This window comes from Agelaius phoeniceus, chromosome 31, assembly GCF_051311805.1.
Source record: "Agelaius phoeniceus isolate bAgePho1 chromosome 31, bAgePho1.hap1, whole genome shotgun sequence".
Taxonomy (NCBI): Eukaryota; Metazoa; Chordata; class Aves; order Passeriformes; family Icteridae; genus Agelaius; species Agelaius phoeniceus.
In genome coordinates this window covers 5618850-5759940 of record NC_135295.1, presented here as the reverse complement: position 1 = coordinate 5759940, position 141091 = coordinate 5618850, and the positions used below count along the sequence as shown (strand labels likewise).

Here is a 141091-nt window from a genome sequence, read left to right as displayed (position 1 = left end):
AGGGACAGGTGGGGCCCTGTCTCACCATAAGCAAGGCCTGACCCACCCGGGCCACACGCAGCTTTTCCAAAATATCTCCAGACATCAAACTTTTCCTGTCTCTGACACCCCACCCTGTGCCATGGCCTGATCCTGACTGCCCTGGAAAAGAGGGAGACTGGAAACCCCACAGAGACTTTCTGGGGGGAGAACAGTCCAGAGGATGGTTTGGGACAGGGGAGAAGAGAATCCAGAGCCTCCTGAAGGCCACTTTGGCCATCAGAGCAAGGAAGATCCAGGGCCAGCAAGATTCCTGTGGTGGAGGAAGACTGCTGTGGGAAATGTCTGGGGTTTGTTCCCTTTTGGGGGCTTTCCCTGGAAATTGTTCCTTCTGTGATCCTTTAGACTCTGAACCTTGTTGCTGTTGGTTTTATTCTCTCTCATTGCTGTTTCAGCAAATTGTTCATCTTTTAGCTCTTTTGGGATCTTTGTGCCTCCATGGGGTGCAGGAGGGGCAGTTTTTAGGGGCAGCACAGACACGAGTGGGTGCCCATGGGTGGGGACCCCCAGTGCCCCCAGTTCCCCCCAGTGTCACAGCACATTCCCGTAGATGTCACCGGGTTCCCGCAGTCGCCCCTGGGGTTCCCGCAACTCCACATTGGTCACCTGGGGATGCTGGAGTGTGGTGGCACGGGGGCCGCTGCGAGAGACACGGGCTGTGGGATCTGGGTGGGGTGACACTGGTGGGTGACGTGTCCCTCTGCGTGTGTCCCCCCCGTACTCACCCCCTGCCCTCTTGGTGACCACGACGTGGGTGTACAGCACCTCCCCCTCCTCTGGGGGGGCCGGGTGATCCGGCGGGGCCCTGAGGGAATAAAGGGGATGTGGGTCAGGGAACGGAGAGCTGTGAGGTGGGGGTAAAAGGGGACTCATGTCGGGAGCCCTTCACCAACCTTTCCTGGTGCTTCTTGGAAGCTGCAGAGGAAAGACAGGAGATGTGACTGTGGAATCGCAGGGCCGTGAACCCTCCCAGGATTCCTGACCCCCCATAGGACACTCAATTTACAACAGAACCCTCAAGCATCTCTGAAGCCTCCCAGAATTCAGGAACCTCCCCAGTGTCCCCAGCCAACTCAGCCAAAAGAACTCAAAGCCCAGCAGGGACAGAGACCTCCTAACTTCCCCAAGGGCCTCTGAGAGAACCCCCAGCATTCCTGCAGGACCCTCCAGCACCTCTCCAAACCCTAAAGGACCCCCAGACAATGCCACAATTTTGGGGCTGTGGGTGCTGCCCAATCATTGTCCAACACTGGGTGCCTCTACAGCTCCCTGGGACGCCTGTGCCCCCATTGTCACCCACCCACACGGTGCCACCGGCGCCAGGCCACAATGACACCCAGGACAGTGACATTCATGGGGTCACTCTCGGCCACGCTGTCCCCGTCGCTGGCCCGGCACCGGTACGGGCCGCTGTCATTGTCCCCAATGTGGCACAGCTAGAGGCGGGGACTGGTGCCCAGTGATGCCCCTGAGCCCTCTCAGTGCTAGGAGAAGGACAGGGGACCTGTCCCCACGGCCACCGCGCAGCTCAGCACCAGGTAGTCCCTGAGTGCCACCTGTCCCCTGGGGGGCTGCACTGACAGGGACACCTCGGAGGGCAGGACCCCTGCAGGAGGGGAGGATAGCAAGGGACAGTGAGGGACCCGGGGGGGTGGTAGGGGAGGGGCAGGGAGACCCCAGTGAGGGAGAGGGGGCGCAGAGATTGGTGGGGCTTGGAAAAGAACCCCAAGGCACACCTGGAGGGGTGAGGGGATGACACCAGGGTGGGTATGGGGACTGAGGGAAGGGATGATGTGACCTCATAGAGGGATGGGGGGGATTCTGGGAGGGGTGAGGGGACTCAGAGAGGGATGGGGAGACACAAGCCAGGAATGGGGGCACCTGGGGTGGGACCCGGGTCAGGGATGGCAGGACAGGGAAAATGTGTAGGGGTAGGATGGGGGTAGCCCTCTAGGGGTGGGGGACCCTGAGAGGCACATGAGAAGGGAGCAGGGGAGCAAGGGTAGGATCCGGGAGAGGCTGGGGCCACAGGGCAGGTGTCTGGAAGGACTGGGCATCCCCTGAAGGCCTGGGAGAGCTGAGGAGGCTGTGGGGGCTCCCCGTGCCCGTCCCCGCACTCACTGTGCACCGTGACACGGAGCCGGGCGCTGCTCTTTTGCACAGCATCCCGCTCGGAGCGCAGCTGGCATCTGTAATTCCCCGAGTGGGAGACCCCCATGGCAGGCACCAGCAGCTGCAGGGACCCCTCGGGCCCCCCACCACCTGCCCGTTCCAGTAGAACACGTGCAGGAGGGGGGCTCGGGGCCGCAGAGGGCTGGGGGTGCTGAGGCAGCTGAGAGTCAGGGGGGACACCTCAGAGTGCTTGGGGGGACCCTCCAGCCCTGGCACTGAGAAAAGCTCTGGGAAGGAGAGGGGAGGAGGATTTGTGAGCCTGAATCCCTGGGGAGGGGCTGTGGGGGTGTCAGGGTGGCAGCTATGGGGTGCTCACCGTGCCCTGTCACTGTCACCGGTGCTGAATTTCATGACCTCCCTGACCACCAGGATTTCACCAGACCCTGCAGCTGTAGCGACTGCTGTGGTGCAGCTGCAGAGGGGACAGGGACAGCTCGGTGCCATCACAGAGCCCCTCCCCGGACCCTTCTCCTCATGGTAGAAGGACACCGAGGTGACCGTGCAGTTCCACCAGCCCTGGCAGCTCAGTGTCACCGTGTCCCCTCCAGCAGCGCCTGTGCCGGCACCTGCAGCACCAGCGGGCCTGGGGGACAGAGGGGTCCTGTTACACCCGATGGCACCAGGACCCTATCCTGGTTACACCCAGTGCACCAGGGCTCCCAATTCCCACATGGTTTCCCCGACACTAGGATAATCTGGGATGTCCCCATAGCAGGGGACAGGCTCTGGTTACACCAGGAGGTGAACTGTCGCAGACATCTTTCATGAAAATCCTTTCTTAGGATTTTTCCTTGTGAGAAGCTGCAGTTTCAGCAACCAAAAGTAAACAATGGTTATCTGCTGCTGTGGAATGCAACAGGTAGACCTGGTATTGGTCTCCTGTGGATGTTGGGATTTCCTGACCACTCATGGCAGAGATGGCTCTTGCTCTCTGTCTGAGACACAGATCTTTGTTATTCATTCTTTTCTATTCTTAGCTTAGCTAGCTTCTGAAGAAACCTTGTCCTTTCTATTTCTTTTAATATAGACTTAATGTAACATATATCATAAAAAAATAAATCAAGCCTGATCATGGAGTCAACATTCTCGTCTCTTCTTCATCCGGAAAACCCTTGTGACCACGGTCACAATTGGTGACCCCTCGACTGAGGAGGACAATCATCACTTGGTGAGACCACCAGAGAAGCATTGCTGCACTGGGTAAACCCCAAATGTGTGGCATTGATGGTTGCTTCACAAGTGACCACAGAAGTGGATTCTAGCCAGGAGCTGAAGAAGTGAAGATCCGAATTTGGACAGAGTTCACAGCAAGGCTGACCACAAAGAGAACCTTCTGAAAAGCCTCCAGGAAGATGTTCAGAAAGCTCAGCAGCACCGTGCAGATAGCCAGAGAGTCCTGGACACTGTCACAAGGTACTGTTTGTTTTTCCCCTCCTAAAGATGAGGCCATTCACAGTTTGTGGCTGCTCATCTGGAGGACTTCTCCCCTAGAGGATGAGGTTCCATTCTCCCCTTCAGAGGAGAAACTTATTGCCCTCTGGCAAAAATGGGGTGAAGAGGACGGAATTCTCCGGTTGGAGACAGATTTCTATGAGTTTTTTCGATGGGCAGAGCTCTTTGGGTTTTTTACGAATGTGCTATATGCCCTCGATATGTTCATCTGGGAGTGTATGGACTCCATTTTCCAATTCTTTTTGGACCATGGGTTTGGATGCCCCTCGATTTATCCAACCTTTTTGTTGCTCTTTCTAGTCTTGAAACGGAGAGCAGCTGTTTTTCCCTGGATTGCGAACTGCAAGGGGAAAGCCCCGTTCCCCCCAATTCCGGGGGAAGACCCTTTGGAGGGGGACGCTCTGCTGCTTTCCAGCCCCCCTGAACCACAGCGGGGGGGCGAAGCTTCACCCGCAGCCGAAGTTTTTTTTTACTGCGTCTTCGGAGCATGCTCAGACGGAGCCGGTTTTTCCCCCCTCTGGTTGCTCTCAGGGGGGATGGGAGTAAGCGGAGCCGCCCCGCCCAGCGCCGCGAGCGCCGCCCCAACCTGCCCCGCGCGTGCGGGCGCTTCCCCGCGCGGCCCCTCCCGCGGCCGTCCTGCTGCCTCCCGTGCGGGCTCCGCCACCTTCTGCGACTGCGCTTCCGCGGCCGATGTCCGGCTCAGAAGATGCTGCCGACCCCGTGCCACCCCTGCCACCTCCCCAGGCGGCCCCGCTGCCCGCCCCGGCAGTTCTGCCACCTGCGGCGACTCCATCCTCCGTGTCTGCATCAGAGGCTGCCCTGGAGCCGGTGGCGGCTGCAGTGGCGCCTCCTGCATCCAGCGTGACTTCCTCCCCGAGTTTTTTGGGTTGTCCCGGGGCTGCCCCTATGGGGGGAGCTGGGACAGGGGAAGAGGGCGTCAGCCTCTCCTTCCGTGGAGGAGGCATGGCCCTACAGCTGGCTGTGGGCGCAGCCCGGCTGCCTGTTTTCAAGATCAGCATTCTTGGCGGGCCGGGAGGTGTTTGGTCCGGGGTTTCCCCCTGGGGGATGCGAATCTCTCTGCCACCCCTCGCGCACCCCAGCAGCGAGGGGGAGGTGGGTCCCAAAAGTTCTGCCCCTGGTCCCCAGCCCAGAGAGGGTGGAGGTGGTGCCGTGAGGCAGATGGGAGGAACACCTGGTGCATTTGCATTGCAGAGGCAGAGGGCACAGCAGGAAGCGAGCATCGCTTTTCTGCTGTGGGGAAAGGACATCCCCAGACCCGAGACGAAGATTCTTGGGACAGCTTCTGTCTTCCCATTGCCGGCATGCCTCGGTGATTTTGGGGAAAGGAAGCATTTGGTCACCACTTCTGCCATTGTACTGGCAGCAGGGTGCGGGTCTGTGCCAATGCAGAGCCTGCCCAGCAGGGGGCTGGGCCTGGGCTGTCTGGCTTGGTTGCTTGGGCCAGGGCCACCTCCCGGCCTCCTGTTGGGTTTGGGGGCTTTGCTTCCCCCTTCTGGTCCTGGGCCACCTTTCTGTGGGCCAGGTCTGGGGTTCCTGATCCTTCCACATGGGCCAGGGCCCCCAAGGGCCTCTCTCTGGCTCCTCTGCTGCTGCTGCTCTTTCCGACAAGACAAACAAACAAACAAACAAAAAAAAAAACCAAAAAAAAAAACCAAAAAAAAATTGAATTTAATAAAAAAGGGTGAAATAGCTGGCAGCAGCTCAGAGGCATTGAGGAGCAAGGGATTGGCTTCAGCCCAAGTTGTTCAATAAAGGGCTGTGGCAAGACATTTCAGAAATTTTCTCAAAATTGTTTGAAGACTGTCAATGGACTTTTGATAATTATTGATGGACTTTTCTGTAGCAAGCCTGTTTCAGGACCTAAAGAAACTTTCAGATATGGCAAAGAGGAACATCTTCAGACCATGGACTTTTCCTGAAACTCATCTTCTTGGACTTGAATTTTTTTGCATTCTTTTTTGCATTTTCTTATATTGTAGAATTGTTTTAGTGATATGATAGAATTTTATGTTTTACAGGTGAAGAAATTCCCAGTTAATTCCACAGGAGCAGTTGAGTGGGGTTTGACTTGAAACAGATAACCTCTCAAGTGTTTGTATTTTCCTCGGCATGAGTACAGCAGAGAAAATTACAAACACTTTTTCCTTTTAACATAACTAAATAAAAAAAAGGTGACAAGTCGCAGACATCTTTCATGAAAAATCCTTTCTTAGGATTTTTCCTTGTGAGAAGCTGCAGTTTCAGCAACCAAAAGTAAACAATGGTTATCTGCTGTTGTGGAATGCAACAGGTAGACCTGTGATTGGTCTCCTGTGGATGTTGGGATTTCCTGACCACTCATGGCAGAGATGGCTCTTTCTCTCTGTCTGAGACACAGATCTTTGTTATTCATTCTTTTCTATTCTTAGCTTAGCTAGCTTCTGAAGAAACCTTGTCCTTTCTATTTCTTTTTAGTATAGTCTTAATGTAACATATATCATAAAAAAATAAATCAAGCCTTCTGATCATGGAGTCAACATTCTCGTCTCTTCTTCATCCTGAAAAACCTTGTGACCACAGTCACAGGGACCAGGGATCATGGCTTGAGGGGACACACCATCCTGGCAGGCCTCCAGGCCCAGCCCCAGGCTGCTTACCTGCTCCTGAGAAGGAGCAGCACTGTCCTCCAAAAGATCCTTAGTGGGAGCATGAATCCCAGTGAGAGTGGGCCTGCTGCCAGTATTTGAGATGTCCTCGGTCTCGGCGGTGTTGCTGTTTGTCACGGCCACATCCTCACTTGCTGCCTTGTCTGCCTTTGCCCTGTCCCCGTTCATTGCAGCCTCAGAGTCTTCTGAGCGCTCAGCCCAATCTGGGTTGACATCAGACTCTGCCTGGAGCTCGGTCAGCCCCGAGGCAGGCTGGGCTGTGCCCTCAGCTGCTGTGGGGCCCACCTTTCTACGTCGTCGAATGCGCAGCAATTTCCCAAACATCTGCAGGAGAATAAAGGGCAGGGAAGCCAGGCATGCTCCGTGGCATGCTCCAAGCCTGCTGCTGGGCTGAGCAGGGACAGCAGGCCCAGCCCAGCCGGGGGTAACTGCAGGTACCTTCAGGGTTTTGCACAAGCGGCCACGGCCGGCTTCCTGCTCTTGTGTCTTCTCCAGGGCTGCACCTGGCAAAGAGCGAGCATAGCCAGAGCTGAGGGGCTGCGGGAGAGGCCGGAGAACACAGCCCAGCCCTGCGCTCCCCAGGCAGGGAGAGCCCCGGCATGACCCAGGCGATGGAGCGCGGCCATTGTGGGCTGTCTGCTCTGCCCCTCTTCCATCCAGTCCGTGGGCATGTCCCCAGGGCATGGGATGGGATGGCATGGGGCCAAGCTGGCTGTAGCCATCAGCCCTGTGGCCCAGCTCTGCTACTCACCATCCTGCAGCGTCTGGATCTGCTCCGGGTCTTCAGGCTCTTGTGCTGGGGCGGCTCCAGAGCTTCTCTTCTTTTCCCCCCTGAACACTTTCAACAAGCCGGGCAATCTGGCTGCCATGCCAGAGTCTGTTCTTGAGGGTGCCTTCAAGAGAGATGCCTCAGGATATCGCCATGTCAACAACTGCACTTGTGCCTTCAAGGCACCTGTGACAGACAAACCTCAGGAAGGCTGCAGGACAGCAAGTCCTGCACTCTGCTCTTGAGGGCTCCTGCCACAATGACAGGAGACTCCTCCTAAGCCATTCAGGTGACCAAATCCCACCGTTTGGACTTGATGGCGCTGGCCGCAGGAATGGCAGACGCCTCGGAAAAGCTCCGAGTCACAGAGTCCTGCAGGCTGGCCTCGAGCTCAGCTGCGGGAATGACGCTGCGGAAAAGCTCCGGCTGAGACGGGAACGAGCGAGCTGTGCGGGGGCTCCTCACGGCACCGCTCTGTCCCCTTCTGTCCCGTCGCCTGTTCCGAGCACCCGGGCAAGCTTCTATTTCCCACGTGTCACAAAGGGCCCTTGGTCACCGGCTTCCATTCCATGCAACGCCGACCCTGCTGCAGCGTGCCAGCCAGGGCCCTTGCACACACTGCCGCCTGCCCCGGGGCCGCCCCCAGCCCGGCCAAAGTAGCCCAGGCTGGAAGCAATCCCTGCACCCACGTGTCTCAGGCAGCCCCACAGGATCTCTTGCAACTGCTCCAAACATCAGCAAATGCTGCCCTGCTCTGTGGGCTCGGGCCAGTTAAGAATCCTCACTTCAGGAAAGCTTTACTTCCCATTGCTCAACTCAAGGACTTGCAAAAGTTGCAAACTTCTCCAATGAATAGCCACGAGAATGGGAATGCTTTGGAAGTTTCTTCCCTTCTCAAAGCAGCAACTCCTTTGCCTTAACATCATCCACTGCAAGTCACTTGACCAAACATAACACTACACAGAGCCAAAAAGAAGGCCATTCTTTGATTGGCAAGTGCTTTTCCAAGAAGGGATGATCATCTCCTAATTCTCTTAAAGGAATAAAAGCTCTCAAGAAATGAAAGACCACTCAGCGTTACAAGAGTAACCCAAACAAATGAGTAGATGGCAAAAGGGCTAATCCTCCCCCAGTACTGATATCTAAGTGGCCAAGAAAGTACAGCTCTCCCCTCTTGTTCCCTGCAGGAGAAACAGGACCAGGAAAAGAAATAGTCACAGAGATTTTTTCTGCCCTCCAGAACCAAAGCTGTGCCAAAGCACAGATGCTGCCTTCAAAGGGACTCAAATTCAAGCCCAGACCTCTCACCTTCCAGGAAACTCCTTCCTCAAAACCCACCCCCCAAACACCCCCAGAGAAGCCCTCAACACCCCGCCAGGACCCCCAGCTCTGCCCGTCCCTCCGCAGAGCTTTCCCAGCCTCCAGCAGGGCCCCTGCTTCCCTGCACCTGCCGTGGGAAGGCACTCAGGAGGATCTGCTCCAAGGCTTTCCCTGGCTTGGAGCAAAGCCAGCCTGCCAGGCCTATGGTTCCTGGGTCATCCTTCCCAGCCAGCCTTCCCGTGCACGGCTCTTCCATGGGCACATCTGCGCTCAGCTCGCACTTCTCCACTCTGGCAGGCCTGCTGGGAAAGGATCCAGAGCAGCCTGGCAAGCTCTTTCTCCAGCTCCTTCTTCACTCTTGGGGGAGCTAGAACATCCCACAGGAAAGACACTGCTGCCACAAGAACTGGGTGGCATCAGGCAGCTCTGGGGAGACCCCTCAGCACTGCTGTATCCTGAGGGAACGCTGCTGGCCATCCCTGTGCGTATCCGCAAAAGCTTCAAATCAGCTGCCTCAGCTTCCAGGGCCTCTCTTGGCCAGCATCCTGATGTGGATGCAGGGCTGCTGCCAGGCACCGCTGGCACCCAGTGGGACAGGACCGGCTGTCTCGTGTCCACGCAGCAGCCCCGACACACAGCCAGGGCCATGCCGAAAGCAGACAAATGCTCCCGGCTCAGCAGAGAGGAGCAAGGAGCACTGGGCTGCTCTCAGCCTATCTCAGCTGGGCTCACTCCACCACACACCATTTTAAGGCTGGCTGATGCCCAGCTGCCAGAAATCCCTACCTTGTTGTCTCCAAGATGCACAGGGTGAGCCAATGAGCAGGACACCTTGGGAGGCCTTTTCCTAGGCCAGGGACACACCAAGATCAGCCAAGACTCTCCGCGCTCCCTGGCCCATACATCCGCACTCTGTGCTTGCCCTGGGTCACAGCAGCTCCCACCAAGCAGGATGCAAATGCATATTGCCAAGAGTTGAAACACAGCAGACAGGAAAGATGTGAAAAGTGTGTGTGTAAAGGCCTTTTAATTCACAGCTCTCACAGAGGGCTTTGGGGCTCATGGCTGGACAGAGATGCTCCTGCTCATACCTTTGTCCAAAGGGGGTAACACACCCTGCTGCAGGTGCTTGGGTTGGTTTCCACAGGTCCAGGCAGATGCCAAACCTACACTTCACTGCCTTTTCCCTGCCCCTCTGCCAAGTTCAACAGGCCTCAAGGACTGAAAGGAGCACAGAAGAGAGCCAGAGGGGGACACTCACACTTGCCTCACTGGGAGCTCCCTGGGAAGCTCTTTCCTTGAGAAGCAAGCCCCTTTCCTCCAAAGGCATTTCCCCAAATGTGCAGCTTTCCTAGGGAACACCAACACACCCTTAAGAAAAGCTGGCAAGGCTGAATGACTTCAGGTCCTTTCAGGACAGGCACTCCAGCTCTAGCTCCTATTCCCCCAAGTGAGTTTCCAGGTGCAGGTTCAGACGTGCAGCCCCAGGCCCTCTACAAACACAAGCTGCCCGCTGCGTCTTCACCTGCCTCAGCTCCTGCCTGCGCTCACAGCACCAAAACCAGGCTGTTCCTGAGCCCTGTTCCTGCAGGATGCTCTTGCCAGCACCTTCCAGGACTCTGTGCTGTGCACACAGCGCTTTTCATGCCCGCTCCCAACAGGCTTTGGAACACAGGGCACAACCTGGCTGGCTCTGCCACCTGCACAGCCCAAACACAGGTGGAGGAAGAAGCAGCAGGGGCTGTTTTGCGGCCATGCCCAAGAGAGACTGGAAGGGTGCCCTCCCTCTGCTCTCCCTTGGTTGGCTTTCTGCCTGGGTCTGAGCCTGGGGCTTCCATTCCACACTTGTGGGGACCAGAACCACAGCCGGGATCCTGGCACTGCCTGACAGCGCTCCGGGCACTGCCTGTCGCAGTGAGGGTGGCTGTGACAAACCTTTGGGTCCCCTGACTTCAGGGTGAACGTGGTGCAAAATAGAAGAGAAGGAGAGGGAACAATGGAGTGCCCAACAAGGAAATTATTTTAATGAGAAATAAAAATGGGAACTATGCTTAGGAACAGAACACAACATAGGGAGAAGCTCCAAGGGCCAGAAACAAGGAAGAGGTAAGAATATATAGTCTTGGGGGTGGAACATTCTAGAAACCATACTCTATATGGAACACATGTAACCAATAGGGGATTGGAACTTGGACTAATGAGCATAACTACTCCAAAGGCTCTTGGGAGGAGATCTGAGGCTTGCCCTGATTTAGATGAATGTTTCCCAGACCTTGAAGATCAGGCTTGGTTTGTTTGGTGTGAAGTCCAGCTGACCCTATGCCTTAGTTTGGTTGACTCCAACATCTTACTCTTTTCTTGTAAAGCTAGAAATAAATTCCGTAGACACTGCATTTCTTGCAGTGTTAGGAGAAAAAATGCAACTTTATGGTCTCATTTTTCAATGGAACACTTCTGAGAAAGATCCTTTGTTAATCACACAGTGGGTTTTTCTTCCTTATAGGTCTCCAAAAACAATTTTTACAACCATGGAGATGACAGCTGAAATCATAATTAGAGCCAGAATGAGATTGCTAACGATGGCAAGCCAAGATTTTGTATTTATTTCTTTACCTGTGAAAAGGGTTGATTGGGCTTTGCAAAATTCAGACTTGCAAATTGCATCGCTAAATTATTCAGGTGTTTGTTCTATTCATTACCCAGGCCACAAATTGTTGCAAGCTAAATTAAGTTTTAGGGAAAAACCCATGCTAAGTGAGGAGCCTTTAAGTGCTATAACTCTCCTCACTGATGGAGCAGGGAAAACACACAAATCAGTAATAGTATGGCAAAATCAAACAACCAAAACATGGGAGTCAGATGTTCAAACAATAGAGGGCTCTCCTCAGATTGTTGAACTGGCTGCAGTAGTTTAGAGCATTTCAGCTCTTTTCAGAACTTTTGAATTTAATTACAGATTTATCTTATGTTGCTAGTATTGTTAAAAGAATAGAAGCATCAGTTTCAAAGGATGTTACAAATGATATTGTTGGCTTTCTACAATTTTGACACTCAGAACTAACCAATATTTTGTCTCTCATATAAGGGTTCATTCCTCACTTCCAGGATTCATGGCAGAAGGAAATGCGAGAGCCGACAAACTGACAATGGTTTTTTCAAACACTTTGCCAAACATTTTGAACAAGCAAAACTGAGTCATGCTTTTTTCCATCAAAGTGCACAAGCACTGGTGCCAATGTTTGGCACAAGCATGATTAGCACAGATCAAAACTGCACTTTTGGCAGCTGCAAAGGCACATGAGAGGCACAGATGTCAGGAATTTTCAATCCCCCCATTTACCTTCCAATTTCTCATGGAATAACGGCATTCCAGGCATTGGGAATTTTGAATGCTCCAGCTGCTCTCCCCAATTCCCATTAGATAATGGCTTTCCGGCCATGAGGAATTTGAATCCTACAGCTCTCCCTCCAAATTCCCATGGAATAATGGCATTCCAGGCATCAAATCCTCCAGTTCGCCTCCAAAATTTCCCCCAAAACTATGAAATAATGGCATTCCGGGCATTGGAAATTTTGAATGCTCCATCTCCTCTCCCAAATGCTCACGGAATAATGGCATTCAAAGTGTTGGGAATTTCAAATCCTCCAGCTCCTCTCCCAAATTCCCACCAAATTCCCATGGAATAACAGCATTCTGGGTGTCAGGACTTTCAAATCCTCCCATTCCTCTCCCAAATTCCCATGGAATAACAGCATTCTGGGTGTCAGGAAGTTTGAATCTTCCAGCTCCAATGTCATATTCCCACCAAAACTGGAAAATGGAATGACTGCATTCCAGGCACCAGGAATCCCAAATCCTCCAGCTCCCCTCCCAAATTCCCATGGAAAAATGGCATTCTGGGCATCAGGAAGTTTGAATCCTTCAGTTCCCTTCCCAAATTCCCATGGAATAATTGCATTCCGAGCATCAGAAATTGAGAATCGTCCAGTTCCCTTCCCAAATTCCCATGAAATAACTGCATTCCAGGCATTGGGAATTTCAAATCCTCCAGTTCCCATCCAAAATTCCCCCCAAACTGTGGAATAATTGCCTTCTGGGCATTGGGAATTTTGAATCCTGCAGCTCCCTTCCCAAATTCCCATGAAATAATGGCATTTGGGGCATACAGAATTTGGAATCCTTCAGTTCCTCTCCCAAATTCCCAAGGAATAAGGGTATTCTGGGTGTTGGGAATTTAGAATGCTCCAGTTCTCCTCCCAGAATCCCACCAAAGTTATGGAATAATTGCATTCTGGACATCAGGAATTTTGAATGCTTCAGCTCCCTTCCCAAATTCCCCATGGAACTCCCATGGAATACTGGCATTCCAGACGTTGGGAATTTTGAATCCTGCAGTTCCCCTCCAATATTCCCAAGGAATGAAAGCATTCCAGGCATTTAGAATCCTTCAGTTCCCCTCCCCAATTCCTATCAAATTCCCATGGCATGGGAAATTCCCATCAAATTCCCATGGATTTCTCACCCTTGTGTACTGTTGCTACTATGAATTCAGAAAAGGTATCAGGAGAAACATGGACATATTTAAAAGTCCCAAAGCTCGAAAAGTGTGTTACATCTGTTTGCCAGATGTCATTAGGTTTCAACCCTTGTGAGTTTGTACCTAACATTTGTGGCAAAGAAAGAGTCTGCTGACACTGTGAGCAAGGATTCGCTACATCCCGTGCTTGTGGCAAAGTCAGGTGGAATTGTTTTCCCAGTGCTCGGGCATTTTGATGGTAGAAATCATGAGAAAGTTGCCCTGCCCTAACTTTTGTGGTATAGTGACTGTCATGGCGAGGCCATCCGCCTTCACATCACCTTCCAGTGCAGGTCCAGGCAGAGGGGTGTGTGATCCAAAGTGCAGAAGGTTGTATTGCTGAGACCTGGGAAGTGAAAAGTTGTACAGAGAGGGTAATAACAGAAAAAGAACTTTGTTAGAGACTTCCTTCAGGAATGAGTGCTGAATTCTCTCAATGATTCCTGTACCATAAAGAGAATCACAAACAATGTTAATACAGCCTGGGGACATCGCAGGGACAGCCCAGGGCATTCCCGGCATCTTCCTGGGAGTCATTCCCAGGGATGTCCCCGGGACAGCCCGCAGACATTTTGGGGACATCCCTGGAACATCCCAAGGCATTCCCAGGGACATTCCCTGAGCCATTCTTGGCAACATTCCCAAGGACATCTCGGGGAATTACCTGGATCAGTAAAATCAGGATCAGGAACAACAGGATCCAGAAAATCAGGATCAGGAAAAGTGGGATTGGGAAAATCGGGACTGGGAGAAAGTTGGGATCAGAAAAGTGGGATCAGGGAAAGTGGGGTCGGGAAAAGCAGGATCAGAAAATTTGGGATTGGTAAGATCGAGATTGGGAAATTTGGGATAGGGAAAATCGGGCTCAGGAAATTCGGGACGAGGAATAGCGGGATCGGGAAAATCAGGATCAGGAAAAGTGGGATTGGGAAATTTGGGATCAGGAAAAGAGGGATCAGGAAATTTGGGATTGGGAAATTGGGGCTCAGGGAATCAGGAGATGCCCTCAAAAGCCGCGTCCTGGTGGGATTTGAGGATCCGCAGCTGATCCGCGAGCTGCCGCGGAGGCTGAGCCTCCTCCTGGATCCGCTGGAATTCATCGGTGCCGATGATGAGCGAGGCCAGGGGTCGATCCCTGGGAATTCTGAGGGACATGGGCCAAGATCAGTGACAGGGGATAAATATCCAAGATTTTGGGGGGAAAAACCACCAGATTTTCAGCCAAATAATCCGGGTTTTTTTTTTAATATCCTGAATTTTGGAGGAAAAAAAACCCTGACTTTTCAATGAAAAAATCCTGAATTTTGGGCAAAAAATTCCTAAATTTTGGGGCAAAATATGCTGAATTTTCAGTGAAAGAATCACAAATTTTGGGGCAAAAAATCCTAGATTTTGGCGGGGGAGGGGGGAAATAGCAAATGTTGGGGGGAAAATGTTGGATTTTGGGAGCCTCACATGAGCTCCTGGATCAGGTCCTGGTGATGACTCGGATACTTTTGGGTTTGTCCCAGAGTGAGGGCAGCGCTCTGGGGGCGGTGGTGACATTGGTGAAATCATGGAGCAGCACGATGGGGCTGGAGCAGCCCTCGGGCTGTGGGAAAGGATGGGGTGAGACCCCAAAATCCCCACCAAATTCTCCCAAAATCCCACGAAAATATCCCGTAAAAATCCCCCCCAAAATACCATAAAAATCCCATGAAAATCCACCAAAATCAACCCAAAATCACCCCCAAACTCCTCAAAATCCCTACAACCCAAATTGCCCCAAAATCCTCCAAATCACTCCAACATCCTCCAAATTCTGCACAAAATATCCAAATATCCTCTAAATCCCCCAAATCACCCCAAACTCTCCAAAATCTGCCCAAATATCACCCCAAATCTCACCACACTTCCCAAAAATCACCTCTGAATCACCCCCAAAATACCTTAAAATCACTCCAAAACCCCTCCTAATCCCCCAAATGGCCCCCAAAATAATCCGAAATCACCTCAAAATGCCCTCCATATCCCCCAAATCACCCTAAAATCTCCCAAAATCCTCCCAAAATCCTTCCGGTGCCCAGATCCCCCCTCCCCAGCCCTGCCCGGTTCCCCTCCCGGTGCCCCCTCGGTGCCCGACCCCGCACCTGGCGCTCCCCGGGCAGGCTCTGAGCCCCGAAACTTCTGTGGAGCCTCTGCCGAGCCCAGGAGGGACCGGGGGGGTCAGGGGGGCCCGAGGTGTCCCCAGGAGGGTTTTGGGGGACCCGGGACCCCGGGGTGTCCCCGGCATGGAGGGAGGCGGATCCCGGGCAGGGGCGGCTGTCGCGTGTCACCATTGGGGGATGCGGATGTCGCGATTGCCGCCAGGCCCGGCCGTGGGCAGCGGCAGCGGCTGTCGCGAGATGTCCCCAACGGCCCCCGGCGCGAGCGGCGCGGTCCCCAACATCCCCAACAGCCCCGGAGGCGCGGGGGGGATGGAGGATCAAGGGGTCCCGGAAAGGACGGGGTGAGACCCCAAAATCCCCCCTCAGGACACAGCATCACCGTCGGTCCCTGCAGCCTGGGACAGTCCCGGCTCCCACAGTGCGATGGCAGCCGCGACCGGCGACAGTGACCCGAGGCCGGGACTCCGCTCCCGCAGCGCCGGGGGATCCTCCCTGGGGTCCCCGGGCCCCTCCGCCCTCCCGGTGCCCCTGGCCGAGGCTCCGCAGCAGCTCCGGGGCTCAGACGCCGCTCGGGGAGCGCCGGGTGCGGGCTTTGGGCACCGGGCGGGGATGGGCTGAGCTGGGGTGGGCCCGAGGGGCTCGGCAGCTGCCGGATCGCTGCCCGAGGTAACGGGGTGGCACCGCCACAGCTGCCCGAGCCCTTGGTCTGTGTCACCCTGAGAGGGGACAAACAGGGAGCGGCAGCTCCTTCCCCGCTGCAGGGCAGGGGTGAGGGAACCAGTACGGAAATGCAGCAATTGATCATTTTGTTCCTGTCCCCAATGGACTGAGGGAGCCCCAAAAATCCTGCGAATCCCAAAAGGATCTGTTCAACAACCTGACTGGGACCCTCCTCAATCCCGAGCTCATCAGGCAGAGCTGAACAAACAAAAACCATTTCTCCCAGTTTAATCACAAAGCTGCATTTTGGGTCCAATAAGAGGGACAGGGGTGCTGTGCCCCCTGGCACTGGGGGATGGAATGGGGAGCCCCTGGGAGCACTGGGAGCACTGGAACGAGGAGCTCTGGGCAGCCCCACATGGGTTGTGGGGTTGTGGGCAACCCCTGAGTATGGGAGCACAGGATCCAGGGGGGGAACACACAGGGAATTCCCTGGGGCAGGGACCCCCAGTGCCCCCAGTGCCCCCAGTGCCCCCAGTGCGCCCAGTGTCACAGCACGCTCTCGTAATCACAGGGGTCCCACTGTCCCTTGTGGGGTCCCGACAGCTCCGCGTTGGTCACCTGGGGATCCCGAGGCGGGGCAGGGCTGGGGGACCCCCGTGGGGGCTGTGAGAGTGACTCCGGTTGTGGGGACCTGGGTGAGGGTGACACCCGTGGGTGACGTGTCCCTGTCCCCCCCAAATTCTCCCACTGCCCACTCGGTGCCCATGATGTGGGTGTTGAGCACAGCCCTCCCCTCCAGTGGGGGGTCCTGTGGGGATAAGGGGGGGTCTCAGTAGTCTGGGGAAGGGAAAAGGGGAGTCCCAGCCCAAGCCCTGACTCACCTGTCCTGGAGCTTCCTGGGTTCTGCAAGGGAAAGGGGAGGGGGTGACCGAGGGGACACCGGGACCCCTGAACCTTCCTGGGACCTTGCAGCTCCAACCACCCACGGGTCCCCCAAATCCCCACTGCAGCCCTGATTCCCACCAGATCCCTGATTCTACCCAGACACTCTGAGCACCCCTGAACCCTCTGGAACTTCTGCACCACCACAGGGCCCCCAACACCCCCGGTGTCCACAACCCTCTGAGCCCCCAGAACCCCAAGCCTGGCAGAGAGAGGCACCCCAAAACTCCCCCAGGATGCCAGAAAGATCCCCCAACATCCCTGCACAGACATCCAGGAGCTCCCCAAATCCTTCAGGAGCTCCCAGTGCCACCCCAATGTGACACAAAGCCCACCCAGCGATGTCTCAGTCTCTCTGCAGGCCTCTCAAAGTCTCTGGGCCAGATCCGAGTCGGCAGAGACTGGGGGGTGCAGCCCCAACACGGCCGACTGTGGGGAGACACTCTCTGTGCCCCGAGGGTGCTGAGGGCACTCAGGCTGGTTGCCTTTGCTGCAGCAGAGATGACAGAGACATCGGTAGAAGAGAAGGGGCCGATTCCCAGCAGGGGATAATCCAAGGTTTTTATTAAGGAGTCCCGAAGGAGCTCCTGCACCTCAGGGAGCCTCCTGCCGAGAGCCCCGGGGGATGTCCGGAGGTCACATTTAAAGGGAGGAGGAAACCAAAAGTAGATAACATTTACCAACCAATAGGTATCTCTGGGGGATGGGTGCTGGGGGAATAGAAATACAAAACAGCGTATGGGGCAGGACTTGGGGGGCTGACCCCAAACCTCTGGCTAATCACTCGATGACTTGGACCGAAACTTCTGGATAGGGCGGATGGGATGCTGAGTGATTGACAGAGAGCCAGGGTGGGGGTTTTGGGGATGATCTCATCCCGGGAGAGGGATAACACAAGTAAAAGGAAGGGGGGGGGTACAGTCTGGGATAAACCATTTGGGAAAAATATGGGAATACAAAACAAACTACTTCAAAGTATTACAAAATATAAGAACGCACTACAACACAGCAATGACACTGGAGCCCAACCAAGACCCTCCAAACTGCCCCCACACCCCCCAGCACCCCCAGCTGAAGTCACTGCAGGCTAAGTGTCCCCCAGCTCAGGGGCCCTGGGTGCTGCCAAACTCTGCCACCACTCCGGGGGCTTCCCCTCACTCCAGGACCCCCATCCCCCACATTGTCACCCATCCTGGTGATGCCACCAGTGACAGCCCCCGATGACAGCCAGGAGCAGGAGCAGGAACAGGAGGGTCCTGCCGACATTCACAGCCACTGCTGGGGACAGAGGGGACACATTGGGGTCACCTGGAACTCTGGGGGTCCTGAAAACCCTGGTGACCCCGTGTGACCCGCCCTGAGACCCAGGGTGTCACCTCCAGGGCCAGCTCAGGGCTGAGTGCCCAGAACACACGGTGCCCGTCCTGTCCCAGCTGGTTGGTGGCCACGCACTGGTAGGTGCCCCAATGTTCCACATCGAAGTCCCTGAGCTCCAGGAGGGGACCCTGGGCCACCTCCTGTCCATTGTGCAGCCAGGTGAAGGTGACAGGGGCTGAGGCCACCTGCACAGATCAGCACAGGGTCACAGGGTTACCTGCACGCACCTGGTGTGACAGGGGACCAGGGGTGATGGTGGCATTGGCCAATGGCACTGTGGGGACAGAGACAGGGCTGGCACAAAGAAAGGTGGGATGGGGGTGATGTGGGTGGGGTCACTCCCAGCCCAAGGGTCCTGCTCACCCAGGACAGTGACATTCATGGGGTCACGCTTGGCCTCTCTGTCCCCGTTGCTGACCCGGCACCGGTACTGGCCGCTGTCATTGTCCCCAGCCTGGCTCAGCTCCAGGCAGGGGGCTGGAGCCCAGAGGTGCCCATGAGCCCTGCTAACCAGGAGAAGGACAGCGGACCTGTCCCCACAGCCACCGTGCAGCTCAGCACCAGGCTGTCCCCAAGTGTCACCTGTCTCCCAGGGGGCTGTGCTGACAGGGACACCCCCAAGAGCGGGACCCCTATGGGGGGACACAGGAGGGATTGGGGACCCAGGGGGGGTGTGGGACACGGGAGGGGAAAGAAGGGGATTGGAGGGGAGCAGAGAGGATCCCAGTGAGAAGAAGGGGACCCTGGGAGGGACGTTGGGACCTGGGGACAATGGCGAGACTCCGTGGGAAGGGGGAGAGACCCAGGCAGGGATGGGGAACCAGACGAGAGACTGAGGAGCCTCAGGGAATGATTTGGGGTTCAGAGATGGGAGGACCCAGGGAAGGCAGAGAGACCAGAGGGTGGAGCAGGGACCTTGGAAGGGGTGGGGAATCCAGGGAGGGCTGGGGAGGACAAAGAGAAGGATGAGGGATGTGCAGGGGGAACTGGGCAGTCATGGGGGAAACCAAGAGGGACTTGGGAAATTTGGGGTGACCCAGAGAGGAGTAAAGGGAGAGATGAAGGATTCAGGCAGTGCTGGGGAAACCCTCAGAGGATGTTGGGCTTCCCTGTCCCCATCCTTGCACTCACTGTGCACTGTCACTGTCACCTGCTGTGACTCTCTCCACTGTGACACCACCCGGCCCCCACAGAGGTAGCGGCCACTGTGGTGCAGCCGCAGGGAGGACAGGGAGAGCTCAGTCCCATCATGGAGCCCCTCCAGTTTCTTCCCATCATGGCAGAAGTACACATCCGTGAGTGGTTTGTTCTGCCAGCTCCGGCAGCGCAGTGTCACCGTGTCCCCCTCCAGCAGCGCCCGTGCTGGCACCTGAGCACCAGCCAGCCTGGGGGACAGAGGGGTCCTGTCACACCAGGGCCATCAGGAGGGTCATGATGGCACCAGGAGGCACCAGGAGCCGCCCATTGTGAGAGAGAAGTCTCCTTGCACAGGGATGCTCTGGGATGTCCCCAGAGCAGGGGACGGGCTCTGGTCACACCAGGAGGTGACCCATGGAGCGGAGCCCACCCAGAGCCCTTGGGGTCCCCATAGGAGCCAGGCTGGGGACATCCAAACCCCCCTCACCATGTAAGACTGTCACCGTAGGGCTGTGCCCAGTGCCAGGTCTGTCACATGTGTAGATGCCACCTTCGGTGACAATGAGGTGGTCACGTTCCTGCTGCCCCCAGCGCTGCCCGTCCTTGTACCAGGTGGTGGCACCGGCGGTCCCCGAGCCCTGGCAGGTCAGGGTCACCCAGTCCCACGGCACCGCCGGCCTCCAGGGGGGCTCCACCAGGAGCTGGGTGGTCTGGGCACCTGCAGGTGACAGGGGACACCAGCCTACCAGGGCCAGCGTGGGGCTGGGGACAGTGGGGTGGGGCCATGGCATCCCCTGAGGACTCACCAGCGAGGCCGAGGGTCTGGGCTGGAAGGGAGAAGGGACAGGGCTGGGTGGGGGTGGCACTGCAGGGAAGGAGGCACCAGGGTACAGGGTGTGGTGGCTGTCCCCAAAAACTGTCCCTGTTGGGACAGCAGTTTTTGTGGGAAAGTGTGTGTGGGTGGTCTCAAAAAGATTTGGAGAGGTAGGGGGACATGTCTGTGTCACAGCCACCCATGCACCACATCCCTGTGGCACAGACGCCTTGGGAACAGGGACACTGAGGCCACCCTGGGCTGAGGCAGAACATGGGGACACTGTGGACACCCTGGGCACTGGGATCGAGGACACCACGGACACAGCTAATGATCCCACCCCTGTGATCCCATCCCCATGATCCCATCCCCATGGCCACATCCTCACCGTTCTTGTTCCCTTCTGTCCCTGCATCCCAGTTCCCTTGTCCCCATCCCCAGAGCTACCTGAGCCCAAAGGTCTCAGTCCCCACATTCCTGTGCCCACATCCCCATCCCCAAATCCCTGCCACCTGTTCTTGTCCCCAAAGCCACCCTACATCATTCGCAGTCCCACCAAGGTCTACTGTGGGTAACATGGACTGGCACTGCTGGCATTGGGGACCCCAGGGGACCCCACAGCCCCCCTGTGCCCCCTCCCCATCCCTGGGGTGTCAGGCCCGTGCCCGGGGCACTCACCCCACAGGAGCAGCGCCACCTTCCCGGCCATCCCGGTGTCTCCAGCCATGTGCACTGGCTGTCACTCGCTGCTGTGGCCACTGCTCCCCTGGCTGGCGGCTCTTTGGATGAAGGCGAAGGAAACGAGGTCACGTCCATCCCCATGCGTAGGTGGCCCTTGGTGGGGGCAGGGTGGCCACAAGCTGGGCACAGAATGGGGATGAGGGCGGGTGGGACATGGTGGGAGATGTGGTTTGCAGGAGTGGGGGGCTTGGTGGGTGTAGGGAGCCAGGGATGGATGTCCAGGGGAATGTGGTTCCTGAGGAGGGGGAGTCATGGGTCTGGGGGTGTCCAGGGCTGGGGGACTCAGGGATGGGAGTCCCAGGTGAGCATGGGCTCCAGGATTTGGGGTCATGAGATGGGGATGCTGGGGGAATGGGGGTCCCGTGGGAATGGCGTTCCTGAGAGAACCAAGGTCATGGGGGAAGGGGGATTTCAGGGCATTGAATGAACAGGAGAGGGTTCCTAGGGAATGGGGTGCTCAGCCATGGACATCGTGGATAATGTCAGTACTGGGATGAGGGTCCCAGAGATGAGGGGACATAAGGAATGGGGATCCCATGTTTAGATTCCCAGTGGAATGGGGGTGCCAGGGATGAGCAGCTGCTGGATGGGCACAGGAGTCTCAGCTCCTTCCCTGGGTGCCTCAGATTTTGGTGTGACCCAGAGTAAGCAAAGCCCCCCTGGGATGCTTGTTTCCTGTGCAGGCATCACATGGGGGTCCTGGGTAGCTCTGCCTCTGTGCCCTCCACTGTCCTTGATTTTTTTGTGTTTTTATTGCTTTTCTTTCCTTATTTTCCTCACTTTTGTGCCAGGTGCCCTCTGCCCCCGTTCCTGGCTCAACAATCCCGGGGAGCACCTGAGAAGGGAATGGGTTGGGGGGAGCCAGGGGAGGGGAAAATGGGGAGCAGGGGATGCAGGGAAGGGTGGGGAGGCTGTGGGGGATGGAGGTGTTGGGCTGTGCCCCCTCAACACTTTCACTTTCCTTTTCCTGGACAAGAAGGAAGAGACCGTTTGTGCTGAGAGTCAGATGGGAAAGGGGGGGTTCTTTCCTGGGGTGGCACATCCAGAGGCTCCTGTCCTGGGGGGATCCTGTCCCAGGGGTGACACATACTGGCATGGGGGGTCCTGTCCCAGGGGGTGGCAGTTCCAGAAATGTCCCTGCACATTCCTGGCCGGGTGCATGTCCCAGGGGTGGCACATCCTGGGGACCCCTGTCAATGCAAGGGTGGGGCCCAGCCATGGCCCAGCCCCACTGCACAGGGATGGCCATTGCCCAGCCCTGCTCTGCCCAGCCCCAGGTGGCAGCCAGCACCTGAGGGTCCCCCCTGCCCCCTTGGCTTTGATTCTGGCAGCTTTAGAGCTGCTGCAGAGGGGAGAATTCTGTGGGTGGAAAAAGGCCCTGCCTGTGGTTTGCTCAGCCCTGCAAGAAGCACAAACCCCAAAGGAAGCCCAAGCAGTGGCTCTGTGAGGGCCTTTGATGGTTTTCAGAGCAGGGCTGGCTGGAAACCCCCACTGCAGGGCAGCTGAGAGGGAACCAGTCCGGAAATGCAGCAATTGATCATTTTGTCCCTTGCCCAAGGGACTGCGAAAACCACAAAACTACTGTAAAGACAAAAACAATCTGCTCAACAAACTGACTGGAACACTCCTTCTTGAAGAAAACCTGCAGACTTCTGGAACATCCGGGAATTAATATTTGGGTTGGGCTCTTGCTGCCAAATAATAGGGAAAAGTGTGGAAATATTGAGCAGGGGCTGCACACGAGGGGCTGGGGAACAGGGGTGTCAGAGCAGGAGCAGGCAGGGCCCAGGCAGGGGAATTCAGGGCAGGCTGGAGTGGATTTACCAGGGAATCAGACCCTGAGGCACACAGGGGCATTTCCACAGATTCCTGTGCACTGTCCCAAGCATGGACAGAGCTTCTCCCCTTCCTCCATGGGAAGTCAATCAAGTTTCAGGGTGGGAATGAGCAAAATGGGGAGAGTTCCTTAATATGGCCCAAGAAAAGTCTTCCTTAGGTGCTGGGTTGCTGCCCAGCAGGCAGGGAGCAATCCCATGGAACTGTTGGACACTCAGGGAGATTCCACCCTCTGTGTTATCCACAAGCAAACGCTGCTGTGGGATGCACCAAGGGGGCTGCTAAAGGGAACCAAAAAGTCTCATTTCACTGTGATTTGTTTGTGGTTTTATCGTGGTTTTATTTCCACTTATTTGTGTGTTAATTGTGTTTTGATTTCCTCTTGTTGGGAAAGCAATGATTAAAAGGATTCTATAAACCAGAGCATTTTATAACTTGTCAGTTTCATTTTTGAGGAGTTTGTTTTTTATTGGGAAAATAATGGTATAGGAAAAGATTTATGCCTTTTTTCTATGGATGTATAATTTTGTCACAGTCAATTGGGCATCAAGTGTTTCCTGAGATTGCTAAGACAGGAAATTTGGGTGACAGGAAAAAGCCCAGGGATTTGTGAAGCAGGGACCCAGAGCCTCCCAGGACAAGCCTGGGGTGCCCCAGGGTGGGCTCTGTGCTGGGCTCTGAGTCATCTCAAAATCTGAGACCAAAATATGACCCCAAAATTGTCCAAAGCAATTGGGCATCAGGGAATTCAACCAGCTTGATCCTGGGATTTACCATCATCAGGGCAAGGTCATAAAAGATGCCTCCTTAAGTTTGGGCACCCCAGAGGTCACAGGGCCCCACTGGGGACAGCGGGAATGCTCAAGGCCCAGCCAGGACAGCGGACCCCAGGATGTGCCACCTCTGGGAAAGGAATCCCCAAGGATGTGGCACCCCCAGAACGAGGAGCAGCTCCCAGGGACAAGAGCCTGGGACAAGACCCGGGTGTCAGCACAGCAGAGCTGCCCTTTTCCCTAAAGGCTGGACCCCTCTGGATGTGCCCCCTGGACAGAATTCATGTCCTTGCCTCAGCACAAACCGCTGCAGGAAAGAGAAAGAGTTGGGGGGCCACAGACAGGGAGCCCCATCCCCCACAGCCCTGAAACCACTGCCTGCACCCCCCAACCCCTTTTTTCCCTTCCTGGGATTCTCCCAGCTGTTCCCTGGGATGGTTCAGCCAGGAAATGTGGGGAGACAGGAAAAAGCCCAGGGGTGTGGGGGGCAGAGACACAGAACCTCCCAGGAGAGCCATGGGGTGCCCCAGGGTGGGGACTGTGCTGGGCTCTGAGTTACCCCAAATTCTGAGGCACCCCAGGAAGGAGCTGTGATCCCCGTGCCCACCCAGCCACTGCCCATCCCTGGCACCCCCCATTCCCCTGGGAACCCAACCATGGGACCCCCATTGCCTTGGTCTCTCCTCCCTGGGGACCCTCATCCCAGGACTGACATTGCCCAGCCCCACCATTGCCTTGATCCCATCCCATGGGCTGCTTCTTCCCCAGAGCCCCTATTCCCGAGGGTCCCCTTTTTCCCCCATGCACCCCCAGCCCTGGCACCCACACACCATGACCCCAAATCCTTGGGGACCATGTTCCCACAGCACCCCCATCCCTGAATGCCACCTGGCATGGAAACCCCAATTGCAGTGGACTCCCATTCTCCTGGACACCCATCCTTGGTTCCCCACATCCCCTGAGCCCCCCACTCCTGGCAATGGCATCCCCCACCATGTCCCCAGGCTGTCCCCACCCTGCCCACAGCCTGTGCCCAGCTTGTGGCCACCCTGCCCCCACCAAGGGCCACCTACGCATGGGGACGGACGTGACCTCGCTTCCTTCCCCTTCATCCCAAGAGCCACCAGCCAGGGGAGCGGTGGCCACAGCAGCGAGTGACAGCCAGTGCACATGGCTGGGGACACCGGGATGGCCGGGAAGGTGGCGCTGCTCCTGTGGGGTGAGTGCCCCGGGCACGGGCCTGACACCCTGGGGATAGGGAGGGGAGGGGGCACAGGGGGGCTGTGGGGTCCCTGTCCTCGAGACATCTGTGCCACAACAATGCCCCCACTGAGACGTTTTTCAGGGCCAGCCCCCACTGCCCCTTGCCCCCGTGCCTCTGACCGCACAGTGCCACCCCCACCCAGCCCTGTCCCTTCCTTCTCCTTTCCAGCCCAGACCCTCAGCCTCGCTGGTGAGTCCTCACGGGATGCCATGGCCCCACCCCGCTGTCCCCAGCCCCACGCTGGCCCTGGCAGGCTGGTGTCCCCTGTCACCCACAGGTGCCCAGACCACCCAGATCCTGGTGAAGCCCCCCTGGACACCAGCAGTTCCATGGGACTGGGTGACCCTGACCTGCCAGGGCTCAGGATCCACCGGTGCCACCACCTGGTACAAGGACGGGCAGCGCTGGGGGCAGCAGGGACGCACCAATGTCACTGTCATCATGAAAGGCACCTACCAGTGTGACAGACCTGGCACTGGGCTCAGCCCCCCTGTGATTGTCTCAGAAGGTGAGGGGGGTTTGGCTGTCCACAGCCTGGCACCCACGGGCACCCAAAGGGGTCTGGGTGGGCTCCGCTCCATGGGTCACCTCCTGTGTGACCAGAGCCCATCCCCTGCTCTGGGGACATCCCAGAGCATCCCAGAGCGAGAGGACCCTGTTTGTGGAATTGATGACCTCTGGTGCACTGGGTGTGACTCAGTGAGGGTTCCGATGTCAGCGGGACCCTTGAGATCCCTGTGATGTGATGAATCCCCTCTGTCCCCCAGACTGGCTGGTGCTGCAGGTGCCGGCGCGGGAGCTGCTGGAGGGGGACACGGTGACACTGCGCTGCCGGGGCTATTGGAAGAGCACGGTCACCTCGGTGTCCTTCTACCAGGAGGGGAAGGAACTGGGGGTGTTCCCCAATGTCACTGAGCTGTCCCTGTCCCCTCTGCAGCTGAACCACAGTGGCCACTACAGCTGCAGGGGCAAGGTGGGATCCTGGGGGTGGAGGGAGTCACCACCAGTGACAGTGACAGTGCACGGTGAGCACCACAAAGTCCCCACCCTGACACCCCCAAAGCCCCCCCCTAGGGACTTGGGGACCAAATTCCCTCTCCCCTCTCCTTCCCTGAGCTCTTCTCGGTGCTGGTGCTGGTGGGTCCCCCCAGCCCACCCAGGGGTCCCCCCGAATCTCAGCTGCCTCAGCACCCCCAGCCCCCTGCAGTCCCAAGCCCCCTCCTGCACTTGTTCTACCGGGACAGGAAGATGGTGGGAGACCTGCAGAGGTCCCCACAGCTGCTGGTGCCCACCCTGGGGGTCTCCCACTCGGGGAATTACAGCTGTCAGCTGCACCCAGAGGGGGGGGGTGTGGGGAAAAGCAGCACCTGGCTCCATGTCATGGTGCACAGGGGGTGCGGGATGGGCACAGGGAGCCCCCACAGACACCTCGGGTCCCCTGATTGGGCATCTCCAAGTCCCCAACAAAAATTTCCTTGCTCCTTCTATTAGTCCCCTTGTGCCCACACCCTTCTGTGTTATGACCCCATCCCTGACATCCCCCATCACACCCATCCCCCATCCCTGTCCCCCCACACCAGCTGCCAGCCCCTCCCTGTGCCCTCAGCCCTGTCTCTGTCCCCGCAGTGCCCGTGGCCAATGCCACCATCACCCCCTGTGCCCTGGACGTGACACCGCAGGACACAGGGACACACAGGGATACAGGTGGGGTCCCAGAGGGTCACCAGGGAGTGCAGGACCCCTGGGGTCATGGGTGACCCTGAATGATCCCCCTCTGTTTCTTGCAGTGGCCGCAGGGGTTGGTGGGGCCCTTTTGTTCCTGCTCCTGCTCGTGGGCGTCATTGTGGCCTGGAACTGGTGGCACCGTGTGGGTGGGTGACAATGGGGGGGACGGGGGTCCCAGGGGACTGTAGAGGCCAACCATAATTGGGGAACGAGAGTGTGGCATTCACAATCCCTGAGTTGTGACATTGGCTGGGGGTGCTGTAGAGCTTGGGGATGTGCAGGAGGGTTGTTCAGGGATGTTGAGGGTTCTTTCAGGGGCCCTGGGTGTGTTTGGGAGGGTCTCTGTCCCTCCTGGGCTTTGGGTACTTAAGGCTGAGTTGATTTGGGGCACTGAGGATGTTCATGAATACTGGGGAGCTCCAGAGATGCATGAGGGTCCTGTTGAAGATTGAGGGTCCCATGGGACTTCAGGAATCCTGAGAGCAGTCAGGGCCCTGGAGACCCCAGAGTCACCCCTCCCCTCTTTCCTCTGCAGCTGCCAGGAAGAACCAGGAAAGGTGAGTGGGAGGCTCAAACCAACCGCTCTCCTTTTTCCCCAAGCCTCAAGACCTCCCATTTCCTCCCCCACATACCCTTTGTTCCCTCAGGCTCCCCCCGGATCCCCCGGCCCCCCCAGAGGAGGGGGAGGTGCTGTACACCCACGTCGTGGTCACCAAGAGAGCAGGGGGTGAGTATGGGGGGGACACACGCAGAGGGACACGTCACCCACCAGTGTCACCCCACCCAGATCCCACAGCCCATGTCTCTCGCAGCATCCCCCTGTGCCACCACCCTCCAGGATGCCCAGGTGACCTACGCGGAGCTGTGGGGACCCCAGGGGCGACCGCGGGAATCCGGTGACATCTACGGGAATGTGCTGTGACACTTGGCGGAACTGGTGGCACTGGGGGTCCCCACCCATGGGCACCCACTCGTGTCTGTGCTGCCACTAAAAACTGCCCCAATCCCTCCCCGTGAGGGCACAAAGATCCCAAAAGACTGAAAGAAGAACAATTTGCTGAAACAGCAATGAGAGAGAATAAAACCAACAGAAACAGCAACAAGGTTAAGTGTCCAAATTGCCACACAAGGAACAATTTCCAGGGAAAGCCACCAATAAGGAACAAAGCCCAGACATTTCCCCCAGGAGGTTTCCTCCACCAGAGGAACCTGGCAGGGCTCTGGACCTTCCTTGCTCTGATGGTCAAAGTGGTCTTCAGGAGGCTCTGGATTCTCTTCTCCCCTATCCCAAACACCTCCTCTGCCCTGTTCCCCACACGAGGATGTCAGAAAGGCCCTGTGGGGATTCTGGAGCCGCCTCCTTTCCCAGGGCAGTTGGGATCAGGCCATGGCACAGGGTGGGGTGTCAGAGACAGGAAAAGTTTGATGTCTGGAGATATTTTGGAACACCTGTGTGTAGCAGGGGTGGGTCAGGCCTTGCTTTTGGTGAGACAGGGCCCCGCCTGTCCATCAGTCTGTCAGCCGTGGCACACTGGGGACAGTGTGATGCTCTGCCAAAGCCAGCTCCTGAGTGGCCGGGTGACCAGGAGTGCCAACTTGGGCGAGGGCCCTTGGTGGCCCAACTGGCTCAAAGGACAAAGCATGAGGTGGCCAAGTCCCTGACCGTGTCTGTCCCATCCACGCTGGAAGCCAGCAGCTGGCAACTCATTTAAATGAGAAATATCTACCAAGGAAAGTGAGAATGTTCCTGGAATGGAAAGAAGACACATGTCTAAAAATCTTTTTAATTTCAAAAATGATGGGGCTTCCAGGCAAAAGTGTAGGAAAAGGAATAATAGCTGTTTTCTAGGAAATTTATAAACCAGAAGAGAAGCAACAACAGAAACCCAGAACTTTCCCTCCCGCTCAGCGCTGTTGGTTTTTGTGGCAGTTATAACCGCGGCCAGCAGGGGCCGCTGCAGGGAGCACTCCCGGCCAGCAGGGGGCGCCCCGCTCCAGCTCCATCCCCTCATGGGCCGTGGCGCCCTCAGGCGGAACGGAGGAGGGCAAATCGCTCCTTTTGCAAACTCACAGCCACCAATCGGTCCTGGCACCACCACCGGCAGCGGGCAGAAGCCGCCAAGGCAGCAGGTTGGATCCCAGTGCCCACTGGCAGAGTAGCAGTGTCCCGGGGCCAGGCACACGCCCTGCACAACACCCGTGACCGCTCTCCATGATCCCGAATGGAAGGAAGGCAGCGCCTGATCCCAGGCAGGTGTTGTGTCCACAGCAGCACCTCTGGTGGCTTTACACCACAATTCCTGCAAACCCTCAGCCTTTCACTCAGGTGAGGAGGGCAGGGATGGAGCAGCTTTGGGGACACCTGGAATCCACACAGGGTCACTCCCCACTGCCCCACCATGGCCGCAGGCAGAGCCCCTGCTCGGTATTCCCACAGCTTTCCCTCTTATCTGGTGGACACATTCCCAACCCAAACCCATTCTTTCCAGGAGATTCATGAATGCTGCAGGTTTTGTTCAAGAAGGATGGTCCCGGTCAGGTTGTTGAGCAGAATGTTGTGGGTCGTGCAGTAGTTTTGTGGTTCCCTCTGTCCCTTACAAAGAGCAACAAATGAACAATTGCTGCATTTCAGGACTGGTTCCCTCACAGGTGCCCGCCCCTGCAGGGGCACTTTCCAGCCAGCCCTGCTCTGATAACCATCAAAGGCCCTCGCAGAGCCACTGCTTGGGCTCCCTTTGGGCTTTGTGCTTCTTGCAGGGCTGAGCAAACCACAGCCAGGCCTTTTTCTACCAACAGAATTCTCACCTCTGCAGCAGCTCCACAGACCCAGAGCCTCTCGGAATCTGTTTTGGGTGACCCCCAGGCCGCCGGCACCTTGTGGGGGCTGTGCTGGGCTCTGGGTGACCCAAAATCTGAGGATCCCAGGGAAGGAGCTGAGACCTATGGGCCCATCCAGCAATTGCCCATCCCTGGCACCTCCACTCCCCTGGAAATCAAATCATGGGTACCCCATTTCTTATGTCTCCCCCTCTCTGGAAGCCGTATCCCAGTACTCACATTCCCCAGGATCTCCATGGCCCAGGACCCCCGTTCCCAAGGAACCCTCTCCTGTTCATGCCATCCCCTGAAATCCTCCTTCCCCTGGCATCTTGATTCTCTCTGGAACCCCCATTCCCACGGGATCCCCCATTCCCCCAGCATCCCCATCCCATGACCCCAAATCCCTGGAGCCCACATTCCTCTTGCACTCCCATCCCTGAGTCCCCTCAGCCCTGGGCACCCCCATTCCCAGTGACTCCCCCTCCTCAGCACCCCCATTCCCAGGGACCCCATCCCTGAGACCCCCCCCATTCCCCTGGACACCCATCCCCACATCCCCAAACCCCCTGAGCCCCCCCCACTCTTGGGAGCCCCATGTCCCACTGTGTCCCACCAAGCCTTGTCCCCATCCTGTCCCCACCCTGCCCACAGCCTGTCCCCAGCTTGTGTGGGGGCATCCTTGTGACATGGGGACCCTCCAGATGCCTGAGAATTGACAGGACCCCTCTGTCCCCCAGAGTGGCTGGTGCTGCAGGTGCCAGCATGGGCACTGCAGGAGGGGGACACGGTGACACTGCGCTGCTGGGGCTGGCGGAAGAGAACGGTCACCTCAGTGTCCTTCTACCATGAGGAGAAAGAGCTGCAGGTGGTCCCCAATTGGACCAAGCCGTCCCTGTCCCCTCTGCAGCTGAACCACAGTGGCAGCTATTGCTGCAAAGCCTGGGTGAAACCCTGGGGGTGGAAGGAGTCAGCGCCAGTGACAGTGATAGTGCACGGTGAGCACCCCACTGCTGCCACCCTGACAACTCCACAACCCCTCCCCAGGGACTCAGGCTCACAAATCCCCCTCCCCTCTGCTGCCTGTGCTGGAGGGTCCCCCCAAGCCCACCCTGGGGTCCCCCATGACTCTCAGCTGCCTCAGCACCCGTAGCCCCCTGCAGCCCCGAGCCCCCCTCCTGCACGTGTTCTACCAGGACAGGCAGGTGGTGGGGGATGTGCAGGGGTTCCCACAGCTGCTGGTGCCCGCCGTGGGGGTCTCCCACTCGGGGAATTACAGCTGCCAGGTGCACTCTGAGGAGGGGCCGTGTTGAATAGTAGCACCCGGCTCCAGGTCACGGTGAGTGTGGGGATGGGCATGGGGAGCCCCCACAGCCTGCTTGTGTCTTCTAGTTGGGTACCTCCATGTCCCCCTGACCCCTTTCTTGGATCCTACCATCACTCCCCTTGTCCCCTCGCCCCTCTGTGGTGAGACCCCATAGCCAAAATCCCCCACCACACCCATCGCCCCTGTCCCTATCCCCCCACACCGGCTGCCAGCCCCTCCCTGTGGCCTAAGCCCTGTCTCTGTCCCCACAGTGCCCGTGGCCAATGCCACCATCACTCCCATTCCCTTGTCACGTCAGGTGCATGCAGGTGACAACGTGACCCTGCACTGCCCAGTGCAGGTGGGCTCAGCCCCTGTCACCTTCACCTGGCTGCACAATGGGCAGGAGGTGGCCCAGGGTCCCCTCCTGGAGCTCAGGGACATCAATGTCGGACATTGGGGCACCTACCAGTGCATGGCCACCAACCAGCTGGGACAGGACAGGCACTGCGTGTTCCAGGCACTCAGCCCTGAGCTGGCCCTGGAGGTGAAACCGCGGGACAAAGAGACACACAGGGACATAGGTGGGTTTACACGGGGTCACTGTAGGGTGCAGGACCCCTGGGGTGATGGGTGACCCTGATGTGTCCCCCTCTGTTTCTTGCAGTGGCCGCAGGGGTCGGTGGGGCCCTTTTGTTCCTGCTCTGCTTGTGGGTGTCATTGTGTGGCACCGTGTGGGTGGGTGACAGTGGGTGGATGGGGGTCCCAGGGAGCTCCTGAGGCCCCCAGAGTTGGGGAACAATAGGGAAGCACCCCAGCCCCAAAATTGTGACCTTGTCTGGGGGACCTGTGGAGTATGGTGAGGTGCTGGAAGGTCCTGCAGGGATGTTGGGGTTTCTTTCAGGGGCCCTGGGGGTGATGGGTTTTTCTATCCCTGGCAGGCTTTGGGTTCTTGAGGCTGACTTGGTCAGGGGGTTGGGAGAGTTTAATGATTTCTGGGGGGCTTCGGGGATTCTTGGGGGTACCTTGGGAGTTTAGGAATCCTGATAATATTCAGGGCCCTGGGACCCCACCGTCACCCATCCCCTCCTTCCTTTGAAGCTGGCAGGAAGCAGCAGGAAAGGTGAGTGGGAGGCTCAAACCAACCGCTCTCCTTTTTCCCCACCCCCAAGACCTCCCATTCCCTCCCCCACATCCCCTTTATTCCCTCAGGGCCCCCCCCAGCCCACCCAGAGGAGGGGGAGGTGCTGTACACCCACGTCGTGGTCACCAAGAGGGCAGGGGGTGAGTACGGGGGGGACACATGCAGAGGGACACGTCACCCACCAGTGTCACCCCACCCAGATCCCACAGCCCGTGTCTCTCACAGCGTCCCCCCGTGCCACCACCCTCCAGGATCCCCAGGTGACCAACGCGGAGCTGCGGGGACCCCAGGGGCGACCGCGGGAACCCGGTGACATCTACGGGAATGTGCTGTGACACTGGGGGGAACTGGGGGCACTGGGGGTCCCCACCCATGGGCACCCACTCGTGTCTGTGCTGCCACTAAAAACTGCCCCAATCCCTCCCCGTGGGGGCACAAAGATCCCAAAGGGCTGAGAGAAGAAGAATTTCCTGCAACAGCAACGAGAGAGAATGAAACCAACAGCCATCGCAACAAGGTTGAGAGTCCAAATGGTCACGCAAGGACCGATTTCCAGGGAAAACCACAACGAGGAACAAACCCCAGATGTTTCCCTCAGCACGTTTCTCCACCAGAGTAAAACTGGCAGGGCCCTGGACCTTCCTTGCTCTGGTGGCCCATGCGGCCTTCAGGAGGCTCTGGATTCTCTTGTTTCCTGTCCCAAAGCCCTCCTCTGCCCTGTTCCCTATACCAGGATGTCACAAAGGCCTTGTGTGTGTTCTGGAGCCTTCCCCTTTTCCAGGGCAGTCGGGATCAGGCCATGGCACAGGGCGGGGTGTCAGAGACAGGAAAAGTTTGATGTCTGGAGACATTTTGGAACACCTCCATGTGGCAGGGGTGGGTCAGGCCTTGCTTTTGGTGAGACAGGGCCCCGTCTGTCCCTCAGTCTGTCAGCCATGGCACACTGGGACTGTTTGACGCTCTGCCAAAGCCAGGTCCTGAGTGGCTGGGTGACCAGGAGTGCCGGCTTGGGAGAGGGTCCTTGGTGGCCCAACTGGCTTAAAAGGCAGAGCATGAGGTGACCAAGTCCCTGACTGTGTCTCCTCTTGAGAGTGTCTGCCCCATCCAGGCTGGAACTCAGGATTCGGCAACTCATTTAAATGAGAAATATCTGCCAAGGAAAGTGGGAACATTCCTGGAATGGAAAGAAGACCCACATCTAAAACTCTTTTTTTATTTCAAAATGATTTGGCTTTCAGACCAAAAGGTAGGAAAAGGAATAGCAGCTCTTTACCAGGAAATTTATAAACCAAAACAGAACAAACAACACAAACCCAGAACTTTCCCTCCCGCTCAGGGCTGTTGGTTTTTGTGGCAGTTATAACCGCGGCCAACAGGGGGCGCTGCAGGGAGCGCTCCCGGCCAGCAGGGGGCGCCCCGCTCCAGCTCCATCCCCTCAGGGGCCATGGCGGCCTCGGCCGGGAGGGAGGAGGGGAAATCGCTCCTTTTGCAAACTCACGGCCACCAATTGGTCCCGGCACCACCACCGGCAGCGGGCAGAAGCCGCCAAGGCAGCAGGTTGGATCCCAGTGCCCACTGGCAGAGTAGCAGTGTCCCAGGGCCAGGCACACGGCCTGCACAACACCTGCAACCGCTCTATGATCCCGAATGGAAGGAAAGCAGCACCTGACCCTTGACAGGTTTTGGGTCCACAGCAGCACCTCTGGTGGCTTTGTGCCACAATTCCTGGAAATCCTCAGCCTTTCTCTCCCTTTTCCTCTTTCAGCCCTGTCACAGCCAATCTGCAAATGTTGAATTGCTCTGGAATGTTGAGGAAATCTGATGTTCAGTCCTGGCTCCGCCTGGGCTCCTCTGGGGGCTCCAGAGCACATTTGGACTCCCTCCTCTTCCTGGGCCACTGCTGGTCCCAACACAGCATCTGCAGGGAAAGGAAGAGCAGATGGAGAGCAGAGCCACAATTCCAAGGGCTCTGCAGCTGCCACTGGAGCACAGGGACAGCCCTGGCCGGGAGCAGTGCCTTGGGAGGGAAAAATGTGGAGAAATTGGATCTAGTTGGGCTAATGCCCCTGTTCTGCTCAGGGACCGGCAGACACTTAAGGAGGTGTTATAATTAGTTCTGGAGTTCCTAAAGTTCAGCCATGCTCCTAAAACATCCCTGTGCACAAACACAGGGTTCTGGTGCCTCTCCTGGGGATTTTGGGATCCTGCGGCTGAGGCAGCAGCAGCTGGAGCAAGTGGGCCACTGGAACAGCACCTGGCTATGGTGAGGAGCAGGAGTGCCGGGAATTCTGCAGGGTGCTCAGACGAGGGCCACAGGGCACCGCTTGCCATTCCTGCTCCCCCCAGATTTTGGGAGGGAGCAGTGACACCCATGGGGCCCCCAAACCCCTCAGGGCTCGGGCACAGCCTCACAGGAGGTCCCAGCCCAGGCCTTGGGGATGATTTGGGCACTCTCGGGCTCGTTGCCGACAAAGGGCAGCGCTCCAGGAGCGGTCGGCACATCCCGAAGGAGCAGCCCGGGGCTGCTGGAGCCCGAGTGCTGCGGACAAGGACGGCGTGAGGGAGCCGGGCCCCGCTCAGCCGGGGCTGCCCCAGGAACGTCTCATCCTGCAGGAGCTCGGCAGCCTCTGCCGGTGCCGGCCCTGGGGCTGTCGGGGGGCGCGGCCGGAGTGGCCGGGGGGCAGCGGGTGGGAGGGGCCGGGATGGAGGGACCGGGACCCCCCTGGGGAGCCCCGAGCGTGGAGGGAGCGAAACGGCGGAGGGGAGACCCCGGGACAGGGGGGAGCAGAGACCCTGCGGTGGGGTCTGCGGAAAGGAGGGACCGCAATGATGGTCCCGGAGCACCGGGAAGGGGCCCAGCTGCCATCGCGCTGCGAGTGCCGGGACGGTCCCGGGGTGTCCGAACCGACTGTGGCAGCGTGTCCGAAGCCACTGTCGCGATGTGTCGGGACCGAGCGTTGCCAGGGTAAGGCCCCCACAGCTCCGGGAAGTGGAGGGGGACCCTGGAAGGGGCGGGGCAGGGGCGGGGCAGAGCCCTGTCTATTCCCTGTGCCCTGTGCAGGTGAGGAGGGCAGGGATGCAGCAGCTTTGGGAACACCTGGAATCCAGACAGGGTCACTCCCCACAGCCCCACCACGGCCGCAGGCAGAGCCACTGCTCTGTATTCCCTCACTTTTCCCTCTTGTCTGGCAGCCAAGCAAGAACCCAAATATTCTTCCCAGGACATTCCAAAGGGCTTCAGGTTTGAGACAGGAAGGAGGAGGGACCCAGTCAGGTTGTTGTGCAAAACATTATTGTGTTTGCAGAAGTTAGGGAGCTATCTCAGACCCTTGCTGCTAGGGACAAAGTGATCAATTGCTGCATTTCCGGACAGCTTCCTCCAGAGCTGCCCTTGCAGGGGTGATTTCCAGCCAGCCCTGCTCTGAAAACCACCAAAGGCCCTGGCAGAGCCACTGCTTGGGCTCCCATTGGGTTTTGTGCTTCTTTCAGGGCTGAGCAAAGCACAGGCAGGCCTTTTTCCCCCACAGAATTCTCACCTCTGCGGCACCTCCATAGACTCAGAGCCCCTCAGAATCTCTCTGAGGCGACGCCCAGGCCTCCGGCACCTTGTGGGGCCTGTGCTGGGCTTGGGTCACCCCAAAATCTGAGGCACCCAGGGAAGGCGCTTTGACCCACAGGCCCACCCAGCAATTGCCCATCCCTGGGACCTCCATTCCCATGGGAACCAACCATGGGACCCCCCTTTCCTTGTGTCCCCCCCCTCCCTGGGACCCCCATCCTAATACTGACATTCCCCAAGGTCTCCATGGCCCAGGACCCCATTCCCAAGGAACCCTCTCCTGTTCATTTCATCTCCTGCAATCCTCCTTCCTCCAGGACCTTGATTCTACCAGGACCCCCATTCCCATGGGACCCCCCTTTCCCCCAGCATCCCCATCCCATGACCCCCAATCCCTGGAGCCCATGTTCCCCTGGGACTCCCATCCCTGAGTCCCCCCAGCCCTGGGCAACCCCATTCCCATGGCACCCCCATTGCCAGTGACTCTCCCTCCTCAGCACCCCCATTCCCAGGGACCCCATCCCTGGGACCTCCCATTCCCCAGGACACCCATTCCCCATTCCCAAACCCCCTGAGCGCCCCACTCCTGGGAGCCCCATGTCCCACCTTGTCCCACCCAGCCTTGTCCCCATCCTGTCCCCACCCTGCCCACAGCCTGTCCCCAGCTTGTGGCCACCCTGCACCCACCAGTTGCCACCTACACATGGGGATGAGACCTGACCTCGCTTCCTTCCCCTCTGGCCAAAGAGCCACCACCCAGGGGACAGCCACCCCTGGCAGCGAGTGACAGCCAGTGCACATGGCTGGGGACACCGGGATGGCCGGGAAGGTGGCGCTGCTCCTGTGGGGTGAGTGCCCCTGGGCAGGTGTCTGACGCCCTGGGGATGGGCTCTGGTGAGGGAGAGATGAGTGGGTAGGGGGCACAGGGGGGCTGCGCAGTTCCTTGAGAACCCCAGGGCCACCAGGGCATGGAGCCCAGTGTGACCAGAGCTGTGGGATGGCCGTGGGGACAGGAAAAGGGGGACAGGAACAGGGGAACTGGGATGAGTGCACAGGAGCATGGAATTGGAGATGTTGTGACAATGATGTGGCAGAAGGAACCTTGGGGCTGGGGCAGCTGTGGGGACAGGGACACAGACATGCAGGGACAGGGACAAGGGGACAAGCACCATGTGTTTGGGCCATGGGGACAGGTGCCACCAAAATGGGATCATGGGCACAGGGCCATGGGGATGTGTCTGTGGGGCTGGCAGGGGTGACCTGTGCCAGCACAGGGTCCCCATGCCTAAGCAGGGGTTGGCTGCTGTGTCCCTGTCCTCGAGACCTCTGTACCACACCAGTACCCCCACTGAGACCTTCTGGGGACAGCCCCCACCCCCAGTGCCATCGTGCCTCTGTCCCCATGGTGCCACCCCCACCCAGCCCTGTCCCTTCTCCCTTCCAGCCCAGACCCTCGGCCTCGCTGGTGAGTCCTTGGGGGATGCCATGGCCCCACCCCGCTGTCCCCAGCCCCTCACTGGCCCTGGCAGGCTGGTGTCCCCTGTCACCCACAGGTGCCCAGACCACCCAGCTCCTGGTGGAGCCCCCCTGGAGGCCGGCGGTGCCGTGGGACTGGGTTATCCTGACCTGCCAGGGCTCGGGGACCGCCGGTGCCACCACCTGGTACAAGGATGGGTGGCACTAGAGGCAGGAGGTATGCGACCCCTTTAAGGTCACTGAGAGTGACACCGACATGTGTGACAGACCCAGAACTGGGCTCAGCCCCCCTGGGACAGTCTTAAATGGTGAGGAGTTTTGGGAGTCCTGTGAGAGTCAGTCCGAATTTTCCCTCATCTGCCTCACGGTCATCATTGGGGAACTACTGAAGAGAAGACTACCCCTGTCTAAAATCTCTGGCTCTGAAGGAGAAAGTCACATGCCAACAAGGCCCTGAGACCTGAGAGCATTGCTAAGTTTTTGTTTTCACATGTGTTGTTTGCTGTATGCTACACCAAGCCCAATGAGAAGAAGAAGGGGGCACCGTGCACTTTTTGCAACAATAGCCTTGGAAGCTGTCCCACCTCTCGGCCTGGCTGGACTTTTCCTGAGTTCTGGGTGGTCCCCTGCAGAAGACCCTTCTCACTCATTTGCAACCACTGTGACAGACAGACTGAGATGTAAGAAGCCTTTCCATCAAAGACCGAGACATGAAACCCCTTTGTGAGAAGGCCCCCTCTCCTCCTTCCAAGGCCTGGGACTGAAACCCCCAACCCGGCGGAGATGTGCAGGGGGAGGCAAGCTGACCAAAGCAAGATGGATGTTGCAGGTGTGAGCATTGGACCATGAACACAATGGCTCTCGCCTCCTTCTGAGAACAGGGACTGTGTGTACCCTTTGCAAATACCATTCCCCCTTCCCCCATTGAAAGAGAGTAGAATTGGAGTCCAGATGAACTGCACCTCTGAGATCTCCCCGATGTAACAGGCAGATCCTCAGCTGGACTGCACCAAAGGTCTTCGTCTCTACGTTTGGTAGCTATATTTCCCCTCTTTCTCTCTCTTTGTTCTCTCTCTTTCTCTTTTTCTCTCCCTTAATCTCTCTATCGCATTTTGCTATGGTCATTCAATAAAGGTGCATTTCTTTTGATTATTACTGCAAATCCCCTGTGCCCTGTCAGTTTTTTTTTTCCACTCTGAGATCAATCCACGAACCATCTCGAAACTCCTTCGTAAGGATGGATCGTGACACCCCAGCCATGTGCACTGGCTATCACTCGCTGCTGTGGCCATCGCTCCCCTGGCTGGTGGCCCTTCAGATGAAGGGAAAGGAGCGAGGTCACATCTGTCCCCACGTGTAGTTGGGCCTTGGTGGGAGGAGGGTGGGGACAGGATGGGGGCAGGGTGGGGACCTGATGGGACATGGGGGTGATGGTGGCACGTGTTTGTGATGGTGGGACATGGTGGGGACATGGTGTTGCCAGAATTTTGAGGCTGAGGCGGTATAGGGGGCCAGGGATGGGTGTTCAGGGGAATGGGAGGCCCAGGGATGGCGTCTCAGGGGAATGGGGGACCCAAGGATTTGGTGGACTCAGGCTTGGGGTGAGGGTCCCAGGACAACGTGGCCTCCAGGGATTTGTGATCATGGGATGGGGCCGAGGGATTGGCATGCCATGGGAATGAGATTCCTGGTGGAACCAAGGCCCCCAGTGGAAGGGGGATCCCAGAGGCCAGAATTACCAAGCTGGGGTTCCTTGGGAATTAAGATCCTGGGGACTGCCAGCCCTGGGATGGTGGCCCAGGGAAGTTGGGATGGAAGGAGTGGGGATCATATGGTTGGGGTGCCAGGGGAAGGGGGTGCCAGGGATGGACAGTTGCTTGGGTGGGCTGGTGGGATACAGCTCCTTCCCTGGGTGCCTCAGACTTTGGGGTGAATCAGGGCCTAGTGCTGCTCCCCTGGGGTGCTGGTTTCCTGGGCATAGGGGTCCTGGGTAGCTCTGCTTCTGTGCCCTTGACTTTTTTGAGTCTATATTTATCTTTTTTCTTATTTTCCTCACTTTTCTGCCAGGTCCCATCATGCCCCGTTCCCAGCTCAGCAATCCTGGAGAGCACCTGAGCAGGGAATGAGTTGGGATGACTCAGAGGAGGGGGGAAACGGGGAAGTGGGGGGTGCAGGGAAGGGTGGGGAGGCTCTGGGGGATGGGAGTGTTGAGCTGTGCCCCCCAACACTTTCTCTCTCCTGCAGAAGAAGGAAGAGGCCGTTTGTGCTGAGTATAATGGGGGTGGAGGGTTCTGTCCTGAGCAGCAAATCCAGGGGGGGTCCTCTCATGAGAGGATCCTGTCCCAGGGGGTGACACATCCTGGCATGGGGGGTCCTGTCCTGGGTATGGCAGTTCCGGAAATGTCCCTGCACATTCCTGGCCGGGTGCCTGTCCCAGGGGTGGCACATCCTGGGGACCCCTGTCAATGCAAGGGTGGGGCCCAGCCATGGCCCAGCCCCACTGCACAGGGATGGCCATTGCCCAGCCCTGCTCTGCCCAGCCCCAGGTGGCAGCCAGCACCTGAGGGTCCCCCCTGCCCCCTTGGCTTTGATTCTGGCAGCTTTAGAGCTGCTGCAGAGGTGAGAATTCCGTGGGTGGAAAAAGGCCCTGCCTGTGGTTTGCTCAGCTTTGCAAGAAGCACAGAACCCAAAGGGAGCCCAAGCAGTGGCTCTGTGAGGGCCTTTGATGGTTTTCAGAGCAGGGCTGGCTGGAAACTGCCGCGTGCAGGGGCAGCTAAGAGGCAAGCAGTCTGGAAATGCAGCAATTGATCATTAGGTCCCTTGCAGCAAGGATCTGAGAGAGCCCCAGAACTACTGCAAAGACAACAATCTGCTCAAAAACCTGACCTGGACCCACGTCCTTCCTGTCTCAAACCTGCAGCGCTTTGGAAAGGCCTGGGAAGAATAAATGGGTTCTGATTCAGCTCCTAGACAACAGGGAAATGTGTGGGAATACTGAGTAGGGGCTCTAACCCACAGCCATGGTGGGGCTGTGGGGAGTGACCCTGTCTGGATTCCAGGTGTCCCCAAAGCTGCTCCATTCCTGCCCTCCTCATCTGAGTGAAAGGCTGAGGGTTTGCAGGAATTGTGGTGTAAAACCACCAGAGGTGCTGCTGTGGACACGACACCTGCCTGGGGTCGGATGCCGCCTTCCTCCCATTCGGGATCATGGAGAGCAGCCACGGGTGTTGTGCAGGGCGTGTGCCTGGCCCCGGGACACTGCTACGCTGCCAGTGGGCACTGGAATCCAACCTGCTGCCTTGGCGGCTCCTGCCCGCTGCCGGTGGTGGTGCCGGGACCGATTGGTGGCCGTGAGTTTGCAAAAGGAGCGATTTGCCCTCCTCCCTCCCGCCCGAGGCCGCCATGGCCCCTGAGGGGATGGAGCTGGAGCGGGGCGCCCCCTGCTGGCCGGGAGTGCTCCCTGCAGCGGCCCCTGCTGGCCGCGGTTATAACTGCCACAAAAACCAACAGCGCTGAGCGGGAGGGAAAGTTCTGGGTTTGAGTTGTTTGTTCTGTTCTGCTTTATAAATTTCCCAGTAAAGAGCTGCTATTCCTTTTCCAACACTTTTGCCTGGAAGCCCCATCAGTTTTGAAATTAAAGAAAATATTACACACGTGTCTTCTTTCCATTCCAGGAAGGTTCCCACTTTCCTTGGCAGATATTTCTCATTTAAACGAGATGCTAACTCTTTGGTTGGGGACAGACACCCCAAAAGGAGACAGGATCAAGGACTTGGTCACCTCATGCTCTGCCTTTTAAGACACTTGGGCCACCAAGGGCTATGTCCCCAGCTGGCACTCCTGGTCACCCAGCCACTCAAGAGCTGGCTTTGGCAGAGCATCACACTGTCCCCAATGTGCCACGTCTGACAAACTGATGGACAGACGGGGCCCTGTCTCACCAAAAGCAAGGCATGACCCACCCCTGCTACACACAGTTGTTCCAAAATGTCTCCAGACATCAAACTTTTCCTGTCTCTGACACCCCACCCTGTGCCATGGCCTCATCCCAACTGCCCTGGAAAAGGGGGAGGCTCCGGAACCCCCACGGGGCCTTTGTGACATCCTCGTGTGGGGAACACGGCAGAGGAGGGTTTGGGACAAGGGAGAAGAGAATCCAGAGCCTCCTGAACACCACTTTCGCCATCAGAGCAAGGAAGATCCAGGGCCCTGCAAGATTCCTGTGGTGGAGGAAACCTGCTGGGGGAAATGTCTGGGGTTTCTTCCTTATTGGGGGCTTTCCCTGGAAATTGTTCCTTGTGTGACCACTTGGACACTGAACCTTGTTGCTGTTGCTGTTGGTTTTACTCTCTCTCATTGCTGTTTCATGAAATTGTTCTTCTCTCAGCCCTTTGGCATCTTTGTGCCTCAATGGGGTGCAGGAGAGGCAGTTTTTAGGGGCAGCACAGACACGAGTGGGTGCCCATGGGTGGGGACCCCCAGTGCCCCCAGTTCCCCCCAGTGTCACAGCACATTCCCGTAGATGTCACCGGGTTCCCGCGGTCACCCCTGGGGTCCCCACAGCTCCGCGTTGGTCACCTGGGGATCCTGGAGGCTGGTGGCACGGGGGGACGCTGCGAGAGACACGGGCTGTGGGATCTGGGTGGGGTGACCCTGGTGGGTGACGTGTCCCTCTGCGTGTGTCCCCCCTGTACTCACCCCCTGCCCTCTTGGTGACCACGACGTGGGTGTACAGCACCTCCCCCTGCTCTGGGGGGGCCGGCGGATCCGGGGGGGCCCTGAGGGAATAAAGGGGATGTGGGGGAGGGAATGGAGAGCTGTGGGGCAGGGGTAAAAGGGGACTCATGTTGGGAGCCCTTCACCAACCTTTCCTCGTGTTTCCTGGCAGCTGCAGAGGAAAGAGGGAAGATGTGACTGTGGGATCACAGGGCCCTGAACCCTCCCTGGATTCCTGACCCCCACGGGACCCTCAATTTACAACAGAACCCGCAAGCATCCCTGAAGCCTCCCAGAATTCAGGAACATCCCCAGTGTCCCCAGCCAACTCAGCCTCAGGAACCCAAAGCCCAGCAGGGACAGAGACCTCCTAACTGCCCCAAGGGCCCCTGAGAGAACCCGCAGCATCCCTGCAGGACCCTTCAGCCCCTCCCCAAACCCTAAAGTACAGACAATGCCGCAGTTTTGCGGCTGTGGGTGCTGCCCAATCATTGTCCAACACTGGGTGCCTCTAAAGCTCCCTGGGACGCCTGTGCCCCCATTGTCACCCACCCACATGGTGCCACCGGTGCCAGGCCACAATGACACCCACGAGCAGGAGCAGGAAAGAAAGGGCCCCACTGACCCCTGTGGCCACTGCAAGAAACAGAGGGGGACACATCAGGGTCACCCATCACCCCAGGGGTCCTGCACTCCCTGGTGGCCCTGTGTGACCCCACCTTTGTTGCAGTGTCCCCGTGGTATCAACTCCAGGACCAGCTCAGGGCTGAGTGCCCGGAACACGCGGTGCCTGTCCTGTCCCAGCTGGATGGTGGCCACGCACTGGTAGGTGCCTGAATGTCCCACATTGATGTCTCCAAGCTCCAGGAGGGCACCCTGGGGCACCTCCAGCCTGTTGTGCAGCCAGGTGAAGGTGACAGGGGCTGAGCCCACCTGCACTGAGCAGTGCAGGGTCACGGGGTCACCTGCGTGCACCTGGTGTGCCAGGGTACCGGGGGTGATGGTGGCATTGGCCACGGGCAGTGTGGCGACAAAGACAGGGCTGACACCTGGTGAAGTGGGATGGGAGTGCCATGGGTCGGCTCATCCCCAGCCAGAGGGTCCCGCTCATCCAGGACAGTGACATTCAGGGGGTCACTCTCGGCCACGCTGTCCCCGTCACTGACCCGGCACCGGTACTGGCCGCTGTCATTGTCCCCAGTGTGGCACAGCTCTAGGTAGCAGCTGGTGCCCAGCAGTGCCCCCGAGCCCTCTCAGTGCCAGGAGAAGGACAGGGGACCTGTCCCCATGGCCACCATACAGCTCAGCACCAGGCTGTCCCTGAGTGCCACCTGCCCCCCGGGGGGCTGCACTGACAGGGACACCCCGGAGGGCAGGACCCCTGCAGGAGGGGAGGATAGCAAGGGACAGTGAGGGACCCAGGGGGGTGGTAGGGGAAGGGCAGGGAGACCCCAGTGAGGGAGAGGGGGCGCAGAGATTGGTGGGGCTTGGAAAGGAACCCCAAGGGACCCCTGGAGAGGGGGGCGGATGACACCAGGGTGGGTATGGGGACTCAGGGAGGGAATGATGTGACCTGGGGAATGTGTGGTGACCTCAGAGAGGGGTGGGAGGGATGCTGGGAGGGGTGAGGGGACTCAGAGAGGGGTGGGGAGACACAAGCCAGGAATGGTGGGACCTGGGGAGGCACCCGGGGCAGGGATGGCAGGACACGGAAAATGTGTAGGGGTGGGATGGGGGTAGCCCTCTAGGGGTGGGGGACCCTGAGAGGGACATGAGAAGGGAGCAGGGGAGCAAGGGTAGGATCCGGGAAAGGTTGGGGCCACAGGGCAGGTGTCTGGAAGGACTGGGCACCCCCTGAAGGCCTGGGAGAGCTGAGGAGGCTCTGGGGGCTCCCCATGCCCTTCCCCGTGCCATCATGGAGCCCGCCTAGGCTCTGGGAAGGAGACGGGAGGGGAATTTGTGAGCCCGAGTCCCTGGGGAGGGGCTGTGGGGGTGTCAGGGTGGCAGCTGTGGGGTGCTCACCGTGCCCTGTCACTGTCACCGGTGCTGAATTTCATGACCTCCCTGACCACCAGGATTTCACCCAGCCCCTGCAGCTGTAGCGACCGCTGTGGTGCAGCTGCAGAGGGGACAGGGACAGCTCGGTGCCATCATGGAGCCCGCCCGGACGCTTCTCCTCGCGGTAGAAGGACACCGAGGTGACCGTGCAGTTCCACCAGCCCTGGCAGCGCAGTGTCACCGTGTCCCCCTCCAGCAGCGCCTGTGCTGGCACCTGCAGCACCAGCGAGCCTGGGGTACAGAGGGGTCCTGTTACACCCGATGGCACCAGGACCCCATCTGGGTTACACCCAATGCACCAGGGGTCCCCAATTCCCACATGGTTTCCCCAACACTAGGGTGCTCTGGGATGTCCCCATAGCAGGGGACAGGCTCTGGTTACACCAGGAGGTGAACCATGGAGTGGAGCCCACTGAGAGCCCTCGGGGTCCCCTGGGTGCCAGGCTGGGGACACCCAAACCCCTCTCAATGTCTGAGACACTCACAGGGGGACTGAGACTGATGCCAGGTCTGTCACACGTGTAGGTGCCACTCTTGGTGACAGTGAGGTGTTCAGGTCCCTCCTGCCCGCAGTGCTGCCCATCCTTGTACCAGGTGGTGACACCGGCGGTCCCCGAGCCCTGGCAGGTCAGTGTCACTCAGTCCCACAGCACCGCCGGCCTCCAGGGGGACTCCACCAGGAGCTGGGTGGTCTGGGCACCTGTGGGTGACAGGGGACACCAGCCTGCCAGGGCCAGTGTGGGGCTGGGGAATGCGGGGTGGGGCCATGGCATCCCCTGAGGACTCACCAGCAAGGCCGAGGGTCTGGGCTGGAAGGGAGAAGGGACAGGGCTGGGTGAGGGTCATGTGGACAATGTGGACACCCCATGTTTGCACACGTCAGTTCCACGGCCCTACAGCACCTGTCCCCACAGCCATAATCCATGGCCCTGTGCCCATCATCCCATTCCAATGGCACCTGTTCTCCCAGCCCATCCCCATGCATCATGGCCCTTGTCCCTGTCCCTGCATCCCTGTTCCCCTGTCCCTGTCCCCACAGCTACCCAAGCCCCAAGGCTCCTTCTGCCACATCCTTGTTCCCACATCTCTATCCCCCTGTTCCTGTCCCCACATCCCAGTTCCCCTGTTCCTGTCCCCAAAGCCATCCAACAACTCTGGTCACACTGGGCTCTATGACCTGCTCTGACTCTGCTGGCCTTGGGGACCTCAGGGGATCCCGCAGCCCCCCTGTGCCCCCTTCCCTCCCCATCCCCGGGGTGTCAGGCCTGTGCCCGGGGCACTCACCCCACAGGAGCAGCACCACCTTCCCGGCCATCCCGGTGTCCCCAGCCATGTGCACTGGCTGTCACTCGCTGCTGTGGCCACCGCTCCCCTGGCTGGCAGCTCTTTGGATGAAGGGGAAGGAAGCGAGGTCACGTCCGTCCCCATGCGTAGGTGGCCCTTGGTGGGGGCAGGGTGGGGACGCTGTGGGACATGGGTGTGATGGTGGGACAAGGTGGGGACATGGTATTGCCAGAATCTGGGGTCTAAGGCTGTGTAGGGAGTCAGGGATGGGTGTCCAGGGGAATGGGTTGCCCAGGGATGGGGTCCCAGGGAAATGGGGGTCCCAAGGGTTGGGTGGACTCAGACTTGGGAATGAGGGTCCCAGAACAACGTGGCCTCCAGGGATTTGTGATCATGGGATGGGGGCCATGGCATGGGGGTGCCAGGGGCAAGGGGGTCCCTGTAAGAATGGGGGCCCTTGGGAAATCAATGTCCCCAAGGGAAGGGGTGTCCCAGGGACTGGAATTACTGGGATGCGGTTCCTTGGGGTTGGCGATCCTGGGGAAGTGCAGTCCAGGGATGGGGGTCTCAGGGAAGGGGGGACAGAAGGAAATTGGGTCCCAAGGTTGGGGTCCCAGGGGAATGGGGGTGCCAGGGATGGGCGGTGGCTAAGGGGGTCCTGGGGGTCACAGCTCCTTGCCTGGATGCCTCAGATTTTGGAGTGACCCAGGGCCCTGCAAAATCACCCCTGGGGTGCTCATTTCCTGGTCAGACATTGCATGGGGGTCCTTGGTAGCTCAGCCTCTGGGTCCTCCCCTGCCCCTGACATTTTTCTCTCTTTATTTCTCTTTTTTGCTTATTCTCCTTACTTTTTGCCATGTCCCCTCACCCCCGGTTCCTGGCTCAGCAATCCTGGGAAGCACCTGAGCAGTGAATGGGTTGGGGGGACCCAGGGGATGGGGAAATGGGGAGAAGGAGGTGCAGGGAATGGTGGGGAGGCTGTGGGGGATGGAGGTGTTGGGCTGTGCGCCCTCAACACTTTCTTTTTCCTGGACAAGAAGGAAGAGGCCGTTTGTGCTGAGAGTCAGATGGGAAAGGGGGGGTTCTGTCCTGGGGTGGCACATCCAGAGGCTCCTGTCCTGGGGGGATCCTGTCCCAGGGGGTGACACATCCTGGCATGGGGGGTCCTGTCCCAGGTGTGGCAGTTCCAGAAATGTCCCTGCACATTCCTGGCCGGGTGCCTGTCCCAGGGGTGGCACATCCTGGGGACCCCTGTCAATGCAAGGGTGGGGCCCAGCCATGGCCCAGCCCCACTGCACAGGGATGGCCATTGCCCAGCCCTGCTCTGCCCAGCCCCAGGTGGCAGCCAGCACCTGAGGGTCCCCCCTGCCCCCATGGCTTTGATTCTGGCAGCTTTAGAGCTGCTGCAGAGGTGAGAATTCTGTGGGGAAAAAAGGCCTGGCGGTGGTTTGCTCAGCGCTGCAAGAAGCACAAACCCAAAGGAAGCCCAAGCAGTGGCTCTGGGAGGGCCTTTGATGGTTTTCAGAGCAGGACTGGCTGGAAACTGCCCCTGCAGGTTCAGCTGTGGGGGAACCAGTCCGGAAATGCAGCAATTGATCATTTTGTCATTCTCAACAAAGGACTGAGAGAGCCCCAGAACTGCTGCAAATCCCACACCGATTTTCTCAACAACCTGACCTGCACCCTCCTTCTTGAACAAAACCTGCAGCCCCTTGGAACTTCTGGAAAGAATGTTTGTCTTCTGGATGTGCACACCTGAAGAGAGGGAAAAGTGTCAAAATATTGAGCAGGGGCTGCACACGAGGGGCTGGGGAACAGGGGTGTCACAGCAGGAGCAGGGAGTGCCCAGGCAGAGGAATTCAGGGCAGGCTGGAGTGGATTTACCAGGGAATCAGACCCTGAGGAACACAGGGGCATTTCCACTGATTCCTGTGCACTGTCCCAAGCATGGACAGAGCTTCTCCCCTTCCTCCAAGGGAAGTCAATCAAGTTTCAGGGTGGGAACGAGCAAAATGGAGAGAGTTCCTTAATATGGGCCAAGAAAAGTCTTCCTTAGGAGCTGGGTTGCTGCCCAGCAGGCAGGGAACAATCCCATGGAGCTGTTGGACACTCAGGGAGATTCCACCCTCTGTGTTATCCACAAGCAAACGCTGCTGTGGGATGCAGCAAGGGGCTGCTAAAGGGAACCAAAAAGTCTCATTTCACTGTGATTTGTTTGTGGTTTTCTTGTGGTTTTTATATCCACTTCTTTGTGTTTTTATTGTGTTTTGATTTCCTCTTGTTGGGAAAGCAATGATTAAAAGGATTCTATAAACCAGAGCATTTTATACCTTGTCAGTTTCATTTTTGAGGAGTTTGTTTTTTATTGGGAAAATAATGGTATAGGAAAAGATTTATGCCTTTTTTCCATGGATGTATAATTTTGTCACAGTCAATTGGGCATCAAGTGTTTCCTGAGATTGCTAAGACAGGAAATTTGAGTGACAGGAAAAAGCCCAGGGATTTGTGGGGCAGAGACCCAGAGCCTCCCAGGACAAGCCTGGGGTGCCCCAGGATGGGGTCTGTGCTGGGCTCTGAGTCATCTCAAAATCTGAGACCAAAATATGACCCCAAAACTGTCCATAGCAATTGGGCATTGGGGAATTCAACCAACTTGATCCTGGGATTTACCATCATCAGGGCAAGGTCATAAAAGATGCCTCCTTAAGTTTGGGCACCCCAGAGGTCACAGGAACCCACTGGGGACAGCGGGAATGCTCAAGGCCCAGCCAGGACAGCGGACCCCAGGATGTGCCACCTCTGGGAAAGGAATCCCCAAGGATGTGGCACCCCCAGAACGAGGAGCAGCTCCCAGGGACAAGAGCCTGGGACAAGACCCGGGTGTCAGCACAGCAGAGCTGCCCTTTTCCCTAAAGGCTGGACCCCTCTGGATGTGCCCCCTGGACAGAATTCATGTCCTTGCCTCAGCACAAACCGCTGCAGGAAAGAGAAAGAGTTGGGGGGTCACAGACAGGGAGCCCCATCCCCCACAGCCCTGAAACTACTGCCTGCACCCCCCAACCCCTTTTTTCCCTTCCTGGGATTCTCCCAGCTGTTCCCTGGGATGGTTCAACCAGGAAATGTGGGAAAAGGAAAAAAGCCCAGGGGTGAGTGGGGCAGAGACACAGGACCTCCCAGGAGAGCCATGGGGTGCCCCAGGGTGGGGACTGTGCTGGGCTCTGAGTCACCCCAAAATCTGAGGCACCCCATGAGGGAGCTGTGACCCCTGTTGCCACCCAGTCACTGCCCATCCCTGGCACTCCCATTCCCCTGGGGACCCAACCATGGGACCCCCATTACCTTGGTCTCTCCTCCCTGGGGACCCCCATCCCAGGATTGACATTGCCCAGTACCACCAGTGCCTTGATCCCATCCCATGGGCTGCTTCTTCCCCCAGAACCCCTATTCCCGAGGGTCCTCTTTTTCCCCCTGCACCCCCAGCCCTGGCACCCACTTGCCATGACCCCAAATCCCTGGGGACCATGTTCCCACAGCACCCCCATCCCTGAATCCCCCCAGGCATGGGAACCCCAATTGCAGTGGACCCCAATTCTCCTGGACACCCATCCTTGGTTCCCCACATCCCCTGAGCCCCCCACTCCTGGCCACAGCATCCCCCACCATGTCCCCATCCTGTCCCCACCCTGCCCACAGCCTGTGCCCAGCTTGTGGCCACCCTGCCCCCACCAAGGGCCACCTACGCATGGGGACGGACGTGACCTCGCTTCCTTCCCCTTCATCCAAAGAGCCGCCAGCCAGGGGAGCGGTGGCCAGAGCAGCGAGTGACAGCCAGTGCACATGGCTGGGGACACTGGGATGGCCGGGAAGGTGGCGCTGCTCCTGTGGGGTGAGTGCCCTGGGTACGAGCCTGACACCCTGGGGATGGGGAGGGGAGGGAGCACAGGGGAGCTGTGGGGTCCCCTGAGGTCCCCAATGCCAGCAGTGCTAGTCCATGTTAACCACAGCGGACCTTGGTGGGACTGGGGATGTAGGGTGGCTTTGGAGACAGGAATAGGGGCGCAGGAATTTGGGGACGGGGATGTGGGGACAGGAATGTGAGGACTGGCACCTTGGGCTCATGTAACTCTGGGGATAAGGACAAGGGAACTGGGATGCAGGGACAGAAAGCGACAAGAACCATGAGGATGTGGCCATGGGGATGGGATCATGGGGATGGGATCATGAGCTGGTGGGGGTGACCTTGGCCAGCATGGCTTGTGTCCGTGGTGTCCTCGTGCCCGGGGTATCCACAGTGTCCCCATGTTCTGCCTCAGCCCAGGGTGGCCTCAGTGTCCCTGTTCCCAAGGTGTCTGTGCCACAGGGATTTGGTGCACGGGTGGCTGTGACACAGACATGTCCCCCTGCCTCTCCAAATCTTTTGGGGACCACCCAGACACACTTTCCCACAAGAAATGCTGTCCCCATTGGGACAGTTTTTGGGGACAGCCACCACACCCTGTACCCTGGTGCCTCCTTCCCTACAGTGCCACCCTCACCCAGCCCTGTCCCTTCTTCCTTGCAGCCCAGACCCTCAGCCTCGCTGGTGAGTCCTCAAGGGATGTCATGGCCCCACCCCACTGTCCCCAGCCCCACGCTGGCCCTGGCAGGCTGGGGTCCCCTGTCACCCACAGGTGCCAAGACCACCCAGCTCCTGGTGGAGCCCCCCTGGAGGCCAGCGGTGCTATGGGACCGGGTGACCCTGACCTGCCAGGGCTCGGGGACCACCGGTGCCACCACCTGGTAGAAGGACGGGCAGCGCTGGTGGCAGGAGGGACCTGAACACCTCACTCTCACCAGGAGTGGCACCTACACATGTGACAGACCCGGCACCAAGCGCAGCCCCCCCGTGACAGTCTTAGATGGTGAGGGTGGACCTTTAATGATCAGGGTGGCCCCTGAGAGGTCAGGGTGGGCTCCACTCCATGGGTGGCCTTACACCCCTCATGTGGCGAGAGCCTGTGCCCTGCACACAGGGACATCCCAGTGCAGCCCAGTGCACTCCAGAGCTCACAGATGTCCCTGGTGCTATGGGCAGGGACCTCATCAGTGAGATGAGGCCACCTCAGAATGGCCTCATCAGAGAGATGTGACCCTCCTGTCCCACAGACCCACTGGTGCTGCAGGTGCCAGAACGGGCACTGCTGGAGGGGGACACAGTGACACTGTGCTGCCGGGGCCGGCAGGAAAACCATCTCAGCAGGGTGCGATTTTACTGGGATGAGAAGGATCTCGGGGGGTCCCTCAGGGGAACCGAGCTGTCCCTGTCCCCCCTGCAGCTGCACCACAGCGGCCGCTACCGCTGTGCAGGCTTGGTGGGGTCCTCTATGTCATGGTCAGCAGCAGTGCCAGTGACAGTGCAGGGTGAGCACCCCCATGGCTGGAACTCCAATATCTTGACAACCCCAAAGCCACTTCCCAGTGGATTCAGAGTCACAGTCCTCACCTCCCCTCTCCTTCCCAGAGCTCTTCTCAGTGCCGGTGCTGGAACTCCAATATCTTGACAACCCCAAAGCCACTTCCCAGTGGATTCAGAGTCACAGTCCTCACCTCCCCTCTCCTTCCCAGAGCTCTTCTCAGTGCCGGTGCTGGAGGGTCCCCCCACACCCACCGAGGAGTCCCCTCTGACTCTCAGCTGCCTCAGCACCCCCAGCCCCCTGCAGGCCCGAGCCCCCCTCCTGCACGTGTTCTACCGGGACGGGCAGGTGGTGGGGGGCCCGCAGGGGTCCCCGCAGCTGCTGGTGCCCACCGTGGGGATCTCCCACTCGGGGAATTATGGCTGTGAGGTGCACTCCCAGGGTGGGGCCGTGCGGAAGAGCAGCGCCTGGCTCAGCGTCACGGTGCGCAGTGAGTGCGGGGATGGGCACGGGGAGCCCCCACAGCCTCCTTGGGTCCCCCACACTGCCTGGCATCGCCCAGCCCTCCCTGATGCCTGCTCTTGGGTACCCGACCTTTCCCAGATCCCTCCCTGGCTCCCACTGTCCTTTCTTGGGTCCCTCCCTGGGACCCCCCCAGCCCCTACATGGGTACCCCCATCCTTCCCTGGCACCGTTTCCGTGTCCTGCCATTGCTGCCCCGGTCCCTCCCCAGGTCCCCCCATTCCTGGCTCGTGTTTCCCTCCATCCCACATTGGGTCCCCTCACACCTCCCTGGCTCCCATCACCCTTCTCTGAGTTCTCCACACATTCCCCAGATCACACCATCCCCTCCCTGGGTCCCCCTACCCACCATGGTGTTGCCCACCTCCCTCTCCAGGAGTTCCCTCTCTGACCCCCCCCAGCATCCCTCAGGGTTCCTTTTGAAGAAACACCCCGCCCCCCCCATCTCTGCCCCCACTTTCCATCACTGGAGTTCCCCTGCCCCTCCCTGAAACCCGTGGGTCCCTCACCGTCCCCTGATGTCCCCCTCTCCTGCAGGGGTCCCTCCCTCGGGGGTGTCCCTGTCAGCGCAGCCCCCCGGGGGACAGGTGGCACTCGGGGACAGCCTGGTGCTGAACTGCTCAGTGACCATGGGAACAGGTGCCCTGTCCTTCTCCTGGCACCGGGAGGGCTCAGGGGCACTGCCTGGCACCAGCCCCCGCCTGGAGCTGCGCCGCGTTGGGGACAATGACAGCGGCCAGTACTGGTGCCGGGTCAGTGACGGGGACAGCGTGGCCGAGAGTGACCCCATGAATGTCACCGTCCTGGGTGAGCGGGACCCTCGGGCTGGGGCTGAGCCCACCCAGAGCACTCCCATCCCACCCTGCCAGGTGCCAGCCCTGTCTTTGTCCCACCAGTGCCCGTGGCCAATGCCACCATCACCCCTGGTCCCCTTTCACACCAGGTGCATGCAGGTGACAACGTGACCCTGCACTGCTCAGTGCAGGTAGGCTCATCCCCTGTCACCTTCACCTGGCTGCACAACGGGCAGGAGGTGGCCCAGGGTCTCCTACTGGAGCTCAGTGACGTTGAAGTGGGACATTCGGGCACCTACCAGTGCGTGGCCACACACCAGCTGGGACAGGATAGGCACCATGTGTTCCAGGCACTCAGCCCAGAGCTGGCCCTGGAGGTGACACCTGGCTCACCCTGGGTCACAGGTGGGGTCACACAGGTGGGGTCACCAGGGAGTACAGGACCCCTGGGGGATGGGTGACCCTGATGTGTCCCCCTCTGTTTCTTGCAGTGGCTGCAGGTGTTGGTGGGGCCCTTTCCTTCCTGGTCCTCCTCATGGCTGTCATTCTGACCTGGAACTGGTGGCACCGTGTGGGTGGGTGACAATGGGTAGATGGGGGGTCCCAGGGAGCTGTAGAGGCCCACAGAATTGGGGAACCATAGGTGACGACCCACATACCCACAATTGTGACTTTGGTTCAGGGTCCTGTGGGGTTTGGGGAGGCGCTGGAGAGTCCTGCAGGGATGCTGGGGGTTCCTTCAGGGGCTCTGGGGGTGTTCGGGGGTCTCTGTCCCTGCTGGGCTTTGGGTTCTTGAGGGTGATTTGTTTGGGGCCAAAGGGAAGGTTCATGGATCCTCGGGGGCTTCAGGGATTCTTGGGGGTCCTGAGGGGGATTGAGGGTGCCCTGGGGGTACAGGATTCCTCAGAGGGTTCAAGGCCCTGGGGACCCCTCAATCACCCCTTCCCTCTTTCGTTTGCAGCTGCCAGGAAGCACCAGGAAAGGTGAGTGGGAGGCTCAAACCACACTCTCCCCTTTTAACGCCAACCCCCAAAGACCTCCCATTCCCCTTCCCACATCCCCTTTATTCCCTCAGGGCCCCCCCGGATTCCCCGGCCCCCCCAGAGGAGGGGGAGGTGCTGTACACCCACGTCGTGGTCACCAAGAGGGCAGGGGGTGAGTACGGGGGGGACACACACAGAGGGACACGTCACCCACCAGTGTCACCCCACCCAGATCCCACAGCCCATGTCTCTCGCAGTGTCCCCCCGTGCCACCACCCTCCAGGATCCCCAGGTGACCAACGCGGAGCTGCGGGGACTCCAGGGGCGACCGCGGGAACCCCGTGACATCTACGGGAATGTGCTGTGACACTGGGGGGAACTGGGGGCACTGGGGGTCCCCACCCATGGGCACCCACTCGTGTCTGTGCTGCCACTAAAAACTGCCCCAATCCCTCCCCGTGGGGGCACAAAGATGCCAAAGGGCTGAAAGAAGAACAATTTCCTGCAACAGCAACGAGAGAGAATAAAATCAACAGCAAAACAACAAGGTTCAGAGTCCAAATGGTGAAAAAAGGAACGATTACCTTGGAAAGCCACCGAAAAGGAACAAACCCCAGACATTTCCCCCAGCACGTTTCCTCCACCAGAGGAACCTGGAAGGTCCCTGGACCTTCCTTGCTCTGATGGCCAAAGCAGCCTTCAGGAGGCTATGGATACTCCTCTCCCCTGTACCAAACCACTCTTCTGCCGTGTTCCCCACACGAGGATGTCACAAAGGCCCTGTGGAGGTTCCAGAGCCTCCCCCATTCTCAGGGCAGTCTCTCGATCAGGCCATGGCACAGGGCAGGGTGTCAGAGACAGGAAAAGTTTGATGTCTGGAGACATTTTGGAACAGCTGTGTGTGGCAGGGGTGGGTCAGGCCGTGCTTTTGGTGAGACAGGGCCCCGTCTGTCCATCAGTCTGTCAGCCGTTGCACATTGGGGACAGTGTGACACTGCCAAAGCCAGCTTCTGAGTGGCTGGGTGACCAGGAGTGCCAGCTGGGGAGCGGACCCTTGGTGGGCCTACTGGCTTAAAGGGCAGAGCATAAGGCATAGCCAAGTCCCTGACCGTGTCTCCTCTTGGGTTGTCTGTCCCATCCAGGCTGGAACCCAAGAGTTGGCAACTCATTTAAATGAGAAATATCTACCCAGGAAATTGGAAATGTTTCTGGAATGGAAAGAAGACCCATCTCTAAAACATTTTTTAGTTACAGAAATGATGAGGCTTCCAGGCAAAAGTGTAGGAAATGAAAAACAGCTCTTTACTGAGAAATTAATAAAGCAGGACAGAAGAAACAACACAAACCCAGAGCTTTCCGTCCTGTTCAGCGCTGTTGGTTTTTGTGGCAGTTATAACCGCGGCCAGCAGGGGGCGCTGCAGGGAGCACTCCCGGCCAGCAGAGGGCGCCCCGCTCCAGCTCCATCCCCTCAGGGGCCACGGCGGCCTCGGCCGGGAGGGAGGAGGGGAATTTGCTCCTTTTGCAAACTCACGGCCACCAATCGGTCCCGGCACCACCAGCGGCAGCGGGCAGAAGCTGCCAAGGCAGCAGGTTGGATCCCAGTGCCCACTGGCAGCGTAGCAGTGTCCTGGGGCCAGGCACACGCCCTGTGTAGCACCCGTGACCTCTCCCAATGATCCCGAATGGAAGGAAGGCAGCGCTTGACCCCAGGCAGGTCTCGTGTCCACAGCAGCACCTCTGGTGGCTTTACTCCACAATTCCTGCAAACCCTCAGCCTTTCACACGGGTGAGGAAGGCAGGGATGGAGCAGCTTTGGGGCCACCTGGAATCCACACAGGGTCACTCCCCACGGCCCCAACATGGCCGCAGGGCCGACCCCCTGCTCAATATTTCCACACATTTACCTCTTATCTGGCAGCCAAACCAGAACCCAAATATTCTTCCTGGGATGTTACAATGGGCTGCAGCCTTGCCACAGGCAGAAGGATGGACCCGGGCAGGTTGTTGAGCAGATTGTTGTGGGATTTGCAGAGTTTTTGGGGCTCTCTCAGAATCTTGCTGTACGGGACAAAATGATCAATTGCTGCATTTCTGGACTGGGTCCCTCACAGCTGCCCCTGCAAGGGCAGTTTCCAGCCAGCCCTGCTCTGAAAACCATGAAAAGCTCTTGCAGAACCACTACTTGGGCTCTCTGTGGGGTTTGTGCTTCTTGAAGGGCTGAGCAAACCACAGGCAGGCCTTTTTCCACCCACAGAATTCTCACCTCTGCAGCAGCTCCACAGACCCAGAGCCCCTTGGAATCTCTCTGCGGTGACGCCCAGGCTGCTGGCACCTTGTTGGGGCTGTGTTAGGTCATGGTTCACCCAAAAATCTGAGGCATCCAGGGAAGGAGCTGCGACCACAGGTCCACCTAGCCACTGCTCTTCCCTGGCAATCTCATTTCCCATGAAATTATACCATGGGAGTCCCATTCTTTAGGTCCCGCCGTGCCTGGGACCCCTATCCCAGTACTGACATTCCCCAGGATGTCCAGGGCCCAGGACTCCATTGCCAAGGAATCCTCTCCTGTTCATTCTATCCTCTGAAATCCTCCTTGCCCCATGACCTTGATTGTCCCAGGACACCCATTCCCATGGGAACCCCCATTCCCCCAGCATCCCCATCCCATGACCCTGGAGCACACGTTCCCCTGGGACTCCCGTCCCTGAGTCCCCCAGCCCTGGGAACCCCATTCCCAAGGCACCCCCATCCCTGTTGATTCCACCTCTGCAGCACCCTCATTCCCACAGACCCCATCCCTGGGACCCTCCATTCTCCAGGACACCCATCCCTGTCACCACAAACCCTCTGAGCCCCGCACTACTGGGAACCCCATATTGCATCTTGCCTCACCCAGCTTTGTCCCCAGCATGTCCCCACCCTGCCCACAGCCTGTCCCCTGCTTGTGGCCACCCTGCCCCTGCCAAAGGCCACCTACACATGGGGACGGACGTGACCTCGCTTCCTTCCCCTTTATCCAAAGAGCCACCAGCCAGGGGAGCGGTGGCCACAGCAGCGAGTGACAGCCAGTGCACATGGCTGGGGACACCAGGATGGCTGGGAAGGTGGCGCTGCTCCTGTGGGGTGAATGCCCTGGGCACGGGCCTGACACCCTGGGGATGGGGATGGGGAGGGGGCACAGGGGGGCTGTGGGGTCCCCTGAGGTCCCCAATGCCAGCAGTGACAGTCCATGGTACCCACAGTGGACCTTGGTGGGACTGGGGATGTAGGGTGGCTTTGGAGACAGGAATAGGGGCGCAGGAATTTGGGGATGGGGATGTGGGGACAGGAATGTGGGGACTGGCACCTTTGGGCTCAGGTAACTCTGGGGATAAGGACAAGGGACCTGGGATGCAGGGACAGAAGGGAACAAGAACGGTGAGGATGTGGCCATGGGGATGGGATCATGGGGATGGGATCATGAGCTGGTGGGGGTGACCTGGGTCAGCATGGGCTGTGTCCGTGGTGTCCTTGTGCCTGGGGTATCCACAGTGTCCCCATGTTCTGCCTCAGCCCAGGGTGGCCTTGGTGTCCCTGTTCCCAAGGTGTCTGTGCCACAGGGATGTGGTGCACAGATGGCTGTGACACAGACATGTCCCCCTGCAGTGAAAAATCTTTTGGAACCACCCACACACATTTTCCAACAAGAACTGCTGTCCCCATGAGGACAATTTGGGGATAGCCCCCATGCCCTGTACCTTGTGTGCCTCTGTCCCTGTAGTGCCACCTCCACCCAGCCCTGTCCCTTCTCCCTTCCAGCCCAGACCCTCGGCCTCGCTGGTGAGTCCTCGGGGGATGCCATGGCCCCACCCCACTGTCCCCAGCCCCTCACTGGCCCTGGCAGGCTGGTGTCCCCTGTCATCTGCAGGTGCCCAGACCACCCAGCTCCTGGTGGAGCCCCCCTGGAGGCCGGCAGTGCTGTGGGACCGGGTGACACTGACCTGCCAGGGCTCGGGGACCACTGGTGCCACCACCTGGTAAAAGGACAGTAAGCCCTGGGGGCAGAAGGGACCTGACCACTTCACTGTCATTGTGAGTGGCACCAACATGTGTGACAGACCTGACACTGGGCTCAGCCCCCCTGTGAGAATCTCAGATGGTGAGGGGGCTTTGGGTGTCCCCAGGCTGGCACCCGTGGGGACCCCAAGGGCTCTGGGTGGGCTCTCCTCCATGGGTCACCTCCTGTGTGATCACAGCCTGTCCCCTGCTCTGGGGACATCCCAGAGCATCCTAGGCTGGGAGGATCGTCATGCTGGATATGGGGACCCCTGGTGCACTGGGTGTGACTCTATGGGGGGGTTCCGGTGCCATCAGGTGTGACAGGACTCCTCTGTCCCCCAGTGTGGCTGGTGCTGCAGGTGTCAGTACAGGCACTGCGGGAGGGGGACATGGTCACACTGTGCTGCTGGGGCTGGCGGAACCTCAATGTCAAATCCATGTCCTTCTCCCACAAGGGGAAGAAACTGGAGGGGCTCCGCAATGGGACTGAGCTGTCCCTGTCTCCTCTGCAGCTGCACCACAGAGGTTGCTACAGCTGCAGGGGCTGGGTGAGGTCCTGATTGTTGGAGGAGTCAGCACCTGTGACAGTGACAGTGCATGGTGAGCATCCCAGAGCATCCCAGTGTGGGGGGAGCCCCGTGTTGGAAGTGGGGATCTCTGGTGTGCTGGGGATGACCCAATGGGGGATGCTCATGAAAACAGGACCACCAGTGTGACAGGACCCCCGTGTCGCACAGCCCAGTTAGAGTGGCAGGTGTCAGCGTGGGAGCTGCTGGAGGGGGACACGGTGACACTGCGCTGCCGGCGTTGGCAGAACAACCCAGTCACTGAGGTGTGATTCTACCATGGAGAGAAGGAGGTGGGGAGGTCCCTCAATGGGGCCGAGCTGTCCCTGTCCTGCCTGCAGCTGCACCACAGTGGCGACTACAGCTGCAGGGGCTGGGTGGAGTCCAAAGTGTCACCATGGGCGCTCTCAGCACCAGTGACAGTGACAGTGCAGGGTGAGCACCCCCAGGGCTGGAACTCCAATCTCCTGACACCCCCAAAAGCACAGCCCAGTGCACTCAGAGTCACAGTCCTCACCTCCCCTTTCCTTCCCAGACCTCTTCTCGGTGCCGGTGCTGGAGGGTCCCCCCGAGCCCACCCTGGGGTCCCCTCTGACTCTCAGCTGACTCAGCACCCCCAGCCCCCTGCGGCCCCAAGCCCCCCTCCTGCACGTGTTCTACCGGGACAGGCAGGTGGTGGGGGGCCCGCAGGGGTCCCCGCAGCTGCTGGTGCCCACCGTGGGGATCTCCCACTCGGGGAATTATGGCTGTGAGGTGCACTCCCAGGGTGGGGCCGTGCGGAAGAGCAGCACCCGGCTCCGCGTCACGGTGCGCAGTGAGTGCGGGGATGGGCACGGGGAGCCCCCACAGCCTCCTTGGGTCCCCCACACTGCCTGGCATCGCCCAGCCCTCCCTGATGATGTTATCTTTAACATGGATAAAGAAAGGCAAGCAGCATATGATTTATTTCCTAGCTTTTTATAAAAGCGTAAGGTTAAGGGTATAGATTTGCAGAAAGAGCTTAATGGGTTGTTAGCTCATGGGTATGCACAAGGACTTTTTCGGAATCCTCGCGCAGTGCATAGGTTATCAGAGTGCCGTATATTTGGGGATTAGTTGTGGCAGGCAGTCATAGATGATGATAAAGCCGCGAGAAAGTTGGGAAATTTAGGGCGAGTCGTGCATGCTGAATTCTTGAAATACCAGGCAGAGGAAAGAGCTGCCCAGCAGGCTAGTGCAGCCCGTGAAAGAAACAGGAGTTACGGAGACTGGTTTGGGTCCCCGCCGACGCTAGCTCCTGCTCTAAACAGCAGCTCCCTGCAGCTATCAGCTTCTGCTTTGAGCAGCGCCCCCCCTCCCCCCCCCCCCGGCGCGTACTCCAGCCGTGCCGTCCGCGCCTTCAGCCTCCCCGCCGCAGCGCGGCCCGCGGCCATCCCGCCGGGGGGGCTCGTGCCGGCCCCGGCCCTGGGCGGCTTAGCAGCTGCAGCGCGGCCGCCTCCCGCTCCGGATCCGCTCCGCGGCCACCCCGACCCCGAGCCGAGGCGGGGGGGCGGCAGGACGGGCCTCCCACCCCCCGTGGAGCAGTGGGCTCCGGGGGGTCCGCCCGCCCCGCGGCTGCCCGGTGCGGTTCTGCTTCCCGGCCACCAGCTCCCTGCGCCCGGACACAGGTAGCAGCTGTCACCACTTCAGCTCAACCTGCCTCCAGCCCGCCACCACCGGGAGCCTCGGAGTGGACCTGGCACCGTAGCCACAGTAACCCTGGTGACTATTCACCCAGAAAAGGTTCCAACTGGAGTAAAGGGACCTCCCTTATTGATGGATTACCTATGAGACCCTTGCAACCAGGATTACCTAATCCGGCTGTGCTGCCGAGGGACTGGCCACTTTTGATTATTGATCTGAAGGACTGTTTCTTTACTATTGCTCTTCGTCCACAAGACACTGCAGCAGATATTGGACTGTGTTACACAAGGCAGTGTTCGGAGACGTGATCTTGATCTCCCTATACAGCTGACAGTTTGGTGTGGACCAAAATTTTTACTGGGTGCACTTACTCAGCATAACAGAAAAACAGGGGAGATATGGGCCTTGGAATGGGTATCTCCTCCACTTCAACAACATAAAACCCTTCTTCAGAAAATTGAAATTTTAGCTGATTTGCTCAAAAAGGGTCGTGATAGGACAATGGGGTTGGATTCAATGCCCAAAAAGATCACTAAAGCCCTTATCGGATGCTATAACTGTTTACACAGATGCAGGAAGAAAATCCAAAACTGCAGCAGTGACCTGGCGAGAAAAGGGACAATGGCATCATCATATACTCCGAGCTACTGAGTTGGACACTTTGCAAACGATGGAGCTATTGGCTGTTGTATGGGCCATGATGCATTTCTCTGGACCTCTCAACATTGTAACAGATTCTTTGTATGTTGCAGGCGTGTGTGAGCGAATAGAGGATGCCTCTATAAAAGAGGTTCAGAACAGGAGGTTACATGAGCTGTTTATGCAACTGCAGAGAGCAATTAAGCTAAGAAAGCATTCCTTTTGTGTTATCCATATCAGAAGTCACAAATGGGATATTGGTCTGGGGGAAGGTAACATGCGAGCAGATAAATTAGTCTCAATCACACAAGCAACTCCGATTCCCAAACAAACCATAGCCAGGGAGGCACACTCCATGTTCCACCAGAATGCAAAAGGCCTTCATAGAGAATTTCAGATACCTATGGAGGAGGCACAGGCAATAGTCAAAGCCTGTCCTATATGTAGTCATCATAATGGAGGCTGTGGTTTAGGTCTTGGAGTTAACCCAAGAGGGCTGAGCACAAATGAGACCTGGCAGATGGATGTCACACGTGTGGCAGAGTTTGGGAGGTTGAAGTATGTACATGTTACCATAGACACTTACAGTCATTTTATATGGGCCACAGCACAGACTGGTGAAAAGGCAGGGCAAGGTAGAGAGACATCTCAGCAGTTGTTTTGCAGTAATGGGAGTGCCATAGCGCATCAAAACAGATAATGGGCCTGCTTACTGTAGCAAAAGAATAAAGCAATTTTTGCAGATGTGGGGGATAGAACACATAACAGGCCTCCCCAATTCTCCTACAGGGCAAGTGATTGTGGAGAGAGCAAATGGTACCTTGAAAAGATATCTGAGTAAATATATGGATACCAGAGAGCCACAAGAGAGATTGTTAAAGTGCTTGTTTGTTTTGAACCACCTGTGTGTTTTTGGGGAAAATAAGGTTCCTGCTGTGATTCGTCACTATGTACATGAAACAGATGGTGTAAAGAAAGATGTATGGGTGAGATACAGGGATCCCAAAACAGGACAATGGCAAGGTCCTGCTAAGGTGTTATATTGGGGCCGCGGATATCTTTGTGTTTCTACCCCTACAGGATCTCTGTGGGTACCTGCTAAATGGACCCGAGCAGCTGTGTTTGATGGAACACCTCGATCAGCTGAGTGAAGAGGATCGTCAGCGGGTGGAGACGAAGCTGCTGATCATCCTTCGACCGATACTTCTCAAGCTGAAAGGACAGTGTGATGCTGCCATCGATCGAGCAGTTGATCGGTGCAAATCTCTTGATAACATATTAAGCTTGTATTCGATGCTTTCTGATTTTGAATCTGAAGGGCCTAGGGGTTTAGCTTGTATTAAGTGTCAAATAGACGTTGTACTGCATGGGTACTGCTTTTCTGTGGAGGTTGTCAGGAAACTAAGTGGGTACACCAAACTCGATTACCTGAGTTGTGGTGTGAAAGGTGTGGTTTCTATTGGCGGCTTAACTCTTGGCAGAGAGATCTTAAATTGTTCACAGGACTACCTGGCCGCCAAGGGTTACAATTGTATGAGTCCCCAGAACAGAAAATCCTTGCATGGTTTAGGTGGGAAATACAACATTTAGTCAAACGTGTTTTGGGGATATCTCGGTCCTGTATTTTGCAGATTAAGTGTGGTAGAAATATTCCTCTGTCACAGTCGAATGTGATAAGTCCTATTTTGGGAGGTCAGGATCCCAACCAAGTGTGGGAGGATTGTCTGAGGAACCTAAAGAAGCTGAAGCTGAGAAAGAAGAGATATTCTTAAGGGTTTGTGACAGATATGATGGCTGAGTGGTCCAAAAGGGTGCCTGGAAAAATCAAGATGGGATGGAAACTTTATGTTGTTGCTTTATTAATTTCTGCTTCTTTTGGGGACTGTGTAGACCATCAGGCATGGGCCCCACCGCAGCCAAAGACTAACATATGGGTCACCCTGGCAAACCTAACTAAACAGGAGACTATTTGCCTGTCATTATCTTCTCCTGGCAATCCTTTCACAACTTGTTTGGTTGGATTACCAGCAGATCCCTGGCCGTGCCCTTTACATGTACCAACTTGTAAGGTCAGCAACACTAGGACGAGTGTGGATAATTGGGATCAGTGGATTTCCCACTTTCCTATAGCACCACAGGAACCCCAAGAGTTAGAGTTGTTAGGGGTCAGTGATGGCAGATGCGTGCATTCATTTTAACCATAGAAGCCTGCTGTCAGTCAAGAACCATTCTAACGTTGTAACTTCTAGCATGGCTGTCTACTGAAATGCATCGGCCTGGTGCAATTATACAACAAAGAGAGTGTCAGTCTCATCAAATGACCCTATTCAATTGCCAGCAGGATATTTCCTGATATGTGCGGACCATGCTTGGGCCGGTATCCCATCAAAGCTGCACGGGGGACCATGTACACTTGGACGGCTGTCTCTACTTACACCTAACATGTCCATGATACTAAACATTAGGCGCCGCCATCGTAGAAGCAAACAAATGGCTCATGCATTTACAGCTGACTGCCGGGATGATGTAAAATTTTGGTCCCCAGCGGCCATAATCGCGGCATCTTTCTTATCCCCAGGGGCTATGCTATTGTGCTCATGCTATTTTAAATAGGTTAGGGTGTTGGCTTGCTAAACAAACAAATGCAACTTTAGCGATTTCCTGTCTTTTGCTTGATGTAGATTCTATTCGCCATGCGACACTTCAAAATAGAGCTGCAATTGATTTTCTCTTACTTGCACAAGGCCATGGCTGTGATGAATTTGAGGGCATGTGTTGCATGAATCTTTCTGATCATGCACAGTCTGTACACTCACAGCTCTCTGTTACGAGTTACGAGTTACGAGTTACGAAGGTTAACTGGGAACTTACAGGTAGAATCAGGCCTTGGTATTGATGGATGGCTCAAATCTTTAAACTTAGGATCATGGTTACGTTCTATTGTTAAGGTTAGCATTGTAGTAGCTATTGTAGCTTTGTTGTTAGTATTAGTCTTGCCTTGTTTTTGTATATGCTTACAGAATATGGTGCGAAAGATGATAACTACCGCATTTAATCAAACCATGCTTGTTCAACAGAAAAACGGGGGAAATGTAGAGAGCTTTTTGGATAATTGGTTAGCTGAGAAAGGACATTTCGATGTGATACCGATGGATAAGGATAGGGGAAACAAGCTGGGGACTGTGTAACCAGTGTCTAATCACTGACAAAGGTCACAGTGACCTTCTCTGAAACAGGAAGACGGGGGAGAAAATCGCTTGCCAGAAAATGTAGATATCCTAGGTAGAGAAGCTAGAAGAATGCAAACATAGAAACAAAATAATCATTAGAGCATAGAAGTAGGTGTGGTTGATCTAAGTGTGCTTTAACCAATAATGAGCTCAGCTTTTGCAATATGTATAAGCTTCATTAACACCAATATAAATATGTGTGAGTTTTCAATAAACTTTGGGATTTGTCATCCACGCATATTGTGTGCTGCAATTCCTCCGCCGATCACGACACAGGGATACAGGTGGGGTCACACGGGGTCACCAGGGAGTGCAGGACCCCTGGGGTCATGGGTGACCCTCATTTCTTGCAGTGGCCGCCGGGGTCGGTGGGGCCCTTTTGTTCCTGCTCCTGCTCGTGGGTGTCATTGTGGCCTGGAACTGGTGGCACTGTGTGGGTGGGTGACAATGGGGGCGACGGGGGTCATGGAGAGAGGTGGGAAGGGCCCCACAGAAGGGGGGCCATAGGGTGGCACCCACAGCCCCTGACTTGGGAGGGGCTGAGCCCCCAGTGTCCATGGCTCAGAGCCCTGGGAGCTGTTGGAGGGTCTTGCAGGGATGTTGGGGGTTCTATCAGGGGTTCCCCTCCCTGCCAGGCTCGGGGTTCTGGGGGCTCAGGCTTTTGGTGCAAGGGGGGGGGTTCAGGGATACTGGGGGGGCATCAGGGATACTGGGGGGGCCTGGGGAGGATTGTGTGTCTGGTGGTGGTTCAGGATTCCCAAGGGTGGATGGGGGCCCCTGGGTCTCCAAAGTCACCCCACCAGTTTTCCTTTGCAGATGCCAGGAAGCACCAGGAAAGGTGGGTGCAGGCTCCAGCCATGATACACCTTTTACCCAAACCCCCAGCACCTCCCATCCCCTTCCACACACCCCCTTATTCCCACAGGGCTCCCCAAGACCCCCTGGCACCCTCAGTGGAGGATCCTCAGGTGACGTACATGGAGCTGCAAAGGCAACTGTGGGAGCCCAGTGACGTCTATGACAATCTACAGCAAAAGTTGTAATGCTCTGGGAAGCGGGAGGCACTGGGTGACACTGGGGGTGCTCCCTCCATGGCTCCTGTGGTTGCCCATCCTTCCAAGGGAGGTGGTCATGGGTCAGGGGGAGGCTACACAGGGCACCCTCTGCTCCCCATTTCCTCTCCCACTGCCCCAAGGGCTCCCCCATCCCTTTGTTCGTACCTGCAGGGGCTCCCCAGCCCCATCCAAGTGCCCAAGTACCCGCAGGGACTGCCCCATTCTCTCCCCACAGTGCTTGCAGTACACCCAGGGCTTCCCCATTCCCCCTCCCACTACCCCTGTCCCATCCCACTGTAAAAGGGGGAGTCAGGGAGGATTCTTGCTGAAAGGTTTCTCAGATGAAATTGAAGCACAAACACGGCAATATTATATCTGAGAACTGTTTATTGATAAAGGAGGGTAAGGGTTCTTACTGAAGGGGAAGAGAAGGGAGTAGAAAGGGAAAAGGACAGAGAGAGAAACAGAAGACAGGGACAGCGTTACCGCAAGAAGCCCGGGCGCTCTGTGGGCATCAGCTCGGCAGATGGAGTGTGTGTGCTGCAAGCCAGGGCGAGCCCACGTGGCTTTTGTGAGTGGCTGGGCGTGATTTCCAAGGACGGCACCTGCGTGTCTCTGGCATTGCGAGTGATGGCTGCAGGGGCTGCTGCGGGCTGGCTGCGAGCTGGTGCTGGGCACTGGTGGCTCTGGGCTGGCTGCCGCGGGCTGGGGCTGCCGTGGGCAGGTGCAGCAGGCTCGGGGCTGTGGGCAGCGTGGGAAACGCGGCAGAGGCGGCGGGTGGGTGCAGGCAGCATCCGCTCCATCGGGGAAGCAATGAAGGAACGTCCAGGAGGAGCAGGAATGAGCTGCCTCGGGGAAGCAGCGAAGCAGGGAAGAACGGGTGTGGACAGGGAAGAAGGACCACCAGGAGGAAAAGGCGAGGGGGAGCAGTATCGGTGATATTTTTTCCCAACGTCCGAGAGGAATGATGCACTTGACTCCATCTTATCGGAAGGCTAATTAATTACTTTATTATACTATATTATTCTATATCATATTACATTACATTTTAACTGAATCTGCCAAGCACTCAACTGCACTCCATTGCACACAATCTCATGACTGTCAGCCAACAGTCCCCACACACACACACCTGGATTCAATTGGTCAGTGAATCAAAACACTCACACCAGAATCCAAGTATCAATTCCCTTCAGGTAAACAATCTTCCACAATGCATTCCACTTGTGAAAAACACAGGAGCAGTAAATGAGGTAAGAACTCTTTGGATCATTCTTTGTCTCACTGCTTCTCCCAGGTTCAGAGAATGTCAATCCCACAGGGGAGGAGGGCCAAGCTGATCCTCCGAGCAAGCCCCTGATCCCTCCAAGAAACCCAAAGCAAAACACTCCTGTTGTGTCACAGTTTGCTGCTTTGATTTGCAAAGGCTCCTCCCACAGCCCGATTTCCTGGGATGTTTTTCCTGGGCATCTGTCCCACCAGCCAGCAGGGATCACTCACAGCTCGATCACTGGAGCTTTCTCTCCCCTGATTCTCTGTTGTGTGAAGCCTTGCCAGGGACAGGGTTCCCAGCACATGTTCATTTTTCAACTCATGTGTAGCATATGTTGAGACATAAATCAAAATCAGATTTGTTCCTCTTAACCCCAGTGTGCTTAGTGGCTCTGCAATCCCCCTCCCAGTGCTCCCACTAAGGTGGCTTACTGGTGCCCGTCCCAGTTGCAAGGGGGCACAGGACCTGGTTCCCTGCTGCTGGGACAAAAATGCAGCTCTTTGGTTAAACTGGCAGAAATTGTGTTTCTTTGTTCTGCTCTGTCAAGGAAGCTGAACAAGGGGGCAACGACACTTGGAGTGGAAAATACAACCACCATCTCTCTGAACTATTGTAACATTGAAATTACGGGGCTTTTAGGCAAAAAAGTGGGAACAGGAATACAGTTCTTTACTGGTATGTATTGTGAGAAACAAATTAATGGAAGTTGACTTTCGTGTGATAATATATGAATTGATATTACATTATTGATTATCTTGTTGATTAAATATTCTGATTTTGTTGGGACAGTGCTGTGTATTGTGGAGTGGCTGATGTTGTTGGGGTGCCCATCCAAGGGTGGGGCCCAGCCATGGCCCAGCCCCACTGCACAGGGATGGCCATTGCCCAGCCCTGCTCTGCCCAGCCCCAGGTGGCAGCCAGCACCTGAGGGTCTCCCCTGCCCCCTTGGCTTTGATTCTGGCAGCTTTAGAGCTGCTGCAGAGGTGAGAATTCTGTGGGTGGAGAAGGCCCTGCCTGTGGTTTGCTCAGCCCTGCAAGAAGCACAAACCCAAAGGGAGCCCAAGCAGTGGCTCTGGGAGGGCCTTTGATGGTTTTCAGAGCAGGGCTGGCTGGAAACTGCCCCTGCAGAGGCAGCTGTGGGGGAACCAGTCCAGAAGGGTATCAATTGATTCTCTGTCCCTTTGCCCAAGGGACTGAGAAATCCACAAAACCTCTGCAAATCCCACACCAATCTGCTCAACAACCTGGCCTGGACCCTCCTCCTCCTCCCTGCCTTGCCATGCATGGACAGTGCCCGGATGCCCCGCACCCACCCCAGCCGCTCTCTCACTGCCCTCCACACCTGGATGGGGAGAGAAAATTGAATGAAAAGTTCCTGGGTTGAGACAAGGACCAGGAGAGATCACTCATCAAATCCTGTCATGGGCAAAACTGCCTCGGAATTAGAGATATGAATTGAATTTATTGCTGACAAAATCAGAACAGGGTAAAGAGAAGTCAAATAAACCCTTCCATACACCTTCTCCCTGTTATGAATAACTACGTAGTCATTGGCTTTCACTATTATATTGGTTTTTCCAAATTATTTTGGTATATTACAGTTTGTAATCACTTTTTAACTGCTTTTGATACACTACAATTTTTGTCAGCCTTTTACCCTAATCCCTGTGTAAAATATATATTTATAGTGTAATAAATATATTCTAGTTTAGACACTCACAAAGTATCAAGATAAAGACAATGTGCTGTGTATTACAACATTAACTGTTGCAGAAGTAGCTAATACCTTTCTTTGTGTAACTAAGTGACAATGGTGAGAATAACTCAGATAATTTTGTGAAATAGCTAATGTTAATTTAATGTACTAGTGGATTATCTTATCTGTATGAGAAGAACACATTGACAAGTAGTGAGTAAATAAACATCAAAAAAGAGAATGCAAAGAGGAATTTACCACTGACCCTTCATTTATCAAGAACTGTAAAATCACAGAACAGGGGGGACTTGTGAGAATATAAAATATTTAAATTTAATCGACAGTATGGTGTGTACTTTATGAAAATTAATCAAGGGTGAAACTAAGCAAAAGAATTCCCGGAACATGTAAACTGGAAAGAGTGTTTGAATATGTATAACCCTCCTGAGTATGTATTTATCCAATACAATGAAAAGGTATGTAAGGAGAATTGTTGTAGCTAAGTGTAGGCCTCTGGCAGTTGCCAGCACCCAGCATGCTGTTTACTGTCCCTTTTATCCCTTATTAAACATTTACAAATTTTAAAGAGTGAGCCTTGTTTCTCACACAGTTTAATCAAACGTGTCACTTTGTGTACAATAAGAGGGAAAAACATTGTGTGCCCCCCTGGCTCTGGGAGGGGGAATAAAGAGCCCTGTGGGTGCTGTGAAGAGGAAGAAGAGACCCCTGAGGGGAATCGATGCCCCCAGTGCCCCCAGTGTCACAGCACATCATCGCAGTCACAGGGGTCCCACTGTCCCTCGTGGGGTCCCGACAGCTCCGTGTTGGTCACTTGTGGATCCTGAGGTGGGGCAGGGCTGGGGGACATCCGTGGGGGCCCTGAGAGAGACACCGGTTGTGGGGATCTGGTTGGGGGGGTGACACCTGTGGGTGATGTGTCCCTGTCCCCCCCTGTACTCACCCTCTGCCCACTTGGTGCCCCTGATGTGGGTGTTGAGCACAGCCCCCTCCTCCATGGGGGCGTCCTGTGGGGATAAGGGGGGGTCTGGGTGGTGTCTGGGGAGGGGGAAAGGGGAGTCCCAGCCTGAGCCCCCCACTCACCTGTCCTGGAGCTTCCTGGCAGCTGCAAGGGAAAGGGGAGGGGGTGACCATGGGGACACTGGGACCCCTGAACTTTCCTGGGACCTTGACAGCTCCAACCACCCACGGGACCCCCAAATCACCACTGCAGCCCCACTTCCTGATGGGTCCCTGACTCCACCCGGAGACTCTGAACACCACTGAACCCCCGGAACTTCTGCATCACTGCAGTGCCTCCAGTCCTCCAACCCTCTGAGCCCCCAGAACCCCAAGCCTGGCAGGGATGGGCACCCCCAAACTCCCATAGGACCCCAGAAAGATCCCCCAACATCCCTGCACATCCCTCCAGGACCTCCACAAACACTCCACGAGCTCCCTGTGCCACACCAATGTTCCTCAAAGCCCACCCAGGGAAGGCCCTGGAGCCCAAGCAAGACCCTCCAAATTCCCCCCAAATCACTCAGGACCCCCAGCTGAGGTTCACTGGGGGCTCTGGGGGCATCGATTCCCCCTCAGTGTCCCCCAGCACAGGGGCCCTGGGTGCTGTCAATCTCTGCCTCAACTCTGGGGGCTCCCCCTCACTCCAGGAGCCCCATCCCCCCCATTGTCACCCACCCCGGTGGTGCCACCAGTGACAGCCCCCGATGACAGCCAGGAGCAGGAGCAGGAACAGGAGTGTCCTGCCAACATTCACAGCCACTTCTGGGGACAGAGGGGACACATTGGGGTCACCCATCACCCCGGGGGTCATGAACATCCTGGTGACCCTATGTGACCCCACCTGTGACCCAGGGTGAGCCAGGTGTCACCTCCAGGGCCAGCTCTGGGCTGAGTGCCCGGAACACGCGGTGCCCGTCCTGTCCCAGCTGGTTGGTGGCCACGCACTGGTAGGTGCCCAAATGTCCCACTTCAATGTCACTGAGCTCCAGGAGGGGACCCCGGGCCACCTCCAGCCTGTTGTGCAGCCAGGTGAAGGTGACAGGGACTGAGCCCACCTGCACTGAGCAGTGCAGGGTCACGTTGTCACCTGCATGCACCTGGTGTGATGGGGGACTGGGGGTGATGGTGGCATTGGCCACAGGCACTGTGGGGACACAGACAGGGCTGGCACATGGCAGGGTGGGATGGGAGTGCTCTGGGTGGGCTCATCCCCAGCCTGAGGGTCCCGCTCACCCAGGACAGTGACATTCATGGGGTCACTCTCGGCCATGCTGTCCCTGTCGCTGACCCTGCACCGGTACTGGCCGCTGTCATTGTCCTGAATGTGGCGCAGCTCCAGGCGGGGGCCGGTGCCCAGCAGTGCCCCCAAGCCCTCCCGGTGCCAGGAGAAGGACAGGGGACCTGTTCCCATGGTCACTGAGCAGTTCAGCACCGGGCTGTCCCCCAGTGCCACCTGTCCCCTGGGGGGCTGTGCTGACAGGGACACCCCTGAGGGCGGGACCCCTGCAGGAGAGGGGGACACCTGGGAACAGTGAGGGACCCAGGGGGTTCAGAGAGGGGCAGGGGAACTCCAGTGATGGAGAGCGGGCGCGGAGATGGAGGGAGGGTGTGCTTCGAAAGGAACCCTGAGGGATGCTGGGGGGGTCAGAGAGGGAACTCCTGGAGAGGGAGGTGGGAAACACCAGGGCAGGTATGGGGACCCAGGGAGGGGATGGTGTGATCTGGGGAATGTGTGGAGAACTCAGAGAAGGGTGATGGGACCCAGGGAGGGGTGAGGGGACCCAGTGTGGGATGGAGGGAAACACGAGCCAGGAATGGGGGGACCTGGGGAGGGACCGGGGCAGCAATGGCAGGACACGGAAATGGTGCCAGGGAAGGATGGGGGTACCCATGTAGGGGCTGGGGGTCCCAGGGAGGGATACAAGAAAGGATGGTGGGAGACAGGGAGGGATCCAGGAAAGGTTGGGTACCCCAGAGCAGGCATCAGGGAGGGCTGGGCGATGCCAGGCAGTGTGGGGGACCCAAGGAGGCTGTGGGGGCTCCGCGTGCCCATCCCCACACTCACTGTGCACCGTGACGCGGAGCCGGGTGCTGCTCTTCCGCACGGCCCCACCCTGGGAGTGCACCTCACAGCCATAATTCCCTGAGTGGGAGACCCCCACGGCGGGCACCAGCAGCTGCGGGGACCCCTGCGGGCCCCCCACCACCTGCCTGTCCCGGTAGAACACGTGCAGGAGGGGGGCTTGGGGCCGCAGGGGGCTGGAGGTGCTGAGGCAGCTGAGAGTCAGAGGGGACCCCTCGGTGGGTGTGGGGGGACCCTCCAGCACCGGCACTGAGAAGAGTTCAGGGAAGGAGAGGGGAGGTGAGGACTGTGGCTCTGAATCCAATGGGAAGTGGCTTTGGAGGTGTCAAGATATTGGAGTTCCAGCCATGGGGTTGCTCACCCTGCACTGTCACTGGCACTGCTGCTGACCATGACATAGAGGACCCCACCAAGCCCTCACATTGGAAGCGGACGCTGTGGTGCAGCTGCAGGGGGGACAGGGACAGCTCAGTTCCCCTGAGGGACTCCCTGAGATCCTTCTCATCCTGGTAAAATCGCACCCTGCTGAGATGGATTTCCTGCCGGCCCCGGCAGCACAGTGTCACTGTGTCCCCCTCCAGCAGTGCCCGCGCTGGCACCTGCAGCACCAGATCATCTGTGGGACAGGAAGCTCACATTTTACTGATGAGACCATTCTGAGGTGGGTGCTCAGAGCACCAGGGACATCTGGGTGCTCTGGAGTGCACTGGGCTGCACTGGGATGTCCCTGTGTGCAGGGCACAGGCTCTCGCCACATGAGGGGTGTGAGGCCACCCATGGAGTGGAGCCCACCCTGAACTCTCAGGGGCCACCCTGATCATTAAAGATCCACCCTCACCATCTAAGACTGTCACGGAGGGGCTGCGCCTGGTGCCGGGTCTGTCACACTTGTAGATGCCACTCCTGGTGTCACTGAGGCGGTCACATCCCTCCTGCCCCCAGCGCTGCCCATCCTTTTACCAGGTGGTGGCACCGGTGGTCCCCAAGCCCTGGCAGGTCAGTGTCACCCGGTCCCACAGCACCGCCGGCCTCCAGGGGGGCTCCACCAGGAGCTGGGTGGTCTGGGCACCTGTGGGTGACAGGGGACACCAGCCTGCCAGGGCCAGTGCAGGGCTGGGGACAGCGGGGTGGGGCCATGGCATCCCATGAGGACTCACCAGCGAGGCCGAGGGTCTGGGCTGGAAGGGAGAAGGTACACGGCTGGGTGGGGGTGGCACTGCAGGGAAGGAAGCACCAGGGTACAGGGTGTGGTGGTTGTCCCCAAAAACTGTCCCTGTTGGGACAGTATTTTTTGTGGGAAAGTGTGTGTGGGTGGTCTCAAAAAGATTTGGAGAGGGAGGGGGACATGTCTGTGTCACAGCCACCCGTGCACCAAATCCCTGTGGCACCAACACCTTGGGAACAGGGACACCGAGGCCACCCTGGGCTAAGGCAGAACATGGGGACAATGTGGACACCCCTGGCATGAGGACACCACAGACACAGCCCATGCTGGCTCAGGTCACCCCCACCAGCTCATGATCCCATCCCCATGATCCCATCTCCATGGCCACATCCTCATGGTTCTTGTTGCTTTCTGTCCCTGCATCCCAGTTCCCTTGTCCCTATCCCCAGAGCTACCTGAGCCCAAAGGTGCCAGTCCCCACATTCCTGTCCCTACATCCCCATCCCCAAATTCCTACCCCCCTATTCCTGTCCCCAAAGCCACCCTACATCCCCAGTCCCACCAAGGTCCACTGTGGGTAACATCGACTGGCACTGCTGGCATTGGGGACCTCTGGGGACCCTGCAGCCCCCCTGTGCCCCCTCCCCTCCCCATCCCCGGGGTCTCAGGCCTGTGCCCGGGGCACTCACCCCACAGGAGCAGCGCCACCTTCCCGGCCATCCCGGTGTCCCCAGCCATGTGCACTGGCTGTCACTTGCTGCTGTGGCCACCGCTCCCCTGGCTGGCGGCTCTTGGGATGAAGGGGAAGGAAGCGAGGTCAGGTCCGTCCCCATGCATAGGTGGCCCTTGGTGGGGGCAGGGTAGCCACAAGCTGGGCACAGGATGGGGATGAGGGTGGGTGGGACAAGGTGGGAGATGTGGTTCGCAGAAGTGGGGGGCTCAAGGGTTTGGGGAGCCAGGGATGGATGTCCAGGGGAATGCGGTTCCTGAGGAGGGGGAGTCATGGGTCTGGGGGTGTCCAGGGCTGAGGGGACTCAGGGATGGGAGTCCCAGGTGAGCGTGGGCTCCAGGATTTGGCGTCATGAGATGGGGATGCTGGGGGAATGGGGGTTGTCCATGGGAATGGCGTTCCTGAGAGAATCAAGGTCATGGGGGAAGGGGGATTTCAGAGGACTGAATGAGCAGGAGAGGGTTCCTTGGGAATGGGGTGCTGGGCCATGGAGATCCTGGGGAATGTCAGTACTGGGATGGGGGTCCCAGAGATGAGGGGACATAAGGAATGGGAATCCCATGTTTAGATTCCAGGAGGAATGGGGGTGCCAGGGATGAGGAGTTGCTGGATGGGCTCAGGAGTCTCAGCTCCTTCCCTGGGTGCTTTAGATTTTGGTGTGACCCAGAGCAAGCAAAGCCCCACTGGGATGCTTGTTTCCTGTGCCGGCATCACATGGGGGTCCTGGGTAGCTTTGCCTCTGTGCCCTCCACTGTCCTTGACTTTTTTTGTGTTTTTATTGCTTTTTTTTCCTTATTTTCCTCACTTTTGTGCCAGGTCCACTCTGCCCCCGTTCCTGGCTCAACAATCCCGGGGAGCACCTGAGCAGGGAATGGGTTGGGGGGAGCCAGGGAAGGGGGAAAATGGGGAGCAGGGGATGCAGGGAAGGGTGGGGAGGCTGTGGGGGATGGAGGTGTTGGGCTGTGCCCCCTCAACACTTTCAATTTCTTTTTCCTGGACAAGAAGGAAGAGGCCGTTTGTGCTGAGAGTCAGACGGGAAAGGCGGGGGGATTCTGTCCTGGGGGGGCACATCCAGAGGCTCCTGTCCAGGGGGATCCTGTCCCAGGGGGTGACACATCCTGGCATGGGGGGGTCCAGTCCCAGGTGTGGCAGTTCCAGAAATGTCCCTGCATATTCCTGGCCGGGTGCCTGTCCCAGGGGTGGCACATCCTGGGGACCCCTGTCAATGCAATGGTAGGGCCCAGCCATGGCCCAGCCCCACTGCACAGGGATGGCCATTGCCCAGCCCTGCTCTGCCCAGCCCCAGCTGGCAGCCAGGACATGAGGATCTCCCCTGCCCCCTTGGCTTTGATTCTGGCAGCTTTAGAGTTGCTGCAGAGGTGAGAATTCTATGAGGGAAAAGGTCTGGCTGTGGTTTGCTCAGCCCTGCAAGAAGCACAAACCCCAAGGGAGCCCAAGCAGTGGCTCTGGGAGGGCCTTGGATGGTTTTCAGAGCAGGGCTGGCTGGAAACTGCCCCTGCAGGCGCAGCTGAGAGGGAACCAGTCTGGAAATGCAGGAATTGATCATTTTGTCCCTCTCAGTAAGGGACTGAGAGAGCCCCAAAACTACTGCAAAGATAACAACACTCTGCTAAACAAGCTGAAGTGCGCCTTCATTCTTGAACAAAACCTGCGGCCTTTTGAAACCTCACGGAAAGAATGTTTGGCCTCAGGCTGTGGTCATCAGATAAGAGAGAAAAGTGTGGAAATATCGAGCAGGAGCTCTGGCCATTGTGGGGAGTGACCCTGTCTGGATTCCAGGTGTCGCCAAAGCTGCTCCATCCCTGCCCTCCTCACCTGAGTGAAAGGCTGGGGGTTTGCAGCAATTGTGGTGTAAAACCACCAGAGGTGCTGCTGTGGACCCAAGACCTGCCTGGGGTCAGGCACTGCCTTCCTTCCATTCGGGATCATGGAGAGCGGTCGCGGGTGTTGTGCAGGGCGTGTGCCTGGCCCCGGGACACTGCTACGCTGCCAGTGGGCACTGGGATCCAACCTGCTGCCTTGGCATCTCCTGCCCGCTGCCAGTGGTGGTGCCGGGACCGATTGGTGGCCGTGAGTTTGCAAAAGGAGCGATTTGCCCTCCTCCCTCCCGGCCGAGGCTGCCATGGCCCCTGAGGGGATGGAGCTGGAGCGGGGCGCCCCCTGCTGGCCGGGAGTGCTCCCTGCAGCGCCCCCTGTTGGCCGCGGTTATAACTGCCACAAAAACCAACAGCGCTGAGCAGGAGGGAAAGTTCTGGGTTTGTGTTGTTGGTTCTCTTCTGCTTTATAAATTTCCCAGTAAAGAGCTGTTATTGCTTTTCCCACATTTTGGCCTGCAAGCCTCATCATTTTTCAAATTTAAAAATTTTTAGACATGGGTCTTCTTTCCATTCCAGGAACATTCCCTCTTTCCTTGGAAGAGATTTCTCATTTAAATGAAAGTCTTGACCCACCCCTGCCAAACACAGCTGCTCCAAAATGTCTCCAGTCATCAAATTTTCCTGTCTCTGTCAACCCGCCCTGTACCATGGCTTGATCCCGACTGCCCTGGCAATAGGGGAGACTCCAGAATGCCCATCGGGCCTTTGTGACATCATCGTGAGGGGAACACGGCAGAGGAGGGGTTTGGGACAGGGACAAGAGAATCCAGAGCCTCCTGAAGGCCGCTTTGGCACCCAGAGGAACCAAGATCTACGGCTCTTCCAGGTTCCTCTGATGGAGGAAACATGCTGGGGGAAATGTCTGAGATTTGTTCCCTTTTGGGGGCTTTCCCTGGAAATCGTTCCTTGTTTGACCCTTTGGACTCTGAACCTTGATGCTGTTGCTGTTGGTTTTATTCTCTCTCATTGCTCTTTCAGGAAATTGTTCTTCTCTCAGCCCTTTGGCATCTTTGTGCCTCAATGGGGTGCAGGAAGGGCAGTTTTTAGTGGCAGCACAGACACGAGTGGGTGCCCATGGGTGGGGACCCCCAGTGCCCCCAGTTCCCCCCAGTGTCACAGCACATTCCCGTAGATGTCACCGGGTTCCTGCGGTCGCCCCTGGGGTTCCCGCAACTCCACATTGGTCACCTGGGGATGCTGGAGTGTGGTGGCACGGGGGGATGCTGCGAGAGACACGGGCTGTGGGATCTGGGTGGGGTGACACTGGTGGGTGGCGTGTCCCTCTGCATGTGTCCCCCCCCGTACTCACCCCCTGCCCTCTTGGTGACCACGACATGGGTTTACAGCACCTCCCCCTCCTCTGGGGGGGCCGGGGGATCCAGGGGGACCCTGAGGAAATAAAGGGGATGTGTGGGGAGGGAATGGGCGGTCTTTGGAAGTTGAGGTAAAAGGGGAGAGTGTGGTTTGAGACCCCCACTCACCTTTCTTGCTGCTTCCTGGCAGATTCAAAGCAAAGAGGGGAGGGGTGACTCCGGGGGATCTCCAGGGCCCTGAAACCTCTCAGGATTGCTGAACCCCCACAGGACTCTCAATTTCTCTCAGGACCCCAAAACATCTCTGGAGCTCCCAGAATCCATGAACCTCCCCAGTACCCCCTACCAACTCAGCCTCAATATCTGAAGATCAACAGGGAGAGAGACCCCCCAGATACCCCCAGGGCCCCTGAAAGAACCCCCAACATCCCCGCAGGACCCTCCAGCACCTCCCCAAACCCCATCAGCACCCCCAGCCAAGGTCACAGTTCTGGGGCTATGGGTGCTGCCCTATTGCTCCCCAACTTTGGGGGTCTCTACAGCTCCCTGGGACCCCTGTCCCCCCATTGTCACCCACCCAGGTGGTGCCACGGGTGCCAGGCTACAATGACACCCACGAGCAGGAGCAGGAACAAAAGGGCCCCACCAACCCTTGTGGCCACTGCAAGTAACAGAAGGGGGCACATCAGGGTTACCCTGAACCCTGGGTGTCCTGCACTCCCTGATGACCCCGTGTGGCCCCACCTTTGTGGCAGTGTCACAGCTATGACCAGCCCAGTGCTGGGTGCCTGGAACACGCAGTGCAGGTCCAGCTGGTTGGTGGCCACACACCGGTAGGTGCCTGAATGTCTCACATCGATGTCTCCAAGATCCAGGAGGGGACCCCGGGCTACCTCCTGCCCACTCTGCAACCAGGTGAAGGTGAGAGGGGCTGAGCCCACCTGCACCGAGCAGCGCAGGGTCACCGTGTCCCCCTCCAGCAGCGCCTGCGGAGGCACCTGCAGCACCAGCCAGTCTGGGGGACAGAGGGATCCTGTCACATCCCATGGCACTAAGACCTCCCCACTGGGTCACACCCAGTGCACCAGGGGTTCCCAATGCCAACACTGGGATCCCCCCGGCCTGGGATGATCTGGGATGTCCCCAGAGCAGGGGATGGGCTCTGGTCACACAGGAAGTGACCCATGGAGCAGAGCACACCCAGACCCCTTGGGGTCCCTGTGGGTGCCAGGCTGGGGACACCCAAACCTCCCTAACCATATAAGACAGTCACAGGGGGGCTGAAACTGGTGCCAGGTCTGTCACACTCACAGGTGCCACTCTCGGTGAAAGTGAAATGGTCCGGTCCCTTCTGCCCCCATCGCTTCCTGTCCTTGTACCAGGTCGTGGCACTGGCGGTCCCCAAGCCCTGGCAGGTCAGTGTCACCTGGTCCCACAGCATCACAGGTCTCCAAGGGGGCTCCACCAGGAGCTGGGTGGTCTGGGCACCTGTGGGTGACAGGGGACACCAGCCTGCCAGGGCCAGTGTGGGGCTGGGGGCTGGGGACAGTGGAGTGGGGCCATGGCATCCCCTAAGGTCTCACCAGCGAGGCCGAGGGTCTGGGCTGGAAGGGAGAAGGGACAGGGCTGGGTGGGGGTGGCATTGCAGGGACAGAGGCTCATGGGTCACGGGGTGTGGGGGCTGTCCCCAAAGTGTCCCCATGGGGACAGCATTTCTTGTGAGAAAGTGTGTGGGGGTGGCCCCCAAAAGATTTGGCAAAGCAGGGGGACATGTCTGTGTAACAGCCACCTGTGCACCACATCTGTGTGGCACAGATACCTTGGGAACAGGAACGTGTCCCCTTCTGTCCCTGCATCCCAGTTCCCTCTTCCCCCACCCTATCCCCACAGCTACCAGAGCCCAAAGGTGCCAGTCCCCACATTCCTGTCCCCACATCCCCATCCCCAAATTCTGGCCCCCTGTTCCTGTCCCCAAAGTCACCCTACATCCCCAGTCCAACCAATGTCCACTGTGGCTAACACGGACTGGCACTGCTGGCACTTGGGACCTCAGGGGACCCTGCAGCACCCCTGTGCCCCCTCCCCTCCTCATCCCCAGGCTTTCAGGCCCATGCCCAGGGCACTCACCCCACAGGAGCAGCACCTTCCCATCCCAGCCATCCCAGTGTTGCCAGCCATGTGGACTGGTGTGCGAGTCTGTCCGAAATATCCCTCATCTGCCTCACGATCATCATTGGGGGAACACTGAAGAAAAGACCCCCCTGTCTAGCCCTGTAGGAGAAAGTCATATGCCAGCCAGGCCCCGAGACCTGAGAGCATTGCTAAATTTTTGTTTTCACAGGTGTATTTACTATATGCTACACTGAGCTCAACAAGAAGAAAGAAGGACATTCTGACCTTTTGCAACAATAGCTGTGGGATTTTTCTCTTGGCCTGGCTGAACTTCTCCTGAGTTCTGTCTGGTCCTCCTAAGAAGAACTCTCTGGCTCGTTTGCAATCACCGTGACAGACAAACTGAAATGTAAGAAGCCTCTTCACCAGAGAAAAACCGAGACATGAAACTCCTATGTGAGAAGGCCCCCTCTCATACTTTCCAAGGCCTGGGACTGAAACCCCCAACCCTGGGGAGGAGTGCGGGGGGAGGCAAGCTGACCAAAGCAAGATGGATGTTGCAGGTGGGAGCATTGGACCATGAAGACAATGGCTCTCACCCACTGCAGAGTGTATGGACTGTGTGTACCCTTTCCAAATGCCATTCTTTTCCCCGAGGATACAATAGACTACTTTTGATTTCGTTTCAAGATCTATTCCCCTTCCCCCATCAAAAAAGGGTATTATTAGAGTGCAGATGGACTGCACCCCTGAGATTTCCCTGGACGTGACCTGGTGAACACCATCGGCTGGACACCGAAGGACTCCGCAGTACTACGTTTGGTAGCTACATACCTTTTTCTTTTTCCTCCATTTTTTCCCTTATTTTTCCCTTTCCCCCAATTCCTCCCCAAGGCATTTTCACTGTGGTTATTTCAATAAAGGTGCATTTGTTTTGATTATCACTGCAAACCCCCTTCGACCGTGTTGGTTCTTCTTGCACTCTGAGATCATGAACCATCACAAAACCCATCCGTGAGGACGGCTTGTGACAACTGGCTGTCACTCGCTGCTCTGGCCACCGCTCCCCTGGCTGGCGGCTCTTCAGATGAAGGGCAAGGAAGCAAGGTCACATCTTGTCCCAACATGGAGGTGGCCCTTGGTGGGGGCAGGGTGGCCACAAGCTGGGCACAGGCTGTGGGCAGGGTGGGGACAGGATGGGGACATGGTGGGGGATGCTGTTGCCAGGAGTGGGGGGCTCAGGGGATGTAGGGAACCAAGGATGGGTGTCCAGGAGAATTGGGGTCCACTGCAATTGGGGTTCCCATGCCTGGGGGGATTCAGGGATGGGGGTGCTGTGGGAACATGGTCCCCAGGGATTTGGGGTCATTGCATGTGGGTGCCAGGGCTGGGGGTGCAGGGGAAAAAGGGGACCCTCGGGAATAGGGGCTCTGGGGAAGAAGCAGCCCATGGGATGGGATCAAGGCAATGGTGGTGCTGGACAATGTCAGTCCTGGGATGGGGGTCCCAGGGAGGAGAGACCAAAGCAATGGGGGTCCCATGGTTGGGTTCCCAGGGGAATGGGGGTACCAGGGATGGGCAGTGGCTGGGTGGGCACAGGGGTCACAGCTCCTTCATGGGGTGCCTCAGATTTTGGGGTGACTCAGAGCCCAGCACAGTCCCCACCCTGGGGCACCCCAGGGCTCTCCTGGGAGTCTCTGTGTCCCTGCCCCACTCATCCCTAGGTCAGGTCCCCCCATTTCCTGGCTCAGCCGTCCCAGGCAACACTTGATGCCCAATTGGTTCAGACAAAATTACACATCCATAGAATAAAAGCAAAAATATTTCCCACACCATTGTTTTCCCAATAAAGAACAAACTCAGCAAAAATCAAACTGGCAACTTATAAAATGCTCTGGTTTGTAGAATCCTTATAACGCTTTCTCTCCCAACAAGTGCCTCACAATAAAAACACAAACAACTCACAAAGAAATGAGACTATATTGGCTTCCTTTAGGAGCCCCTTGCTGCATCCCACAGTAGCATTTTCTTGTGGATAACACAGAGGGTGGAATCTCCCTGAGTGTCCAACAGCTCCATGGGATTGTTCCCTGCCTGCTGGGCAGCAACCCAGCCCCTAAGGAAGCCTTTTCTTGGACCATATTAAGGAACTCTTCCCATTTTGCCCGTTCCCACCCTGAAACTTGATTGACTTCTCTTGGAGGAAGGGGAGAAGCTCTGTCCATGCTTGGGACAGTGCACAGGAATCTGTGGAAATGCCCCTGTGTGCCTCAGGGTCTGATTCCCTGGTAAATCCACTCCAGCCTGCCCTAAATTCCCCTGCCTGGGCACTCCCTGCTCCTGTTGTGACACCCCTGTTCCCCAGCCCCTCGTGTGCAGCCCCTGCTCAATATTTTGACACTTTTCCCTCTCTTCAGGTGTGCACATCCAGAACCCAAACATTCTTTCCATGAGGTTCCAAAGGGCAGGAGGTTTTGTTCTAGAAGGAAAGTCCAGGTCAGGTTGTTTAGCAGATTGGTGTGGGATTTGCAGTTGTTTTGTGGTATTCTCAGTCCCTTGGGGCAAGGGACAAAATGATCAATTGCTGCATTTCCAGACTCATTCCTTCACAGTCGTCTCTGCAGGGGCAGTTTCCAGCTAGCCCTGCTCTGAAAACCATCAAAGGCCCTCACAGAGCCACTGCTTGGGCTCCCCTTGGGGTTTTGTGCTTCTTGCAGACCTGCAGAAACCACAGGCAGGGCCTTTCCCCCCCATAGAATTCTCCCCTTTGCAGCAGCTCTAAAGCTGCCAGAATCAAAGCCAAGGGGGCCGGGGAGACCCTCAGGTGCTGGCTGCCACCTGGGGCTGGGCAGAGCAGGGCTGGGCAATGGCCATCCCTGTGCAGTGGGTCTGGGCCATGGCTGGGCATCACCCTTGGATGGGCACTGGCTTCATGGAGCAGGAGTCTGTGTCTTCTTCCTGGCTGGGGCTCTATTCCCCAGCTGCTCTTGCTGGCTCAGATCCTGCAGGGGATGAGCAAGAATGGAGAAGTCTGGACCCCTCCAAAGCTGCCATGCTCCAGGACAGAAGCCCCTTGTCCATCACGTGTCCCCCCTGGGACAGGATCCCCCCAGGACAGGAGCCCCCTGGATGTGCCCCCCCAGGACAGAACCCCCCCTCCGTGTGACAAACGTGTCAAACGGCCTCTTCCTTCTGCTGTGGGAGAGAGAAAGTGAAAGTGTTGGGGGTGTAAAAGCTGGGCACCCCCATCCCCCACAGCCTCCCCAGCCCTCCCTGCAGACCCCTCACCCCTGCTTCCCCCACCCTGGGCTTCCCCCAACTCGTTCCCTGCTCAGTTGCCCCCAAGGATCATCAAGGCAGCAACTGGAGGACTGTCGCAGACATCTTTCATGAAAAATCCTTTCTTAGGATTTTTCCTTGTGAGAAGCTGCAGTTTCAGCAACCAAAAGTAAACAATGGTTATCTGCTGCTGTGGAATTCAACAGGTAGACCCGTGATTGGTCTCCTGTGGGTGTTTGGATTTTTAAAATGATGGAAATGGAAATGAAGAGAGGGAAAAGTCACTGGGGCTGTGGGAACAGACCCAGAGCCCCTTGGAATCTTTCTGGGGTGATCCTCCAGGTGTATTTCCCCCGCCTATTTATGCATCTGCTCTTCTAAGTGTTCCTCAGCACTCTGGATATGCCAGAGGATGTCGATACCTGTGGGAAGTTAGGGACAGGCAATCGGACAGGCAATCACGTTGTACAGGCAGACAGAAGCCCTCCCCTCAGCTCTTAAAGTTATTTAGCCCCCTGTTTGTTGGCCAGTGACCCCCATTTGTGATGCAAGCAGAAACGAGGTTATATAACCCCACGTAAACAGTTAATAAACGCCATTTTGCCATCCACCATATAAGTGTCTGTGAGCACGTGGCCCGAGCAGCTGGAGGTTTGCCGCCGTGCCGTTCCTGAACCAGGTCACTACATCTCAGCGGAGGCAACAATTGGTGCCAAAACCCAGGAAATTAGCCGGGAAACAGGAATCTCCTGGACGGGTGAATGGTGGCCGTAGTGGCTGTGCCTGCTCGGCGGGGAGGACGCTCCTGGACCAGCGAGGAGGATGGAAGCTCTCGTGAAAGTCGTATTTCAGATCCATAAGTAATGGGGTATTGATTGTAATCCAAAAGACTTTACCCTCACAGTGTCGAGGCTGTTGCAAATTGGGGTCATTGACCAGCCGATGAACATACTCGACCCAAAAATATGAGATAAATGTACCAAGGCTCTAGCCAAGGAAACAATGTCCTCAGGTTCAGGGAGAAATCTTAAATCATGGGGAAAAGTGGTACAGGCTCTGCAAAAGGCTCAGCAAGAGCAGGGAACTTGGAAAGCCACGTGGGACTGTTTGCTAGCAGTGCCCTGGCTGGGTGTTGGGGCAACTCCGCAGACTATGGGCGATTGTGGTTCTGCCGAGTGCAAGGATTTGCAGCCACGGGGACCCTCTTCACAGCTCCCGAGCCCAAGCCCACCGGCTGAGGGAAAAGAGCAGGTGGGGTCTTTTTGGGACGGGCTGTCAGGGGAGGCGAGGAGCGCCGCCATTAACTTGGAGTCTGAGGGTGCCTGGGAGGGACCTCCGCCTTACGCACCACAGGGTGGTGCCGAACTCCAGAGAGACAGGGGGGACGCGGACATGGTCAGCGGGAATAGAAAAGGTTTGAAGGACAGCACAGACATGCGTGAGCAGGAAAGAGGGCACAGATGTGGAGGGGGAATCAGAGCCACTCAGAGCGTTCGTTTGGAAACATATTCCTGTAAGAGGTGAGCCTCCCCCACCAGGAGGCAGGGCGAGCCTAGAGGGAAGGAGCTGCCCAATGCTAGAAAAAAGGGGCGGGGTCAAAGCCTGAAAAAAAGGCTCTGGAGTCCATAAGTATCCAGTCAGTCGACTTCCGGACCTGAGTCAGACTCGAGCTGGGATGAGTGGTTAGACAAGCGGTCCGTAGCTGACTCTGATTCCGACTCCGACAAGGAGGGAGCGAGAGTATATAAGATTAGTAATCACAACGCTCCTGCTTGGGTTAAGGGGAAGTTAGAAAAGAGACGAACTCCACTTACAGACTGGAGGAAAATAAAAATAGCATGCGCCAATTGGGCCCCATCAGCCACGCTAGCTTTCCCGGTCTGAGTGGGGGGGCACGGCGGAAATCAGAGAACCTACTCGCCGGTAAACCCTAAGGATGTGCAAGCCATTGTTAAAGCAATTGCAGACAGAGGGATTAATTCAGCTATGGTTTCCACTCTTATCGATAGCGTTTTTGGAGGAGATGAGTGCTCCCATTTGATATTAAACGAACTTGCAGATTGATTTTAAATGGGGCAGGGATGATCATTTTCAAATAGGAATGGGAGGACAACTGCACAAAGCAACTAGCCTTAGTGACTGGGGCAGACCACCCACTGCACGGTTCTAGTATACAGCAGTTAATGGGTACATGTCGTGAACGGCGGGAGAAATGCGACACACCATATGCGTGAATAGCAAATCCCAAAGTTTATTGAAAACCCACACATATTTATATTGGTGTTAATGAAGCTTATACATATTGCAAAAGCTGAGCTCATTATTGGTTAAAGCACACTTAGATCAACCACACCTACTTCTATCTTCTAACAAATATTTTGCTTCTATGTTTGCATTTTTCTAACTTCTCTACCTAAGATAACTTCATTTTCTGGCAAGCGATTTTCTCCCCCGTCTTCCCGTTTCAGAGAAGGTCACTGTGACCTTTGTCAGTGATTGGACACTGGTTGCTCAGTTCCCAGCTTGTTTCCCCTATCCTTATCCATCGGTATCACATCGAAATGTCCTTTCTCAGCTAACCAATTATCCAAAAAGCTCTCTACATTTCCCCCGTTTTTCTGTTGAACAAGCATGGTTTGATTAAATGCGGTAGTTATCATCTTTCGCACCATATTCTGTAAGCATATACAAAAACAAGGCAAGACTAATACTAACAACAAAGCTACAATAGCTACTACAATGCTAACCTTAACAATAGAGCATAACCATGATCCTAGGTTTAAAGATTTGAGCCATCCATCAATACTAAGGCCTGATTCTACCTGTAAGTTCCCAGTTAACTTCCGTAACTCAGAGAGCTGTGAGTGTACAGACTGTGCATGATCAGAGAGATTCATGCAACACATGCCCTCAAATTCATCACAGCCATGGCCTTGTGCAAGTAAGAGAAAATCAATTGCAGCTCTATTTTGAAGTGTCGCATGGCGAATAGAATCTGCATCAAGCAAAAGACAGGAAATTGCTAAAGAAGTTGCATTTGTTTGTTTAGCAAGCCAACACCCTAACTTATTTAAAATAGCATGAGCACCTGCTGCTGATACCCCTGGAGTTAAGAAAGATGCTGCAACTATGGCCGCTGGGGACCAAAACTTTACATCGTCCCGGCAGTCAGCTGCAAAAGCATGAGCCATTCGTCTGCCTCTACGATGGCGACGGCTCATGTTCAGTATCATGGACATGTTAGGTGTAAGTAGAGACAGCCGTCCAAGTGTACATGGTCCCCCGTGCAGCATTGATGGGATACCGGCCCAAGCACGGTCTCCACATATCAGGAAATATCCTGCTGGCAATTGAATAGGGTCCTTTGATGAGACTGACACTCTCTTTGTTGTATAATTGCACCAGGCCGATGCATTTCGGTAGACAGTCATGCTGGAAGTTACAACATTAGAGTGGTTCTTGACTGACAGCAGGCTTCTATGGTTAAAATGAATGCATGCATCTGCCATCACTGACCCTAACAACTCTAACTCTTGGGGCTCCTGTGGTGCTATAGGAAAGCAGGAAATCCACTGATCCCAATTGTCCACATTCATCCTAGCATTGCTGACCTTACAAGTTGGCACATGTAAAGGGCACGGCCAGGGATCTGCTGGTAATCCAACCAAACAAGTTGTGAAAGAATTGCCAGGAGAAGACAGTGACAGGCAAATAGTCTCTTGTTTGGTTAAGTTTGCCAGGGTGACCCATATGTTAGTTTTGGGCTGCGGTGGGGCCCATGCCTGATGGTCTACACTGTCCCCAAAAGAAGCAAAAATTAATAAAGCAACACCATAAAGTTTCCATCCCATCTTGATTTTCCCAGGCACTCTTTTGGGTCACTCGGCCATCATGTCTGTCACAAGCTCTAAAGAACGTCTCTTTCTCCTCAGCTTCAGCTTCTTTAAGTTCTTCAGACAATCTTCCCACACTTGGTTGGGATCTTGACCTCCCAAAATAGGACCTATCACGTTCGACTGTGCCAGAGGAATATTTCTACCACACAAGTGGAAAAAATATACTGTAGCCAAAATACCACTTTTGAAATGAACAAATAGTTTAGATGCCTGATCTGTGTGAAGCCTTTGTTTCAGTGAAGTCTGATGTATCAACAAAGTCCTTCATCATCTTGGTTAGACACAGGAAACAGAGAAAAATGACTCAGAACTAACTCACCTATAAAATATTAAGAAATACAAATCAAATGACGTGTTTTAGATCAGATGTTTGAGACAAATAAGCAGTGTAGAATAACTCATGTGCTTGTGAATCTTCTTATGCAAAGCCAGGGAAGAACTTAACACATGAGAGACAAGCTACAGCTCACACTGGTTATTTTCAGAGGGAAAAAAAATATAAGAAGTGATGGAGAAGTTACAAGTTGAGTCAGGTGCTCAGAGTATTGTGGGTTTGCTTTAAATTGAACAGGTACAAGAAATATGTTTCTGAGTGCAAAGGGACGTTAATGCTGTGGTATGATTTTTAAACCCATATTCTCTTTCAGATTAAAATGTAAATTAAATGAGAGAATATTTTAAATGACATATTGTGTTCTCACTTGGACAAAGAAAAAGGATAGCAACTAAGTACAAAATACTCTTTGTTCGATGTTACAGGAAAAGCTAAGCAACAGTTTTCCTGTAGACTGAAATCATTATTCAAACAATAGAATGAATGTTTTCTAGGCTTCAAACCTCAGTGTTTATGTTTTATGTTTTAAAAGTCAATTGATGCTTGAACAGTAGGGATGAATATATTCTTTTTGGTAATTATTTATCAGAATTGTCCCTAATAATAATAATAATAATAATAATAATAATAATAATAATAATAATAATAATAATAATAATAATAATAATAATATTATGGTTGGAAGTCTATTATATATTTTAGTATTTGTTTTGAGTGGGAGTTTTGTTGTTTTTGTTGTTTGGAGGGAGTTTTTTTTTGCGCAAACTAACATTCAGGTTAAATTATAATTCTAAATGTTACATGACATCCAGTCCAGTTTTCTAAACATATAAATATGTACAATGAGTAACAGTTGTTTGGATTTTCTTCCTGCATCTGTGTAAGCAGTTATAGCATCCGATAAGGGCTTTAGTGATCTTTTTGGGCATTGAATCCAACCACATTGTCCTATCACGACCTTTTTTGAGCAAATCAGCTAAACTTTCAATCTTCTGAAGAAGGGTTTTATGTTGTTGAAGTGGAGGAGATATCCATTCCAAGGCCCATGTCTCCTCCGTTTTTCTGTTATGCTGAGTAAGTGCACCCAGTAAAAATTTTGGTCCACACCAAACTGTCAGCTGTATAGGGAGATCAAGATCACGTGTCTGAGCACTGCCTTGTGTAACACAGTCTAATATCTGCTGCAGTGTCTTAACCTGTTCAGGGGTTATACGAACAGGCTGTGCTGGATCAGTTCCCTTTAAAAAAGTTCGAAGTTCATCTAACAGTTCATTGTTCGATTTGCATAGGTGGAAAAGGAGTATACAGCATAATAGAAATCTCTCCTGTATAATCAGCGTCAATTATTCCAGATAAAACAAATAATCTCATCATTGTAGCCGAGGAACATCCTAAAAGCAAAGCTCCCATAGGTAATCCATCAATAATAAGTGGTCCCTTCACTCCAGTTGGAACCTTTTCTGGGTGAATAGTTATTAGGGTTACTGTCCGCTGTTGCTGCCAGGTCCACTCCGAGGCTCCTGGCGGTGGCGGGCTGGAGGCCGGTTGAGCCAAAGCGGTGACAGCTGCTACTTGTGTCTGGGCGCGGCGGCTGGTGGCCGGGAAGCAGAGCTGTGCCGGGCAGCCGCGGGGCGGGCGGACCTCCCGGAGCCCGCTGCTCCACGGGGGGTGGGAGGCCCGTCCTGCCGCCCCCTCAGCTCGGGGGTCGGGGCGGCTGCGGAGCGGAGCAGGCGGCGGAGGAGGTGTAGGGTTTAACACTGGGGCAGGCAGCGCGAACGGCACGGCTGGAGTACGCGCGGGGGGGGGGCTGCTGCCCAAAGCAGGAGCTGATAGCTGCAGGGAGCTGCTGTCTGGAGCGGGAACTCGCGTCGGCAGGGAGCCGCCGCTTAACATAGATGCCGGTGCCGGCAGGGGACCGCCGTATGGGGCAGGAACCGAAGTCGGCGAGGGGGTGCCACTTAAAACAGGCACTGATGTCGGCGGGGCCGTGTTGCTTAGAGCAGGCGCCGATGGGGGTGGGGAACTGCCGTTTAGAGCAGGAGCTAGTGTCGGCGGGGACCCAAACCAGTCTCTGTAACTCCTGTTTCTTTCACGGGCTATGCTAGCCTGCTGGGCAGCTCTTTCCTCTGCCTGGTATTTCAAGAATTCAGCATGCACGACTCGCCATAAATCTCCCAACTTTCTTGCGGCTTTATCATCATCTATGACTGCCTGCCACAACTAATCCCCAAATATACGGCACTCTGATAACCTATGCACCGTGCAAGGAGTCCGAAAAAGTCTTTGAGCATACCCATGAGCTAACAACCCATGAAGCTCTTTCTGCAACTCTATACTCTTAACTTTACGCTTTTATAAAAAGCTAGGAAATAAATTATATACTGCTTGCCTTTCTTTATCCGTGTTGAACGATAACAGCACGCTTCTTGCAGCTCTTTTCAGGCTCCGGCAGCACGTATCAGCCGGGCCCCCCTCTGGGGTCACCCGGGGCCTTCGCACCTTCCCTTTTTCAGCCATGCTTTTGCCGTCCTCAGCTGCGATAGGACCTGACTCCGCTCACGCCTCCGACCGTGGCTAGTCCCGACGTCCGGGGTCACCATTTGTCGTGAACGGCGGGAGAAATGCGACACACCATATGCGTGAATAGCAAATCCCGAAGTTTATTGAAAACCCACACATATTTATATTGGTGTTAATGAAGCTTATACATATTGCAAAAGCTGAGCTCATTATTGGTTAAAGCACACTTAGATCAACCACACCTACTTCTATCTTCTAATAAATATTTTGCTTCTATGTTTGCATTCTTCTAACTTCTCTACCTGCGATATCTACATTTTCTGGCAAGCGATTTTCTCCCCCGTCTTCCCGTTTCAGAGAAGGTCACTGTGACCTTTGTCAGTGATTGGACACTGGTTGCTCAGTTCCCAGCTTGTTTCCCCTATCCTTATCCATCGGTATCACATCGAAATGTCCTTTCTCAGCTAACCAATTATCCAAAAAGCTCTCTACAGGTACAGACCCAACCATGGTCACCCCGCAGGCACAGGCCTTCGGGCCTTCGGGCCCATGAGGTTATGACAACTACCCGTGCCACTAGAGAGGCTATCCTCTCTAGGATATGAAGCAATGACCTGCTTCTAAGGTCATTGCTAGACCATCGCCATGGTCTACTGTAAGAAAAGTGAGAGTCAAAGTTTTACACAATTTGTGGACCACCTCCAGGTAGCACTTGATTCCTCAGCCCTACCCTTGGAAGCGAAGGGCCCTGTGTTAGCGGAGTGTTTGCGCCAACAATGCAATTCAGCCACTAAGGACATTTTATGGTCATTACCACCCAGGTCTAACATCGTGGACATGATTAGGCATGTCGCAAAAGAAAAACATCTAGCCCCAATCCAGGCAGCTGTCCGCACTGCAATAACTAGTGTGATAGCATGCTTTAAGTGTGGCCAGGCAAGTCACGTTGCAATGAACTGCCCCCAGTCAGGGTATCCACCAACAGCTGTTCCCCCATGCCAGACGAGACCATGGGGGCCATGCTGGGCATGTGGCAAAAAGGGGCATTTTGCCAAAGAGTGCAGATCTAAATATCAGGGAAACAGGAGGAGGGGGGGCACCCGGGCCGCACACAGCTCCCTCCCACCTGGGACATGAAGCGGCCCAGTTATGCCAATTCTCAATGGGGCGCAGAGCTCCCGCACCCATGGCCCCCTCCAATGACCAATTTCTCAACTCAACCAACAGCTCAGCCAAACCCATCTACACCCCAGGAATACCAAGAACGGCTCCCTGGGGGTGAGGTCCCTGGGTGGCCCTGGCCATGAAAGCGTGGGAGCGGGACCTCTGGGTGGCCTTCACCGTGAAGGTGGGCAGACACCGGCTGATAGTGTGGGCAGTTTGCTGTCTCCATAACAATTCTGATGACTCTGCTATCTGCCTCCCCTTTTGGGTTGATACGGGTTTAGAAGTTACCGTCATCCCAAACATACACTGGTCTTCACAGTGGAAACTGGAAGAAGCCCCCATGGTGGGTGGGGTTGGAGGGCTGTCTTGGGCCCGAAAAAGCACCCAACTGGTAGCGATAACGCTCTGCACCGAAAGAGGACTGGGGAGAACTATCACCCTTTCCCCATATGCTATGTCAGAATGCCCAGCCTTGCTGGGGAGGGATGCCCTAACCCTGTTGGATGTCAGGATGACAAATTTATTCTAAGGGCCACTGCCGCATACCCGCCACTACCCATCAAACTAACATGGAAATCAGCGGACCCAGTATGGGTGGAGCAGTGGCCCTTGTCAAAGCCTCGAATGACTGCCCTTCTTGAGCTAATTAGCTGTGAGCTACAGCGGAACCACGTAGAACGCTCCACAAGCCTGTGGAACACTCCAATCTTTGTAATACCCAAATGTTCCGGTGAGCGCTTCAGCCTCCTGCACGACTTGCAAGAGGTGAACAAAAGAATTCAACCAATGGGTCCTGTACAAACTTTGCTGCTGATGAATTCGATGATACCAAGAGGACAGCCCTGTGCAGTTCTTGACATTAAAGACTGCTTCTTTTCCATTTCCCTGCACGAGGAAGACAAAGAGCGGTTTGCCTTTTCCGTCACCTTCCCGCACAGCCAGCGGCCCAACCTGTGCTTCCAGTGGAGAGTATTGCCTCAGGGAATGGTCAACTCCCCTACCATTTGCCAAATCACGGTGTACCAAGAACTAGCACCAGCTCGGCAGAACGATCTGACTGCGACCATTATTCAATACATGGAGACATCCCGATCGCCGCACCATCAACGAGCCAAGTAGACCGGCTAGTGTCGACAGTCTCGGAGACCTTGAAAATTAAATGGGTTCAAAATCACAAGTGCAAAAATAAAAAAGGGACTGTGCGTAACTTTTTTAGGAGTGGGAATCTCGAACTCCTATATAACCCCTCCCCAGATAAAAATTTGCCGAGACATCAAGACACTCCATGACACGCAGCAGCTGGTAGGATCCCTACAATGGCTCTGTAATATCATCCTGATCCCTCCCAAGGTCATGGACCCCCTAAACGACCTCCTGAGAGGGAAAAACCCATGGGAATGAAAAACTCTGACACCAGAAGTGATAATTTCGCTCAATTTTATCGAACATCAAATGTCAGTGAGTACGCTCACCAGATGGGACTCAGGTGCACCGATTGACCTGTATGTCCACTTTACAAAGAAAGGGGGAGTAGGAGCCCTAACCCAAGGGCCCCCCAATAAAGCCCAACCGATACAATGGGTGGTCTTGGGAAAACCATCTTGTGCTTTTTCCCCAGGAGTTGCGTTCCTTAGCAGCCTTAACATGAAAGGCAGGAAACTTGCCCTAAGGCATTTGGGCATTGAACCTGCCAAGATATATCTGCCCTTCTGCACACAGCTTTCCACACAGTCAGCGACAATATTAGAGCATCTAGCCATAGCCCTTGCTGGATTTGGAGGAGAGATTCGCTATGCAGCAAAATCCCCTTGAACTCAGCTGCTTGTGATTGTCAACATTGATCTCCCGCCAAAAATAACTGACCGGCCGCGAGCAGGATCCACGGTTTTCACGGACGCATCTTCGCTAACCTCCACCGCAGCAGCAGTATGGCAGTCAGGAGAACAGTGGCAATGCATCAAAACGACCGATCCTACGCTTTCAGTCCAGCAACTCGAAGCAGCCGCCATAGTACTAGCATGTGGACTGTTTCCAGAAGAGCACCTCAGCATCGTAACCAACTCGATATTTGTGGCTAAGCTTTGCCTAGCCATGTCTGGACCCAGCATGTCAGTGTCTGCGGTGGCAATGATGCTCAAAGAGGCACTTTTTTCACGAAAAGGCACCATATCTATCATCCACATTAACAGCCATAATACGGTTAAGGGATTCTTTCAAATTGGCAACGACAAGGCAGATGCTGCCGCAAGAGGACTGTGGATGCTGAGAGATGCCCATCAACTACATGAGTCCCTTCATATCGGAGCTAAAGCATTCGCGAAAAAATGTGGGTTTTCGGCCGCTGATGCAAAGCACGTTGTCGCCACATGTCCCCACTGCCAAAAATCACCACTGTGGTCTAGCGGCATCAGCCCCAGAGGCCTCAAAGCTACAGAAATATGGCAAACAGACTTTACATTAAGTCAGCTGCTTAGACCCCAAGCGTGGCTTGCAGTGACTGTGGATACAGGATACATATAGCGGAGTGATCATGACCACACAACATCAAAAAACTGATTCCAAAGCAACCATCCAACATTGGTTAACGGCCATGGCGTGGCTTGGTGTTCCAAAGCAGATCAAGACAGACAATGGCCCGAATTTCGTTTCAAAATCGATCCAAGCATTCGTTTCAAAATGGGGTATCACTTTAGTACATGGCATCCCATACAATAGCACTGGGCAGGCCATTGTTGAGTGAGCAAATCAAACTCTGAAAGCCAAGTTAGAGGTATTGGCAAAACCAGAGGGTTTTACTAATTCCGTTCCCCCAAGAGACCAAGCGCGCATACTGGCAACTGCTCTGCTAGCATTAAATCAATTCCCTAGGGGGGACGAGACAAACAGCCCCGCCCAGAGGCACTGGGCCACCCGAGCATTAGAGGAAGGCCCACAGGTTATAATTAAAAATGAACTAGGGGAATGGGAACAAGGTTGGAGACTGGTGCTTATGGGGCGAGGGTAGGCAGCTGTTGAAAAAGCCAGTAGAGTTAAATGGTGCCCACTTAAGTCTATCAAACCAGACCTTAAGAGTAGAACTAATGAGAATTGTGAAGTTTTATTTGCAGGACTGGACCCTTGGACGCCCCCGCAACCGGTATACCCCAGTACCTGAGGAAAAATCATCAAGCACCCCGACAGCTCCCAGGAATCCCACACCAGTGAGATCCAAGCGGCAACGGTATCTCTGTGTGATCTTGCTTTTAGGGTTAGTTGGCAGAGGGCAGGCCAATGCAGGGCATTACCCTCACCAGCCATTCAGGTGGGTTTTACGTCACCTCTCAAGCGATAACATTATTAAAGAAATCATCACACCGGATAGCCCATCCTTTGAGTTTAAGCTAAGGGATGTAGTAAACCCCATAGATTTAGGAAAAGCACCATGGAGGATATGAACAATAGGAATGCTGAAACAGCAAAAGAAAATTCCTGGTTTTCTGTCCTCCACCCTTTAACCTACCTCTGTAACCCTATAAGGAAATGTCATGTTAACCCCTTACCCATTGGTCAAGCTTGGATCCTTTCCAACCCTATAAAAGAAGCATACTGTACCCCATTAGGGGAGAAAGAAGAAGAGCAGAGACCCTTCACGGACCTCCCCAAATAAAGCCATCTCCGTGGAACAGCCTGCGCCTTCTCCTTCTCCTCTCTCTCCGTCTGCTGCAGCCTCCAACCCAGGGCACCACTACCTAGCAAGCAGAGCTGAAATCCTGAGAGCTTGCAATCACTATAGAGCTGATAATCACCATGCTTGCTAGATGGTAGCCCCGCGGCCTTGGCATGAGCGAGCTAGCTTCGGGCACCCGGTCCCTACCCAGGGACTGAGCTCCTGAGCCCTAGTGCTCTGCATTATGATAAGGCCAAATAAGAGGCTTTATTAAAAAGGGACATTTTCCCCCCACAACTAGGATTCCCCAGCTTTGGAGATTTATCACTATACAAGACCTATTGGTGACCTGCTTCCAACCCAGGCAAAAGTTTCTGTAACTATCCAGGGAACGGATATTGCAGATATTGCGGTTGTGAAACTATCGTGACAAGCAATAGATGGCAACCACAGCAACCTGATAAGTTCCTGCAAGTCAGGTATGCTCCCCATGGCTGTCTCGAACCAAAATTTGGAAGTGACAAGCAAATATACACGCCCCAAGACGGGAGAAAACACAATTGTACAAGCTACACAATGACAATTTTGCAGCCGAGCAATGAGAACTGGACCACGCTTAAGGTGTGGTCGGTGTTTGTCCGCACCTTTCACGACATTTGGGTGAACATACGAATTATCAGGCTCCTACCGTCAGTATCCCGATCAATCGGACCCAATCTAATTCTTACAGCAAGTGGGCCCAAGAGGGGGATCACAACTAGCGCCAATTTTACCCTTAATGCACAGGTAGTAAATTTTATCTCCTCCCCATCTGGTCTTTTAGATACACCAGCTCCTTACGACTCATTTTTTGGTATATTAAATGCTACCTTTTTATCACTGAACCAATCTAACCCGAACCTCACTAAATCATGCTGGTTATGCTATGATGCAAAGCCCCCTTTTTATGAGGGTGTTGCCTTTAATGTCCCCTTTACCTATTCAATGGCAGAGAATCCACACCAGTGGAGGTGGCACACCCCCTGGAGGGGAATTACCCTGAGTCAGGTCACAGGCCAAGGCAAGTGCTTTGGCAAAGCAATTTTAGCAAGGCAGATGGGCAACAACTGCACCGAATTTATTGAGCCTAATGGAGGGATCTATAAGTGGGCGATCCCGTCTACATCAGGAATATGGGTCTGCCAGCAATCTGGAGTAAGCCCCTGCGTACTCCTTGATAAATTCAATAACTATTGATTTTTGTGTCCAAGTTCTAATTGTTCCTAGAGTCCTGTACCACCAAGAAGAAGAAATGTATCACCTTTTAGAAAAACCTAACTGGCTCCACAGAAGGGAAGTAATAACGGGCATAACCATTGCAATGCTCCTCGGTCTAGAAGCTACCAGTGCAGCCACAGGTGTCTCGGCCCTTGTATCTCAACACCATGGACTTTCTGAACTGCAGATGACCATCGATGAGGACAGACAGAGAATTGAGAAATCCATCTTCTTTCTAGAGAAATCCCTCTCCTTGCTTTCAGTTGTCCTGCAGAACAGACGAGGATTGGACCTCTTGCTCATGCAACAAGGAGGCCTGTGTGCTGCCTTGAAGGAAAAATGTTGTTTTTATGCAGACCATACCGGGGTCATACGAGACTAGATGGCTGAACTAAGAGAAAGGCTAGCCCAGAGAAAGAGAGAAAGGGAAGCTCAACAAGGATGGTTCGAGTCATGGTTCAATCGGTCCCCATGGCTGAGTACCCTTGTTTCAACTTTAATAGGCCCTCTTAATATGATACTCCTGACCTTGTGTTTTGGGCTTTGAATATTGAACAAATTAGTATTGTTTGTTAAAAACTGTTTGGAAGACGGTAACATTTTATTTGTTGGCCACCAGCAATTGCTTTGAGGCGCACTTGTTGCAGATATGTTGCATTGTCTTTTACCATTTGTCGGTTTTACCATACATCAGTTTAAGACCCTTTGCAATTTTATAACGTTTCCACTTCGTATGTTTTTATTAATCATGAGGGAGGGGGGAAACATGGGAAATTAGGGAAAGGCAATCAGAAGATATTGCATTGTACGGGTAGACAGAACCCCTCCCTGCAGATGTTAAAAATACTTAGCCCCACGTTTGTAACGTGTGGCCAGTGCATGAGATGAGGCTGCAATGACTTGTGATACTCCCTCCATGCCAAGCACAGCTCCATTGTGGCACAGCTTCCCATCCATTGACCAGTCCATTGTTTCCCTCAAGGGTCAAATTCCCACCAGTTAAACCATAAGGTTTCCTTCATTGTCTGTTCTTCATTATCTTGTTGACACGCACAACAGCGGACCAAATATGGCAGGGCCTTAGACACCACTTTGGTCCTGACACACCGGCTCTTTGTCCCACTGCTGGCCTCCAGTGTGCTCAGCAAGATCTGGATCTGCACAGTGCTCTGCAACTGCACCTTCAGCACAGGGACCTTTCCAGCCTGGCCTGCCCTTGTTCCTCTGGCTCTGTGCACAAAACATGGCGTGGCAGAGAATGGCAGCAGGGGCCTGTGTGTCCCAGGGCCGCGGATTTGCTTCACCTCCACAGGCATGCAGGCAAAGTGAAGAAGCCAAACTGTTTATTCACGGAAGGCCAAGCAAAGGGAGGAGTGGTGAGGGAAGAAAGGGGACGGGCAGGGTCTGAGGGCTGGGGAGGCACGCAGTTGTCAACAGGCAGGGAGAAGGCAGGAGCTATGGCAACTTCCCACAGGCTCAACTGTGCCAATCATCAGCTGTGCCAATCATCAGCTGTGCCTGAAGCTCCAGCTGGTCTTTCCTGGTCTCTTCTGGTCTCTCCAGGTGATCTCCTCTTCCATGGTGTCTTTAGGCCTTTTAGCAGCAATGGTTCTTCTGAGGCACCAGATAAACGGAGTTCTGCAGATCTCTCCATGATTCTCTGCTGAAGCGCTATGTTCCTTTGGGAAGGGCTGTCATCTCTTCTCAGGCCTTGAAGGGCTGCAAGAGAGATGAGCAGAGCCACAGTCAGAGCCTGGATCTGCAGGTAGCCAAGGAGGCCTTCCTGCCAGGGCCATAGCTCCTAACTCTGGCCATGGACAGGAGGCAGCAGGAGACAATGGGATGGGTTAGAAGGTGCTGGCCACCAATCTCCCCTGCGCGTCTCCCTGAGATCTCTCTGTGCTTGTCCACACAGGGAGCGAAGCCTGCCGCAGCCAGGGCAGGATTTGCAGTTCCCCCAGCGGCAGCCCCCGCTGTCAGCCCGCTGCCCGCACTCACCCTCATTGAGGAGCTGGAGCTCTTCCTTGCGGCCCCTCATGACCATCCCGGCCATCCCTGCCAAAACAGAGCCTGTCACGGCCCCAGCGGCGCAGCTCCCTGCCAGCGCCGCTGCCGGCGCCGCGGCCACACGGGCTGCTGGCCCGGCAGGGCTCAGCCCGCGCCCTTGCCGCACGCTGCCGCCCCAGGGCGCAGCTGCCAGAGGGCGGCAGCAGCGCCCAGCCCGGCCGGGGCTCCACGGCGCCGGGCCCGGCCGACGCTGCTGGGGCAGCAGGTGGAGCCGGGGCCGAGCTGTGGCGGCCCAGGGAGGGAGCCCAGGCTCGGGACTCACCGATGATCCTGACGGCCGCCTCTCGCAGGGGCTCCTGTGGGCTCTGCAGGTAGCGCAGGGCCCTGCGCAGGTGCTCGGCCGCTCGGCTCCTGTCCTCTGCCAGCTGCAGAGAGCGGCAGCAGGGAAGCGTTGGCGCGGGCTCAGCCCCTGGGCCGGGCGCTGCCTGCGCCCAGCCCCGGCCTCCCCTGCCCGCACCGCCCTGAGGCGTGGCCACAGCAGCTGCTGGCCAAGGGCTCCCGAGGGGAGGGGGCAGAGGGACGGCTGCTGCCCGGGGAGCCGCCGTGCCGCCCCGCAGCCCCGCCGGGCCGGAGCTCCATGGGCACTCGCCTCGGGCCCACGGGAGCCTGGAGAAGAGCCCGCGCGGCCTCTGCCTGCAGCAGCGGCCACGGGCACAGCTGCCAGTCCCGCACCCTGAGCACCGCCCTCAGGGGCCTTCTCCAGCCTCAGCCTGGGCCTTCATGGCCCTCCTTACCAGCACCTCGCTGAACTTTGACAGCTGCCCCTTCTTCACCAGCTGCTTCAGCTTCCTCCTCTTCAGGAACTTGGCCACACCAAGCAGCGTTTCCCGAGAGGCCTGCAGGGCACCAGACACCCACAGATGGCCCCACGGGCCAAGGCACAGGACCCACATCCCTGTGCCAAGGCCTGCACCAGGCTGCACTCCTGGAGGTGCCAGGGCAGGAGGCAGCCCAGCCCCCTCCCCAGGATCCACCAGCATCACACAAAACCTCACCTTTGCCACACACTGCTTCTCATCATGGCACTGGAAGAAGAGTGGAAGGAGGCTTTGGCTCAAAATCTTCACAAGGGGCTTTTTTCCCTTGTCCACTACTGACTCCATCACCCTGAAGAAGAGCTCAAGGGAGAGCACTTGCATGTGGCTGTTGTCCTGGAGGAATGCAAGAGGATCAGGCCTTTACACCAAATACTCCACGCTCACCTGGCCAAAGTTTCTGGGCAGCAGCCAGTGCCCGCAGCTGGGGACACAGAGCCTTACGTGGTCAAAGAGCAGCAGCAGTGCCTCAGCCAGCTTGGGGGCAGTGGAGCTGGATACCAGCATGTCTGCCTGGAGCACATTTGTCAACACATGCATGGACATGCTTACCACCTTTCCATCGGCCTCAGCCAGCAGCTCCAGAAGGCTCTCAGAAAGGCTGCACATTCTCCTGGCCTGGGTGGAACACAAGGCTGCGCTGCAAAGCCATGGACGGCTGCACCGCCAACACCGCCCTGGCACTGCAAGCCCACCCTGCTGCTGCTGCTGCAGGGCCCACAGGCCAAAGGCCTGAGCCAAAGCACTGGGGCAGCTGAGGCAGGAGAGCTGGGAGCAGCTGCCTCAGCTCCTGAAGCCCTGCACGCCCAAGGGGCTGCTTTCCACAGTGCAGCTTCAGCCGCAGCCCCCTTCTCACCATCCAGGGCTCCCTGCTGAGCACCACCAGGCCTCTGAGCGCCAGGCGCCGCTGCTCCCTGCTCTCCATCTGCAGGCAACTTGACATCATCTTCACAAGAGTGCCAGCACATTTCCTCAAGTGCAGGCACTCGAGGACCTGAAAGGCACGGGGCAGTGACAGCGGAACCATCCAGCAGGAGCCCAGAACCCCACAGGGCCGGGCCCAGGCAGCAGCACAGGGCGTGGGCACTGGCCCAGGCAGCTGTGGCTCTGAGAGGCCAGAGAGCTGCGAGGCAGCTCAGCCAGGCACTGCTGGCCACCAGGCTCACCTCCACAAGGAATGCCAGCAAGGGCAGATCCCAGCTTGGCTTTTCACTGCTGAGCAGCAGGAGAAGGCCATATGCCACATGGGAACACAGTGGGCTCAAGTCATAACGCATCTCCCTGGCAGGGGGAAAAAAGGCACCGAGAGCCTAGGTGGGGGACAAACCTCTCCCAGAACTGACTCACAGAGGCCTGGTCTTTCCCCAGCATCCCTGCAGGGGATGTGGCTGCTCTGGGAGGTGGCCCCTTCTGGGCACTCTCCTCTCCCAGCCTTTTCCAGGCTCCTTGGCCGTCCCTCAGTGACGAGCCTCTGTGGCCCATGCCCACAGGGACTGCCTGGAGCACAGGGCACAAATGCCGGGGACAGCGGGGACAAGGGGGTCTCACCTGGCCAGCAGAGCCATGGCATAGTGCTGGCTGTCAGCACACAGCAGCGTCTCCCAGGCACACTTGCGCTCCATAGACATCACCACGTGCTCACACCGCAGTCGGCAGAGCAGAACCTTCATGGCCTGCACTGCAAACCTGTGTGCAGAGCAAAGCCCAGGTCACACTAGGAGCGCTGGCGCTGGCCACAAGGGCATGGCAAGGACAGGAGGACTGGCACCTGTTAAGCGTGATGGGAAGGCACTGCTCCTCCTGGCACGCTCCCCAGAAGCTATCAACTTCCTCTGCTGGCGGCTGCTGTGTAGTGATGACAATATGGAAGAGCAGTGCCAGAAACAGTTGCTCAGAATAAGGGATCATGGCCTTGAGCCACCCGGGCACCTGCACAGTCACCAGAGCTGCCTGCAAAAGAAGCAGCCAGAGACAGCGCTCAGTGCCAAGGTGTCCATGGGGCAGGGCCCAAGGGCAGATGCAGGAGGAGCAGCGGGCCTGGTGCCCCCTGAGCCTGCCCCTAGCCCAGCTTTCAGCCCAGTGACTCCGGCACTGAGAGCACTGAGAGCTACTGCAGAGGCCACCTGGCGGCGAGCATGGGCCCAGAAACTCACAGCCAGGGCAAAAACATCCCTGTCATCACCATCAGAGGCGCATGCGCTGTGCAGTGGCCAATCCTCCATTACAGGGAGCAGTGTTGGCAGCACTTTCTCCATTGTTACTCCTGACGAGCCAATGCTTCTCCATATCCTCGCAGCAGCTCTCTGGGATCAGATCTCTGTGTCAGGGGCATCTCAGTCACAGTACCGTGCCCTGTGCAGCTGTGCGAGTGCAGGTGAAAGAGCCCCGGTGCCCTGGGGGGCAGGGGGGAGCATGGGCAGCAGGCTCGGGAAACAGAGGGGCCCGAGGCTCCTGGACCTCTCTGCCTGTCCAGCAGACCCCATAGCACAGGCTGCGCAGGGCCATGGGCCCTAAAGGCTGCTGAGCCCTGAGCTCTCCAGGCACGTGGGCCCCGTACCTGTCACATGTTGGGGCACAGCGCAGGAGGGTCAGCACCACGTTGGCAGGGTGCTCTTCAGTCCGCCTCACAATGTGGCTGTGCAGCCTGACATCCACAGTGCCATGGGACAGTAGAGTCTGGTGGATGTTTCTTACCATGGCCGGCACCTGGAGGAGGCATGGGGGAGATTTGGAGTGCTGTCCAAGGGAGCAACTTGCCCAGCTTCCCCCAAGAAGTGCTTCCCTTCCCGCCACACTCTGCTGGCCTCAAAGGCTGAGGGGGCCCAGGGACCATGGCTTGAGGGGACACACCATCCTGGCAGGCCTCCAGGCCCAGCCCCAGGCTGCTTACCTGCTCCTGAGAAGGAGCAGCACTGTCCTCCAAAAGAACCTTAGTGGGAGCATGAATCCCAGTGAGAGTGGGCCTGCTGCCAGTATTTGAGATATCCTCAGTCTCGGCGGTGTTGCTGTTTGTCACGGCCACATCCTCACTTGCTGCCTTGTCTGCCTTTGCCCTGTCCTCGTTCATTGCAGCCTCAGAGTCTTCTGAGCGCTCAGCCCAATCTGGGCTGACATCAGGCTCTGCCTGGAGCTCGGTCAGCCCCGAGGCAGGCTGGGCTGTGCCCTCAGCTGCTGTGGGGCCCACCTTTCTACGTCGTCGAATGCGCAGCAATTTCCCAAACATCTGCAGGAGAATAAAGGGCAGGGAAGCCAGGCATGCTCCGTGGCATGCTCCAAGCCTGCTGCTGGGCTGAGCAGGGACAGCAGGCTGGGACAGCAGGGACAGCAGGGACAGCAGCCCAGCTGGGGGTAACTGCAGGTACCTTCAGGGTTTTGCGCAAGCGGCCACGGCCGGCTTCCTGCTCTTGTGTCTTCTCCAGGGCTGCACCTGGCAAAGAGCGAGCACAGCCAGAGCTGAGGGGCTGCGGGAGAGGCCGGAGAACACAGCCCAGCCCTGCGCTCCCCAGGCAGGGAGAGCCCGGCATGACCCAGGCGATGGAGCGCGGCCATTGTGGGCTGTCTGCTCTGTCCCTCGTCCATCCTGTCCATGGGCATGGGCATGTCCCCAGGGCATGGGATGGGATGGCATGGGGCCAAGCTGGCTGTAGCCATCAGCCCTGTGGCCCAGCTCTGATACTCACCATCCTGCAGCGTCTGGATCTGCTCCGGGTCTTTAGGCTCTTGTGCTGGGGCGGCTCCAGGGCTTCTCTTTTTTTCCCCCCTGAACACTTTCAACAAGCTGGGCAATCTGGCTGCCATGCCAGAGTCTGTTCTTGAGGGTGCCTTCAAGAGAGATGCCTCAGGATATCGCCAAGTCAACAACTGCACTTGTGCCTTCAAGGCACCTGTGACAGACAAGCCTCAGGAAGGCTGCAGGACAGCAAGTCCTGCACTCTGCTCTTGAGGGCTCCTGCCACAATGACAGGAGACTCCTCCTAAGCCATTCAGGTGACCAAATCCCACCGTCTGGACTTGATGGCGCTGGCCGCAGGGATGGCAGACGCCTCGGAAAAGCTCCGAGTCACAGAGTCCCGCAGGCTGGCCTCGAGCTCAGCTGCGGGAATGACGCTGCGGAAAAGCTCCGGCTGAGACGGGAACGAGCGAGCTGTGCGGGGGCTCCTCACGGCACCGCTCTGTCCCCTTCTGTCCCGTCGCCTGTTCCGAGCACCCGGGCAAGCTTCTATTTCCCACGTGTCACAAAGGGCCCTTGGTCACTGGCTTCCATTCCATGCAACGCTGTCCCTGCTGCAGCGTGCCAGCCAGGGCCCTTGCACACACTGCCGCCTGCCCTGGGGCCGCCCCCAGCCCGGCCAAGTGGCCCAGGCTGGAAGCAATCCCTTCACCCAGGTGTCTCAGGCAGCCCCACAGGATCTCTTGCAACTGCTCCAAACATCAGCAAATGCTGCCCTGCTCTGTGGGCTCGGGCCATTTAAGAATCCTCACTTCAGGAAAGCTTTACTTCCCATTGCTCAACTCAAGGACTTGCAAAAGTTGCAAACTTCTCCAGTGAATAGCCATGAGAATGGGAATGCTTTGGAAATTTCTTCCCTTCTCAAAGCAGCAACTCCTTTGCCTTAACATCATCCACTGCAAGTCACTTGACCAAACATAACACTACACAGAGCCAAAAAGAAGGCCATTCTTTGATTGGCAAGTGCTTTTCCAAGAAGGGATTATCATCTCCTCATTCTCTTAAAGGAATAAAAGCTCTCAAGAAATGAAAGACCACTCAGCGTTACAAGAGTAACCCAAACAAATGAGTAGATGGCAAAAGGGCTAATCCTCCCCCAGTACAGATATCTAAGTGGCTAAGAAAGTACAGCTCTCCCCTCTTGTTCCCTGCAGGAGAAACAGGACCAGGAAAAGAAACAGTCACAGAGATTTTTTCTGCCCTCCAGAACCAAAGCTGTGCCAAAGCACAGATGCTGCCTTCAAAGGGACTCAAATTCAAGCCCAGACCTCTCACCTTCCAGAAAACTCCTTCCCCAAAACCCACCCCCCAAACACCCCCAGAGAAGCCCTCAACACCCCGCCAGGACCCCCAGCTCTGCCCGTCCCTCCGCAGAGCTTTCCCAGCCTCCAGCAGGGCCCCTGCTTCCCTGCACCTGCCGTGGGATGGCACTCAGGAGGATCTGCTCCAAGGCCTTCCCTGGCTTGGAGCAAAGCCAGCCTGCCAGGCCTATGGTTCCTGGGTCATCCTTCCCAGCCAGCCTTCCTGTGCACGGCTCTTCCATGGGCACATCTGCGCTCAGCTCGCACTTCTCCACTCTGGCAGGCCTGCTGGGAAAGGATCCAGAGCAGCCTGGCAAGCTCTTTCTCCAGCTCCTTCTTCACTCTTGGGGGAGCTAGAACATCCCACAGAAAAGACACTGCTGCCACAAGAACTGGGGGGCATCAGGCAGCTCTGGGGAGACCCCTCAGCACTGCTGTATCCTGAGGGAACGCTGCTGGCCATCCCCTGTGCGTATCCGCAAAAGCTTCAAATCAGCTGCCTCAGCTTCCAGGGCCTCTCTTGGCCAGCATCCTGATGTGGATGCAGGGCTGCTGCCAGGCACCGCTGGCACCCAGCGGGACAGGACCGGCTGTCTCGTGTCCACGCAGCAGCCCTGACACACAGCCAGGGCCATGCCGAAAGCAGACAAACTCTCCCGGCTCAGCAGAGAGGAGCAAGGAGCACTGGACTTCTCTCAGCCTGTCTCAGCTGGGCTCACTCCACCACACACCCCCATTTTAAGGCTGGCTGATGCCCAGCTGCCAGAAATCCCTACCTTGTTGTCTCCAAGATGCACAGGGTGAGCCAATGAGCAGGACACCTTGGGAGGCCTTTTCCTAGGCCAGGGACACACCAAGATCAGCCAAGACTCTCCGCGCTCCCTGGCCCATACATCCGCACTCTGTGCTTGCCCTGGGTCACAGCAGCTCCCACCAAGCAGGAGGCAAATGCATATTGCCAAGAGTTGAAACACAGCAGACAGGAAAGATGTGAAAAGTCTGTGTGTAAAGGCCTTTTAATTCACAGCTCTCACAGAGGGCTTTGGGGCTCATGGCTGGACAGAGATGCTCCTGCTCATACCTTTGTCCAAAGGGGGTAACACACCCTGCTGCAGGTGCTTGGGTTGGTTTCCACAGGTCCAGGCAGATGCCAAACCTACACTTCACTGCCTTTTCCCTGCCCCTCTGCCAAGTTCAACAGGCCTTAAGGACTGAAAGGAGCACAGAAGAGAGCCAGAGGGTGACACAGACTAGCCTCACTGGGAGCTCCCTGGGAAGCTCTTTCCTTGAGAAGCAAGCCCCTTTCCTCCAAAGGCATTTCCCCAAATGTGCAGCTTTCCTAGGGAACACCAACACACCCTTAAGAAAAGCTGGCAAGGCTGAATGACTTCAGGTCCTTTCAGGACAGGCACTCCAGCTCTAGCTCCTATTCCCCCAAGTGAGTTTCCAGGTGCAGGTTCAGACGTGCAGCCCCAGGTCCTCTACAAACACAAGCTGCCCGCTGCCTCTTCACCTGCCTCAGCTCCTGCCTGCGCTCACAGCACCAAAACCAGGCTGTTCCTGGCCAGGGACCAGAGCCCTGTTCCTGCAGGGTGCTCTTGCCAGCACCTTCCAGGACTCTGTGCTGTGCACACAGCGCTTTTCATGCCCGCTCCCAACAGGCTTTGGAACACAGAGCACAACCTGGCTGGCTCTGCCACCTGCACAGCCCAAACACAGGTGAAGAAGCAGCAGGGGCTGTTTTGCGGCCATGCCCAAGAGAGACTGGAAGGGTGCCCTCCCTCTGCTCTCCCTTGGTTGGCTTTCTGCCTGGGTCTGAGCCTGGGGCTGCCATTCCTCACTTGTGGGGACCAGAACCACAGCCGGGATCCCGGCACTGCCTGACAGCGCTCCGGGCTGTCGCAGTGAGGGTGGCTGTGACAAACCTTTGGGTCCCCTGACTTCAGGGTGAACGTGGTGCAAAATAGGAGAGAAGGAGAGGGAACAATGGAGTGCCCAACAGGGAAATTACTTTTAATGAGAAATAAAAATGGGAACTATGCTTAGGAACAGAACACAACATAGGGAGAAGCTCCAAGGGCCAGAAACAAGGAAGAGGTAAGAATATATAGTCTTGGGGGTGGAACATTCTAGAAACCATACTATATATGGAACACATGCAACCAATAGGGGAGTGGAACTTGGACTAATGAGCATAACTACTCCAAAGGCTCTTGGGAGGAGATCTGAGGCTTGCCCTGATTTAGATGAATGTTTCCCAGACCTTGAAGATCAGGCTTGGTTTGTTTGGTGTGAAGTCCAGCTGACCCTATGCCTTAGTTTGGTTGACTCCAACATCTTACTCTTTTCTTGTAAAGCTAGAAATAAAAGTAAGGGAATCTTGTAGAATTCCATAGACACTGCATTTCTTGCAGTGTTAGGAGAAAAAATGCAACTTTATGGTCTCATTTTTCAATGGAACACTTCTGAGAAAGATCCTTTGTTAATCATACAGTGGGTTTTTCTTCCTTATAGGTCTCCAAAAACAATTTTTACAACCATGGAGATGACAGCTGAAATCATAATTAGAGCCAGAACGAGATTGCTAACGATGGCAAGCCAAGATTTTGTATTTATTTCTTTACCTGTGAAAAGGGTTGATTGGGCTTTGCAAAATTCAGACTTGCAAATTGCATCGCTAAATTATTCAGGTGTTTGTTCTATTCATTACCCAGGCCACAAATTGTTGCAAGCTAAATTAAGTTTTAGAGAAAAACCCATGCTAAGTGAGGAGCCTTTAAGTGCTATAACTCTCCTCACTGATGGAGCAGGGAAAACACACAAATCAGTAATAGTATGGCAAAATCAAACAACCAAAACATGGGAGTCAGATGTTCAAACAATAGAGGGCTCTCCTCAGATTGTTGAACTGGCTGCAGTAGTTTAGAGCATTTCAGCTCTTTTCAGAACTTTTGAATTTAATTACAGATTTATCTTATGTTGCTAGTATTCTTAAAAGAATAGAAACATCAGTTTTAAAGGATGTTACAAATGATATTGTTGGCTTTCATGTCTTTCTACAATTTTGACACTCAGAACTAACCAATATTTTGTCTCTCATATCAGGGTTCATTCCTCACTTCCAGGATTCATGGCAGAAGGAAATGCGAGAGCCGACAAACTGACAATGGTTTTTTCAAACACTTTGCCAAACATTTTGAACAAGCAAAACTGAGTCATGCTTTTTTCCATCAAAATGCACAAGCACTGGTGCCAATGTTTGGCACAAGCATGATTAGCACAGATCAAAACTGCACTTTTGGCAGCTGCAAAGGCACATGAGAGGCACAGACGTCAGGAATTTTCAATCCCCCCATTTACCTTCCAATTTCTCATGGAATAACGGCATTCCAGGCATTGGGAATTTTGAATGCTCCAGCTGCTCTCCCCAATTCCCATGGAATAATGGCTTTCCGGCCATGAGGAATTTGAATCCTCCAGCTCTCCCTCCAAATTCCCATGGAATAATGGCATTCCAGGCATCAAATCCTCCAGTTCGCCTCCAAAATTCCCCCCAAAACTATGGAATAATGGCATTCCAGGCATTGGAAATTTTGAATGCTCCAGCTCCTCTCCCAAATGCTCACAGAATAATGGCATTCAAAGTGTTGGGAATTTCAAATCCTCCAGCTCCTCTCCCAGATTCCCACCAAATTCCCATGGAATAACAGCATTCTGGGTGTCAGGAAGTTTGAATCCTCCAGCTCCAATGTCATATTCCCACCAAAACTGGAAAATGGAATGACTGCATTCCGGGCACCAGGAATCCCAAATCCTCCAGCTCCCCTCCCAAATTCCCATGGAAAAATGGCATTCTGGGCATCAGGAAATTTGAATCCTTCAGTTCCCTTCCCAAATTCCCATGGAATAATTGCATTCTGAGCATCAGAAATTGAGAATCGTCCAGTTCCCTTCCCAAATTCCCATGAAATAACTGCATTCCAGGCATTGGGAATTTCAAATCCTCCAGTTCCCATCCAAAATTCCCCCCAAACTATGGAATAATTGCCTTCTGGGCATTGGGAATTTTGAATCCTGCAGCTACCTTCCCAAATTACCATGAAATAATGGCATTTGGGGCATAGGGAATTTGGAATCCTTCAGTTCCCCTCCCAAATTCCCAAGGAATAAGGGTATTCTGAGTGTTGGGAATTTAGAATGCTCCAGTTCTCCTCCCAAATTCCCACCAAAACTATGGAATAATTGCATTCTGGGCATCAGGAATTTCAAATGAGTCAGCTCCCTTCCCAAATTCCCCATGGAACTCCCATGGAATACTGGCATTCTGGACATTGGGAATTTTGAATCCTGCAGTTCCCCTCCAATATTCCCAAGGAATGAAAGCATTCCAGGCATTTAGAATCCTTCAATTCCCCTCCCCAATTCCTATCAAATTCCCATGGCATGGGAAATTCCCATCAAATTCCCATGGATTTCTCACCCTTGTGTACTGTTGCTACTATGAATCCAGAAAAGGTATCAGGAGGAACATGGACATATTTAAAAGTCCCAAAGCTCGAAAAGTGTGTTACATCTGTTTGCCAGATGTCATTAGGTTTCAACCCTTGTGAGTTTGTACCTAACATTTGTGGCAAAGAAAGAGTCTGCTGACACTGTGAGCAAGGATTCCCTACATCCCGTGCTTGTGGCAAAGTCAGGTGGAATTGTTTTCCCAGTGCTCGGGCATTTTGATGGTAGAAATCATGAGAAAGTTTGGCCTGCCCTAACTTTTGTGGTATAGTGACTGTCGTGGCGAGGCCATCCGCCTTCACATCACCTTCCAGTGCAGGTCCAGGCAGAGGGGTGTGTGATCCAAAGTGCAGAAGGTTGTATTGCTGAGACCTGGGAAGTGAAAAGTTGTACAGAGAGGGTAATAACAGAAAAAGAACTTTGTTAGAGACTTCCTTCAGGAATGAGTGCTGAATTCTCTCAATGATTCCTGTACCATAAAGAGAATCACAAACAATGTTAATACAGCCCGGGGACATCGCAGGGACAGCTCAGGGCATTCCCGGCATCTTCCTGGGGGTCATTCCCAGGGATATCCCTGGGACAGCCCGCAGACATTTTGGGGACATCCCTGGGACATCCCAAGGCATTCCCGGGGACATTCCCTGAGCCATTCTTGGCAACATTCCCAAGGACATCTTGGGGCATTCCCTGGATCAGTAAAATCAGGATCAGGAACAACGGGATCCAGAAAATCAGGATCAGGGAAAGTGGGATTGGGAAAATTGGGACTGGGAGAAAGTTGGGATCAGAAAAGTGCGATCAGGGAAAGTGGGGTCGGGAAAAGCAGGATCAGAAAATTTGGGATTGGGAAGATGGAGATTGGGAAATTTGGGATAGGGAAAATCGGGCTCAGGAAATTTGGGACCAGGAATAGCGGGATCGGGAAAATCAGGATCAGGAAAAGTGGGATTGGGAAATTTGGGATCAGGAAAAGAGGGATCAGGAAATTTGGGATTGGGAAATTGGGGCTCAGGGAATCAGGAGATGCCCTCAAAAGCCGCGTCCTGGTGGGATTTGAGGATCCGCAGCTGATCCGCGAGCTGCCGCGGAGGCTGAGCCTCCTCCTGGATCCGCTGGAATTCATCGGTGCCAATGATGAGCGAGGCCAGGGGTCGATCCCTGGGAATTCTGAAGGGCCAAGATCAGTGACAGGGGAAAAAGATCCCAGATTTTGGGGGGAAAAACCACCAGATTTTCAGCCAAATAATCCGGGTTTTTTTTTTAATATCCTGAATTTTGGAGGAAAAAAACCCCTGACTTTTCAATGAAAAAATCCTGAATTTTGGGCAAAAAATTCCTAAATTTTGGGCAAAAAATTCCTAAATTTTGGGGCAAAATATGCTGAATTTTCAGTGAAAGAATCACAAATTTTGGGGCAAAAAATCCTAGATTTTGGCGGGGGAGGGGGGAAATAGCAAATGTTGGGGGGAAAATGTTGGATTTTGGGAGCCTCACATGAGCTCCTGGATCAGGTCCTGGAGATGACTCGGATACTTTTGGGTTTGTCCCAGAGCGAGGACAGCGCTCTGGGGGCGGTGGTGACATTGGTGACATCATGGAGCAGCACGATGGGGCTGGAGCAGCCCTCGGGCTGTGGGAAAGGATGGGGTGAGACCCCAAAATCCCCTCCAAATTCTCCCAAAATCCCACAAAAATATCCCGTAAAAATCGCCCCCAAAATACCGTAAAAATCGCCCCCAAAATACCATAAAAATCCCATGAAAATCCACCAAAATCAACCCAAAATCACCCCCAAACTCCTCAAAATCCCTACAACCCAAATTGCCCCAAAATCCTCCAAATCACCCCAACATCCTCCAAATTCTGCACAAAATATCCAAATATCCTCTAAATCCCCCAAATCACCCCAAACTCTCCAAAATCTGCCCCAAAATCACCTCTGAATCACCCTCAAAATACCTTAAAATCACTCCAAAACCCCTTCTAATCCCCCAAATGGCCCCCAAAATAATCCCAAAGCACCTCAAAATGCCCTCCATATCCCCCAAATCACCCTAAAATCTCCCCAGATCCTCCCAAAATCCTTCCGGTGCCCAGAGCCCCCCTCCCCAGCCCTGCCCGGTTCCCCTCCCGGTGCCCCCTCGGTGCCCGACCCCGCACCCGGCGCTCCCCGGGCGGGCTCCGAGCCCCGAAGCTTCTGCGGAGCCTCTGCCGAGCCCGGGAGGGACCGGGGGGGTCAGGGGGGCCCGAGGTGTCCCCAGGAGGGTTTTGGGGGACCCGGGACCCCGGGGTGTCCCCGGCATGGAGGGAGGCGGATCCCGGGCAGGGGCGGCTGTCGCGTGTCGCCGTTGGCGGATGCGGATGTCGCGATTGCCGCCAGGCCTGGCCATGGGCAGCGGCAGCGGCTGTCGCGAGATGGCCCCAACGGCCCCCGGCGCGAGCGGCGCTGTCCCCAACGTCCCCAACAGCCCCGGAGGCGCGGGGGGATGGGGGATCGGGGGGTCCCGGAAAGGACGGGGTGAGACCCCGAAATCCCCCCTCGGGACACACCGACACCGTCGGTCCCCGCAGCCCGGGACAGTCCCGGCTCCCGCAGTGCGATGGCAGCCGCGACCGGCGACAGTGACCCGAGGCCGGGACTCCGCTGCCGCAGTGCCGGGGGCTCCTCCCCGGGGTCCCGGTTCCCTCCACCCTCCCAGTGCCCCCGGCCGGGGCTCCGCAGCAGCTCCGGGGCTCAGACGCCGCTCGGGGAGCGCCAGGTGCGGGGTTTGGGCACCGGGCGGGGATGGGCTGAGCTGGGGTGGGCCCGAGGGGCTCGGCAGCTGCCGGATCGGTGCCCGAGGTAACGGGGCGGCACCGCCACAGCTGCCCGAGCCCTTGGTCTGTGTCATCCCGAGAGGGGACAAACAGGGAGCAGCAGCTCCTTCCCCGCTGCGGGGCAGGGGTGAGGGAACCAGTTTGGAAATGCCCCAATTGATCATTTTGTTCCTGTTCCTAATGGACTGAGGGAGCCCCAAAAATCCTGCGAATCCCACAAGGATCTGCTCAACAACCTGACTGGAACCCTCCTTAATCCCGAGCTCGTCAGGCAGAGCTGAACAAACAAAAACCATTTCTCCCAGTTTAATCACAAAGCTGCATTTTGGGTACAATAAGAGGGACAAGGATCCTGTGCCCCCTGGCACTGCGGGAGGGAATGGGGAGCCCCTGGGAGCACTGGGAGCACTGGAACGAGGAGCTCTGGGCAGCCCCACATGGGTTGTGGGGTTGTGGGCAACCCCTGAGTATGGGAGCACAGGATCCAGGGGGGGAACACACAGGGAATTCCCTGGGGCAGGGACCCCCAGTGCCCCCAGTGCCCCCAGTGTCACAGCACGCTCTCGTCGTCACAGGGGTCCCACTGTCCCTTGTGGGGTCCCGACAGCTCTGCGTTGGTCACCTGGGGATCCCGAGGCGGGGCAGGGCTGGGGGACCCCCGTGGGGGCTGTGAGAGTGACTCCGGTTGTGGGGACCTGGGTGAGGGTGACACCCGTGGGTGACGTGTCCTTGTCCCCCCCAAATTCTCCCACTGCCCACTCGGTGCCCATGATGTGGGTGTTGAGCACAGCCCTCCCCTCCAGTGGGGGGTCCTGTGGGGATAAGGGGGGGTCTCAGTAGTCTGGGGAAGGGAAAAGGGGAGTCCCAGCCCAAGCCCCGACTCACCTGTCCTGGAGCTTCCTGGGTTCTGCAAGGGAAAGGGGAGGGGGTGACCGAGGGGACACCGGGACCCCTGAACCTTCCTGGGACCTTGCAGATCCAACCACCCAGGGGTCCCCCAAATCCCCACTGCAGCCCTGATTCCCACCAGATCCCTGATTCTACCCAGACACTCTGAGCACCCCTGAACCCTCTGGAACTTCTGCACCACCGCAGAACCCCCAACCCCCCTGGTGTCCACAACCCTCTGAGCCCCGAGAACCCCAAGCCTTGCAGAGAGAGGCAACCCCAACCTCCCCCAGGACGCCAGAAAGATCCCCCAACATCCCTGCACAGACATCCAGGAGCTCCCCAAATCCTTCAGGAGCTCCCAGTGCCACTCCAATATGACACAAAGCCCACCCAGCGATGACACTGGAGCCCAACCAAGACCCTCCAAATTGCTCCCACATCCTCCAGGACCCCCAGCGGAGGTCACTGCAGGCTCAGTGTCCCCCAGCTCAGGGGCCCTGGGTGCTGCCAATCTCTGCCCCCACTCTGGGGCTTCCCCTCACTCCAGGACCCCCATCCCCCCCATTGTCACCCACCCTGGTGATGACACCAGTGACAGCCCCCGATGACAGCCAGGAGCAGGAGCAGGAACAGGAGGGTCCTGCTGACATTCACAGCCACTGCTGGGGACAGAGGGGACACACTGGGGTCACCTGGAACCCCGGGGGTCCTGAAAACCCTGGTGTTCCCGTGTGACCCGCCCTGACACCCAGGGTGTCACCTCCAGGGCCAGCTCTGGGCTGAGTGCCTGGAACACGCGGTGCCCGTCCTGTCCCAGCTGGTTGGTGGCCATGCACTGGTAGGTGCCCGAATGTCCCACATCGAAGTCCCTGAGCTCCAGGAGGGGACCCTGGGCCACGTCCTGCCCATTGTGCAGCCAGGTGAAGGTGACAGGGACTGAGCCCACCTGCACAGATCAGCACAGGGTCACAGGGTCACCTGCACGCACCTAGTGTGACAGGGGACCAGGGGTGATGGTGGCATTGGCCATTGGCACTGTGGGGACAGAGACAGGGCTGGCACAAAGAAAGGTGGGATGGGGGTGCTGTGGGTGGGGTCACTGCCAGCCCAAGGGTCCTGCTCACCCAGGACAGTGACATTCATGGGGTCACTCTCAGCCTCTCTGTCCCCGTTGCTGACCTGGCACCGGTACTGGCCGCTGTCATTGTCCCCAATGTGGCACAGCTCCAGGCAGGGGGCAGGAGCCCAGAGGTGCCCATGAGCCCTGCTCGTGCCAGGAGAAGGACAGGGGACCTGTCCTCGCGGCCACCGTGCAGCTCAGCACCAGGCTGTCCCCAAGTGCCACCTGTCCCCCGGGGGGCTGTGCTGACAGGGACACCCCCAAGAGCGGGACCCCTATGGGGGGACACAGGAGGGATTGGGGACCCAGGGGGGGTGTGGGACACGGGAGGGGAAAGAAGGGGATTGGAGGGGAGCAGAGAGGATCCCAGTGAGCAGCAGGGGACCCTGGGAGGCACGTTGGGTCCTGGGGACAATGGCGAGACCCCGTGGGAAGGGGGAGAGACCCAGGCAGGGATGGGGAACCAGACGAGAGACTGAGGAGCCTCAGGGAATGATTTGGGGTTCAGAGATGGGAGGACCCAGGGAAGGCACAGAGACCAGAGGGTGGAGCAGGGACCTTGGAAGGGGTGGGGAATCCAGGGAGGGCTGGGGAGGACAAAGAGAGGGATGAGGGATCTGCAGGGGGAACTGGGCAGTCATGGGGGAAACCAAGAGGGACTTGGGAAATTTGGGGTGACTCAGAGAGGAGTAAAGGGAGGGATGAAGGATTCAGGCAGTGGTGAGGAAACCCTCAGAGGATGTCGGGCTTCCCTGTCCCCATCCCTGCACTCACTGTGCACTGTCACTGTCACCTGCTCTGACTCTCTCCAGTGTGACACCACCCGGCCCCCGCAGAGGTAGCGGCCACTGTGGTGCAGCCGCAGGGAGGACAGGGAGAGCTCAGTCCCATCATGGAGCCCCTCCAGTTTCTTCCCATCATGGCAGAAGTACACATCCGTGAGTGGTTTGTTCTGCCAGCTCCGGCAGCGCAGTGTCACCGTGTCCCCCTCCAGCAGCGCCCGTGCTGGCACCTGCAGCACCAGCCAGTCTGGGGGACAGAGGGGTCCTGTCACACCAGGGCCATCAGGAGGGTCATGATGGCACCAGGAGGCACCAGGAGCCGCCCATTGTGAGAGAGAAGTCTCCTTGCACAGGGATGCTCTGGGATGTCCCCAGAGCAGGGGACGGGCTCTGGTCACACAGGAGGTGACCCATGGAGCAGAGCCCACCCAGAGCCCTTGGGGTCCCCATAGGAGCCAGGCTGGGGACAACCAAACCCCCCTCATCATGTAAGACTGTCACCGTAGGGCTGTGCCCGGTGCCAGGTCTGTCACATGTGTAGGTGCCACCTTCAGTGACAATGAGGCGGTCACGTCCCTGCTGTCCCCAGCGCTGCCCATCCTTGTACCAGGTGGTGGCACCGGCGGTCCCCGAGCCCTGGCAGGTCAGGGTCACCCGGTCCCACAGCACCGCCGGCCTCCAGGGGGGCTCCACCAGGAGCTGGGTGGTCTGGGCACCTGTGGGTGACAGGGGACACCAGCCTGCCAGGGCCAGCATGGGGCTGGGGACAGTGGGGTGGGGCCATGGCATCCCCCGAGGACTCACCAGCAAGGCCGAGGGTCTGGGCTGGAAGGGAGAAGGGACAGAAGGGACAGGGCTGGGTGGGGGTGGCACCATGGGGACAGAGGCAGAAGGCCATGGGGTGTGGGGGATGTGCCCAAAGTGTCCTTGTGTGACATGGACCCGTCGGGGACAGGGACACTGCAGCACCCCTTGCTCAGGCAGGACATGGGGACACTGTGGTCACCCCTGAACTGGGGATGCCACAGCTACCCCGTGCTGGCACAGGTCACCCCCACCTGCCCCATGTTGCCTCCCCAAATTGCTGACCCTCTGTTATTGTCCCCACATTCCTGTCCCCCTTCCCCTGTCCCCAAAGCCACCCCACGACCCCAGTCACCTCATGCGCTGGTTCTGATGGCCTTAGGGACCTCTGGGGACCCCACAGCCCCCCTGTGCCCCCTCCCCTCCCTATCCCTGGGGTGTCAGGCCCGTGCCCGGGGCACTCACCCCACAGGAGCAGCGCCACCTTCCCGGCCATCCCGGTGTCCCCAGCCATGTGCACTGGCTGTCACTCGCTGCCAGGGGTGGCTGTCCCCTGGGTGGTGGCTCTGTGGACAAAGGGGAAGGAAGCGAGGTCAGGTCTTGTCCTCATGTGTTGGTGGCCCCTGGTGGGGACAGGGTGGCCACAAGCACAGGATCATGGGGATGTGGCTGTGGGGACAGGCTGTGGGCAGGTTGGGAACAAGATGGGGACAAGGCTGGGTGGGACACAGCGGGACATGGGGTTCCCACGAGTGGGGGATTTGGTGGGTTTGGGGACCCAGGTATGGGTGTCCAGGAGAATTGGGGGGTCCCAAGGATGGGAGGGGACTCAGGGATGGGAGTCCCAGTGGAATGTGGGCTCCAGGGATTTGGGGTCATGGGATGGGGATGCTGAGGGAATGGGGGTCCCTGTGGGAATGGGGGTCCTGGGAGAATCAAGGTCCTGGGGGAAGGAGAGTTTCAGTGGATGGAATGAAGAGGAGAGGGTTCCTTGGGAATGGGGTCCTGGGCCATGGAAATCCTGGGCAATGGCATTACTGGGATGGTGGTCCCAGGCAAGGTGGGACATAAGGAATGGTGCTCCCATGATTTGATTTCAAGGGGAATGAGGGTGCCAGGAATAGGCAGTGGCCTTGGGAGCCCCTGGGTCAAAGCTCCTTCCCTGGCTGGCTCCAGCAAAGTCCCCTCAGGGTGCTTGTGGTTTGGGAGCATCACCCCAGGTAGATTCCAAGAAGGTCGGGTCTGTGTCCCCATAGACCTCAGGGAGTCTTCCCCTCTTTATTTCCACTTCCATAATTTTACCCCTCAATTTCACAACCCTCAATTTCGTGCCTTGATGATCCTGTGGAGGCCCTGAGAAGGGAATGGTAGGGGGAAACCCAGGGTGGGGGAAGCAGGGGTGAGGGGTCTGCAGGGAAGGCTGGGGAGGCTGTGGGGGATGGGGGTGCCCAGCTTTTACACCCCCAACATTTTCAGTTTCTCTCTCCTGCAGAAGGAAGAGGGTGTTTGACACGTTTGTCACGGGGGAGAGGGCAGGGGAAGAGGGGCAGGTTCTGTCCTGGGGGGGCAGATCCATGGGGCTCCTGTCCTGGGGGGATCTTGTCCCAGGGGGGACACATGCTGGAAAAGGGGCTCCTTTCCTGGGGGACGGCAGCTCCGGAGGGATCCAGACATTTCCATTCTTGCTTGTCCCCTGCAGGATCTGAGCCAGCAAGAGCAGCTGGGGAGTGGAGCCCCAGGCAGGAAGGAGCTCCCAAACTCCTGCTCCTTGAAGCCAGTGGCCATCCAAGGGTGGGGCCCAGCCATGGCCCAGCCCCACTGCACAGGGATGGCCATTGCCCAGCCCTGCTCTGCCCAGCCCCAGGTGGCAGCCAGCACCTGAGGGTCCCCCCTGCCCCCTTGGCTTTGATTCTGGCAGCTTTAGAGCTGCTGCAGAGGTGAGAATTCTATGAGGGAGAAGACCTGGCTGTGGTTTGCTCAGCTCTGCAAGAAGCACAAACCCCAAAGGAAGCCCAAGCAGTGGCTCTGTGAGGGCCTTTGATGGTTTTCAGAGAAGGGCTGGCTGGAAACCCCCGCCTAGAGGGGCGACTGTGGGGGAACCAGTCCGGAAATGCAGCAATTGATCATTTTGTCCCTTGCAGCAAGTTCTGAGAGAGCCCCAAAAACTCTGCAAATCCCACAAAAATCTGCTCAACAACCTGCCCGGGTCCATCCTCCTACCTGTGTCAAGCCTGCAGCCCTTTCTAATATCATGGGAAGAACATTTGGGTTTTGGTTTGGCTTCCAGATGAGAGGTAAATGTGTGAAAATATCGAGCAGGGGGTCGGCCCTGCGGCCGTGGTGGGGCTGTGGGGAGTGACCCTGTGTGGATTCCAGGTGTCCCCAAAGCTGCTCCATCCCTGCCCTCCTCACCTGTGTGAAAGGCTGAGGGTTTGCAGGAATTGTGGTGTAAAGCCACCAGAGGTGTTGCTGTGGACACGACACCTGCCTGGGGTCAGGTGCTGCCTTCCTTTCATTCGGGATCATGGAGAGCGGTCGCGGGTGTTGTGCAGGGCGTGTGCCTGGCCCCGGGACACTGCTACGCTGCCAGTGGGCACTGGGATCCAACCTGCTGCCTTGGCGGCTTCTGCCCTCTGCCAGTGGTGGTGCCGGGACCGATTGGTGGCCGTGAGTTTGCAAAAGGAGCGATTTGCCCTCCTCCCTCCCGCCCGAGGCCGCCATGGCCCCTGAGGGAATGGAGCTGGAGCGGGGCGCCCCCTGCTGGCCGGGAGTGCTCCCTGCAGCGCCCCCTGCTGGCCGCGGTTATAACTGCCACAAAAACCCAACAGTGCTGAGCAGGAGGGAAAGTTCTGGGTTTCTGTTGTTTCTTCTGTTCTGCTTTATAAATTTCCCAGTAAAGAGCTGTTATTCCTTTTCCAACACTTTTGCCTGGAAGCCCCATCATTTTTGAAACTAAAAAATGTTTTAGAGATGGGTCTTCTTTCCATCCTAGAAACATTCCCAATTTCCTTGGTAGATATTTCTCATTTAAATGAGATGTCAATTTTGGGTTCCAGCCTGGATGTGAAAGACAGCCCAAGAGGAGACACAGTCAGTGACTTGGCTACCTTATGCTCTGCCCTTTAAAGCTGTTGGGCCACCAAGGGCCCTCTTCCCAAGTGGCACTTCCGGTCACCCGGCCACTCAGGAGCTGGCTTTAGCAGAGGGTCACACTGTCCCAGTGCGCCATGGCTGACAGACTGATAGACAGATGGGGCCCTGTCTCACCAAATGCCAGGCCTGACCCACCCCTGCCACATGGAGGTGTTCCAAAATGTCTCCAGACATCAAACTTTTCCTGTCTCTGACACCCCACCCTGTGCCATGGCCTGATCCTGACTGCCCTGGAAAAGGAGGAGGCTCCGGGAACCCCACAGGGCTTTTGTGACATTCTTCTGTGAGGAGCACAGCAGACGAGGGTTTGGGACAGGGGAGAAGAGGATCCAGAGCCTCCTGAAGGCTGTGTTGGCCATCAGAGCAAGGAAGGTTGAGGCCCTGCCAGGTTCCTCTGGTGGAGGAAACCTTCTGGGGGAAATGTCTGGGCTTTGTTCCTTTTTGGTGGCTTTCCAAGGAAATCGTTCATTTTTTGCCCATATAGACTCTTCACCTTGTTCCTGTTGCTGTTGGTTTTATTCTCTCTCATTGCTGTTTCCGGAAATTCTTCTTCTCTCAGCCCTTTGGGATGTTTGTGCTCCCACGGGGAGCAGGAGGGGCAGTTTTTAGTGGCAGCACAGACATGAGTGGGTGCCCATGGGTGGGGACCCCCAGAGCCCCCCAGTTCCCCCCAGTGTCACAGCACATTCCCGTAGATGTCACCGGGTTCCCGCGGTCGCCCCTGGGGTCCCCGCAGCTCCGCGTTGGTCACCTGGGGATCCTGGAGGCTGGTGGCACGGGGGGACGCTGCGAGAGACACGGGCTGTGGGATCTGGGTGGGGTGACACTGGTGGGTGACGTGTCCCTCTGCGTGTGTCCCCCCTGTACTCACCCCCTGCCCTCTTGGTGACCACGACGTGGGTGTACAGCACCTCCCCCTCCTCTGGGGGGGGCGGGGGATCCGGGGGAGCCCTGAGGGAATAAAGGGGATGTGGGGGAGGGAATGGGAGGTCTTGGGGTTTGGGGTAAAAGGGGAGAGTGTGGTTTGAGCCCCCCACTCACCTTTCCTGCTGCTTCCTGGCGGCTGCATGGGAAAGAGAGGAGGAGTCACTGTGGGGTCCCAGGGCCCTGAACCCCCTTAGGAATCCTGTACCCCCACGGGACTCTCAATTCCCCTTAGGACCCCCAAGCATCCCTGAAGCCCACCGGAATTCATGCACCTCCCTGTGGCCCCAAACAAATCACCCTCAAGAACCCAAAGCCCAGCAGGGACAGAGACCCCCAAACACCCCCAGGGCCCCTGAAGAACCCCCAGCATCCCTGCAGGACCCTCCAGCACCTCCCCAAACCCTACAGGACCCTCAGCCAAAGTCACAATTGGCGGTATGTGGGTTGTTCTCTATGGTTCCCCAATTCTGTTGGCCTCTACAGCTTGCTAGGTCCCCCAACCACCCATTGTCACCCACCCACACGGTGCCACCAGTGCCAGGTCAGAATGACAGCCATGAGGAGGACCAGGAAGGCAAGGGCCCCACCAACCCCTGCAGCCGCTGCAAGAAACAGAGGGGGACACATCAGGGTCACCATGAACCCCAGGGATCCTGCACTCCCTGGTGACCCCACCTGTGTGACCCCAGCTTTGACCCAGGGTGAGCCAGGTGTCACCTCCAGGGCCAGCTCTGGGCTGAGTGCCTGGAACACGCGGTGCCCGTCCTGTCCCAGCTGGTTGGTGGCCACACACTGGTAGGTGCCTGACTGTCCCACTTCAATGTCACTGAGCTCCAGGAGGGGACCCTGGGCCACCGCCTGCCCGTTGTGCAGCCAGGTGAAGGTGACAGGGGCGGAGCCCACCTGCACTGACCAGCTCAGGGTCACGTTGTCACCTGCGTGCACCTGGTGTGATTGGGGACTGGGAGTGATGGTGGCATTGGCCACAGGCACTGTGGGGACAGAGACAGGGCTGGCACGTGGCAAGGTGGGAGGGGAGTGCTCTGGGTGGGCTCATCCCCAGTTCAAGGGTCCCACTCACGCAGGACAGTGACATTCAGGGGGTCACTCTCGGCCACGCTGTCCCCGTCACTGACCCGGCACCGGTACTGGCCGCTGTCATTGTCCCCAATGTGGCACAGCTCCAGGCAGGGGCCGGTGCCCAGCAGTGCCCCCGAGCCTTCCCAGTGCCAGGAGAAGGACAGGGGACCTGTTCCCATGGTCACTGAGCAGTTCAGCACCAGGCTGTCCCCCAGTGCCACCTGTCCCCTGGGGGGCTGTGCTGACAGGGACACCCCTGAGGGCGGGACCCCTGCAGGAGAGGGGGACACCAGGGGACAGTGAGGGACCCAGGGGGTTCAGAGAGGGGCAGGGGAATTCCAGTGATGGAGAGCGGGAGCAGAGATGGAGGGGGGGATGTGCTTAGGAAGGAACCCTGAGGGATGATTGGGAGATCAGGGAGTGAACACCTGGAGAGGGAGGTGGGCAACACCAGGGCAGGTAGGGGGACCCAGGGAGGGGATGGTGTGACCTGGGGAATGTGTGGAGACCTCAGAGAGGGGTGATGGGACCCAGGGAGGGGTGAGGGGACCCAATGTGGGATGGAGGGAAACACGAGCCAGGAATGGGGGGACCTGGGGAGGGACCCGGGGCAGCAATGGCAGGACACGGAAACGGTGCCAGGGAAGGATGGGGGTACCCATGTAGGGGCTGGGGGACCTGGTGAGGGACACCGGAAAGGATGGTGGGAGCCAGGGAGGGATCCGGGAAAGGTTGGGTACCCCAGAGCAGGCATCAGGGAGGGCTGGGCGATGCCAGGCACTGTGGGGGACCCAAGGAGGCTGTGGGGGCTCCCCGTGCCCATCCCCGCACTCACTGCGCACCGTGACGCGGAGCCGGGTGCTGCTCTTCCGCACGGCCCCACCCTGGGAGTGCACCTCACAGCCATAATTCCCTGAGTGGGAGACCCCCACAGCGGGCACCAGCAGCTGCGGGGACCCCTGCGGGCCCCCCACCACCTGTCCGTCCCGGTAGAACACGTGCAGGAAGGGGGCTCGGGGCCGCAGGGGGCTGGGGGTGCTGAGGCAGCTGAGAGTCAGGGGGGACCCCTCGGTGGGTGTGGGGGGACCCTCCAGCACTGGCACCGAGAAGAGCTCTGGGAAGGAGAGGGGACATGAGGACTGTGGCTCTGAATCTGCTGGGAAGTGGCTTTGGGGTTGTCAAGATATTGGAGTTCCAGCCATGGGGGTGCTCACCGTGCACTGTCACTGTCACTGCTGCAGACCGGGACTGCCAGGACCCCACCAAGCTCTCACATCGGTAGCGGCCGCTGTTGTGCAGCTGCAGGGGGGACAGGGACAGCTCGGTTCCCCTGAGGGACCCCCCGAGATCCTTCTCATCCCGGTAAAATCGCACCCTGCTGAGATGGTTTTCCTGCCGGCCCCGGCAGCGCAGTGTCACTGTGTCCCCCTCCAGCAGTGTCCACGCTGGCACCTGCAGCACCAGTGGGTCTGTGGGACAGGAAGGTCACATTTTACTGATGAGACCATTTTGAGGTGGGTGGCCATAGCACCAGGGACATCTGGGTGCTCTGGAGTGCACTGGGCTGCACTGGGATGTCTCTGTGTGCAGGGCACAATCTCTCGCCACATGAGGGGTGTGAGGCCACCCATGGAGTGGAGCCCACCCTGAACTCTCAGGGGCCACCCTGATCATTAAAGATTCACCCTCACCATCTAAGACTGTCACGGGGGGCCTGAGCCCAGTGCCGGGTCTGTCACATGTGTAGGTGCCACTCCTGGTGACACTGAGGCGGTCACGTCCCTGCTGCCAACAGCGCTGCCCGTCCTTGTACCAGGTGGTGGCACCGGCAGTCCCCAAGCCCTGGAAGGTCAGTGTCACCCGGTCCCACAGCACCGCCGGCCTCCAGGGGGGCTCCACCAGGAGCTGGGTGGTCTGGGCACCTGCAGGTGACAGGGGACACCAGCCTGCCAGGGCCAGCGAGGGGCTGGGGACAGTGGGGTGGGGCCATGGCATCCCATGAGGACTCACCAGCGAGGCCGAGGGTCTGGGCTGGAAGGGAGAAGGGACAGGGCTGGGTGAGGGTGGCACTACAAGCAAGGAGGCACACAGGGGCGCAGTGTGTGGTGACTGTCCCCAAAAACTGTCCCTGTTGGGACAGCAGTTTTTGTGGGAAAGTGTGTGTGGGTGGTCTGAAAAAGATTTGGAGAGGCAGGGGGACATGTCTGTGTCACAGCCACCCATGCACCACATCCCTGTGGCACAGACACCTTGGGAACAGGGACACTGAGGCCACCCTGGGCTGAAGCAGAACATGGGGACACTGTGGACACCCTGGGCACTGGGATCGAGGACACCACGGACACAGCTAATGATCCCACCCCCGTGATCCCATCCCCATGATCCCATCCCCATGGCCACATCCTCACCGTTCTTGTTCCCTTCTGTCCCTGCATCCCAGTTCCCTTGTCCCCATCCCCAGAGCTACCTGAGCCCAAAGGTGCCAGTCCCCACATTCCTGCGCCACATCCCCATCCCCAAATCTCTGCCACCTGTTCTTGTCCCCAAAGCCACCCTACATCAGTCGCAGTCCCAACAAGGTCTACTGTGGGTACCATGGACTGTCACTGCTGGCATTGGGGACCTCTGGGGACCCCACAGCCCCCCTGTGCCCCCTCCCCATCCCTGGGGTGTCAGGCCCGTGCCCGGGGCACTCACCCCACAGGAGCAGCGCCACCTTCCCGGCCATCCCGGTGTCCCCAGCCATGTGCACTGGCTGTCACTCGCTGCTGTGGCCACTGCTCCCCTGGCTGGCGGCTCTTTGGATGAAGGGCAAGGAAGCGAGGTCACGACCGTCCCCATGCGTAGGTGGCCCTTGGTGGGGGCAGGGTGGCCAGAAGCTGGGCACAGGATGGGGATGAGGGTGGGTGGGACAAGGTGGGATATGTGGTTTGCAGGAGTGGGGGGCTCGGTGGGTTTAGGGAGCCAGGGATGGATGTCCAGGGGAATGTGGTTCCTGAGGAGGGGGAGTCATGGGTCTGGGGGTGTCCAGGGCTGGGGGAGACTCAGGGATGGGAGTCCCAGGTGAGCGTGGGCTCCAGGATTTGGGGTCATGAGATGGGGATGCTGGGGGAATGGGGGTCCCATTGGAATGGCGTTCCTGAGAGAACCAAGGTCATGGGGGAAGGGGGATTTCAGGGCATTGAATGAACAGGAGAGGGTTCCTTGGGAATGGGGTGCTCGGCCATGGACATCGTGGGTAATGTCAGTACTGGGATGAGGGTCCAAGAGATGAGGGGACATAAGGAATGGGGATCCCATGTTTAGATTCCCAGTGGAATGGGGGTGCCAGGGATGAGCAGCTGCTGGATGGGCACAGGAGTCTCAGCTCCTTCCCTGGGTGCCTCAGATTTTGGTGTGACCCAGAGCAAGCAATGCCCCCCTGGGATGCTTGTTTCCTGTGCAGGCATCACATGGGGGTCCTGGGTAGCTCTGCCTCTGTGCCCTCCACTGTCCTTGATTTTTTTGTGTTTTCATTGCTTTTCTTTCCTTATTTTCCTCACTTTTGTGCCACGTGCCCTCTGCACCTGTTCCTACCTCAACAATCCCGGGGAGCACCTGAGCAGGGAATGGGTTGGGGGGACCCAGGGGAGGGGAAAATGGGGAGCAGGGGATGCAGGGAAGGGTAGGCAGGCTGTGGAGGATGGAGGTGTTGGGCTGTGCCTCCTCAACACTTTCACTTTCCTTTTCCTGGACAAGAAGGAAGAAGCCGTTTGTGCTGAGAGTCAGATGGGAAAGGGGGGGGTTCTGTCCTGGGGGGGCACATCCAGAGGCTCCTGTCCTGGGGGGATCCTGTCCCGGGGGTGACACATCCTGGCATGGGGGGTCCTGTCCCAGGTGTGGCAGTTCCAGAAATGTCCCTGCACATTCCTGGCTGGGTGCCTGTCCCAGGGGTGGCACATCCTGGGGACCCCTGTCAATGCAAGGCTGGGGCCCAGCCATGGCCCAGCCCCACTGCACAGGGATGGCCATTGCCCAGCCCTGCTCTGCCCAGCCCCAGGTGGCAGCCAGCACCTGAGGGTCCCCCCTGCCCCCTTGGCTTTGATTCTGGCAGCTTTAGAGCTGCTGCAGAGGTGAGAATTCTATGAGGGAGAAGACCTGGCTGTGGTTTGCTCAGCTCTGTAAGAAGCACAAAGCCCAAAGTGAGCCCAGGCAGTGCCTCTGTGAGGGCCTTTGATGGTTTTCAGAGCAGGGCTGGCTGGAAACCCCCCCTGCAGGGGCAGCTGTGAGGGAACCAGTCCGGAAATGCAGCAATTGATCATTTTGTCCCTTGCCCAAGGGACTGCGAAAACCACAAAACTACTGTAAAGACAAAAACAATCTGCTCAACAAACTGACTGGAACACTCCTTCTTGAAGAAAACCTGCAGACTTCTGGAACATCATGGAATTAATATTTGGGTTGGGCTCTTGCTGCCAAATAAGAGGGAAAAGTGTGGAAATATTGAGCAGGGGCTGCACACAAGGGGCTGGGGAACAGGGGTGTCACAGCAGGAGCAGGGAGTGCCCAGACAGGGGAATTCAGGGCAGGCTGGAGTGGATTTACCAGGGAATCAGACCCTGAGGCACACAGGGGCATTTCCACAGATTCCTGTGCACTGCCCAAGCATGGACAGAGCTTCTCCCCTTCCTCCATGGGAAGTCAAACAAGTTTCAGGGTGGGAACGAGCAAAATGGGAAGAGTTCCTTAATATGGCCCAAGAAAAGGCTTCCTTAGGGGCTGGGTTGCTGCCCAGCAGGCAGGGAACAATCCCATGGAACTGTTGGACACTCAGGGAGATTCCACACTCTGTGTTATCCACAAGCAAACGCTGCTGTGGGATGCACCAAGGGGGCTGCTAAAGGGAACCAAAAAGTCTCATTTCACTGTGATTTGTTTGTGGTTTTCTTGTGGTTTTTATATCCACTTCTTTGTGTTTTTATTGTGTTTTGATTTCCTCTTGTTGGGAAAGCAATGATTAAAAGGATTCTATAAACCAGAGCATTTTATATCTTGTCAGTTTGATTTTTCAGGAGTTTGTTTTTTATTGGGAAAATAATGGCATAGGAAAAGATTTATGCCTTTTTTCTATGGATGTATAATTTTGTCACAGTCAATTGGGCATCAAGTGTTTCCTGAGATTGCTAAGACAGGAAATTTGGGTGACAGGAAAAAGCCCAGGGGTGTGTGGGGCAGAGACCCAGAGCCTCCCAGGACAAGCCTGGGGTGCCCCAGGGTGGGGTCTGTGCTGGGCTCTGAGTCATCTCAAAATCTGAGACCAAAATATCACCCCAAACTGTCCATAGCAATTGGGCATCAGGGAATTAAACCAACTTGATCTTGGGATTTACCATCATCAGGGCAAGGTCATAAAAGATGCCTCCTTAAGTTTGGGCACCCCAGAGGTCACAGGAACCCACTGGGGACAGCGGGAATGCTCAAGGCCCACCCAGGACAGAGGACCCCAGGATGTGCCACCTCTGGGAAAGGAATCCCCAAGGATGTGGCACCCCCAGAACGAGGAGCAGCTCCCAGGGACAAGAGGCTGGGACAAGACCCAGGTGTCAGCACAGCAGAGCTGCCCTTTTCCCTAAAGGCTGGAGCCCTCTGGATGTGCCCCCTGAACAGAATTCATGTCCTTGCCTCAGCACAAACCGCTGCAGGAAAGAGTTGGGGGGCCACAGACAGGGAGCCCCATCCCCCACAGCCCTGAAACCACTGCCTGCACCCCCCAACCCCTTTTTTCCCTTCCTGGGATTCTCCCAGCTGTTCCCTGGGATGGTTCAGCCAGGAAATGCAGGGAGACAGGAAAAAGCCCAGGGCTGTGTGGGGCAGAGACACAGGACCTCCCAGGAGAGACATGGGGTGCCCCAGGGTGGGGACTGTGCTGGGCTCTGAGTCACCCCAAAATCTGAGGCACCCCAGGAAGGAGCTTTGACCCCCGTGCCCACCCAGCCACTGCCCATCCCTGGCACCCCCATTCCCCTGGGAACCCAACCATGGGACCCCCATTGCCTTGGTCTCTCCTCCCTGGGGACCCCCATCCCAGGACTGACATTGCCCAGCCCCACCATTGCCTTGATCCCATCCCATGGGCTGCTTCTTCCCCCAGAACCCCTATTCCTGAGGGTCTCCTTTTACCCCCTGCACCCCCAGCCCTGGCACCCACACACCATGACCCCAAATCCCTGGGGACCATGTTCCCACAGCACCCCCATCCCTGAATCCCCCCAGGCATGGGAACCCCAATTGCAGTGGACCCCAATTCTCCTGGACACCCATCCTTGGTTCCCCACATCCTCTGAGCCCCCCCACTCCTGGCAACACCATCCCCCACCATGGCCCCAGGCTGTCCCCACCCTGCCCACAGCCTGTGCCCAGCTTGTGGCCACCCTGCCCCCACCAAGGGCCACCTACACGTGGGGACAGACGTTACCTTGCTTCCTTCCCTTCATCCAAAGAGCCGCCAGCCAGGGGAGCGGTGGCCACAGCAGCGAGTGACAGCCAGTGCACATGGCTGGGGACACCGGGATGGCCGGGAAGGTGGCGCTGCTCCTGTGGGGTGAGTGCCCCGGGCATGGGCCTGACACCCCGGGGATGGGGAGGGGAGGGGGCACAGGGGGGCTGTGGGGTCCCCTGGGGTCCTCAAGGCCAGCAGGGCATAGAGCCCAGTGTGACCAGAGTTGTGGGGTGGCCATGGGGACAGGAAAACAGGACACACACAGCGGAACTGGGATGTGGGGACAGAGGATGGAGTTGTGAGGACAAGGATGCTACAGAAGGAAACTTGGGCCTTGGGGAGGTGTGGGGACAGAGACAGGGGAAGAGGGACACAGGGATGCAGGGACAGGAACAAGGGGACAAGCACCCTGTGCTTGAGCCATGGGGACAGGTGCCACCAAAATGGGACCATGGGCACAGGGTCATGGGGATGTGTCTGTGGGGCTGGCAGGGGTGACCAGTGCCAGCACAGGGTCCCCATGCCTGAGCATGGGTTGGCTGCTGTGTCCCTGTCCTTGAGACCTCTGTGCCACACCAATGCCCCCACTGAGACCTTTTTATGGGACAGCCACCACACCCCCTGCCCCTGTGCCTCCTTCCCTGCAGTGCCACCCTCACCCAGCCCTGTCCCTTCTCCCTTCCAGCCCAGACCCTCGGCCTTGCTGGTGAGTCCTCGGGGGATGCCATGGCCCCACCCCACTGTCCCCAGCCCCACACTGGCCCTGGCAGACTGGTGTCCCCTGTCACCCACAGGTGCCCAGACCACCCAGCTCCTGGTGGAGCCCCCCTGGAGGCCGGCGGTGCTGTGGGACCGGGTGACACTGACCTGCCAGGGCTCAGGGACCGCCGGTGCCACCACCTGGTACAAGGATGGGCAGCACTAGAGGCAGGAGGGATGCGACCCCTTCAAGGTCACTGAGAGCAGCACCTACATGTGTGACAGAACCAGAACTGGGCTCAGCCCCCCTGGGACAGTCTTAAATGGTGAGGAGTTTTGGGAGTCCTGTGAGAGTCAGTCCGAATTTTCCCTCATCTGCCTCACGATCGTCATTGGGGAACCACTGAAGAGAAGACCCCCCCTGTCTAAAATCTCTGGCTCTGAAGGAGAAAGTCACATGCCAACAAGGCCCTGAGACCTGAGAGCATTGCTAAGTTTTTGTTTTCACATGTGTTGTTTGCTGTATGCTACACTGAACACTGAGAAGAAGGGGGCACCGTGCCCTTTTTGCAACAATAGCCTCGGAAGCTGTCCCACCTCTCGGCCTGGCTGGACTTTTCCTGAGTTCTGGGTGGTCCCCTGTAGAAGACCCTTCTCACTCATTTGCAACCACTGTGACAGACAGACTGAGATGTAAGAAGCCTTTCCATCAAAGACCGAGACATGAAACCCCTTTGTGAGAAGGCCCCCTCTCCTCCTTCCAAGGCCTGGGACTGAAACCCCCAACCCGGCGGAGATGTGCAGGGGGAGGCAAGCTGACCAAAGCAAGATGGATGTTGCAGGTGTGAGCATTGGACCATGAACACAATGGCTCTCGCCTCCTGCTGAGAACATGAACTGTGTGTATCCTTTGTAAATACCATTCCCCCTTCCCCCATCGAAAGAGAGTAGAATTGGAGTCCAGATGAACTGCACCTCTGAGATCTCCCCGATGTAACAGGCAGATCCTCAGCTGGACTGCACCAAAGGACTTCGTCTCTACGTTTGGTAGCTATATTCCCCCTCTTTCTCTCTCTTTGTTCTCTCTCTTTCTCTTTTTCTCTCCCTTAATCTCTCTATTGCATTTTGCTATGGTCATTCAATAAAGGTGCATTTGTTTTGATTATTACTGCAAATCCCCTGTGCCCTGTCAGTTTTTTTTTTCCACTCTGAGATCAATCCACGAACCATCTCGAAACTCCTTCGTAAGGACGGATCGTGACACCCCAGCCATGTGCACTGGCTGTCACTCGCTGCTGTGGCCACCGCTCCCCTGGCTGGTGGCTCTTCGGATGAAGGGAAAGGAGCAAGGTCACGTCTGTCCCCACGTGTAGCTGGGCCTTGGTGGGAGGAGGGTGGGGACAGGATGGGGGCAGGGTGGGGACCTGATGGGACATGGGGGTTATGGTGGCACGTGTTTGTGATGGTGGGACATGGTTGGCACGTGGTGTTGCCAGAATTTTGAGGCTGAGGCAGTACAGGGGGCCAGGGATGGGTGTTCAGGGTAATGGGAGGCCCGGGGATGGCATCTCAGGGGAATGGGGGACCCAAGGATTTGGTGGACTCATGGTTGGGGTGAGGGTCCCAGGACAACGTGGCCTCCAGGGATTTGTGATCATGGGATGGGGCCGAGGGATTGGCATGCCATGGAAATGAGATTCCTGGTGGAACCAAGGCCCCCAGTGGAAGGGGGATCCCAGAGGCCAGAATTACCAAGCTGGGGTTCCTTGGGAATTAAGATCCTGGGGACTGCCAGCCCTGGGATGATGGCCCAGGGAAGTTGGGATGGAAGGAGTGGGGATCATATGGCTGGGGTGCCAGGGGAAGGGGGTGCCAGGGATGGACAATTGCTTGGATGGGCTGGTGGGTCACAGCTCCTTCCCTGGGTGCCTCAGACTTTGGGGTGAATCAGGGCCTAGTGCTGCTCCCCTGGGGTGCTGGTTTCCTGGGCATAGGGGTCCTGGGTAGCTCTGCTGCTGTGCCCTTGACTTTTTTGAGTCTTTATTTATCTTTTTTCTTATTTTCCTCACTTTTCTGCCAGGTCCCATCATGCCCCGTTCCCAGCTCAGCAATCCTGGAGAGCACCTGAGCAGGGAATGAGTTGGGATGACTCAGAGGAGGGGGGAAGCAGGGAAGTGGGGGGTGCAGGGAAGGGTGGGGAGGCTGTGGGGGATGGGAGTGTTGAGCTGTGCCCCCCAACACTTTCTCTCTCCTGCAGAAGAAGGAAGAGGCCGTTTGTGCTGAGTATCATGGGGGGGAGGGTTCTGTCCTGAGCAGCAAATCTAGGGGGGGTCCTCTCATGAGAGGATCCTGTCCCAGGGGGTGACACAGCCTAGCATGGGGGCTCCTGTCCCAAGTGTTGGCAGTTCTGGAAATGTCCCTGCACACTCCTGGCCGGGTGCCTGTCCCAGGGGTGGCACATCCTGGGGACCCCTGTCAATGCAAGGGTGGGGCCCAGCCATGGCCCAGCCCCACTGCACAGGGATGGCCATTGCCCAGCCCTGCTCTGGTGGCAGCCAGCACCTGAGGGTCCCCCCTGCCCCCTTGGCTTTGATTCTGGCAGCTTTAGAGCAGAGGTGAGAATTCTGTGGGGGAAAAAGGCCCTGCCTGTGGTTTTCTCAGCGCTGCAAGAAGCACAAACCCAATGGGAGCCCAAGCAGTGGCTCTGGGAGGGCCTTTGATGGTTTTCAGAGCAGGGCTGGCTGGAAACTGCCCCTGCAGGTTCAGCTGTGAGGCAAGCAGTCTGGAAATGCACAAACTGATCATTAGGTCCCTTGCAGCAAGGATCTGAGAGAGCCCCAGAAACCCTGCAAAGACAATAATCTGCTCAAAAACCTGACCTGGACCCACGTCCTTCCTGTCTCAAACCTGCAGCCCTTTGGAAAGGCCCAGGAAGAATAACTGGGATCTGATTCGGCTGCTAGACAACAGGGAAATGTGTGGGAATACTGAGCAGCGGCTCTAACCCACCACCATGGTGGGGCTGTGGGGAGTGACCCTGTCTGGATTCCAGGTGTCCCCAAAGCTGCTCCATCCCTGTCTTCCTCACCTGAGTGAAAGGCTGAAGGTTTGCAGGAATTGTGGTGTAAAGCCAAGAGAGGTGCTACTGTGGACACGAGACCTGCCTGGGGTCAGGTGCTGCCTTCCGCCCATTCGGGATCACGGAGAGGAGTCATGGTGTGGGGCAGGGCGTGTGCCTGGCCCCAGGACACTGCTACGCTGCCAGTGGCCACTGGGATCCAACCTGCTGCCTTGGCGGCTTCTGCCCGCTGCCGGTGGTGGTGCCGGGACCGATTGGTGGCCGTGAGTTTGCAAAAGGAGTGATTTGCCCTCCTGCCTCCCGCCCGAGGCCGCCATGGCCCCTGAGGGGATGGAGCTGGAGCGGGGCGCCCCCTGCTGGCCGGGAGTGCTCCCTGCAGCGCCCCCTGCTGGCCGCGGTTATAACTGCCACAAAAACCAACAGCGCTGAGCGGGAGGGAAAGTTCTGGGTTTGTGTTGTTTGTTCTCTTCTGCTTTATAAATTTCCTACTACAGAGCTATTATTCCTTTTCCAACACTTTTGCCTGCAAGCCCCATCAGTTTTGAAATTAAAGAAAATATTACACACGTTTCTTCTTTCCATTCCAGGAATGTTCCCACTTTCCTTGGCAGATATTTCTCATTTAAACAAGTTGCCAACTCCTCGGTTGGGGACAGGCACGCCAAAAGAACACAGGATCAAGGACTTGGTCACCTTATGCTCTGCCTTTTAAGGCAGTTGGGCCACCAAGGGCCATGTCCCCAGCTGGCACTCCTGGTCACCCGGCCACTCAGGAGCTGGCATTGGCAGAGCATCACACTGTCCCCAATGTGCTACGGCTGACAGACTGATGGACAGACGGGGCCCTGTCTCACCAAAAGCAAGGCCTGACCCACCCCTGCCACACACAGGTGTTCCAAAATGTCTCCAGACATCAAACTTTTCCTGTCTCTGACACCCCGCCCTGTGCCTTGGCCTGATCCCGACTGCCCTGGAAAAGAGGGAGACTCTGGAACCCCCACAGGGCCTTTGTGACATCCTCGTGTGGGGAACAGGGCAGAGGATGGTTTGGGACAGGGTACAAGAGAATCCAGAGCCTCCTGAACGCCACTTTGGCCATCAGAGCAAGGATGGTCCAGGGCCCTGCAAGATTCCTGTGGTGGAGGAAACCTACTGGGGGAAATGTCTGGCGTTTGTTCCCTTTTGGGGGCTTTCCCTGGAAATTGTTCCTTGTGTGACAACTTGGACACTGAACCTTCTTGCTGTTTCTGTTGGTTTAATTCTCTCTCATTGCTGATTCAGGAAATTGTTCATCTTTTAGCTCTTTTGGGATCTTTGTGCCCCCACGGGGAGGGATTAGGGCAGTTTTTAGTGGCAGCACAGACACGAGTGGGTGCCCATGGGTGGGGACCCCCAGTGCCCCCAGTTCCCCCCAGTGTCACAGCACATTCCCGTAGATGTCACCAGGTTCCCACGGTCGCCCCTGGGGTCCCCGCAGCTCCGCGTAGGTCACCTGGGGATGCTGGAGGGTGGTGGCATGGGGGGACGCTGCGAGAGACACGGGCTGTGGGATCTGGGTGGGGTGACACTGGTGGGTGACGTGTCCCTCTGCGTGTGTCCCCCCCGTACTCACCCCCTGCCCTCTTGGTGACCATGACATGGGTGTACAGCACCTCCCCCTCCTCTGGGGGGGCCGGGGGATGCAGGGGGGCCCTGAGGGAATAAAGGGGATGTGGGGGAGAGAATGGAGAGCTGTGGGGTGGGGGTAAAAGGGGACTCATGTCAGGAGCCCTTCACCAACCTTTCCTGGTTTTTCCTGGCAGCTGCAGAGGAAAGAGGGGAGATGTAACTGTGAGATCGTAGGGCCGTGAACCCTCCCAGGATTCCTGACCCACCACGGGACGCTCAATTTACAACAGAACCCTCAAGAATCTCTGAAGCCCCCTAGAATTCAGGAACCTCCCCAGTGTCCCAGCCAACTCAGCCTCAGGAACCCAAAGCCCAGAAGGACAGAGACCTCCTAACTGCCCCAAGGGCCTCTGAGAGAACCCCCAGCATCCCTGCAGGACCCTCCAGCACCTCCCCAAACCCTAAAGGACCCCCAGACAATGCCACAGTTTTGAGGCTGTGGGTGCTGCCCAATTATTGTCCAACACTGGGGGCCTCTACAGCTCCCTGGGACGCCTGTGCCCACATTGTCACCAGCCCACATGGTGCCACCGGTGCCAGGCCACAATGACACCCACGAGCAGGAGCAGGAACAAAAGGGCCCCACTGACCCCTACGGCCACTGCAAGAAACAGAGGGGACACATCAGGGTCACCCATCACCCCAGGGGTCCTGCACTCCCTGGTGACCCTGAGGGACCCCACCTTTGTTGCAGTGTCCCTGTGGTGTCACCTCCAGGGCCAGCTCAGGGCTGAGTGCCCGGAACACGCGGTGCCCGTCCTGTCCCTGCTGGTTGGTGGCCATGCACTGGTAGGTGCCCAAATGTCCCACATTGATGTCTCCAAGCTCCAGGAGGGGACCTTGGGGCACCTCCAGCCTGTTCTGCAGCCAGGTGAAGGTGACAGGGGCTGATCCCACCTTCACTGAGCAGTGTAGGGTCATGGAGTCACCTGCAAGCACCTGGTGTGACAGGGGACCAGGAGTGATGGTGGCATTGGCCACAGGCACTGTGGGGACAAACACAGGGCTGGCACCTGGTGAAGTCGGATGGGAGTGCCATAGGTAGGGTCACTCCCAGCCCGAGGGTCCTGATAACCCAGGACAGTGACATTCATGGGGTCACTCTCGGCCACGCTGTCCCCGTCACTGACCCGGCATCGGTACTGGCCGCTGTCATTGTCCCCAACGTGGCTCAGCTCCAGGCAGGGGCCGGTGCCCAGCAGTGCCCCCGAGCTCTTCCGGTGCCAGGAACAGGACAGGGGACCTGTCCCCATGGCCACCATGCAGCTCAGCACCAGGTGGTCCCTGAGTGCAACCTGTCCCCCGGGGGGCTGCACTGACAGGGACACCCCGGAGGGCAGGACCCCTGCGGGAGGGGAGGATAGCAAGGGACGGTGAGGGACCCGGGGGGGTGGTAGGGGAGGGGCAGGGAGACCCCAGTGAGGGAGAGGGGGTGCAGAGATTGGTGGGGCTTGGAAAGGAACCCCAAGGCACAACTTGAGAGGGGGGGGGATGACACCAGGGTGGGTATGGGGACCCAGGGAGGGAATGATGTCACCTGGGGAATGTGTGGTGACCTCAGAGAGGGGTGGAATGTGTGGGGACCTCTAAGAGGGGTGGGAGGGATGCTGGGAGGGGTGAGGACACTCAGAGAGGGATGAGAAGACACAAGCCAGGAATGGGGGGACCTGGTGACGGACCCAGGGCAGGGATGGCAGGACATGGAAAATGTGTAGGGGTGGGATGGGGGTAGCCCTCTAGGGGTGGGGGACCCTGAGAGGGACATGAGAAGGGAGCAGGGGAGCAAGGGTAGGATCCGGGAAAGGTTGGGGCCACAGGGCAGGTGTCTGGAAGGACTGGGCATGCCCTGCAGGCCCGGGAGAGCTGAGGAGGCTGTGGGGGCTCCCTATGCCCTTCCTCGTGCCATCATGGAGCCCCCCCGGACCCTTCTCCTCACAGTAGAAGGACACCGAGGTGACCGTGCAGTTCCACCAGCCCTGGCAGCGCAGTGTCACTGTGTCCCCCTCCAGCAGCGCCTGCGCCGGCACCTGCAGCACCAGCAGGCCTGGGGGACAGAGGGGTCCTGTTACACCCGATGGCACCGGGACCCCATCTGGGTTACACCCAGTGCACCAGGGGTCCCCAATTCCCACATGGTTTCCCTGACACTAGGATACTCTGGGATGTCCCCATAGCAGGCGACAGGCTCTGGTTACACCAGGAGGTGAACCATGGAGTGGAGCCCACTGAGAGCCCTCGGGGTCCTCTGGGGGGTAGGCTGAGGACACCCAAACCCCCCTCATTGTCTGAGACAGTCACAGGGGGACTGAGACTGATGCCAGGTCTGTCACACGTGTAGGTGCCACTCTTGGTCACAGTGAGGTGTTCAGGTCCCTCCTGCCCCCAGCGCTGCCCATCCTTGTACCAGGTGGTGGCACCGGCGGTCCCCGAGCCCTGGCAGGTCAGGGTCACCCGGTCCCACAGCACCACCGGCCTCCAGGGGGGCTCCACCAGGAGCTGGGTGGTCTGGGCACCTGTGGGTGACAGGGGACACCAGCCTGCCAGGGCCAGCATGGGGCTGGGGACAGCGGGGTGGGGCCATGGCATCCCCTGAGGACTCACCAGCGAGGCTGAGGGTCTGGGCTGGAAGGGAGAAGGGACAGGGCTGGGTGAGGGTCATGGGGACACTGTGGACACCCCATGTTTGCACACGTCAGCTCCAGCAGCCCTACAGCACCTGTCCCCACAGCCATAAATCCATGGCCCTGTGCCCATCATCCCATTCCAATGGCACCTGTTCTCCCGGCCCATCCCCATGCAACATGGCCCTTGTCCCTGTCCCCGCATCCCTGTTCCCCTGTCCCTGTCCCCAAAGCCACCCCACAACTCTGGTCACACTGGGCTCCATGCCCTGCTCTGGCTCTGCTGGCATTGGGGACCTCAGGGGACATCTCAGCCCCCTATGCCCCCTTCCCTCCCTATCCCTGGGGTGTCAGGCCCGTGCCCGGGGCACTCACCCACAGGAGCAGCGCCACCTTCCCAGCCATCCCGGTGTCCCCAGCCATGTGCACTGGCTGTCACTCGCTGCTGTGGCCACCGCTCCCCTGGCTGGCGGCTTTTGGAATGAAGGGGAAGGAAGCGAGGTCTCGTCTGTCCCCATGTGTAGGTGGCCCTTGGTGAGGGCAGGGTGGGGACACTGTGGGGCATGGGGGGGATGGTGGGACATGGTGGGGACATGGTGTTGCCAGAATCTGGAGTCTAAGGCTGTGTAGGGAGCCAGGGATGGGTGTCCAGGGTAATTGGGTGTCCAGGGATGGGGTCCCAGGGAAATGAGGGTCCCAAGGGTTGGGTGGACTCAGAATGAGGGAATGGGAATGAGGGTCCCAGAAAATTGTGGCCTCCAGGGATTTGTGATCATGGGATGGGGGCCATGGCATGGGGGTGCCAGGGGCAAGGGGGTCCCTGTGAGAATGGGGGCACAGGAGAAATCAAGGTCCCCAAGGGAAGGGGTGTCCCAGGGACTGGAATTACTGGGATGCGGTTCCTTGGGGTTGGCGATCCTGGGGAATTGCAGTCCACGGATGGGGGTCTTAGGGAAGGTGGGACAGAAGGAAATTGGGTCCCAAGGTTGGGGTCCCAGGGAAATGGGGGTCCCAAAGGTTGGGTGGACTCAGACTTGGGAATGAGGGTCCCAGAACAACATGGCCTCCAGGGATTTGTGATCATGGGATGGGGGCCATGGCATGGGGGTGCCAGGAACAAGGGGGTCCCTGTAAGAATGGGGGCCCTGGGGAAATCAAGGTCCCCAAGGAAAGGGGTGTCCCAGGGACTGGAATTACTGGGATGGGGTTCCTTGGTGTTGGAGATCCTGGGAAATTGCAGTCCAGGGATGGGGGTCTAAGGGAAGGGGAGACAGAAGGAAATTGGGTCCCAAGGTTGGGGTCGCAGGGAAATGGGGGTGCCAGGGATGGGCGGTGGCTGGGGGGGCCTGGGGGTCACAGCTCCTTCCCTGGATGCTTCAGATTTTGGGGTGACCCAGGGCCCTGCAAAATCACCCCTGGGGTGCTTGTGTCCTGGTGAGGCATTGCATGGGGGTCTTGGGTAGTTCAGCCTCTGTGTCCTCCCCTGCCCCTGACTTTTTCCTCTCTTTATTTCTCTTTTTTTCCTTATTCTCCTTACTTTTTGCCATGTCCCTCACCCCTGGTTCCTGGCTCAGCAATCCCGGGGAGCACCTGAGCAGTGAATGGGTTGGGGGGACCCAGGGGAGGAGGAAAATGGGGAGAAGGAGGTGCAGGGAATGGTGGGGAGGCTGTGGGGGATGGAGGGGTTGGGCTGTGCCCCCTCAACACTTTCACTTTCCTTTTCCTGGACAAGAAGGAAGAGGCCGTTTGTGCTGAGAGTCAGATGGGAAAGGGGGGGTTCTTTCCTGGGGGGGCACATCCAGAGGCTCCTGTCCTGGGGGATCCTGTCCCAGGGGGTGACACATCCTGGCATGGGGGCTCCTGTCTCAGGGTGTGGCAGTTCCGGAAATGTCCCTGCACATTCCTGGCTGGGTGCCTGTCCCAGGGGTGGCACATCCTGGGGACCCCTGTCAATGCAAGGCTGGGGCCCAGCCATGGCCCAGCCCCACTGCACAGGGATGGCCATTGCCCAGCCCTGCTCTGCCCAGCCCCAGGTGGCAGCCAGCACCTGAGGGTCCCCCCTGCCCCCTTGGCTTTGATTCTGGCAGCTTTAGAGCTGCTGCAGAGGGGAGAATTCTGTGGGTGGAAAAAGGCCCTGCCTGTGGTTTGCTCAGCCCTGCAAGAAGCACAGAACCCAAAGGGAGCCCAAGCAGTGGCTTTGTGAGGGCCTTTGATGGTTTTCAGAGCAGGGCTGGCTGGAAACTGCCCCTGCAGGTTCAGCTGTGGGGGAACCAGTCCGGAAATGCAGCAATTGATCATTTTGTCCCTCTCAACAAGGGACTGAGAGAGCCCCAGTACTGCTGCAAATCCCACACCGATTTTCTCAACAAGCGTACCTGGACCCTCCTTCTAGAACAAAACCTGCAGCCCTTTGGAACCTCCCAGAAAGAATATTTGGGTTCCGGATCTGCACACCAGAAGAGAGGGAAAAGTGTGGAAATATTGAGCAGGGGCTGCACACCAGGGGCTGGGGAACAGGGGTGTCACAGCAGGAGCAGGGAGTGCCCAGACAGGGGAATTCAGGGCAGGCTGGAGTGGATTTACCAGGGAATCAGACCCTGAGGCACACAGGGGCATTTCCACAGATTCCTGTGCACTGTCCCAAGCATGGACAGAGCTTCTCCCCTTCCTCCATGGGAAGTCAAACAAGTTTGAATTTGGGAACGAGCAAAATAGGAAGAGTTCCTTAATATGGCCCAAGAAAAGGCTTCCTTAGGGGCTGGGTTGCTGCCCAGCAGGCAGGGAACAATCCCATGGAGCTGTTGGACACTCAGGGAGATTCCACCCTCTGTGTTATCCACAAGCAAACGCTGCTGTGGGATGCAGCAGGGGTCTTCTAAAAGGAACCAAAAAGTCTCATTTCACTGTGATTTGTTTGTGGTTTTCTTGTGGTTTTTATATCCACTTATTTCTGTTTTTATTGTGTTTTGATTTCCTCTTGTTGGGAAAGCAATGATTAAAAGGATTCTATAAACCAGAGCATTTTATTCCTTGTCAGTATGGTTTTTCAGAAGTTTGTTTTTTATTGGGAAAATAATGGTATAGGAAAAGATTTATGCCTTTTTTCTATGGCTGTATAATTTTGTCACAGTCAATTGGGCATCAAGTGTTTCCTGAGATTGCTTAGACAGGAAATTTGAGTGACAGGAAAAAGCCCAGGGGTGTGTGGGGCAGAGACCCAGAGCCTCCCAGGACAAGCCTGGGGTGCCCCAGGGTGGGGTCTGTGCTGGGCTCTGAGTCATCTCAAAATCTGAGACCAAAATATGACCCCAGAATTGTCCAAAGCAATTGGGCATCAGGGAATTCAACCAGCTTGATCCTGGGATTTACCATCATCAGGGCAAGGTCATAAAAGATGCCTCCTTAAGTTTGGGCACCCCAGAGGTCACAGGAACCCACTGGGGACAGCAGGAATGCTCAAGGCCCAGCCAGGACAGAGGACCCCAGGATGTGCCACCTCTGGGAAAGGAATCCCCAAGGATGTGGCACCCCCAGAACGAGGAGCAGCTCCCAGGGACAAGAGGCTGGGACAAGACCTGGGTGTCAGCACAGCAGAGCTGCCCTTTTCCCTAAAGGCTGGACCCCTCTGGATGTGGCCCCTGGACAGAATTCATGTCCTTGCCTCAGCACAAACCGCTGCAGGAAAGAGAAAGAGTTGGGGGGTCACAGACAGGGAGCCCCATCCCCCACAGCCCCGAAACCGCTGCCTGCACCCCCCAACCCCTTTTTTCCCTTCCTGGGATTCTCCCAGCTGTTCCCTGGGATGGTTCAGCCAGGAAATGCGGGGAGACAAGAAAAAGCCCAGGGGTGAGTGGGGCAGAGACACAGAACCTCCTAGGAGAGCCATGGGGTGCCCAAGGGTGGGGACTGTGCTGGGCTCTGAGTCACCCCAAAATCTGAGGCACCCTGGAAAGGAGCTGTGACCCCCGTGCCCACCCAGCCACTGCCCATCCCTGGCACCCCCCATTCCCCAAGGAACCCAACCATGGGACCCCCATTGCCTTGGTCTCTCCTCCCTGGGGACCCCCATCCCAGGACTGACATTGCCCAGCCCCACCATTGACTTGATCCCATCCCATGGGCTGCTTCTTCCCCCAGAACCCCTATTCCCGAGCGTCCCCTTTTTCCCCCTGCACCCCCAGCCCTGGCACCCACACACCATGACCCCAAATCCCTGGGGACCATGTTCCCACAGCACCCCCATCCCTGAATCCCCCCAGGCATGGAAACCCCAATTCCAGTGGACCCTCATTCTCCTGGACACCCATCCTTGGTTCCCCACATCTCCTGAGCCCCCCACTCCTGGCAACAGCATCCCCCACCATGTCCCCATCCTGTCCCCACCTTGCCCACAGCCTGTGCCCTGCTTGTGGCCACCCTGCCCCCACCAAGGGCCACCTACACATGGGGACGGACGTGACCTCGCTTCCTTCCCCTTCATCCGAGGAGCCGCCAGCCAGGGGAGCGGTGGCCACAGCAGCGAGTGACAGCCAGTGCACATGGCTGGGGACACCGGGATGGCCGGGAAGGTGGCGCTGCTCCTGTGGGGTGAGTGCCATGGGCATGGGCCTGACACCCTGGGGATGGGGAGGGGAGGGGGCACAGGGGGGCTGCGAGGTCTCCTGGGGTCCTCAAGGCCAGCAGGACATGGAGCCCAGTGTGACCAGAGTTGTGGGGTGGCCATGGGGACAGGAACACGGGACACACACAGCGGAACTGGGATGTGGGGACAGGGACAGGAGGATGGAGTTGTGGGGACAAGGATGCTACAGAAGGAAACTTGGGGCTGGGGCAGCTGTGGGTACAGAGACAGGGGAAGAGGGACACAGGGATGCAGGGACAGGAACAAGGGGACAAGCACCATCTGCTTGAGCCATGGGGACAGGTGCCACCAAAATGGGACCATGGGCACAGGGTCATGGGAATGTGGCTATGGGTCTGGCAGGGATGACCTGTGCCAGCACAGGGGTCCCAATGCATACCATGAGTTGGCTGCTGTGTCCCTGTCCTCGAGACATCTGTTCCACACCAATCCCCCCACTGAGATCTTTTTCAGGGAAAGCCCCCACTCCCCCTGCCCCCGTGCCTCTGTCTCCATGGTGCCACCCCCACCCAGCCCTGTCCCTTCTCCCTTCCAGCCCAGACCCTCGGCCTCGCTGGTGAGTCCTCGGGGGATGCCATGGCCCCACCCCACTGTCCCCAGCCCCTCGCTGGCCCTGGCAGGCTTGTGTCCCCTGTCACCCACAGGTGCCCAGACCACCCAGCTCCTGGTGGAGCCCCCCTGGAGGCCGGCGGTGCTGTGGGACCGGGTGACCCTGACCTGCCAGGGCTCGGGGACTGCCGGTGCCACCACCTGGTACAGAAACGGGCAGCGCTGGGGGCAGCAGGGACGCACTAATGTCACTGTCACTATGAAAGGCATTTACCGCTGTGACAGACCTGGAACTGGGCTCAGCCCCCCTGTGATTGTCTCAGAAGGTGAGGGGGGTTTGGGTGTCCCCAGCCTTGCACCCACAGGCACCCCAAGGACTCTGGATGGGCTCCGCTCCATGGGTCACCTCCTGTGTGACCAGAGCCCATCCCCTGCCCTGGGGACATCCAGAGCACCCCAGAGCGAGAGGACCCTGTTTGTGGAATTGATGACCTCTGGTGCACTGGGTGTGACTCAGTGAGGGTCCCGATGTCAGCGGGACCCTTGACATCCCTGTGATGTGATGAATCCCCTCTGTCCCCCAGATGATCTGGTGCTGCAGGTGCCGGCGCGGGCGCTGCTGGAGGGGGACACGGTGACACTGCGCTGCCGGGGCTGGCGGAACAGCACAGTCACCTCGGTGTCCTTCTACCAGGAGGGGAAGGAACTGGGGGTGTTCCCCAATGTCACTGAGCTGTCCCTGTCCCCTCTGCAGCTGAGTCACAGTGGCCACTACAGCTGCAGGGGCAAGGTGGGATCCTGGGGGTTGAGGGAGTCACCACCAGTGACAGTGACAGTGCACGGTGAGCACCACAAAGTCCCCACCCCGACACCCCCACAGCCCCTCCCCAGGGACTCGGGGCCAAAATTCCCTCTCCCCTCTCCTTCCCAGAGCTCTTCTCAGTGCCGGTGCTGGAGGGTCCCCCCGAGGCCATCCTGGGGGCCCCCCTGACTCTCAGCTGCCTCAGCACCCCCAGCCCCCTGCGGCCCCGAGCCCCCTCCTGCACGTGTTCTACCGGGATGGGGAGATGGTGGGAGACCCGCAGGGGTCCCCACAGCTGCTGGTGCCTGCCGTGGGGGTCTCCCACTCGGGGAATTACAGCTGCCAGCTGCACCCTGAGCAGGGGGGGTGTGGGGAAAAGCAGCACCAGGCTCCATGTCATGGTGCACAGGGGGTGCGGGATGGGCACAGGGAGCCCCCACAGACACTTCGGGTCCCCTGTTTGGGCATCTCCAAGTCCCCAACAAAAATTTCCTTGCTCCTTCTATTACTCCCCTTGTGCCCACACCCTTCTGTGTTATGACCCCACCCCTGACATCCCCCATCACACCCATCCCCCATCCCTGTCCTCCCACACCGGCTGCCAGCCCCTCCCTGTGCCCTCAGCCCTGTCTCTGTCCCCGCAGTGCCCGTGGCCAATGCCACCATCACCCCCTGTGCCCTGGACGTGACACCGCAGGACACAGGGACACACAGGGACACAGGTGGGGTCCCACAGGGTCACTAGGGAGTGCAGGACCCCTGGGGTCATGGGTGACCCTGATGTGTCCCCCTCTTTTTCTTGCAGTGGCCGCAGGGGTCAGTGGGGCCCTTTTGTTCCTGCTCCTGCTCGTGGGTGTCATTGTGGCCTGGAACTGGTGGCACCGTGTGGGTGGGTGACAATGGGGGGACGGGGGTCCCAGGCGAATGTAGGGGCCCCTATAATTGGGGAACGAGAGTGTGGCATTCACAATCCCAGTGTTGTGACATTGGCTGGGGGTGCTGTAGAGCTTGGGGAGGTGCTGGAGGGTTATTCAGGGATGTTGAGGGTTCTTTCAGGGGCCTTGGGTGTGTTTGGGGGGTCTCTGTCCCTCCTGGGCTTTGGGTACTTAAGCCTGAGTTGATTTGGGGTACGGAGGATGTTCATGAATTCTGGGGGGCTCCAGGAATGCATGGGGGTCCTGTTGAAGATTGAGGGTCCCATGGGAGTTCAGGAATCCTGAGAGCAGTCAGGGCCCTGGGGACCCCACAGTCACCCCTCCCCTCTTTCCTCTGCAGCTGCCAGGAAGAACCAGGAAAGGTGAGTGGGGAGCTCAAACCACACGCTCCCTATTTTCCCCAACCCCCAAGACCTCCCATTCCCTCCCTCAAAACCCCTTTGTTCCCTCAGGGCCCCCCCGGATGCCCCGGCCCCCCCAGAGCAGGGGGAGGTGCTGTACACCCACGTCGTGGTCACCAAGAGGGCAGGGGGTGAGTACGGGGGGGACACACGCAGAGGGACACGTCACCCACCAGTGTCACCCCACCCAGATCCAACAGCCCGTGTCTCTCGCAGTGTCCCCCCGTGCCACCACCCTCCAGCATCCCCAGGTGACCTACGCAGAGCTGCGGGGACTCCAGAGGCGACCGCGGGAACCCGGTGACATCTACGGGAATGTGCTGTGACACTGGGGGGAACTGGGGGCACTGGGGGTCCCCACCCATGGGCACCCACTCGTGTCTGTGCTGCCACTAAAAACTGCCCCAATCCCTCCCCGTGGGGGCACAAAGATGCCAAAGGGCTGAAAGAAGAACAATTTCCTGAAACAACAACCAGAGAGAATAAAACCAACAGCAACAGCAATAAGGTTCAGTGTCCAAATTGTCGCACAAGGAACAATTTCCAGGGAAAGCCCCCGAAAAGGAACAAACGCCAGACAGTTCCCTCCAGCACGTTTCCTCCACCAGAGGAACCTGGCAGGGCTCTGGACCTTCCTTGCTCTGATGGCCAAAGTGGCCTTCAGGAGGCTCTGGATTCTCTTGTTCCCTGTCCAAAACACCTCCTCTGCCCTGTTCCCCACACGAGGATGTCACCAAGGCCCTGTGGGGATTCCAGAGCCTCCCCCTCTCCCAGGGCAGTCGGGATCAGGCCATGGCACAGGGCGGGGTGTCAGAGACAGGAAAAGTTTGATGTCTGGAGACATTTTGGAACACCTGTGTGTAGCAGGGGTGGGTCAGGCCTTGCTTTTGGTGAGACAGGTTCCCGTCTGTCCCTCAGTCTGTCAGCCATGGCACACTGGGGACAGTGGGATGCTCTGCCAAAGCCAGCTCCTGAGTGGCCGTGTGACCAGGAGTGCCAGCTATGGAGAGGGCCCTTGGTGGCCCAGCTCCCTTAAAGGACAAAGCATGAGGTGGCCAAGTCCCTGACCGTGTCTTCTCTTGGGGTGTCTGTCCCAACCACACTGGAACCCAGCAGCTGGCAACTCATTTAAATGAGAAATATCTACCAACGAAAGTGAGGATGTTCCTGGAATGGTAGGAAGACACATGTCTAAAAATCTTTTTAATTTCAAAAATGATGGGGCTTCCAGGTAAAAGTGTAGGAAAAGGAATAGCAGCTCTTTACTGGGAAATTTATAAAGCAGAACAGAACCAACAACACAAACCCAGAACTTTCCCTCCCGCTCAGCGCTGTTGGTTTTTGTGGCAGTTATAACCGCGGCCAGCAGGGGGCGCTGCAGGGAGCACTCCCGGCCAGCAGGGGGCGCCCCGCTCCAGCTCCATCCCCTCAGGGGCCATGGCGGCCTCGGGCGGGAGGGAGGAGGGCAAATCGCTCCTTTTGCAAACTCATGGCCACTGATCGGTCCCGGCACCACCAGCGGCAGCGGGCAGAAGCCACCAAGGCAGCAGGTTGGATCCCAGTGCCCACTGGCAGCGTAGCAGTGTCCCGGGGCCGGGCACACGACCTGCACAACACCTGTGACCACTCTCCATGATCCCGAATGGAAGGAAGGCAGCGCCTGACCCCAGGCAGGTCTCAGGCCTACAGCAGCACTTCTGGTGGCTTTGCACCACAATTCCTGCAAACCCTCAGCCTTTCACTCAGGTGAGGAGGGCAGGGATGGAGCAGCTTTGGGGACACCTGGAATCCAGGCAAGGGACACTCCCCACAGCCTTTCCATGACCACAGGCAGATCCACTGACTGATATTTCCATACATTTCTCTCTTAGCTGCCCACTACAATCCAAATCCAAGCATTCTTTCCATGCGGATCCTGAGGGCTGCAGGTTTGGTTCAAGGACAATGGTCAAGCTCCAGTTCTTTAGCAGATTGTTGTAGGTTTGCAGTTGTTTTGGGCCTCTGTCAGTCCCTTCCCAAGAGGAAGAAATGATCAATTGCTGGACTGGTTCCCTCTCAGCTGCCCCTGCAGGGGCGGTTTCTAGCCAGCCCTTCTATGAAAAATATCAAAGGCCCTAGCAGAGCCACTGCTTGTACTCTCTTTGGGTTCTGTGCTTCTTGCAGGGCTGAACAA

General features: G+C 56.9%; 2 protein-coding genes and 1 pseudogene across 2 annotated transcripts; all 3 read right to left on the bottom strand.

Moving 5' to 3' along the window:
* Positions 1-13988: 13988 nt before the first annotated feature.
* Positions 13989-44805, bottom strand: LOC143696216 (Fc receptor-like protein 4; annotated as a pseudogene).
* A 22580-nt stretch (positions 44806-67385) lies between these two features.
* Positions 67386-115566, bottom strand: LOC143696215 (Fc receptor-like protein 2). The gene is made up of 12 exons (XM_077191924.1): positions 115531-115566; positions 112369-112450; positions 111885-111905; positions 111557-111796; positions 111075-111327; positions 69711-69991; positions 68879-69148; positions 68487-68789; positions 68321-68407; positions 67727-67748; positions 67587-67681; positions 67386-67504 (listed from the first exon to the last, which is right to left on the bottom strand). Exons 1-12 carry the CDS (start codon positions 115564-115566, stop codon positions 67386-67388), a joined length of 1809 nt encoding a protein of 602 aa, XP_077048039.1.
* Positions 115567-115713: 147 nt separating this feature from the next.
* Positions 115714-133136, bottom strand: LOC143691875 (Fc receptor-like protein 3). The gene is made up of 15 exons (XM_077191923.1): positions 133127-133136; positions 130893-131012; positions 129982-130313; positions 129565-129569; positions 128913-128992; positions 128727-128827; positions 119761-119842; positions 119055-119075; positions 118736-118966; positions 118259-118513; positions 117880-118158; positions 117046-117315; positions 116640-116956; positions 116079-116100; positions 115714-115823 (listed from the first exon to the last, which is right to left on the bottom strand). Exons 1-15 carry the CDS (start codon positions 133134-133136, stop codon positions 115714-115716), a joined length of 2235 nt encoding a protein of 744 aa, XP_077048038.1.
* Positions 133137-141091: the final 7955 nt, after the last annotated feature.

Bases quoted from the DNA above. Each gene is read 5' to 3' on its own strand.
- LOC143696215 (XM_077191924.1), bottom strand. From the start codon at position 115,566: ATGAGAGAGAATAAAACCAACAGCAACAGGAACAAG. The intron at 111,906-112,368 runs GTGGCGCTGCTC...TCTCCCTTCCAG, and splicing joins ACACCGGGATGGCCGGGAAG to CCCAGACCCTCGGCCTTGCT. The intron at 67,749-68,320 runs GTGGGTGACAAT...TTTCCCTTGCAG, and splicing joins TCACTGGTGGCACCACCGGG to CTGCCAGGAAGCTCCAGGAC.
- LOC143691875 (XM_077191923.1), bottom strand. The intron at 130,314-130,892 runs GTCCGGGGGGGC...CCCCTCCCGCAG, and splicing joins CTTCTACTGTGAGGAGAAGG to GGGTCCTGCCCTCCGGGGTG. The intron at 116,101-116,639 runs GTGGGGTCACCA...TTTCCCATGCAG, and splicing joins TCAAAGCTGGGGTCACACAG to CCGCCAGGAAGCAGCAGGAA.